This window comes from Dasypus novemcinctus, chromosome 20, assembly GCF_030445035.2.
Source record: "Dasypus novemcinctus isolate mDasNov1 chromosome 20, mDasNov1.1.hap2, whole genome shotgun sequence".
In the NCBI taxonomy this organism is placed as follows: domain Eukaryota; kingdom Metazoa; phylum Chordata; class Mammalia; order Cingulata; family Dasypodidae; genus Dasypus; species Dasypus novemcinctus.
This window is the reverse complement of record NC_080692.1, coordinates 30,746,237-30,850,956: the sequence shown is the minus strand read 5'-3', so window position 1 is coordinate 30,850,956 and position 104,720 is coordinate 30,746,237. Positions and strand designations below refer to the sequence as shown.

Sequence of the window (104,720 nt, the reverse complement as noted above, 5' to 3'; positions counted from 1 at the left end):
GCAGCAAATAGACACAGAGAACAGACAACTGGGGTGGGGGGAAGGGGAGAGATAAAAATAAAATAAATCTTAAAAAAAAAATAAAGGGACTTATATGCTAATCGTTTATGTAATTATAATATTTATGTTTCTAACAACATGTATCTATCTGAACTCTTGTTTTTTTGTGTTTAAGTGAATATTATATGATTTCTAACATCAGCACTGATTCATTTTTTATTTTTCATCCTGTTTGCTTCAGAGATGAAATAGAAGGCCTGAGGAGCTCTGCTGGCTAGCTATTACTTTTTTCTAACCGTTTTATCTAAACAAAAACCTGTACAGCAATGCAATGAGAAAGATGATATTTAAGCCCTAATCTGGCTGCCTGAATTGTGATATCTTGAGTCAGTGATAAATCTCTTAGCTATTCAATTTACTTTTCATTAGTAAAAGCATTCAAGCTCCCTCTATGATCTTTCTGGGTAGAACTTTGGCCACGTCTCACACATTTAGATGTGCAGTATTATCAGTGTCATTTGTTATAAATGCTTTATAATTATTATTTGGAATTCTTTTCAGTTCAATGATAAATTTTGTAGGGTGATTTCCCTTCTTACAAGTGAGCTTTTTGCTTAAAATGTTTTAGCAATTTCTAAAATAATGAAAAAATATAAGCTCTGCACTTCATATTTTTTGAAAAATAAATTGTGTGTTCTCTGAGGATTTTATATTCAGTAACTAGTAAATCTGCCCCATTATTTGTATTATAGTCCTTAAACCCCATTGACTCTTTAGTCAATTGAACCTGGCAACGATAGGGTAGGTTATGGGGAAGACTTACACTCCAATTTTGTTTCTGTAAATTTCACATGTTTTAAAACATTTCTTTAGATATTCTTAATCTACAGTTTGGGTTTGTTAAAGTACCAGACCAGTTATTCTTTGAACAAATATTGCTTGACCCACAATGCCAGACAGTATTTTAGTTACTCAGGTACAGCAATGAAAAGACAAGACAAAGATCCGGGCCTTTTCGAGTATACATGCTCTTTCATTAAGATTGATAATAACCAATGAAAATAACTTGAAAAGGTAAGAAGCAGTAAAGAATGTGAGTGGGGATACGGGTGGCATGGATTGCTGCCTCAAGTATAAAGGCGAAGGTCAGGCATATTGAGCAAAGGCTTGAAGTGGGTGGGTGAGTTAGTTAGCCAGTAGAATATACCAGTGAAAGAAGATCTAGGCAGAAGGGTGATCCTGTGAAAGACCAAGGCTGGCATGTTCCAGGACTGGCAAGGAGGCCAGAAGGGTTATTGCTGAGAGAAATGAAGTCAGAATTGTAGGAAATGATATCAGAGAATTATCAGAGCTAGATCATATAATGGACCACAGGCTATTACAAGAGTTTGGGATTTTACTCTGGGAGAAATGGTAAGTTAATGTAGGGCTGAGAGCAGAGGAGGGGCTTGATCTGACTTATATTTTAGCTCCAAAGGATCACTCTGGTTTCTGTATTAACAATAGAGTATCGAGGGTAACACAGGAAGGAAACCATGGAGGTTCTGAGTTGTGTGATAACAATGAGGGTAGCGGGGGGCCTTGGATTCTGCTTATATTTTAAGATAGAACTAAAAGGATTTGCTGGCTATGAGAGATAGAGGGCAGTCAAGGATGAATGGAGATTTTATGACCTGGACAAGAGAAAGTGAGAGCTGTTACCAACTGAAATGGAGAAGACTTTGGGCCAAGCAGGTTTGTGGGGTACATTAGGAATTCCGTTTAGGACAAGTTGAAATCAAGATGTCTGATAGATATACAACTAGAGGTTCTTAATACATAATTAGATATGTAAGTTCAGAGTTAGCAAGAGAGGTCTATGTTTCTAATAGGAATATCGGGGTTGTAGTATATAAAGCTATGGAACTCAAGGTCATGGAGGAAGTGAGTGTTGACAGAGAAGAAAAGAGGCCCAGGACTTACCCTTGCTGGCACCCAGCACTGCAGAGTTGGGAAGAAGTAGAAGGATAAGAAAAAGAGACTGAGAATGAGACCCCAATCAAAAGGAAAATCAGAGAGGGCAGTGTTCTTCTAGGCAAGCGAAGAAAAGGTATTACGAAGAGAGAAGTCTGTCAAATGCTGATTTTTTTCCAGGTTTTATATGGCATACTTTCTTAAACCCACTGATAACTTGAACATTTGTTTGAATGTAGAATTCTTATATCAAAATATTCTACACACACACAATTCTATAAATATTACCTTGCAGCCTTTTATTACTTATTATTGCATGGAGGTAGAGATCACTTGGTAGTAAGTCTGTTTGAACACTTGTCCATTCACTCCCATCCCAGCTCTACTCTCCCTCCCTTGCTTAAAATAGAATTGGCCCTGACTAGACATCAGTCTCCTGGGAGAAAGCTTTCACTTTTCAGCTTGCGGCTGCAAAATCTGAGGGAGCTCCCAACTGCTCCTTGTATCTTCTTTACTGTTCTGCCCTTAACCCCATATATATCAATATTAGTGGAATTGTGGCAGGGCCTTCTGCACACACCCCTGGGCCCATTGTTCTTCCAAATAGGGGTCTTCAAATCCAGATTTGCCCCTTTTGCTTCAATTTTTGTTTCTGTGTCTGTACTGTATCTCATGTGACTGGCAAATACTACTCCTAGTTCCCAGCATGGGTGCAAGTTTTGTTATTTCTTTATTACTTATTAGTTTGTTTTTTATTCTGTACATTCTGAGGCTTTGGGAAGAGAATAATCTTTTGTCTACATTTTTACAGACTCCAGCCCCTGACTAGCTATGTTGCTGGACTTTTCATCCCTCTACTATTTTATTATCCTTCAAGAAAAAAAAGAGAGAAAAAGAGAGAAAAGAAGACAAAGAAAGAAGAAAAAAGTTTTTTGTTTTTAAATGCAGAAAAATTTAGTTCATGTAGTGCTATTCCCTAACACTTTTCTAGGCTTTCCTTGTCCTATTGTTTTAATGATACCTTAATAAACTTCCAAACAATGGCTATATACTATGGTTTCCCTATTGCCCACTTCAAAATTCTTCTTCAAGGAGCAGAGTGTAGCATAAATTGTTTTCCACTGATACAATGATGCATATGTAGATTTGGTGTTGGGAGATCTACCTTGATTTCCCTTACTGATGCACACCAACCTAAGACTACCAAGAACATATCTGTGTCAATGCTAGATTTATTGCTTGCTATATCAAGGGAGACCACACATCATGGGGATCCATAGATGCAAAGTTTTAACCAGTTTGGATATTTGAAAGCACTTACAAGACTCCACAGAACAAATTCATGTTGGGTTTTTATTTAAAGGCACTAGATGCAGTGCAGCACCAGAACAAGAAAGCAGACAAACATTTGGACTCCTGGAGACTTCCAGGTGGAAGCTCCCCAGGGACCTTATTTGCTCATGGTCTATATTCTGTCTCTGGATTGAACCACTGAGATCTGTGTAAGGAAAGATGGTTTGGGGAGAGCACAAGACAGAAGTTCTCTTCTGGGTTTTGATGCACCCTCTGGTAATGTTGTCAAACCATGCTGTCCTACTGGTTGTCAGCTGAAACCTGTCAGTCAACAAACTGGCTCTAGGGATCACCTGGGAATTTCGAACATTAGCCAGCATTTCATAAATCCCATTGCTCTTATCTTCGTCAAGAGTCAAAGCCAAATTACCCAGAAATAAGGCTGTAGCATTTCTAGTCTAGTTCAGCCATATGTAAACTTCATCATACACAATGGTGCATCTCAGTTTGAGGTGTTAAAAAGGCCCATTACAGGATATAGGCTGGTGTTAGGTGATTTGGGGGAAGGTTCAAGAAATTGGGGCTTGTCCTAGATTACATGTTGTCAGAAACCAGGGTGCAATTATTAATTCATAGGAGGGAGGCCGAGTCATTAAGGCTTATGTCAATACCTTAGCCTGTGGAAGCTCTAGAGCCAAGGAGAGCTTTGCTAATTTTATGTTTTCAAACTCCATTTCTTCTTTGTAGTTTTTACTGAAGATTGAGAATAAGGACAATTAATTTTTAGTAAAAGGAAAAGCCAAGCCTCTCAATTTCTCAGCAAATTATAGCTCTCAAAGTAAGCAAACAATGACCAAGCATACGAGAACATGCCTATTTTTTTTTGTATAAATATTGATCTTTATATTTTTTTACATGACAGTCCAGATAAAAAGATACAATTTAAAATGGGGATACTTGATTTAAATTTGAAATAAGCTCATGTTCCAAGACTGAATTTGATTCTACAATTTTATAGCTGCTTGATAATTTCCTGTTGTTGTTTTTTTCAGTATAAACCATTTTAAAACAAAATTAAATCAGGATTACCCAAGGGAATCTATAAAAGGTCTATGTAAAAATATAGATAATTTTATAACAAAGATTAAACCATTAAGGGTTTTATTTTCTTAGTAAGGAAAGGAAAGCTACTGCATGTAGGGTCTTACATTGATAGGTAGAGATAGCTGAACTCTAGAGAAAAAAATGAGGACTTTAATCTAATTCCAAGATTTAATTTATCCCATGAAGTACAGTAAGAGTGTCTCCTTTTGACAAGCATATTGATATCTAGAATCTTAGAAATAAAATCTTTTCATAAGCAGTTGTTATACCAGCCTTTGTGCTTAAACATAAGTAGGCTTCTTTTAATCTGAAAACTACACAATTATTGAAATGTATTTACATTATATTATTATTTAACTTATATATAAAAAACCTGGGGAGATAAATGTTCTTTTAGATTTATTACCTTTTCTTCTTTTTATCTTAAACTTCATATGTAAAGTGTTTTCACAATAGTTGCAAAATAAATTTTGAAGAATGACCAAAAAATCTTGATTATTTTTATTATTCTTTCCCTATTTCTTTGCATAAAATAATGAATCAAAGGTATTACCTGGAGCCTTCCAAGAAACCCCCAAATCAATTATATGTAAAAAGTTTTATTATTCCTAATCTAGACCTAAATTTGGAAAGGCAAAATTAAGTATTTTCATAGGAAATAAGATATGAATAGAATTCTGTATTTTGCAAACACATTACAACAGGAAGAACAGATTAATAGGAAATTTATAAAAATTTTATTAAAAGACATCAAGAAAAGATTAACAGACTACAATGGTGACAAAAAAAGAATATCTCTTTTCTAGGCACAGAAGAACTGAGCCATTTTATGGAAAAAAATAAATTTTAATTTGACTATGCACACTTTTATGTAGAAATCTGCAGTAAAGTTTCTACTAACACATTTTGTGGGAAAATAGCTTGAATTTGAATGTGGGAACCTGGCTTAAAGTTGAAATGTTTCCATAATGCTGATAAGAAGTGTTCACTTAGGAACACCAAACTTGATGAAACGCTGTCTGGTCAGCATGAAAATTGTCTGCGTGTGGAGACATTTGACCTTTGTGTGGCCTGCTCCCTAGCATTGTAGGTGCTACAGCTTTAATAATAAGCAGTCTTGAAAATCAACATAGATAACTACTGCTTTGCAATTTCTAATAAATACGATGTTGAAACTAGGGTCAAGGCTCTCAGTTCCAGAAGCTGTTAAGTCCCCTGGTCCCAACTTTAATTTCTCTCTTGTGTTTTTCTTTCTGTCCTTTTATTTCTTCAGTTCTGTGTCACTTTCCCTTCATGCAAACCTATTGCTGAGCTGGTCTCAGCAACTGTCACCCAAACAGGGACTCAAGGGGAAGAAGAATCGCTTCAAGCGAAATTAAAGGTGTTGTCACGGTGCAGATCTCTGAAGGGTTTAGAAGGCCTCCCAAGTCCTTGGTGAGTAAGGACACTCTTGGGTATTCTAGCAGGGTAACGATGGGAAACTGAGACAGTTCAACAAAATACCACCCATATGTCCGTCTCCTCAAACAGCTCCTTAAGGCAGGAGGAGCCGAGGCCCGCGAGTCTCGTATTTTAGAACTTTTATGGATTATAGAAAAAATTGCTCATGGTTCCCAGCCATAGCAAGTTTAGAATTAGAAGAATTAGAAGAATTAGAAGAATTAGAAGACTGGGCAAGAGTAGGAGAAGAGTTAAAAAAAAAAATTACATGTAAAGGTGTTCCACTTCTGGTTACTATTTCGCCCACTTGGACTATTATTAAATCTATTTTGGAACCTTTGCAAACAGAAGATGAGGAAGAGAAAAATGAAAATAAAGAAAGTGAGGAAGTACCGCCCAATGAATTTTTTGATGATACTAAATCTAGAGTTGTTTCGCCTTCAGCTCCTTCATTAACTGACTCTAGAAAGTCATTTTTCCCTCCACCGACACCTCTTCCCCCTTCTATACCCGAAGATGCTCAGCCAAAGTTGTCAACTTTACAACAAGGCATTTTACAGGCTAGAAGGGAGGGTGACTTGGAGGCTCTTCAAATGGCCTTTCCGGTTACCTTATGAGAAAGAGTAGCTCCTGGAGTGGCTCCTCAAAATCTGAATGGAGTTTATGAGTTCACCCATGAACCCTTCCCATTTAAAATTTTGAAAGAGTTAAAAGCAGCAGTGCAACAATATGGTCCAAATTCTCTTTTTACCTGTGGAATGGTGCAGGGGCTGGCTGAAGGCTCTAGGCTGGTACCAGCTGACTGGTCTGCATTAGCATTGCATCACTCTAGGGTCTGGAGAGTTTTTACAATTCAAAACCTGGTGGTCAGATCATGCGGTAACTCAGGCTGCTCATAATAGAGCCCATAATATTCCCATATCCTTGGATCAGTTAGTAGGGGCGGGGAACTGGGTGGGAGTAGATCAGCAAGATCATTGTTAAATGAATGATCAAGTCTTCGCACAGGTCCATTGTTGCTGCTTAAGGACCTGGGAAAAAATTGAGGCTAAAGGCCAGCCTCTGGTGTCATTTTAAGAAGTATTACAAGGTCCTAAAGAACATTACCCTGACTTTATCTCCCTATTGCAAGAGGCTATCAAAAAACAGATCAATAATTTAGAAGCTGCTGATACTCTTTTACAACTAATGGCTTATGAAAGATTGCCAGAAAGTTACTGGGGTCATGAAAGGTAAAGTGGATTTGACTGGGTATATTAAATTGTGCCAGGATGTAGGGACGGAGGGCCACCATGCTACAATGATGGCTCAGGCTATGGCAGGGATGAGAATCAATAAGAGGTTCTCTGGAAAATGTTTCAAATGTGGAAAAATTGGTCACATGAGAAAAGATTGTCAGAAAAGGTCTGAGGGAAAAACAATGCCGCCCAGACAGAATACCTCTGCTCAGAAACCATTTGAGCCCTGTCCCGGCTGTGGTAAAGGAAATCACCGGGCTAGCCAATGTCAGTCTAATTATCGTAAGAATGCCACTCCCTTGTCAGGAAACTTCCAGCAGCTCCCTGCTAGCCCCATTCCAAAAAGGGGCTTTGCCAGCTCAGCAAAGCAATCCACACACTCTGCAGCGCCCTGGACTTATCCCCTGCCACAGCAGGAAGCACAGTTGTGGATGTCCCTATGGCAGAACCTGTTATTTTGCTTCCAGGGGATACCCCTGTCTGTGTAAAAACGGGAATAAGGGGACATTTACCAATTGGAACAGTCAGACTTCTCCTCGGGAGGAGCAGTCTCACCTCCCAGGGAGTTAGAGTGCATACAGGAGTAACTGATTGTGACTATCAAGGAGAGAGTCAAGTTATCATATCCACCTCAGTTCCTTGGAAAACTGATATTGGAGATCGGATTGCTCAATTGTTGTTGTCCCTTATGTTTTCGTAGGAACTAGTGAGAAAGTCTGAGGGAAAAATGGGTTTGGAAGTACAGGAAGGACAGGAGTAATCTTAACTGAAAAATTTTTAGAATCTCGTCCTGTTTGTGAAATAACTATTCAGAACAAGCTGTTTAAAGGACTTTTTGATACTGGAGCTGATATTTCTATCAGTAGTTCTAACCATTGGCCCTGTGCTTGGCCATCACAGGATGCATCTGTTTCTGTTGTGGGACTTGGCACTCCCAGAGGTTTAAAACAGAGTGTGCAAATTTTTCATTGTCAGGGACCTGATGGGCAACATGCCACCTTGCCGCTGTATGTTGTGGACTTACCTATTAATCTCTGGGGACGTGATCTATTAGAACAATGGCAGGCTGAAATTTATATCCCCCAGATTAGCCAATATAGTAAACAAAGTCAACAATTAATGAGGAAACAGGGGCGTGTTCCAGGGTCAGGATTAGGTAGGCATCACCAGGGAACTGTGGAGCCAATAGACCCCACGGCTCACGGTAATCATGGGGGATTCGGATATTTGCCTTTTGCATAATGGCCACTGTTCAGTCTAGCCTCCTTGGACCACCCAAACCCGTTCCTCTTAAATGGACTACAACTTCTCTGGTTTGGGTTGAACAGTGGCCATTAACTCAGGAAAAATTGGAGGCACTTCATAAATTAGTTAAGAAACAGACAAGGGGCATATTGAAGAATCTTTTAGTCCTTGGAACTCTCCAGTGTTTCCTATTAAGGAAAAATCAGGCAAATGGAGACTTTTAACAGACCTTCGAGCTGTTAATACAGTCATTCAATCTATGCATGCACTGCAGCCAGGTTTGCCCACACCGGCTATGATCCCTTGTAGCTGGCCACTTGTTGTTATTGATTTAAAAGATTGCTTCTTTACAATACCTTTGGCTCCTCAGGACTGTGAGAAATTTGCATTCTCTGTGACTTCTTCCAATAATAAAGAACCTATGAAGCAGTTTCAGTGGAAATATCTTCCTCAAGGAATGCTTAATAGCCCCACCATATGTCAAAATTTTGTAGCTAAAGCTGTAGATCCAATCAGATCAGCTTTACCTTCTTGTTATATTATACATTACATGGATGATATATTGTGTGCTGCTCCCTCTTCCCAGACTCTAGTTTTAGCATATCAGGCCTTAGAAAAGAGCTTAACTGCAGCAGGGTTAAAACATGCCCCTGAAAAAATTCAAGAAGTTACTCCCATTCCTTATCTTGAGACTATTGTTGACAAAATTACAATTAAGCCTCAGAAGGTTCAGATTCATAGGGACTCTATAAAACTTTGAATGATCTACAGAAATTATTAGGAGATAAAAACTGGCTAAGGTCCGCAGTGAGAATTTCCACACATGAACTGTCTAATCTTTTTTCCCTATTATGAGGAGACCCTCAATTAAATAGCCCCGGGTTCTGATGAGAGAAGCAGAATAAGAATTAAAACCACAGAGAAAAATTTCAAGTTGAAGGCATTAACCCAGAACAGCCACTGCAATTGATTATCCTGCCTTCCTTACACTCTCCCACAGGAATACTTATGCAACAAGGTAATATTGTAGAATAGATATTTTTGCCTAACAGTGTTGTTAAAACTTTATCTCCTTATATGGATTTTATGGCCCAGATTATACTTAAAGGCCATGTACACACTCGTGCCCATCATGGACAGGACCCTTCTCATATCATTCTCCCACTTTTACACAAGGAAGTTAAGGTTCGCCTACAAAATCACTTGCAATGGCAAATAGCCTTTGCTGATTATATTGGATAGATAGATAACCATTACCCTAAAAATCATATATTACAATTCATTAAATGTTCTCAATGGATTTTACCTAGCTTAACTAAGTTTCAACCAATACTTGATGCTCCTACAATCTTTACTATGGGTCTGGAAATGGCAGAGCTGGATATACCTGAATATAAAACTAAGAAAATTCCTGCTCCTGGATTTTCAGCTCAGCAAGCTGAATTAATAGTACTACTTACTGCTTTGCAAGACATACTATTGTAGAAGTCAAGAGATTCAATTATTTGCGTGTAGGAAGGCCAAGACTCAGGAATAATTTTGGGGAAGGAAAAATGATTTGTTTATGACTGGCTGGGCTCAGAGCTTCTCATTCCAAAATTCAAGCCCTGAACAAGATTTTGGAGTTCCTTTTATACAGAGGAAGGGCCAAATGGTTCTTTGTTTCAGTGCTCAATAGGCTTGAATTAGCACATATCTTCCACATCCTAGATAAGCTTTTAGCATGGACTTCATACATTCTAGTAAGTTTTTAGCACATTTGGTTTGCATTTTCCCTGAATGTTTAAAACTTATAGAGTTTGCATTGCTAAACTGTTTCTCTAGAACTGGAGTTGTTGTCATAGTTACCAAGGGCAGGGCTGCAGTTCTCACTGTCCCAAACGCACTGCTCAGAAAACATACAGCTCAGGTTATCTATGCAAATATGAACAGCCCCTGCCATAGCCTATATCTTTTCTTCCCCTTATGCCAAAGCTTAACTTGCTAAGCTTTGGCATAATTATTGTTGGAGGTATGAGGTGGGTGGCTGGTTTGATTGATTACTCCACTTACCAATTTTCAGTAAGGACCTAAAGACAGACTTCCTGGGTAGCATCCAGGGTGTCTACTGTTTTTAGAAGAAATTTTTGTCCTGGACAGTAGAATCCTGGGGACAGGGCCCTCTGCAGTCATCCTGGGGCCACCGGCGCTCACGTGGATTTCCAGTCAGACTTCAGATCCATCTATTAATTTTATTTTACCCTTAAAAAGTTTACCCCTTTAATCTTTTTTTTTAATTTTTTTAATTGATTTTATAAAAATATTACATTAAAAAAATATGAGGTCCCATTCAACCCCACCACCCCCACCCCACCACTCTCCCCCCCAGCAACACTCACTCCCATCATTATGACACATCCATTGCATTTGGTAAGTACATCTCTGGATATCTCTGCACCTCATGGTCATTGGTCCACATCATGGCCCACACCCTCCCCCATTCCATCCAGTGGGCCCTGGGAGGATTTACAATGTCCGGTGATTGCCCCTGAAGCACTATCCAGGGCAACTCCAAGTCCCAAAGGCGCCTCCACCTCTCATCTCTTCCTGCCATTCCCCATACCCATCAGCCACCATGGCCACTTTTCCCACTCCAATGCCACCTTTTCTCTGTGGACTTTGGATTGGTTGTGTCCGTTGCACCTCTATGTCAAGAGGAGGCTCAGATTCCACATGGCTACTGGATGCAATCCTCCTGCTTTCAGTTGTAGGCACTCTAGGCTCCATGGTGTGGTTGTCCTTCTTCAACTCCATCTTAGCTGAGTGAGGTGAGTCCAATAAATCAGATTGTAGGAGCTGGAGTCTGTTGAGGCTCAGGGCCTGGCTATCATATTGTCAGTAAAAAGATTCAATCCCCTAAATATATCTTAAACCCCAGTACCAACTACAATTCCAGTAAAGTAGCATGATAGTCTTATGAAAAGAGATCCCCTCTGGGACCAGTTTCATCATGCAGAAACACCAGCTCCAAAGAAGGGCCATCTGACATGGCAGTGAACCCTATCTGCCATGACCATAGAACCCATGGGTCCCTTTAGCCCTCAAAGGAACCAATACCTGGGGATTGTATCTACTTTATCTGTCTCTTAGACTCTGCTCAGTTGTGCAAAAGGGCAATCCTTCTGACAGCCTCCAGACTCTTTATTTTTAGAGACTCATAGCCATATAAACTCATTTCTCCTTTCTATTTCCCCCTTACATTAGGTCAAACAGCATTTTAAAGTCATATTATTCTATGTAGACAGGGATATTCTCCTGATCCGCATCGAACCTTCAATTCAAGGTCATTTTCCAGTTGCATTATCAGTTGTGAGTTGATAGTGATCCCTCGGTGCCAGGGAGGCTCATCCCCGGGTGTCATGTCCCACGCTGGGGGGAAGGCATTGCATTTAGATGCTGAGTTAATCTTAAAGGGGTGCTGAAGGGAGATGATCTCTTTTCTGTAACTACTTCCTACTGGCCATGGGTTGTAGTCATTACCTAACAAGGTGTACAAACTATTTTATTTTGGCTGGAGGAAGATGGATCTGGCATTCTGTACAAAGCTGGATGAAGTTTTCATATGGTTAATAAGATGTTCATTCTGAAAGAAACAACTAAAATTTTCAAATACCCATTTTTAAAAGAGGACATTGGATTACAGAAGTAGACAAGGTTAGGTACCTATAAAGACGTCACCCTTTTTTAAAAGTTGGTGGGAACAGTATATATATGTGTGTGTGTATATATATATATATATTTTTTTAAGTTATTTATTTTCAGAGAGAAATTGCAACAGATACTTAGCTTTGTTTTGAAGATGCATTTCAGGCTGTTTAATGCTTGGCACTCATGTGCTCTGTCAGATGCTCCTGCTGAACTGGCACCTTTTGGGCAGTTGGTTCATTCAGGATTAGTGCACCAAGTTGGAAATTCTCTTAGTTTTAGCTGTGGGGGTGATCAGAATTACAGAATAAAGTTTTTTATTACATTTTGGTTTTAATTATACAATTTCTGGTAATTTTGACAGTTCAATAGGTGACTCATTATTAGCAGGCAAGCCTCATTTTTGCTATATAGTAGAGTACAGCAGAATAGTAGATTGGCTGAGCCTGGCACCAATTAACTGGCTACCTGCAAGGCCTTGGGGGCTCTATTGTTTTTCAGCTAAGACTGCCACCTTATTTTATAGACATGTTTATTAACTACTTAGAAAATGAAGTTACCAGGAATTTAACATGTCTAATGTACTTTTGCACCTGATGCAGAATAGAAAAGATACATTATAATTATTCGGCATGTATTTAGAACAGGAAAAAAGTACAGCACTTAATATTAATTAATGTATTACTTAATGCATAGGGATTCTGAGTTGCAGTTAATAGTTTTAAGTTTCAGGTTTGTAATACCTTACTTGTTATCTCTCTATGGGAGCAGGCCAGAATGCCAATTGTGTTTAAGTTTTACTTACAGTATCCTGGTAATCATGGCTCCACTTAGCATGTTCTTCACACAGTGAGCAAGTCACAGCATAGTTGATCCTAGAGAGAGTTTTCAGTGTTTTACCAGCCTGGTGCATAGTGCTCTCTGGCACTATGGAACAGTGCCAGTCTGGAGGCCATATCCATTGTACACTTGGCTGTACTGAGTCATCATTGGCTGCTGCAGGAGCTTGAAGCTGCAATGTAGTTTCCCTAGACTTCATGAGCAGAACCAGAGGCTGATATAGCAAATATTTCTATTTGAGGGGTCAGTGACCAGCTAATAACTCACATGGAGAGGCAACCTGTAATGTATTCAAGGCCTGGTTTGAATGCACAAGAGAGTTTGACAATGTTAAAGTTTATTCCTTGTTTTTATATGTTTTAAATGTTTTAATGCAACACATCATATATCAAATGACTTTGTTTACTTATACAATTTTACCATGGAGATAATAGTAGGTATTTTACTTTAGTAATAAAGGAAAAAAACTAATTTTATTGTTAAAATGAAAAATAGAAGATTCCCAATAGAATCAAGATAATTTTTCTTTACAATTTACTTAAATATGCACCTTGCAGTGGCCTTCAGATAGGTTTTATTATTACGAAGTTATTTTTTGCCACCAATACCAATCAAGGTTTCTAGTTAACAATGACTACTAGAACTAGAACCATTTAAACATTTCAGTTTGGAAGATGTTTTTATGAACTCTTTATAATTGACCACAACCACATAGACTAGTTACCTTACATTTAAATAAACTTATTAAATTACAATTACCAACCAAAGAAGTTTATTTATTTAAGAGAGCATATCTTCAATTTTCTTCTTTAGCTTAATTTCATTAATGTGAACTTAAAATTTTCATTACTCCAAAGATTTTGTACATATAATGTTAATTTATTTAATGGGTAATTTATAAACTAAGGGAGATTACACCCAAGCTAAATAAAATTGAAGCCATTATAGTTTATGCAAGGAGTGTTCTCTTTCTTTTCTTTACAGGAAGCTAAAATCTCTTTTCTTTGTTTAAGTTCTGAAACTGTGAATAACTTTTAAAAGCATACTGACTATCAGGTTCTGAAACACATTACAATCACATAATTTGTTTAATCATAATCTGAAAGATCTCTTCATAGCTTTTGTGGACCTTCCTTTACTTACTGAAATTTGGCAACAGAACCACTAACCACCTTTATTTTAAGGCTGTCGAAAGGTTTAAACTGGGGAATTACAGGGAAACTGATTCTTAATTCCCCAGCCTAGTAGATGGAACCTGACACACCTAATCCTGCCATCAAAGCTCTTGCAAAGAGAAGGCCCTTTCCCAATAGTTCCTACAATCGGGTTTCTATATGACCTTTCCATCCTGCTTAGTCTAATTTGGGCTCCAGGAATATTTATTCACACATATAACTGCATATTTAATTTTTAGCAATTTGAATAGAGCTCTTTTTGATGTAGGCTATGGGTGGCGGGCGGGGGGGCTGTTCACATATTTGGAGATAATTTGAGCAGTATGTTTTTTGTGTGGTGTGTTTGGACAGTGAGAACACAGCCCTGCCCTTGGTAACTATGACAACAACTCCAGTCCCAGAGAAACAATTTAGCAATGCAAACTCTATAAAAATGCAGGCGAATGTGCTAAAAGCTTACCTAAGATGTGGAAGATATATGCTAATTCAAGCCTATTGAGCCCTGAAACAAAAGAACCATTTGGTCCTTCCTCTCTGTATAAAAGGAACTCAAAAATCTTGTTCAGGGCTCAGGTTTGAAACAGAAAGCTCCTGAGTCTGGCTGGCTGTCAATAAATCATTTTTTCCTTTTCAAAATCATTCCTGAGTCCTGGCCTTTTATATGCAAATAATTGAACCTCTCTCAATTTCTACCCCATTTTAAGAATTTTCATTTGTTAATTTGCTATTATCCTGATGTATGAAGATATACACTGAGCAAATAGGCAGAAACAAATTGTTAGATACAGAAATGTAATTCATTGATATTTCTTATAATTTGCATTATTTTATATACTGTTCAGTTTAATTTAGGTTCTAGAAATATATATTACTTATGTAACTGCATACTTAACCAACAATTTGAGCAAATAGGCAAACATGAATAGTTTGACACAGAAACATAGTTATTTAAAACTTTCATTTTTTTACAAAACAAATGTGACTACAAATTAATTGAAGATTTCCAAAAGGTTTTTTTCTTAATTTGCACTATAACCTTGCAGTTTTGCACAAGAATTTTGTTTCTTAACTAATGGTTTGTAACCAAAATGTTCCCAATGCTTTAATATAACTTTCTTTTGTTTCAGTGTCTTATATTTTACTTTGAATTTCATGAGAGAAAGCAGGGTTACTAATACCAATAGGACAGAGACAGGGATGTCTCACCTCTGCTTTTCCTTGGGCTGTAGGGGCAGAAGCTGTTATGAAATAACCATAAGCAAAGGCAAGGGGTGAGGCTAGGCTAGGCTTGAAGTGACCATAAATGAAGGTAAGTTTAGTTTAGAATTTGTACTTGCAATAATAGTTTCAGACTAAATTCACCCAATTATAATTTCAGTTATTATTCTTCTGCTGTTTTATAATATAAATGCATCTATAAATGATCTTAACTCTCAGTTACAGTTTTCATTAAGTTTTAACCTTAAGGTATATTGGATACTTTATTAATTAAATTACAAGAATTTTATTAGTAACAATCCTGTGAAGTTCTGCCTTTTCCTATTAAGGGAACAAATTCTTATCTGCGAGTTATGCATTTAATTCACCAGCATGAGAGTATTGGCATTTAAAGATTCATTTTTACTGTGAATTCTTAGGTGCCAGCAATTGACAAACACAGATTTTAAAGTTGAGGTTTATCCCTTTTTTTCCCCTCTGTAGTTTTACAACCCTGATGTTCCCAGTCAGACCATTAAAAAGGCTATCAAGTGATTAGAGGTCTATTGTTTTCAAGCAATAGCCTCCTTTCTTCAGACAAGTTTACAGTTCTAAAACATTTTAAAGACATTTTGCATAGACTCACAGAGAGATTCTGAAAAGCAGAACCTGGGCAGGATGCAAATTTATTTTGGCCTATGACACCTTAGGGAGGGAACTTTATTGCATTTATTTGGATCCTGCTCTGCGTCCCCTTCACCTCCCCACTTTCAGGTAGTTGGGTGCATGGCGATTAAATAGGAACATGGCTTATGAATAGAAGGTGTGGACTCACTGGAAAGGGGCAAGCCACTCCCCCTTCCCAGCTTTTTGCTTCCACTATGCCCCCTCCTAAAGGGAAGAGGGGAGAGAAGACAACGGTGGCGAGTTCTAGATTGCTAAAATTGGTCAGAAATTTGAATCCTCCAAATTCGGCATCTTTCCTGGGGACCCCCTGTCCTGGCAGGGCTATGATTCAAGTCACTGGCTCCACCAGCCACCTGACTGGGCCAGCTCTAACAAACCTGGTGCGTGGGGCGCACACAGACACAGACAATCCCTGAGTTCCCACAAATGGGCAGACACAGAGAGGCAAGACAGCTGAGCCTGTGCAGACACATTTACTCCACAGTTTTGCTTCACATACAATCAACTTGCTCCTCCGCCAATGGCAAGGGAGGGTTCCAGCTCGACCGAATTCCACAATTCCACACAACCACACAACTCCAACACCAGCACTGAGCCTACAGACAGAAGCACAAAACTCATTAATTTGACCCACAAGTTTTATATTTTTTTTCAGCATGACTACTCCCACAAGCCATTACAAACTTTAGGTAGAGAGAACTCTTAATATTCACATCTGATATGAAGCAAATTCATTCACAATTCAGCACCACAACAAAAGATTCCAGCTAGACCTTTTTCACTGCTTAACTTTATACTCAGACCAAGCTTCACTAGAAAAGCCAATTCATTTTCTTGTAACCAAGCTTTTCAAAATCCAGACCAATTTCCAAGACGTTAGAACTCAAACCTATAAACATCCTGTCTTATTATAATCAAGCCTCCACTCTTTTGGTGGAGACAAGTACCAGATTCTAACATGCAGTTAGACAAACCCAAAACACCAGACTTTTCCCCTTTTTTCTCCTTTCTCCAGACCTTAAGAGAATGGTTTCCCCCCATATTTCTGGAGGTACTAGGGCTCTCTTTCTCAGGAGGTGATTGGGCTCCCACCCTAGCAATTAAAGCTAGGTTTTTCCTGACTATGCTCTCCCAGGGCCTCTTACCTTCCTCCATGTTTCGAGTTTTTTCATTCCCAGATTTTTTTCTCTTCAGACCTTCCATTGCCCTCAATTTTCTTTGGGAAGATTCCAGTGGAGCCCACATCTTTTGAGGATTAAATTTAATCCAGGGACACCTCGATTGGGGTTCACCTGAGACTTCCAGGCTTCTTCAGGGATCTGGAAGGGAGAGCAAAATGCTACAGTCTCTGGCCTTCATTTGCAGTCCCAGATGAGCCCCTATTAATGTTGTAGAAGTTGAGACATTCAATTATTTGCATACAGAAAGGCCAAGACTCAGGAATAATTTTGGGGAAGGAAAAATGATTTATTTATGACCTGCCAGGCTTACAGCTTTTTATTCCAAAATTTGAGCCCCAAACAAGATTTTTGAGTTCCTTTTATACAGAGGAAGGGCCAAATGGTTCTTTGTCTCAGTGCTCAATAGGCTTGAATATATCTTACACGTCCTAGGTAAGTTTTTAGTAGGGACTTCATACATTCTAGATAAGTTTTTAGCACATTTTGTTTGCATTTTCCCTGAATATTTAAAGTTTATAGAGTTTGCATTGCTAAACTGTTTCTCCAGGACCGGAGTTGTTTTCATAGTTACCAAGGGCAGGGCTGCAGTTCTCACTGTCCCAAACGCACCACTCAGAAAACATACAGCTCAGGTTATCTACAAAAATATGAACAGCGCCCCCACCCATAGCCTACATCAATACCAGAGTCTACAATCATCCTTTCAGACTGGGCATATGTTGTCCAGGTTACTCAATTGATTGAAACAACTCTTATCAAACCTAACTTAAATCATTTCTTTATAAACTTTTCACAACCTTCCACAGATAATTAGAAATAGAAAAAGTGCATTTTTTATTATTCACATTCGATCTCATTCAAATTTACCTGAACCATTGGTAGGAGGCAATAATGCCACTGATAAATTAGTCACTCCTGTTTTACAAGAAGCTATTCACTTTCATAATCTAGCTCATTTAAATGCAGCTGGTCTCAAAGCTCATTTTCCTTTAATGTGGACACAGTTACAAACATTGTTCAAATTTGTCCATCCTGTCAAATTCTTAATAATCCAAAACAGCTGGAACCTGGCATAAATCCCCATGGTTTAACTGCTAACTCACAGTGGCAAATGGATGTGACTCATATCTCCCCCTTTGGAAAATTATGTTATGTTCATGTCTCTGTAGATACTTGTTCAGGATTCATTTGGGCTAGAGCTTAGACTGGAGAATCTGCTCGACAGGTAAGACAGCATTTGTTAGCCTACTTTGCTGAAATGAGATTTCCCCAGTCTCTAAAAACAGATAATGCTCCTGCTTATAGCAGTGTCTCCCTTAAAAGATTTCTAGATAGTTGGAGTATTTCACATATTACAAAACTTCCTTATAACCCCCAAGGGCAAGCTATTGTCAAGGAGCAAATCAAACCCTTAAACTCACGTTACAAAAACAAAAAGGGGGAGACAGGAAGACACGACAGGTGCAGTTACATAAAGCACTATTACTATTTTAATTTATTTATTTTTTATTTATTTCTCTCCCCTTCCCATGCCTCCTCCCCCCCCCCCCCCCCGCCAGTTGTCTGTTCTCTGTGTCCATTCGCTGTGGGTTCTTCTGTGTTCACTTGTATTTCTGTCAGTGGCACCCAGAATCTGTGTCTCTTTTTGTTGCATCATCTTGCTGCTTCAGCTCTCCGTGCGTGTGACACCATTCCTGTGCAGGTTGCACTTTTTTCGTGTGGGGCAGCTCCCCTTATGGGGATGCACTCCTTGCACATGGGGTTCCCCTATGTGGGGGACACCCCTTTGTGGCATGGCACTCCTTACACACATCAGCACTGCACATGGGCCAGCTCATCACATAGGTCAGGAGGCCCTGGGTTTGAACCTTTGACCTCCCATGTGGTAGGCAGATGCTCTATCAGTTGGGCCAAATCTGCTTCCCGGCACTATTCACTCTTAATTTTCTTAATTGTGGAAGCACCCTGGAAGGACCAGCAACTGAAAGGCATTTCCAAAATAATTCTAAAACTCAAACCCAAACTCTGTCTGAAAAACCTTTAATTTGCTGGAATGATCCACTGACCAATGGTCAACAGGGAAGCTGTTAACTTGGAAATGAGGGATTGCTTGTGTTTCCCCAGGAGATGGGAAACATCCTGTGTGGGTACCAGCTTGTCGAATAAAACCATATCATGAATGCCAAAAGGCAACAAAAGTTCCTGTGGAACCCAGAACCTCCAGTCATGCAAATGGAGAGATTGACACTGGAAACTACACAGCTGGGTCCCAATCCGAAGACCAGAGCAGCTTCACCCCCCACATGGGGGCCAATTAAACATCTGGGTCAAGCAGCTGAACAACAGTTGGAAAAGGAGGAATTGCCAGTTATTGCTCCTAATTTGCTGGTAATTTTGCTTGCTGTAGTATCAGCAACCATAAGTGTTTTGCCTGTAGCAACTGCTGAAACTAATTATACTTATTGGGCATATATTCTTAACCCCCCTTTTACATCACCCTGTATCTTGGATGGAAACCCCTCCTCAAATTTATGTTAGTGATTCTTCCTGGGTCCCTGGGCCTGAAGACTCCCACTTGCCATTACATCTGCAAGAGGAGGACACTAATTTTAATGGGACCCTAGGATTCATCGAGCTGCCCTTATGTGTTGGTCCTGTTGATAGGTGTCTAAATTTAACACATCAAGCATGGGTGTCAGTCACCCCTAAACATGGGGATATTTCTAGAACTCAATTATATCTTATATCAGGGTTGAATTTTAAATATAAACATTATAATAATACTGGCCTCAACCCTCCAGACAAACTCATATGTAGATATCCTTCTTTGAGGGATTCACCAAGTGAGCACCTTTATTGGGAAGGTTGTTGGGGGTCTAGTAGTGTCCTGCTAATTAATGGTTCCTATGGAATTGTAACTGACTGGTCCCCTAAGGGGTACACAGTTCAGAACTGCGGTAAGGATGAGACCTGTTCTATTTATAAAGGACTGAGTCGGAAAGTGTATAAACATAATTTAATACTATTATTACAACTTCTGCAAAATGCCACATTATCTGGCTTGGGATGGGGATTGTCTTACCATTTCCAATATTAGGCCATGGGCCAGCTCAAGTAATGTTATGGAAAATTCCCTTCAGTTTAGGGTCCATTCACATATGGGAAGGTCACTATCAATATTCCAATAATTATTCTTCATCATTTTACACTTCTGACAATTTCTCTTTCCATATTCAGTCCTGTGTCCACAATCCATACATTTTCATGACTGGAAGATTTTACCTAAATCAGACAAGCTGAGAAGTCCAATGTGAAGATAATTCATGTAAACTATATACTTGCCTTAATTCACTTTATTCAATAGTAGACATAGTTATATTATTCTTAGAAGGCAGCTAGGCATTTGGATACCAGTTAATCAAACTTGACCTTGGGAAGCTTAGCCTGGTAAACATGCTTTGTTATTAGCCTTGCAAAAAGTGCTCACGTGCACAAAAATATTTATTGGAATAGTAATAGCAGCTATTATGGACATTATTGCCCTTACTACAGTAGCTGCTGTTTCTGGAGCTGCTGTTTCTGGCTTTACATCAAAGTATCCAAACTACAGAATTTGTCCAAGCCTGGCATCATAATGCAAGTCTGGCTTGGGGAAATCAAACCAAAATCCATAAAGAAATCAATTCTAGGTTAGTAGATTTGGAAAATGCCGTACTACTCCTTGGAGAGGAATTACAAAATGTAAAAATGCAATTGAAATTAAACTGTGATTGGAATGTTTCTAGCTTCTGTGTAACCCCACATGTTTATAATGATACTCATATCTCGTGGGACAAAATAAAACACCACTTACTCAGACATAAAGACAACTTGAGCTTAGATATTCACCAGTTGCAAGCTGATATAGAGTATTCAAAATGCTGATTTGAAATTGTTACCTGTTTCTCCAACAATGACTGGAATTGCCGATGGACTACAGTCACTAGACCTTATGGCTTGGGTGAAAGGTTGGGGAGGAGGTATTCTAGGAGGAATGTTGCTTCTTCGTTCCTCTGTTTATTTCTTTTGTGCTTAGTCCTCAGATACCCCCAACAAACCGTCCAGGGGTATGAAGCAGCAAGAAATTGCCAAATCTGCCTTCATTGCTTTGCAAATCAAAGAAGGGGGAGATGTGGGAAAATAGCTTGAATTTGAAAGTGGGAACCTGGCTTGAAGTTGAAATGTTTCCATAATGCAGATAAGAAGTGTGGGCTTAGGAACACTGGCCTTGACTAGATGGAATGCTGTTTGGTCAGCACAAAAATTGTTTGCATGTGGAGACGTTTGGATGTTGTATGGCCTGCTCCCTAGCATTGCAGGTGCTACAGATTTAATAATAAGCAGCCTTGAAGATAAACATAGGTAACTAATGCTTTGTAATTTCTAATAAATGCGATGTAGAAACTAGGGTCAAGGCTCTCTGTTCCAAAAGCTGTTGAGTCCCCTGGTACCATCTTTAATTTCTTTCTTTCTGTCCTTTTATTTCTTCAGTTCTACATCACCTTCCTTCGTGCAAACCTATTGCTGAGCTGGTCTCAGCAACATTTCTTTATATGTATTTATATATATGCAGATATATAAACATACAATTACAGGACAAATATAAAGATGTAAAATGTAATTACTTAGAATGAATGGCTAATTTCTCAGTAATTTCAAGGTTGGTGCATGAATAATACCATTCTAGATGCACAGGAGAGAAGTTAATTAATCACATCTGTGTTAGGGAACTTAAGGGACTGATTTGGTTACAGAACTCTGAATGAGAAGGGCTGATTTAGAGTTCTGATTTTATCATTCCTATTTTTTACTTTTCCCAGAGCTCTTAGAATTGATCAGTCTTGTATTATTCTACAGTAATGGAAATGTGGTCCCCAAAGCCTTGCTCTCAGTGGGTAGGAGTAGAAGATAATGTCTACAAGAGACATTTGGATTTTGACCCAAATTGGCTTCAAAGATATCTAACAGCTCTGATCCATCTCCTGGTTACTTCTCCAGCTCTCAAGTGTGTGGCTATAATTGGTAGTCTAGCAATGATCAGAATTCTTACTTTGGTTCCTTGATCTGTGGAGTAAAAACCTGTGAATAAATGCAAAGTTTTGTCTATTTTATTCTCAATAAATTAGAAGTTGTCACAATCACAAGTTCTAGAAAATTGACTCCCCCATGTGCTGCCTCCTTCTGAATCCAAGCCTCATACCAGTGCATTTAATTGGTTGAAAGTACATCAACCGTTCTTGGCTATACTCTTGACTACAAAGTAATCTGGGAACGGAGTTTTCTAACTTTTCCTAAAAGGAGAAATACATACATTAGAAATTTACCAAAGTGTATAACAAGTCCACAAACTGGTATGAGGTATGAGCCCTAACAAATGTGTAGCAAGATAATTAGAGGTTTAGAATAAGAAATAGGGAAGAACAGATTTCGAAGAAGTTTAGGAATGAGTATTATGTTGAAGAGCTTCATCCTGTTTCTCCCAGAGATACAATACATAGGTCTGGGAACCAAGATGCAGACTTAGTAGTGCCTATTGCAAAATACTTGTTTTTCATCCTCTGGAATCTGGGCCTTTCTGGTTTAGATGTTTTAGGACCCAAGAGAGACATGTTTTCATCAATATTCCACTGAATATTGGATGCTGAGACTTTTACCTGGCTATTTCTAGTATAATGCATCCAAACTCTCAAGAAACAATAGGGGTGTTTGCGGTCACCCCTCCGGCTGAAGCGTGGTTTGCTGGCCTGGCAGGGGAGCGGCCGCGGTAGGCCAAGCTGCTGCCCCCATAATAGGGTGGCTGGTCGGACTCACCGCCACCCCTGAAGGGAGCTTGGCATGGGCGCAGAGTGCCCTCAGGTCTCCCCTTCTCGGCAGCCATGCTTCCGCGGCCGCCCCTCCTCCCGGATGGCGCCACACGATGCCTGTGGGGCGGCACCCTTCTTCTTCTTTCTCCCTGCGCAGGCACAGGGCGAAAAATTCCAGTCTGCCCTTTTCCCCTCCCCCGACAGCAGCAACAGCCAGGTGTGGGCGGAAAAATCCAGTCTGCCCTTTTCCCTCCCCCCGACAGCAGCAACAGCCAGGCGTGGGCGGGAAACTCAAGTCTGCCCTCCACCCCAGCAACAGCAGCCACCAATCCCTAAACCCTGCCCCTTCCCCCAGCAACAGCGACAGCCAATCCCTAACCACCACCCCTCTCCAGTCCAGTACCGCCCACTGACCTTTCTCCGGCAACCAATCAGAACAGGGCGTGGCTTCGACCAATCAGCCTTCCCCAGCCCCTATAAAACTGTTGCCTCTCCCTCAATAAAGTGGACTTGCGTGTTTACCTTGTCTCCGCGGTAGTTCTTCTGCTGTGCGCCCTCCAGTCCTGAGAGTCCCCGACAAGGGCCTGGCCTCCCTTGTCCCCAGTTCGTCGCCTGCTTCTCCGGGCGACCCCTTCATCGCCTGCTTCTCTGGGCGACCCCTTCGTCGCCGGCTTCTCTGGGCGACCCCTTCGTCGCCGGCTTCGCCGGGCGACCCCGTCAGCCGAACCGCGCAACCCCGTCAGCCGAACCGCGCAACCCCTTGTGAGACCGATCCCTCGTCCCAAGCGGGACCGACCCCTCGTCCGCAGCCAGACCCCACCTCTACCGACCGAGCAAGCCGCCGCAGGTGTTTTGTTTGTTTTTGTTTTTTTAAAGATTTATTTATTTTTCCCCTGTCCCCACCCCTCACCCCTGTTGTCAGCTTTCTGTGTGCATTTGCTGTGCATTCTTCTGTGTCTGCTTGTATTCTCATCAGGCAGCTCCTGGAACCAATCCTGGCACCTTCCAGTGTAGGAGAGAGACGATCATTCTCTTGCACCACCTCAGCTCCCTGTTCAACTATGTCACCTATTGTCTCTCTGTCTCTTTTTGTTGCATCATCTTGCTGCACCAGCTCTCTACATCAGCCAGCACTCCTGCCCAGGGGGGCACTCCCATGTGGGCTAGCTTGCAGCGTGGGCCAGCTTGCCTTCACCAGGAGGCTCTGGGCATTGAACCCTGAACCTCCTATATGGTAGATGGGAGCCCAATTGCTTGAGCCACATCCACTTCCTGAAACAATAGGGTTTTTGGTACAAAATGTGGGCATGCTTATGAATGGAAATGAGGATCTCCTGGAACCTTGTCATGTACCACAACCAATGGTTAAACTTAAGATACGGCTAATGCAACTCCCTTGTTTAAGTGGCGCCATCAGTAGATTGTATTTCTCAACTTGTGAAATTAGTGCCATACAACTGGTAAAGAAAGAATCCTGATGAGCTGTGGGTTTGGGAACATAAGCAGTAAATTCAATCATCTTTCATAAATTCCTTTCTGCTCAAGTTAACTGAAGAACATCCTACTGCTACAGAGAGGTGGTCCCAATAATGTATTAAAACACAGATACAGTGATTTCCTTAATTTGTATTCGTTTGCCTCTTACAGACTTAAAAATATATATATATTCTAGGAAAGTAATAGGGGTTTATTATAATGATAGGGTACTAGAGTAGAGATTTTGATTGGTTTTTCTGGAATCATCTCTCTGAGAGTCTTACCTTCCTACTCCCCAAATAAAAAGGATGTAATAAAAATGGATATTAATGAAATATGGAGAATCCCCATTGTGTGGCTTTTGTAAAAGTGAACAATTCTTCATGCAATCAATTGTGATTAGGTTCTGATGAGGACAGTTCAGCACGTCATAAGTCATTAAAAACACCTGGAGTTAATTATCTCAAAGAACTCCATATTAAACACCAGGCAGTGAGGGTATTCATGGCACATTCAGTTCACAAAACATCTTTAATTTGCTCAAATATACAAGTTCCTTATTGACTCTCCAGCAGTCTTCACTATGAAAATGTTGAAGCTAAAAGTAGTTCACAACTTCCTTTCTTTTATGGATTTGTTAAAATAAATTAGCCCTAAAATACTTACTAAATTTATTTATTATATATGTAAATGAGTATTTGCCTAAAATCATTATTCCTATTTTGGTAAATTTTATACTGAACTATTCCTCCTAATCATAATCTAACAGTATTATTTTCTTCTTGAGATTACTGCTGAACATGATAATAAAATCATAGTGTAGATTGCCAGCCTTACATCAAAGAATAGACCTGACAGAATAAACTTTTTCTGGCCCTCCACAAATATTTTTAATTGAATTTAATCTGACCAGAATAGACAAGAACAAGTTCTTAATCTATAGCCAAAGGGTAATATAAATAGTCCTCTGAGATTTATAGATATTAGAATCCATAAACCCTCTTAAGCTCTGGCAAAAGCATTCTTTCTTTTAAGTTGAGAGAAACTATTGACCCAAAGCAATAGGATTTGTATTTTAAATCCAGATTATCTTACATAAATATGTAAAAACTCAAGGGAAAATTATGAGTTTGGAGTATGTTTAAAGTCCCATATGATCACAAACTTAGAATCAAGAGAACTTTCAGAGAATATGCTCACTTTGAAGTATATACCCACTAATTTTATATAACCTTAAGATAAACATAATTGTTACTTTTGGCTTAATACCTGGACAAGAAATTAACTGCCTTGGCTTGGCAAAATTTGATGAGTATCAATCATATGCCAGTGGGGCCCAAATTTGCCAAATTTATATCTTCAGCTCCCATCTGCCCCTACACTTCAGACTAATTTATCCAACTGCTGATTTGACATAGCTATGTGATGCCTGAAAAAATGTATTTTATTTATAACATACATAATGGAGAACACTTATTTTCCTTGTTTCAGAGATAGGTACTAACTCTTCATCCAGTTGCAAAGAGAGAATCCACTCTTGATTTTCTACTTTCTTTCACCCTTTAGAGCAAGTCCAGTTGACTCCAACTTCATTATATATTCAAAAAATTTCTTCTTTCTACCCTCTCCCAGCTACCACCCCAATACAAATCTATCATCACCCCTGTGTGTGTCTCTCCCATGGCCACTTTTGTGGTCTCCCTGCTTCCACTCTGGGTCCCTATAATCCATTCTCTTCAAATAAACCAAAAGAACTAAAATTCTTAAATCTGATTCACCATTATTAATGAATGAATGAATGCTGTCTAATCGGTTCTACCTGTGTATGAGAGAGACACATATAAGGTGTGATGATCATGCCATATATAATAAAATTCCAGACACTGAAAGTAAAATAGAAAAGAAGATGTAGTCTTTTAGTCTTTGCCCTCACTGAACTCACATTCAAGTACGGAAGACAAATAATGAATCAGCAATTTCAAGTGCACTGCAATGTGGAAGAGTAATCATAGATAATAAGAAAGGTGGTGTGGGTCACTCTAGTTTATAGATTTAGGTTGGCAATATACTCTCTGAGACCTTATATCAAAGGCTGTACTGGAGAATTAGGGATAAAAGCATCCTAAACATAGGGCACAGCATGGGTGGAAAAGATATTTGTATTTGAGGAGGTGAAAGAAATCCATTAGGTCTGAAGGGAACCCAGTACAGGAGAGGGAAGCATTAGATGAAAATGAAGAGGTGAGTAGGAACCAGAACTCTCAAGGATTAGCAGGCCATGTTAAAATGTTGGCTTTTCATTTTAAGGGCAATGGGAAGCACATGAATACCTCATGTGTCTCAAAAACACATATGCTATATGTCTCAGAAGTTAGAGGTATTTTGGAAAATCAGCAGAGATAGTGATGGAATTTCTTATTTAGAGTAGATGTTGCAGGCACAGGAGGAAGGAAAGATCCATATGGTCTCTACCACTTAATGGTGTATTCTTCCCACAGTTGCTGTCCCTTTAAATCATACCTAAACCACTAAAGTATTCAGCCTTCAGGATCATGGAAATTTCACAGTTCTGAAAATGTGGTGGAAAAGATTGTGTAGGGACTCAGGGACATTGTCTCTGCTCTCTATCTCCAAGAAGAGGTGGCCTGTGATGCTGAGTTCAACTCTTGATCAAGGTAGCTTGATGTCCATAAGTATCTTCTTGAATGGAAACACACTGATGATGGAAGATCTTTTTGCCCTGTAATATAACTCAAAATAAAGGAAGGCAGCAGTGTAGCAAAATTTTTACCATTTCAAACACTGCAGAACTCTATCTTGACATGAGTAGGTAGTCAAATGCTAAATTTCTCAGAAATTGACAATAATTATGAGGTAGATACTGCTGTGTTGAGAAAATCGTTTAAAGATTTCACAAAGAGCTTCTTCTCTGAAAATTAAAAAGGATCTCCACACCATCCCTATAAAACCATTTCCCCACTCAGAAATCCAAGAATTGGTCCAAACTAAAGAATAAAATGAACTTCCGTTTCTGCTGGGATTGTTATGTGAGGTGGGAAGATGCTGTTTGTCCTTACTTCCCATATTTTATGTTTCCATCTTTCTTCATACTTTCATTTTCCTAGAGAGACTGAAAATTCTAGGACAAAGAGAAAATTGGTGGGCATTAGACAGAAGGGACCAGTTGTAACTCATGTTGATACAAGGCATCATCCTAAAAGGTGGGGCGTTCGTGAATAAAATATCAGTGATAGGCAGAAACAGAGACTGGAAAATCCTGGTAGCAATTCATTCAGAGAATTGTGTTTTTTTCATGTACTATGGCAACTGAACATTAAAAATAAAAAACAAAACTGTGGATGCAAGTGGAAGAGTTGGCTTTAAGTGGAGGGAAGACAGTTATAAAATGGAAAGAGTTGAGGAAAAATGGTTTCAAATCTACTTCAAATTTTGTGAGAGGTGGTTGTGAGACATTTTGTATGTGCTGGTCTCAATTTTATCTATATAATAGAATGAAACCTTTGAAAAGTTAGAATTCTCGGGTTATGATGAGTGACCTGAGTAGCCAGATGACTCAAAGTTTTGCCCTTCAGGTCATTAATCTGTGTGGTTGTGTTATTTCTTAAAAACTAGGCCATGATAAAATTAGGAGTACATTTTTCTTGGTCAGGGTATCTTGAATAACGAAGCTTTCACAACAATGCTCTGCTTCTCTCTGTTTGATGTAAGATGATAGCAGTGGTAGCGCCTCTCTTTATTTCTTGATAATGAAATTCAGAGCTTTAAAGGGTTTCAACAAAGCCCTTAGTGTTCTGTTGAAGCCAGAATATTTTCTAATCTTGAACATGTGCTTTCTTATCTGTAAATCTTTCTTTCATCAAGGAAAATAAGAGCTCAAATGCACTTGACGCTTGAATGTTTTCTTTTTTTCTTTCTTTCCTTTTTATTTTTTGCATCCTGGAGGAAGGAGTAGGTAAGAAACAATATTCCCCCTGTTTTTCTTGGACTATATTAATCAAATATTGTACCAATTTTCACAATTCCCAAAGAGTTTAGGCAGATTCCAGCTCATTACACACAATCAATTCTCCTTCCTCCTTCCTGGAACAATGCAAATCACTACCCTGGCCCCAGTTCAATGACCATCTGCTTTTTTAAATGATTGATCCAGTTTCTGGTTTAGAATATCAATCTAACATCAGGGCTAGGATGCATAAACAGACAGATCATAGAGGACACATATTGTACAATGGCCACATTCTACCAAATTAAAAATAAGGCCAAATACAATCTCCCATTCCACCTTATATGTTCTAGCATTTATTGAGTGTTTACTATAAGCCAGTCATTGTCTTATGACTAAAAACATCTCTAACAACACCTTTAATCCTCATAAAAGCCCTATGACGTAGGTACTACTATTTTCCTCGTTTTTCAAATGAGGAGATAATTTCAGAGGTTTAGCAACTTAGTCCAGTGTCAAAGTTTGCAAGTAAAAAAGTTGAGATTTCACCTTAGCAGTCTGGCTCCAGATCCCACACCTTTAATATAATATATTCTGCCTCTTTTTGTAATTAGCAATATTGCCTAACCAATTTTTTCAGATGTGTGAAAATGTATGCAAGCATGTTAATTATTATGTCAATATTGTGTAAGTCATATTTGACATGTTATTTTTTTAATGTTAAGACCTTAATTTAAACATTTTATTTTTAAATGTACTTTAATGTTGTATTTGGCAGTTGAAAAAATAGTGAATCCCTTTCCATACCTGTACTCACCACTGATGTATTTATGAAATGTAGCAAGATATTTAACTTAACACCAAATCCATTAAATATATTATGCCTCAAAAATAATCAACAAATTTCCTTTTACAAATGTTACACTACAGATTCTCTGGTTGTTATTACCAGCAAATCTAATTTCCAATAAATCATTTTTCTGAGACTTGAACTAAGCCTCAGCTCCTTCCTTACTTCTACTCTTATTTAATGACAATTCTTAGGGTCTGGCACATAGCAGACACTAAGCAAATCTGATGAACCAGGTAGAAATGGCACCTTAGTGTATAATTAGACCAGTGGAATGGAACAGAAAACTGAGAAATAGGCCAATGTATATATAGAAATATAGTATTTGAAACCTACAGAATTGAGAGGGAGAGAGTATAAACTACAATGTAAACTACAATCCATGCTTAGTGGCAATGCTCCAAAATGTGTTCATTAATTACAATGAATGTAACGCACTAATGAAAGAAGTTGTTAATGTGGGGAACAGCGGGAGGTGTGGGGAGTGGGGCATATGGGAATCCCTTATATTTTTTAATGCAACATTTTATGTAATCTAAGTATCTTTTAAAAATAAAAAAAAATTAATAAAAAAAAGAAATATAGTATTTGATATAAAAGCATCCAAAAAGCCCTAAGGTAATAAATGATGTTTGAACATCTAGATTGTTATCTATAAAAAGAAAAATGTAGAGCCAAGCCTTACAATGTACATCAGGATGAATTCTAAATTGACCAAAAAAAGCCATAAAATTCTAGAAGACAGTATAGGAGAATCTCATCCTTAAATTGGATTGGGAAGGCCTTTGTAAACATGACCCATAATCCAGAAGCATAAAAAAATGTTCTTAAAGTCATCTACATAAAAATAAAACTGCCTGAATCATCTCAGAAAAAATGTCATAAGCAATGTAAAAAGACATGACAAAAATCATAATATGAAAATCTCATCTTTGTGTAAAGAGCTACTCAATATTGAAATAAATAAGAATAAAAACAATAGAAAAATGGGCAAAAGTATCTGACCAGATAGTATGCAGTTAAATATCCATATGTAGCATATAAAAAGATGCTTATTTCAACTCAATAAAAGAAACACAAACTAAAACTACAAATTTCACCTCTTAGGAGTTTCACAAGAGTACCCAAGGATGGATATAAAACATGTAATATTACACCAAAAACATATAGGGGATGACAGACTAATAATGTAAACCATAATGTAAAACATAGGATAACTAAAAATTTAGAAAACTGTATATCCTAAAGTATAAACCACAATGTAAGCACAGATGTCACCTTGTTTGAAAGCTATTATCTCAGAGTCTGTACATGAGTTTAAGTAAATATGATATGAATAAGTTATAAGATTATCTCTGTGGAAGGGAAAAGGTTTTATGGTGGATGTGTGGGAGTACTGTATATTGTATATATGAATTACTGTGACCTAAGGCTCTTGTGAAGAGAAGCTCAATAATTAGGAAAAAAGAAAAGAAAAAGATAGGATGTAGAATTTTTCCAAATCAATACGTATTCTAGATCTAACCTTTAAACTCATTGCTATATTCCATTTTACTAGTAAGGGAACCTGACATTATATTGGGCTTCACTTTTCAGGAAGTTTTGGATCACAGAGTGGTTCAACAATGGCAGCGGAGGAATACTGGTATGGGATGTTATTGACAGGCGATATATGGTTGACAGGGAGTTATACAGGGCATATGTCCAGGGTGCATGGTAATGTTTGGATATACTCATAGTGGAAACAATTAAAAACAACAGCTGGGGTGGTACTGGGTTCCTGGCCGGGGGTGGTCTGTCGTGGTCCCTTGGGGAGCAGCAGCAGCCCCCCAGGTGCAATGGTAAGGACCAGGAAGGAATGAGTGTCCAACAGTGAGCCCCTGATACTAATGACTGTGCTTGTGAGCCTATATGCCTGAAATAAGAACAAGGCCTAGAGCAGCATTGTGCCTAGGAGTTTCCTCCTGACAGCCTTCATGTTACTCAAATGTGGCCAGTCTTGAAGCCAAACTCAGCATGTAAATGCAATGCATTCCCCCCAGCGTGGGACATGACACCCGGGGATGAGCCTCCCTGGCACCGAGGGATCACTACCAAGTACCAGCTGATGAGGCAACTAGAAAATGACCTTGAATTAAAGGTTCGACGCGGACCAGCAGAATATCCCTGTCTACATATAATAACAGGAGTTTAAAATCCTGTTTGACCTAATGTAAGGGGGAAATGGAAAGGACAAATGAGATTATATGGTTATGAGTCTCTAAAAAAGAGTCTGGAGGTTGTCAGAAGGATTGCCCTTATGCACACCAGAGGAGAGTCTCAGAGACAGATAAAGTAGATACAACCCCAGGTATTGGTCCTTTTGAAGGCTAAAGAAACCCACAGGTTCTATGGTCATGGCAGACGAAGTTCACTGCCATGTTGGTTGGCCCTTCTTTGGAGCTGGTGTTTCTGCGTGATGGAGCTGGACTCAGATGTGATCTCTTTTCACAAGACTTTCATGCTACTTTACTGGAATTGTAGTTGATGCTGGGGTTTAAGATATATCTAGGGGATTTGAATATCTGGACTGACAATATGATAGCCATGCCCTGAACCTCAACAGACTTCAACTCCTACACTCTGATTTATTGGACTTACCCCACTCAGCTAACATGGAGTTGAAGAATGTCAACCACCACACCATGGAGCCTAGAGTGCCTACAACTGAAAGCAGGAGGATTGCATCCAGTATCCATGTGGAATCTAAGCCCCCTCTTGACATAGATGTGCAGTGGACACAACCAATCCAAGGTCCACAGAGAAAATGTGGCATTGGTATGGGAAAAGTGGCCATGGTGGCTGCTGGGTGCAGGGAATGGGAGGAAGAGATGAGATGTGGAGGCGTTTTCGGGACTTGGAGTTGTCCTGGGTGGTGCTTCAGGAACAATTACCAGACATTGTAGATCCTCCCAGGGCCCACTGGATGGAACATGGGAGAGTATGGGCTATGATGTGGACCATTGACCATGAGGTGCAGTGATGCCCAGAGATGTACTTACCAAATGCAATGGATGTGTCATGATGATGGGAGAGAGTGTTGCTGTGGGGGGAGTGATGGGGTGGGAGTGGTGGGGTTGAATGGGACCTCATATATTTTGAATGTAATATTTTTAAAAAATGAATAATAAATAAATAAATAAATAAATAAATTTCAATCATGACAAAAAAAAAATTTCACCTCTCAGATCGGCTTCGTCTAAAAGTTGAGCAAGCATTCTGCTGGCAAGGCAGTAATGAAACATATTATCACTGGTGAAATAACAAAATGGTACAGGGCATAGGGAGGACAATTTGTCACTATTTGTCAAAATTAAAATTGCATTCATCTTTGATCTAGCAATTCTATTTCTGGGGATTTATCCAACAGATACCATAACACCTACACATGTACAAAATAAATTATGTTCAGTGTTACTTATTGTAGCATTGTTTCTAAGAGCAAAATATTGTAACTAACCTAAGATTGCACATAATTGCACTATTCCTCTTGTAAAACACAAAGGTGATGGACTTAATATAGTAATATGGCAAGATTTCTAAGTTAGATTATGTGGTAGATTGAATTATGTACCCCAATTACATATGTTCTTATTCTTTTTTTTTAAGATTTATTTATTTATTTATTTCTCTCCCCTTCCCCCCACCCCAATCCCAGTTGTCTGTTCTCCATGTCTATTTACTGCGTCTTCTTTGTCCGCTTCTGTTGTTGTTCAGTGGCACGGGAATCTGCGTCTCTTTTTGTTGCGTCATCTTGCTGTGTCAGCTCTCCGTGTGGGCGGTGCCATTCTTAGGCAGGCTGCACTTTCTTTTGCGCTGGACAGCTCTCCTTACGGGGCATACTCCTTGCACGTGGGGCTCCCCTATGCGGGGGAACACCCCTGAGTGGCACGGCACTCCTTGTGCGCATCAGTACTGCACATGGGCCAGCTCCACACGGGTCAAGGAGGCCCGGGGTTTGAACCACGGACCTCCCATGTGGTAGACAGATGCCCTAACCACTGGGCCAAGTCTGTTTCCCTGTTCTTATTCTTAATCCATGTCCCTGACGGTGTGAACCCATTGTAAAAAGGACCTTTGAAGATGTGATTTTGAGTTAAGACATGACCTAACTGAATGACGTTGAGTCTTAATAGGGATTCTGTAATCCTTTACAAGTCGAAGAAATTCAGACATAGCCACAGAGAAAGTCACAAGGAGGAGTCAGAAGCCAGAAGTCAAGGGAATCCTGAAGAGAAAGGAGAGGACATTGTCATGTGATGGGAAAGCCAAGGAACCCAAGGATTGCCAGCCAGTGAGGACACTACAGATCCCAGGAGGAAGTAAGCATTCTAATCAATGCCTTGATTTAGACTTTTAGCTTCTGAAACCATGAGCCAAAAAACCTCCATTGTTTAAGACAACTCATTGCCTGCTATTTGCCATTGTGTCATGGAAACTTAGATTATTAAGAGAAAAGAGCAAGAAGTAGAGCAAATGCATATAATATGCTGATATTGCTGGAAGACAATTCTCCACAGTATCACTGCATGTTTTGTGAGCAGAGGAGCTGATCATTTTTTGATCCAGACTATCTTCTCAAGGCTGTTTGTATAACAAACTGCCTTGGAAGACTGAGATGGTGTCTCCTCCAGAGCAGAGGACTGGTTTGTTTGTTGTTCAATATGATAAAAATAATGTCTGTCTCTCTCTGGGGAAATGGTCAGACAAGTTGGCATGGAACTATGATAAAAGATGGGATTTCCTAAACCATTTTTCACCATTAACCTATAAACAAAAAGACATTTTAACACCAAACCTGTGGGAAGAATATAATCTCTGAATGAAGGAGTTTGTGTGTTGTTAGCTTTCCTAATTCTTCCAAAGACTGATGCAAACTTTGTTACCAAATCCCTCTTATTCTCAGATATTCTCACATCATTGTTTGAGAAGCATTGCTCTAGTGGTTCTTAACTAGGGGTAATTTTGCCCCACAGGGGACATTTTGCAAAGTCTGGAGACATTTTTTATTATTATAAGAGAAGGTGCTGCTGGCATCTAGTGGGTAGAGGCCAGGCATGCTGCTCAACAGGCTACAGCACAGGTCATCTTGACAATGAAGAATTATCCAGTCCAATGGGTTAACAGTGCCAAGTGTGAAAAACCCTATTCTAGGGGATTAAGGGAATAAATATATCCTGTATTGACAAGATGAGCATCTCCATAGCATCTCAGAGCAGGTTTTCCTAGAAAGAACAGCTCTGCCTTGTGTCCTGAGGTTTTAGGACTCCAATTAGGGACTTCAGCATATATCTGAAACCATGTGAGACTTAGTTAGTTGCCATTTAAACCAATATCTTCCTTATTATCTTCCCTTTTTTGAGGCTGAATTTGTGGGAGAAAAGGTTTGTAAGTCTCTGGCACTGTGTCTAGCATTAGTAAATATTCAACATGTGTTTATTCCCTTGTTTTTTCTTCTAAATCTTTTTTCTAACAAATACTTTTTCCCAGTGTAAGTTTATCACTGGACTTAATTCAGTATACTAAACAACTCACCAGACTTCCCCTCAGAAAGGAAAAATGGAAAAATGGTTATTTTATATGCTGAAGAGATGTCAGATGGATTGATGAATGGAGATCCAACTTTATCCTAAACATTCTGAACATTTTATGTTTGATAATATGAAAAAAAATGCCAATCTTGGGACTTTCTTAAGACCAATGCCAAAGTTTGGATAATAGATATTGGTGATGGTACCACAATATTATGAATGTATTAATACCACTAAATCATGCACTTGGAAGTGGCTAAAATGGTCGATTTTTATACATTACTGCTATGTAAAGTTAAAAAGGAAGATGCTCTTCCTGTCACCCTTTGGTTTTACAGATTCCACTTAGATAAAGCAATAACAACATGGCCTCATGATCTGGTACCACAATCTCCTTGCTGCCTCGCATCTACTACATCCAACTCTCTGTGTCCAGCTGCTTTGGCCACTCTGGGTCCTTCTTGACACACTCTCTTACTTTCAAGCTTCAGCACACTTTTTACCTTCGTTTGGGACCTACCCCACCAACAGACAAACTTGTCCATTACAAGTTTATCTTCATAAGAGGCCTGAAGCTCTGCAGGTGGCAGCCTTCCATGCTGCTCAGGTCTGCGGTAGGCACTGCTCTTAAGACCTCTTCTTGCAGATTGCACTGCTCCAGTGAAGGCATCTATCACAGAATTTTATAACTGCTTTTTCAAATGTCTTTCCTATTAGGCTGCACATTCTCTGAGGGTGGGAATCCTATCTGTCTTGTTAATTAATTGTTGATTCCCCAGTACCTTTTCCAATGCTTGGCAAATAGTAGATACCCAATAATTACTGGCTAAATGAATAGCATTTTGTTTCATGTAAAGTATCCAGCTTTTTTATCTTTTCCCTGTTAACTATTTGGCAGCCTTTCCAAGCAACGCTTCAGTTACAGGCATTGACAAGAGTCCAAAGATGAGAGGGAAATGAAATGCCATGTGTTATGCATGGTTAATAACTTTGTAATCATTCCCTGGAGGTATCCCTGAAGGTGAGTGATCAACTAGCTATGAACAGATTGGCTGATTATAGAATAGCAATTGAACCAAATTATTGCATTATGTCATATATTTTTCCATGAGTGGCATTGTAGTAAATCAGCTTAATATGCCTGATATTTATAGTCAGAGGCACAAAGTCAGAATAAGAAGGAAATTAGGATGGCATAGGGCAATAAAGACTGAAAATATATTTTTGAAAATATGACTAAAGCCATAGCAACACAAGTTATTTTACTGAATGTCATTATGGTATTAGGGAATGGTGGAAAGACTGATATGTAAAATTGTGTTAAGTAATGTGGCAATAGTCATACATACACATCCTCTTTTAAATATCACAGTGAGCTAGGTGACCAGACCAGGGGATACGCAGAGTAGTGTGAGGATTGCCCAGAAAGTCACGGGAAAGGAGGTCAGGCTCACCTGGCTGAGGTCACTTCATGTTATTTCACTATGTCTTCATTTTTCAAGCAAAGGAAACAATATGCAGAGAATAAGGTTATAACTTCTCAGTGCCTTCCTTGCTGTCCAAAAACGTGCTTCCTTGGTTGGTTTTACCAATAATGGGAAGTGATGATAGAAGGTGAGAGAATTCTACCAGTCCAGAAGACCCCAGAAATCACAGTAATAAAATAAAATTTAAAAATTTGACGATTGTCAAGTGTCACCCCCTTTGTGGAATCCCTTTTGATACTGCCCTCCTCCAGGTAGAAAACTTCCTAAAATGTATATTCTTCTTTTGTTGCATGTGCATGACTCTAGAATTGTTTTCTTGTTTATTTCACCAATTACATCGCTATATCCTTGAAGAAAACGTACAATATCTTGAGCTTTGTTTTCACCCAGCCAGTTACAAGACCTAATACACATATCAATAAATATTTTTGAGCCAGTGAATAAGTCTCTTTGTTGAATGGATAATGTTGCTGCAGCTTAAGTTGTTCTGCTAGGGCCATGTTTCTCCCAGTGAGGGCACAAAAATTTCCAGGAGGATGGTAGCTTCAGCAATGGATTGCAGAATTATGAATGAAGTGCTGTATTCCATCACTTTTATTCCACATCCTTCCCCACTTCATCCAGTGCTCAACTCAAGCCTTTAAGATTTTCTTTATTGAAGATTTTTTTTATTGTAGAACTAAGATGGCTGTGCTAACATTGGTGGTAGTGATTGGTAAAATTCAGTTTAACATTTGTCTATTTGTCTGTCTGTTTGCTTGAATGGAGGGATATTATTTAGGATCTTTGGACCTTTAGGCAAATGGGAGTATAAAAACTGACCCTGAATGACCTTGGGGAAAAAATCATATATTTGATGCTGTTGAACTTTGTTTGCAGAGGTGAAAAACACCTGGCTCTGCAAACCCAGGCACATCAATAGTATTTACCTGACCTTTCATTATTCCCTTGTCTCTCCCCCATTTCTTCTCCTACCACTTATCCACAGGTGGGCATTATGATGAGAAATTTCTTGGCAATTCAAACAATCAATCGGTGGTGCAGGATATAAGAATCTGCAAACAAAAAGGGCAATTTCACTTGCCAAGAAGTTTGTTCCTTCAAGAGGAAAAGGTGATTTCCTTTTCAATAGATTGCAAAATCAGGAACTGAATTGTTTGTATTTTGTTTTTTTCTTAATAAAATTAACTGCCTATACGTCACTGGTCTTGGCAAAGTTCTTGTTTGTAGTGTTGGTAAGTTCAAGTAGTTCTCAGGAACTCTGAAATAGATTTTAGATTTCTGATTCTTAAAATGGAGTTTCACTAATTATACAACAGGGAAGTTCAACAAAATATTTCTTATCTTTTGAAAAAAATCCATAAGACAAATTGTATAAAACGTTTTAAGACATTGTTTCGGATTCCACTCAATGGTACTAGAGAAATAAACCAATATTGCCCCAAGCCGATGACTGTGTCACCCAGCCGGAAAAGCAGGGTAGCCAGATTCTTTCACTAGTCTTTCTTTTAGCATTGGCCATTGTCTTTCCCTTTGTAAAGGTTTTGCCTGAATATTATCAGTGCCCTTGATATTAAACACTATCTGTATGGTGTAATGAATCCCAAATTACTTTAAACTTCCTTTCTCCAGAGCACCAGATTTATTATTTCTGCAGTCACCTCAAACTTAATATATCCCAAATCAAAATAATTTCTCCATTTATATATTTCTTTTGTTTTCCCTGTCTTGTGTAATTGCAACAACATTCATTATCAGGTCAACGTAACCCTCTCCTTCATGTTCATCCTCATATTGAAAACAGCATCAATACCTAACAATGGGAGTGAAAAAAATGTTTCTTGAAGAGATTGTTCAGGCCCTCATCCCACCTGTAATCTAGTCTTTGGACAGCTTCATATATGGTTCCTTACTCTTTCTATTCTCCATGGAGCACAAGAGTTGTTACACTCATTACCTTTCAGGATAGTATTAAACTCCTTGGTACAGAGTAAAAGCTCTTTCACAAGTCAACCACAACCATCCCCTGTAGACTCGTCCTGTCCTCCCTGCCTCCCTGCCTCCCTGAGTCCCTGCCTCCCAACCTCCCTCTCCCTCTCCCTCCCTCCTTCCATCTCCTGGAAACTATAAAATCCTTTAGATGATCACAAGCTGTATTCTTCTTAGTATCTCTAGCACCTAGTACTATCATTGATTCTTAACAAGTATTCCATAGATACTGTTAGAACTGAAGATCTGAATTTTCTGAGAAAATTTGGAGGCCATGTTAAGCAGCTGAACCATTTTGAATATCCCATATTTAGAAAGAAAAACCATGAAAGTAGACTAGTTCCCAAGATAATTTAAAAGAATAATATACAGCATATGTTTTGTCAACCGTAAATTGCATTGATTAATGTTAAGATCAATAGAATCTTAATTTTTCTTTTGTGTGGATAGAGTGGTTCTAATGGTAAATGTAGGGGGCTACCAGAGGGAAGGGGAGTGGTAAAAACAAATAGTTTGGCGTTCCAATGGAAAGAAGGGTTAGATGAAAGGCAGACAAAAAGAAACCAAGCAAAAAGTCCTAACTAGGAATAAGAAAGAAAATAATGACTAACCCTACTGTTAGAGAGCCATGATCTGCGTTTTCATGAACACAGTTCTGCACTGGAACACATAATTAGTTTCACAAGGGACCCCTATTCCCACATCTCCCAGGCTTCATGGTAACATGTCCTTTACTATGACCATTACAGCTTCACATCTATTACAATTAATTTTTCTCTTCTTTCCTTTATATTTGTTGTTACAGGGCCATTTCAAAAAGACTGAAGCTAATCCCTGTCTTTCCTTATGCAGTGTCACATTTTTCAAGTTATATGTGTTAACTGCATTAATACTTAAAAATGATATCACACACTGGGGACTCTGACAAGGGTTTGCCAGTTTCTTTGGCATGCCTCATTTGTCTCGTAAAAATGTTTTGCTGTCAAAATGATGGTAAGATTTTTTTTTAAGAAATGCCCAGTTTATCTATTTTTTAACCTTTTCTTAATTTTTGCCTTATTGCATTGAGGGTCTAAAAGGACATTAAACATTGTAAAGGAAACCTCACTAAAAGAATCATACTAAGTGTAAAGAAACATTAACATTTTTAATGTTGTATTCTGTAGGATGAAACTGTAAAGGAATAACTTAGCTTCAATTATCTGTAGAGGAAACCCATCTTGAAGTATCTGTTTGCATCTGTATTTTGGCAACATCCGAAATGCTACTTCTCTCAGAAGCCTAAAAGTCTTACCTTTTGGGAATGGAGAGGTATTTTCCTTCTTGTGCTAATCCTTACATAGGACTTCTTTGGGTATTCCCTATCGCCCTTTGGGGGAGGTGCTGCATTCAGCAGAACAGGTTGGTTTAAGTGAAACTCTTAAGTGTCATACAAGTGCTTTCTTTGTTTTTCTTTTTTTCCTATCTGACCTCTACTGTTGATTCCAAAATCAACGTGTCCAGTGAGCTTAAGCGTCCAGTGAGCTTAAGCAGGAAGTCGTATATAAAATGACACCCTTGGAGAAGTAAAGTGAAAGATAAATAAGTGAGATTGATGGAGCCCATGGTACTTGCTCCAAAAATTAATTACTCTTCCATGCGTGTAACTATAAAAGCAACAATATACAGAGATAAAGCAAGGGGAGAGTTGAGGCAGCTGGCTTCTAAAGAGAAAGAGATAGAGAAGAGAGAATATCTTGAAGTTTCCATTGCTCAGGCCCTGGGATAAAATGGTGTCCACCATTTTCCTGAGCACCTTTTTGATTCATTTCACTGCTTCTGTGTCTTCAGAACCGTAAGGGAACATTATACTCTCTGTTCTATTAAAGTTCCAGCTAAATGATCTTATTTAATACATTCCTTTTTAGGATTTGCTTGTGTTTTACCATTCTGACTCCTGATACTGAGAGGTGGTTTGCCATAAACTTATAAATAAGCATAGGAAGGGAACTGACAGCTTTTTCTTAAGACACCTCTTTCTGCAAGCCCTAGTTTGTTGTAATCCTCTATATGAAAACTGCATGTTTCAGGAATGTTCCAACAAGCTAAAATATACTTTTCATCAGTGTTCTCCATTTCTCGTATGCTTATTTAGGATGTTGGTTGCTTTCTTTGCTTAGGCTATATATCCTCTGGATCTCCTCTGTGCTACAGAGTCATTCTACTGAAAAGTCTTGCGTTCACCTTTTAAACCTTAATGAATCTGTATCCTTGAGTGTTGTCTTAGAATATGATGGATTCAATGCCACTATTTTTGACCAATCTGTGGAAGTGGATAACTTCTATGCTTGTGCAAACTTCAAGGTAAGGCACTGAATTTGCCATTTCAGAAATTCAGATGGGAAGATGAAATTATTATTTAAAAATTATTTTAGACAGATCATGAATCTTGACATGTGATGAATAGTGGAAGCTAGGGAGGAAAATTGGAGAATTTCTGAGAGCCAAGAAATAAATGGAAAAGTTATATATACAACAAAAATTGTGAAAATTGTCATTTTATTATAGTGAGTGATGATAAGACATAATTGCCACTTTTTAGATTGTAGAAATGTTTCACAATATGAGGAAAGTAGATCTAGGTAAAGGATGAAGGATTGGGATTCAAGGCAGCAAAAAACGAATATAGAAGGCTATATTCATTTATTAGGAACTGTCAAGTGATGATTACGTTGCTTTCAATATTAAGCAGTAATGGATTTACAAGGCTCCTCAGTCTGAGCAGCCAAAGTAAAAACATTTTTCACCATCTTAATTCCCAAAAATGATTTTCCCTTTCTCTTCTCACCTATGTAAACAGATCACTCAAAAATCTTCTGAAGAGCTGGCTTTTGTGACATTGTTGGTTAAGGGAAATACTCTTAAAATCTTTGAGAGGCGATCTGTAGCAGTCACTTCAGGAGAAACAGTAACCTTTGTGCAGACAGATAAACCTATCTTTAAACCTGGAGACAAGGGTGAGTAGATAGTCATGTTTCCTTTATAACATTGACTATAGGAGTACATTCTCTAAATTGAGTGCAAAAAAACACATGAATTTTTGTCTTAAATTTATCCTTAATGTCATGGGATCATGGATTTCCAGAATTCTTTATGGGTCGTTCATGTCAGTTTTGAAGAGGTACCCTCCAGTGCCACTGAAAGCTTTATTTCTCAATGTTTTTCATGCCACTTTCATTGCCTGCAAATTCTATAGTTAGGCTTACACCATTCAATGTTTACAACCATAGGACATGAAGTAAAAGTGTTTGGCCTGAATTCTGGATCCACATTTACCAGTTAGACAAGTCAATTAGACTTCTTTTTATAGCTGAATTTCTTCATCTATAGAATGAGGATAATAAAAATGTCTCTGTTATAGGAATAGTGAGAGAATAAAAGAAGATAGCAATGTAAATAGTGCCTGTTACACAATGAGGACTCCATAAATGCTAATAGTTATTATTAGAGTAAGTGAAGTAATCCTATAACTAATAACTTAGCAGAGCCCTTCTATTTTTTTATTATTGTCATCAGTAGAGATATTAAAAAGAACACCAAACTAGATTCAGAAAGGTTTGGCTTTGGTCCTGACCCTGTTAATAAATTATTTGCCTTTACCAAGTAAATTCTGATGTTTGGGACTGAGTTTTCTTACTTGTGAAATTCTTGGTTTGGATGACAGCATCTTTACATTTTGCTTTGACTATTATTATATGATTTTATGATTTATTGAAAAGACTAGAACAAGAATAGAATTTTTATAGTCAGGTCTTTGCTGTATTATATTCTTTCTTCTCGACTTAGTAAACTGCTATGATAACATTTATGGATATAAAAATACCTAAATCAGTTTCTCTGAATTTCTGCAAAAGAATCTATTATTGAGCACCAATATATTTTTTCAGGAAATTATGTTTACCTCTGACCACACTCTTTTTATGCTTGTCCTTCTATAACTAATTATACCACCAACACGTCTCCGGGCTGTTAGGGTAAAAGTCTACAGTGTGGGCAGCAGCCAGGGAATCACAAAGGTACATCAGGGATCTTTCTAAATGGAACTCAAATCTCAAAGTGCCAAATCAGAGCCAATACAGGAGTGCTGTAGTCTCTGATAGTAAGTCAATGCATCGCTACATCTGTTTACAATCAGAGCTTGGAGGCAGAAATAACAGGAAAAATTATTGTCCCCCCGCTCCTCTTCCTTTTAGTTGAATTTCGCATCGTGACTCTGGATACCAAGTTCAAACCTATTGAGGATTTGGTGAGTTCAATCGATCCTAATAGTATGATCAAATTTAAATCAAGTGATTAAATAAAGCCATTTCTATACAAAGTGTCTCCAGGAAGCTTTTAATAAGCATGGAAATAGATTCTAATATGGAATGCTATATGCGTATAGCTCAATAACCTCAAATTTTAATGCAAACCTTTCATTTATGGTGAGCTGATTTACATCTCTTTAGGTCTTTTCAGTGACATGAAGAAAATGGGTTGCATGGAACCTGTTTTCCACTTCCCAGAAGAGGTTTGCGATCTCTTTCACATTTTGGATTTTCTTGTTGCCATTAGATATTACAACTTTGTTCTTTGGGGAAGTGAAGGATACGTTTAACCACTTAAATTAAGAAATCATATAATCTTTATAATGCAATAATTGACAAAAATAAAGAATGTACTGTAATGGTATTAACTTAATTTTTTTTTCTCTTTCAGTATCCTTTAATCATACTTCAGGTAAGAGGTTTGCTTTTCACAACTGTTACTTAAAATATTCAGATAAATAATGATATGTGTCTAGTTTTCATTAAGCATAACTAAAAATTAAGATAACAAGTAAGAGGAAGAGAAATCTTTAGGAACATAAGTAATGTAAAGCTTCAGATGAAGATCTAAATGAAGGATTGTAACTTTTAGTATAAGCCGGGTTTTTATGGAAAATAAAAGACTTGGCTCTTTCCAGGGGAGGTTATCTTCAAAGTTGATTAAGTTTGTTTGCCTGTCCTGAATCAAACTTAATTTAGCTACATCTTGTTTTAAGGAAACAAAAAAATCCCACAAACACCTAAAAATATAGATATAATATAGAAGGTGACATTATTACAAAATGGATGCTTTGACTTTAGAAAACAGTCAATGGAGTTTCATTCCACCAGGTCACCTCTCTAGAGTTATGGTCTTCATATTTATTTGACTTCTTATGCCTATGAATAAATAAATTGTACCAGTCACTTCCCACATATGTATTTTATTCTCTACATATGCTATGTACATTATTATGAGCTAACTCTGAAGGGTAATATAATGAGATCCAGGTTCACCATTGATTATGTGTATAAATACATACATCAAATCAGCCTCATAATCTGGATGTTTTCGGCTTTTTTACATGTATGGCAAATAGTTCATCCTACTAGTAGTATATCAGATCATCCTTCCCATATTTTCTGTATTATTAGTACTCTATAAATAGTATTATTTTCACATTCTATTCAGCTACTGTTATGTTTCATTGAAAACAGAAAGCTTAACTAACCTTGGCTTAAATGAGTAAAAGGTTTATTGTTCTCACAAACTGCTAAGTCTGGAGGGAAGCACATCAGGGTTATAACAGCAACAGCAAAATATTACCAAGGACCCAGCGTCCTTCAGCTTACCCTCTCTGCTGCACTTAATGCACTGCTTTATCTTCAAGGTCACTAAACAGCTGCTTTATTTCCAGGCATCATGTCTTCCATCTCAAGCAGGAAGAAGGAGAAAAACAATAAGTAAAGGGCAAAGGGCTATGACAGCTGAGTCAGACTCTTTTAGAAAGCACTTCCAGACATATTACCCAGTAACTTCCACCTGCATTTCATTGGCCAGCACTCAGTCACATGGGCAATGCTAGCTGACAGGAAGCTTTCTAAACTTTGTAGTAGAGGAAAGCAAAAGAAAAGTGGGTAATGAATAATGCGTTTGTTCTTTGTAGAAATTGTTTTATCAGGGTATCTGTAGTCATAGTGGGATCATATCGATAAACTTCTTGAACCAGACTCATGGAAACTGCAACGCAACCCAAAATGCTGACAGCAAAAGGGAAGAGCCATGAACAACCCTTCCTTAGAGTGGAGCTTCCACTCCGCAGCTCTTGCCTGCAGTGCGTGACTCATTCAACTTAGATGCAGACCAACTGAAAACCTGTGTCAATCTGCACAAGCATTTGTTAGGATAAGTATCTTCTTGTACATCTGCTGTGTACATCTGATGTGTGTTCACCCTGCTTTGGAGAGCACAATGAGTTTTTAATTCCTTAACTGTGCAACTCTGGTTCAGAAATATCAAATTTAAAGGTTTAATAACATTTTTTTTTCCCCGTATCCTTTTTGGGCTGTGAGAGAAATGCTATAAAGTTGAATTTGAATATCTTGAGGAAGTTATGTTGTTTCTGTCATTTGAGTAATCATCTCAATAAAATGCTAGGGCTTTCTTTCCTTCCAATAAATACAGAAAGGACCTAAAATAAAGAAGGAGTGGATAATGCTCCCATACAAATCTGGTTGTTTAATTTCTTTTTTGCTTTCTAGGATCCTCAAAACAATAAGATTTTTCAATGGCAAAATGTGACTCCTTTCCAAAATATTACTCAGCTGTCATTCCAATTGACTTCAGAACCAATATTGGGAGATTATTTGATGACTGTGAACAGAAAATCAGGAAAGGAAGTGAGACACCAATTTACCGTTAAAAAACAAGGTAACCAATTTCTATTTATGATTGTCCTATAAAAATGATGATTTCAAAGACCTGAACATAATAATTTTTATGCTATACTTAGGCAAAAGTAGGTGAGACTTGATTTGGTTTTCTGCCACCTTCCTTTCTTCTCCTTTTCTGTTGTCTTGCCTTTCTTGCACCTCACTTGGTATCCTTATTCTGAACCCTTCTTTTCCACTCTAGGAAATGTCCCATTATTTTTTTTTCCTCTCTAGAAAGGATCTAATGGATTGAAACAAATAAAATGTGAAGTTCTGAGAATAGAAAAGACAAAGGAAAGGGAAATAATCTTTAAGCAGAAAGCAGCAGGTGTGATAGACAGACAGGTGCCAGAGAATTTGGGACAATTGAGATGTGGTCTATACACATGTATGTGCTTGTATAGATATATAGGAAGACCATGTAAATGGGGGCATATTAGCTACATGAGTTCAATAACCTTTGATTGCCAATGTTTGTTGAGGCTGGAGTAACCATATTTCTCTTTGTTTCTAGTTTTGCCCAAGTTTGAAACTAAGGTCAGTGTACCCCAAACACTAACTATTTCAGATGATGAATTCCAAGTACATGTATGTGCCAAGTAAGTCTTTATTCAAGAGGTTTGTCCCTACAGAGCTCAGAGAGGATTAGAAATGAGATTAATAATGCAACTTTATTTATATATTTACATTAATATATTAGAGAGTATGAACTTTCATTGTAGACTATTTGAAAAAGACAAAGAACAATATAAAAATTCCTGATAATTTTACCAACTGTCACTAATATTATTATTTATTTTCCTCTAATATTTTATTAATATTTCCCGACAATGTCAGTCAGACTTTTCTATCCACTGTAATTAAGAGAACATGTCTCTATATTATGTGAGTCATTTCATGAATTCCAATTCCTTGCTGCAGAAACATATCTTTTTGTGGCTACACCAAACCAATAGAACCATTATTTTATTATGTAACATATAGTGTATTTTATTTTGTTGTTGTAGTTATAAATAATTTTTCAACATATATCTTTATGTTTAAGTATGTAAGAAATGGCTTTTATATTAAAAATTGTTTACTTAAGGATGATTTTCAAAAATGGAATTACCAAGAAGATATGTGAAACTAATTTTTAGACTTTTGTTTGCCATATTGTTCACCAATTTATCAACTGCTTTAAGAGTACCTGGTTACTTGAATCTTCACCATTATTGGGTATTTTCATTTAAAAAAAGAAAAGAAACTTTTGACAATGTCATAAGGAAAAAAGGCATCTCATCATTTAATTTTAATTAATTTGAACCAACTTAATGTAAAACACTTCCAAAATGACTTGAAAAATCTTGATTTTCTTTTTGAGATCATTTCTAATGCCTTTTATCCATTTTTTAGTGTGACTTTTTTTCTCAGAATTGTAATAATAATAAAAATAGGTAAGCATCCCATGTATTATATTCTTACCGCAACGTTATAAGTTAGGAGTTATTATCATCTCTATTTTCTAAAGAAATATACTAACACAGAGAGAGTTTAAAGAACTTGTCAATATTGATGGGGCTTTTTGTGCAGAACCAGAATTTAGACATAGGCTGGTTGATATCAGAGCTAGTATCCTAACCAACACTTCTATGATATCATATATATCAACAGATAAAATATTAATATTTGCTGTATTTTAAACACTTTTTATTTAATTGAGGATGTGGAAATTATTTGCTTTTGGATATTTTTCAGTAAAATAATACAGATGCATGTGTAGAAAACAGTATAATAGACTTGTGGAGATAGGCTCAACTATGCCTCAAAACTCTTGACAGCCAGTTTTTAGCCTTCATTTTCAGTATTTAAAATCTTTGAAATAAGAAAAGTGCTCATAAAATGTTTCTGAGTTTCACTGATGAGTAGTGAATATGATATGTGAGTGATCATGGACAATTTATTATTAAACCTGATCAGCTAAGCAATATAGGCTTGAAGAAACACAGGATCCTAAACTGGTTTCACCAGGAAAACCCGACACAAAACCAGGAATTTTCACTGGGGTTAACTTTGCCAATTATTTATCAATCCAATGACGTGCTAGAAAAGCACAATGTACACAGATCAGGAGAGCCAAAATGTTCACAAATTATGGCCTTTTAAAAGCCTTGCAAAGCTCAAGGCTAACATGGAATTGGTTATGTATCATCATGTCAGGTTATAATCCATTATTTTGACTTCTTTAAACTTTTTATCATTACATTCAAGATAGATTTGACATTAAGTAGTAAGTCATATCACCGATAATAATGTCCTGCCACAAAGCCAGGCAACTCAAACAGGAGCTATGCCTGCTACAAGATAATTTCTGGGCAGGCTATGAGATCATGCTGAACGAAATTGGCATATCTAGAAGTTAGCATTGATGAATGAGTTGCCTACCTCAGGTTGTATGATGCTATGTCTGTACATTGTTCCTTTGTTCATTGTATTCCCGGGGATTTTGCTTGGAACAGTTCAACAATATAATAGCAAATTAAATTATTTTAGCAAACAACCTCAGAGATGGGTCAGGCTTTTAAGAAAGAAGAAAGCTAGCCTATGTGCAAGAAGATTTCAATAAACTGCATCCATCCTCAATAGCTTTTCAGATCACAAAGGTAGACTGTTCCTATAAGACTAACACTATTCAAATTAACATAGAATATCTTATCTGAAAATTTGAGCTATACGACTTTATGTTCAGGTATTAACATGTAGATAACACTATGATTAAGTGTTTCTTTGTGTAAATAAAAGACAATAAGAAAAAATAATAAGATGTTTTAGCAGAGCATTTTTGACCTAACTCAGTTTTGCCTCTGTTTTTCATGTAATTAATATTCAGATCAGAGACTATTTTAGTAATTTGAGCTGAATCAAGATCTCAAAAGCATTAAGAATTTTTAAATAGAAAGAGACACAGATTAGTGGAATAGAAAGAGCGTGGACTATGGATTCAGGCAGATCTGAGTTTGAGTTTCAGTTCCATCAATTAAGATGTGAGTAAATGATTTACTTGATCTCAGCTGACTAGTTGTGAAATGAGATAAGTTACCTATATCTCAAGGTTGCTGAGGAAAATTAATGAGATAATGTGTGTCAATAACTGACATTTACCAGTGTTCAATAAAAGAGAAAAACAGTATTATAACCAAAAATTTTCAAAATATTCTATTTCTCTCTATGTAAGTTTTGCCTTTATGTAGCTCATAAATCAATAGAAATCCTCAATTAAGAAAAGATAGTACCTTTTAAAAAATTATTTTGCAAGTTTGTATGCAGTTTAGTGGAAAATGAGATATTTATTCAACCCAGGAGGTGTTATGGTTTTGGTCATTGCTTATTCAGTTTATGCCAATCCCCCTATATTTAATGAGAATTGTTGTTTAAAATACTGACCCAGAAGTACTTCAAGGTCCTAAGTCATCCATGTTTTATTTGTATTCAAAAATATTTTCTGCTAAAGAAATAGCAACCAATTTTTAAATTATTTTGATCAGGAGATTAAAATATCGTTTTTAAAAACTCAGTTTCATCATTAAATCTTATTCATTGAGATTTTAGATTATTTTAGATCCTATGTTACTTTGAAATTGATTTTAATAAAAGCAAACAGTTCAATCCTCCTAATAGATCAAATGCCCAATTTAACTTATATTCTGTGGGGGAGATGGCACCACAGATGAGGGTTCCTAACTGAATTTGGTTAGGTTGGGCTATTCATGGCTTAAGGGTTTCAAATACATGGTATGAAGAAGATTATAAAATATTACTATGATATTGTCCACCTATAACCACAAATAAGCCTTCTTCCACTAGGTATACCTATGGCCAACCTGTGCAAGGGAAAGTCCAAATCCAGGTGTGCAGAGAATTTTTTTCCTCTGGGAACTGTGAAACAGACAACAATGCGATCTGTGAACAATTTATTGCACAGGTACAGACCATGACCCTTAAACTGAAATGTTCTCTCTACATTTTTCATTACTATTTTTTCTTAGATCCCTCTTATTATAAAAGGGACTTAACGCTGTTTTCATTTTGTGGATAGTGGTGGCTGCCATTAGAGAAGGTGAAGTGTAAAGAGGAACTACATTTTAACAATAGTTTCTTCTTCTCTAGGCCATGTAAATTCTTATGCATTCATAAATGTATAGGTGTTTTAGAGTTTGAAAGATCTCGCTGGCTGCTTTGTTTTATGCACTGTCTAGATGCTTTGGAGAATCATTAATTATCTTTCAAATAAATGAATCTCTATCAGATACACTTTATGTCACCTCAAATTGCCTTTACAAAAAGCAGCTCATTTGCAAATGTCTGCAATTCAGAGAATCTGCTTTTATCTTTAGTTTTGCAGTTCATCTTTGAAGCTACCATTTGATTTCTCTATGTGCAGCTATAGCTCTCATTCAGCTAATAGCTCTGCCAATCTCTTTGAGGATTGCCTTTGGACTTCTGAAAGTGAAATTTGTATGCGCCACACAATTTATAATTTAAGCTTTTTCCCTTTATGTTAACATCCAGCATTAGTGATTTTTAATTTCCTCTTTGATTCAAGGTTTTCTGAGAAATGTTTTTTAACTTCAAATTAATTAAGGTTCTTCTGGTCTCTTATTATTAAAGGTGTTTTTTTTTTTTAATGTAATATTTGATAGTTGAGAAAAGCACACACTCTGATCAGAATAACTTTTTAGTGCCACCACCTTCCAGCTATGTGACCTTGGGCAGGATATATGAACTACCTGAGATACAGTTTATTCATTCATATAACTGAGATAATAATAGTGCCTAGCTCACATGGCAGTTTTGAGAATCAAATGAATTGATGTATCTTTCTAACACAATAAGCACATTTTAACATATAACGGATTTTCTATTTATCTCTAATTTTTGATGTCACTGATAAAAAAATTATCTGCAGATTCTCCCTTATTTCAAATTAACAGTTTGCTAAAAATAGTATTATAGTATTAGATATTTGAACAGTGATTGTCTTCCATCTGTTTTTATGTCTTTTATAGAAACTTAAAGTACACAGTTACTTATTTTGCAGAATCATCATCTTGTTTTATGTACTTTTTAACATTGCTGCTCTTTTTCTCTTTTTGGGAGAGTGATATTCTTGAACTTATATTCCACACCACTAATTCAATTTTCCTCAGGGTTGATGTGGCCTGTCTCAAGATTTTTAACTCTTTTGAAATATCATTTTGCTCTGTTTCTAGCCTTTAATCTGTTCCCATTTATCTTATTTCCAAGAGAATTTCCTTGAAATCTATGACAAATTGTTTTAAAGGCTGATTTAAATTTTTCTCTTCTTTCTCTTTCTTCTTCTTTTCTTCCTCTTCAATTCTTTGGTCAATGAATTTGTGAGGAATAGCCACGGGAGTGGGGGGAGTCATATATCTGTGCTAAAACTCTTACATACTTTTTAAGACTCTTGGATCCCTAATTTTGTCATTTTAACATCTCTTTATTTTTCAGTTGAAAAATGGCTGTGTTTCTCAAACTGTAAATACAAAAGTCTTCCAACTCCACCAATTTGGACTTTACATGGCATATTATGTCACTGCAATTGTTACGGAAATTGGGACAGGTAATGACCTTATTTCATGGGAAACTTGGGATAAATGGTAGCTTACCAGAAAGATTTTCTTAATAATATTCAAAATCATTTTATCATGTAAATGCTGCATGTTTATATCTGCTTCTGTGCCTACAACAATCAGACAAATGGAGATGCTTCCCTCTGAAGTACTGGAGCTAAGCTAATCAGTTAGGTGCACACAGAGTATCTCTTTTTAACTTCATGTTAATCACTTGTTAACAATTTCTCAGGGCCTAATCTTTGATTTAATACAAGATTCACAAATTATATCTTAAAAGCTAAATCGAGCTCCTGCCTGTTTACATAAGTAAGGTTTTCCTGAAACACAGCAACACTCATTTGTTTATCCCGTTTTAGAGATAGAACTAATTTGAGTATTGCAACAGACATGCAGAGAACATGTGGCCCAAACACTGGAATATTAACTATCAGAACGTTTGTAGAAAAAGTTTACCAATCTATGTTTTAATACAACTAGTAACATTTGCAGTTCAAAAGAGTGAAATAAGTCATATGCAAAGGGACACAGAGTATATGTTCTCACTGATATGAATGAAATACAATGCATAGCCCTGTGAAATTAGACTATGATGTATAGGTGGGTAGGAGACAGAACATGGGTTGAAAAAGGGGAGATGATGCTACACATAGGTAGAATGTTTAATAAAGCCAATTATAAATGCATGGTAATGGAGGGATTTGATGGTAGCACATTATAATGAGAGTAATAAACACTATTGCTTTATGAATGTGATTGTAGCTGAAACCAGTAGTACAGGGAGGTTAATGTTCGTCAGAGGAGGCTGTAGATGAGGATTATGGTTAATAATATAAACAGAATTGCTCTACTGCAAGATAATAAGAATGTGGTGGTAAATGGGAAAATGTAACTAATGTAATTTATAGACTTTAGTTAACAACAACACTGGAACATTCTTGTAGCAAAAGCAGAGAAGTTACTATATTAATGCTAAAGTTACTATATTAATGATAATGCTAAAAAAATAATAATGGCTTTGGTTTTGTGAGATATGAATATGACTAAATATTTTTTTCTCTTCATTTTTTTCATTGACAAGGAGACCTTGACTATGTCCTTTAACTAATCTATGTTCATCTGTGTATCTTTCTGAACACTGGAGGAACAATTTAGTTGTGGTTGGAATTAGATGAGATATAAGTGCCTGGACAAGACTTTTTAGGAGTAATGCATCCATAATTTCTTTTTTGTTTGTTTGTTTGTTTGTTTTTTTAAAGATTTATTTATTTATTTAATTCCCCCCCTTCCCCCGGTTGTCTGTTCTCTGTGTCTATTTGCTGCGTCTTGTTTCTTTGTCCGCTTCTGTTGTTGTCAGCGGCACGGGAAGTGTGGGTGGCGCCATTCCTCGGCAGGCTGCACCTTCCTTCGCGCTGGGCGGCTCTCCTTATGGGTGCACTCCTTGCGCATGGGGCTCCCCTACGCGGGGGACGCCCCTGCATGGCACAGCACTCCTTGCATGCATCAGCACTGTGCATGGGCCAGCTCCACACAGGTCAAGGAGGCCCAGGGTTTGAACTACGGACCTCCCATGTGGTAGACGGACGCCCTAACCACTGGGCCAAGTCCGTTTCCCCATAATTTCTTGAAGCGCCTTTTGTCTATTATTCTATCTTTTGAATTTGAAAAATTTGTGAATAAGAAATATAAAATAAAAAAGAACATGACTCCATGTATAGAGGTTTGCACATGTACCCTAAGCTATTTGTTCTTTTGAAGTTCTTGATCAAAAAATTACATTTCTCCCTGATATTTTTTTTCACCATTTCCTGCAGGTGTGCAGATCAGTGAAAATGCCTCTATTTCTATCAGTCAACTGCTTGGGACTGTGTCTTTTGAAAACGTGGACCCTTACTATAGGAGAGGAATTACTTATGTTGGAACTGTAGGTTTGACTGGAGAAATATATGTTCTTATTTTATGTTCTTGGATCATAGATTGTCCTTTGGAAATTTCTAGACACTTTTTCCCTACTTCTCTAATACATTGTTAGCATTACTGTGTCTGATCTATTGAAAAAGTCTAAGGATAATTGAGAGTGATAGATAAAATGATAACTCTTTCCATATTATATTTTTATTTAAAATAGCATTTTTCTGCCTTTTAGAATTCAAGAAAAATTACATTCAAGTGATCATGTTTATGAATAGAAAATTATTTCTCTGTAGGACTGTGAGAATTCTGTTTTAAGAATATTAATCCTTCCTTTTTTTACCCAGCTTAAGTTTTCCAGTCCCAATGATGTACCTATGGTGAACAAGGTATTGCAATTGGAGCTCAATGACAAATTTATGGGAAATTACACCACAGATGAGAATGGTGAAGCTCAGTTTTACATTGACACTACAGATGTATCCGAGCCAATGCTCAGCCTGAAAGTAAGTCTCAGAGTAGATGAAGACAGCCAGAAACCCAGTAAGGACTTAAATGTTAGGATTAAAAAAAAAAAAAAAATTAAGAATCTCTTTAAAAAATAAATTGTGCTAGGACTATTTCAACAAACTTTTAAAATTTATGGTATTTTATGAAATTGTCTTGTTGATTAAGTACAATATGAGAATATATAGTCAAGGAGATGAGAAGTTAATAGTCTATTAAAATTCTCTAATAACCTCATAGATATGATTTGGCTTTCTTCCTTTTATCATTATATGCATAGGTAGGGGAGATACTATGATTTCTATTTTTCTGCTGTTTAATCAGAATTTTGCAGTTCAACAGTTTGTCAGTACTCAAATGTAGCTGAAAGGAATGAGGCTTAAACTCAATTCTCTAACTTCAGTTAAAAAGTAAAAATTAACAATTCATTGTAGGTCTAATGAAGCATTCATACAATCAGGGCTATGAATTGTATACAAAAAAGAGGAAAGTGCTATTATGATTTCACCTCTAATAACATAATAAGGAAATATCAGCCCAAAGCTAAGATTCTTCTCTGCCTTAAGGAGATCAGAAACCATCCATTCTGTAGTTAATTGCTGTCTTTCAGAGGTATTTTTCATTCTAAGATCCTTTGCTTTCTTTTCTTCTGTCAGGCCTCATATATTCGACCTCAGACCTGCTATCGGCCCAACTGGTTGATGCCTGAATACGTGGATGCTTATTTCTCAGTCAAACGCTTTTACTCCCGAACCAGCAGCTTCCTGAAGATTGCTCCTGAGCCGAAGCAGCTTAAGTGCAATGAAGAAAAGATGGTTACCGTGCAGTACTCCCTCAGCAGGGAAGCATATGCGGATGATTCAAAAGTAACTTTCTTCTATTTGGTAAGTCTCATTTGGTGTCTTCTTGGAATCTGTCTAATTGGATATATGCTTAGCACAATGAGGTTTAGAAAATGATAACATCAGTCATGCCACGTTAATCTGAGTAAACTCAATCTTTTTACCTTGATGGTGAATACTACTGGATCCATTAAAAGCACACACACACATACACACAATGAAAAGCACACACAAACATACAGAAAAAAACAAAGGCAATTTCAGTTTCCCTAAGGTTGAAAAAAATGCCATTCAAAGTGGGCATTTTTCCACATTCCATTTTAACTCATAACAACTATTAACTACCTTTCATGAAAATAAAGGAATAGGCAGATACCAGAGAATAAAGGGGAAGACTCATGAGAAATTAGCCCTTTTGTTTTTGGCCCTATATTTATCCATTTTGTCTCCATAGGGCATATTGAAGAGTGGAAAAGGTACAGAATTGGAAATTAATACATTCCTACTTTGAATCCCACCCCCGTCCCATTTATTTTCAAGCTAGTTGATCTTATGCAGATTGTTGAAACTCCCTAAGCCTTAGCTTTCTCAACTGTATGTTTGTAGAAGAAAATTATAAGACTTAACCCCTTGAGTAAATATTAAATGTCAAGTGCTGTTACAAGGGCTCTGTATATGTTAACTCATTGAATCGTCATGGCAGCACTAAGAATAGCCCCATTTACAGATAATGGAACAGATGCAAAGAGGTGAAATTTATCTGAGGTTAGGGAGCTAATAAGAGGTAAAAGGCAGATTGAAAGCCAGTGGTCTGGACAATTTCAGAGCCTTATGCACTGCCTCCCACAGTGCATTGCATATTGTTCACAAGTTTCCAGCACATAAGAGTAGTTGCTTGTTCTGTTCTCATTCAAGCTGCTCAGAGTTCATTTTTAATATTTGCTCATGGAAGCTCCTTGTCTTACGAAGTAAAATTATTGTTAGCATTACTATCACTGAGTGTGTTTTCTGTGTTCTGCACAGATGATGGTAAGAGGAGCTCTCTTACTCAATGGGCAAGTGGAAATAAGAAACAAAGGTGTGTATAATACTTCATTTTGTAGTATGTGCTCTACTTTTTTTTTTCTTTTTTAAGGGAGTATCATAGTGGTAGAGTCGAGAGTATAGAAAAAGCATTTTAACATTTTGATTTGTGAATGGATGGCAACAGTTTGTATGGGCTTGGTAAAGTATTTAGCATATGTGTTACTAAATATTTTGATGAAGGAGATTTTGTTTCTAGTATTTCCACATCATCAGATAATTATAAGAAAGTGACGTCCAGAAACCACATATTGTTATTGCCTAAATTATACGGTCTTGATTATTTGTTTAGTAGTTCCCATTGTTTTAATTCATTTTCCTTTAAACTAGTGCCTAACTTGCTCTTTCTGTACATAATTCATTTTCTTTTATCTGAGTGGATGCAGTGATCCAGGAAACTTTTGGCATTATATCCGTTGATGGCATCTCCTCTTTATGCAGCCTGGAATGGAAATTTCTCATTCCCCATCAACGTCAGTGCTGACCTGGCTCCTATGGCTGTCATGTTTGTCTACACCCTCCACCCCACCGGGGAGATTGTGGCCGACAGTGTCAGATTCCAGGTTGACAAGTGCTTTAAAAACAAGGTGACCTTCTGTTTGTGATCTGTCCCGGGATAGGGGCGAACAGCTTGCGCTCTGTTGTCTCTTCCTCATCTGACTAGTATAATAACCTTTACGTGGTAACCTGAAAATATAGGTTTGCATAATTAACATATTAGGGAATAGGAGAATCACCAAACAGAATGAGTAACCTTTGGCAGCAATGACGATCCTGAACTGTGAAGGAGATGCCCCTGCAAGGAGAGCTGAGGGTGACAGTGGGCAGGAGAAATAGAGGTACAGAAAGCCAAGAGGATTTATCTGGAAAAGATGGGAACATTTCCAACAATCCTTGTGGAACTTTACCTCTACTCCCATTCCTTTTCTTTCACATTTCAGGTTAGCCTAACGTTCTCTGAGGAACAGGCACTACCTGGCTCTAATGTTCACCTCCATCTTCAAGCAGCTGCTAATTCATTCTGTGCCCTCAGAGCTGTGGATAAAAGTATTCTTCTACTGAAATCAGAAAAAGAGCTGACGGCTGAAAGCGTAAGTTCTCTCAATTCTTCCGTTTCCTGTTTTACCTGGATTGCCCCAAGCATGACACTTCAGATGTTTATATTTGACATGGAACATGTGGAAAATATCAAATGTTTTCTTCCTTTGCCTCTCATGGATCATATACTGCGTTATTTGTCTTGGCTGGCCTAGCACTAATAATAATATGGAATTCTATAAATGATTAGGCTTACTTAAGCGTAAATACAACAATGATAAATACAACAAAAGGTATGGAAACCTAATATTAAAAGAAATCTCTATTTTAAAGGATACTTAGTGTCTACAGTTATCTCTTAATGAAACTTATATTTTCATAAGCATGTCTAGACCAGTAAGTCCAAAATTTCATATCAAAATTATTTCAGTTAATTACAATTATTTGTTCTTTATTGTCAATGCAAATGCATAAGTAACTATTGATGTCTATCATACTTAAATCTAAGTTTAATAAATCATAACATTTTTCTGATTATTAAAATGAAGCTTGTGTATATTTTGTTTCCTCAGTCTGCTGTAACAAATTATCACAAATTGAGTGGCTTAAAACAAAAAGAAATGTGTTCTCAAGCATTCTGTCAATTGGCATTTACATAACTAGACTACCTTTTTCGGTCACATTCCCATTTATAAACTAGTTGTTACTTACTGTGTGTTACCATCCACTCTATACATTTCCACAATTTTATAGTAAAGCTAATTTAAACTTATACATACATTAAACATCAGTAGTCCACTCAGTCCTTCTCTTATCTCCTTCAAGAATCCACCACCTACTACCAGGTCTTGAAGATATTTCCCAATCATTTCTTCTAGAAGTTTCATTGTTCTTGCTTTTATTTTCAGTTTTTTGATCCATTTTGAGTTAGTTTTTGGATAAGGTGTGAGATAGGAGTCCTCTTTCCTTCTTTCAGCTATGGATGTCCAATTCTGTCAGCACCATTTGTTGAATGGATTTTTCTGCCTGAGCTGTGTGAGTTTGACAGGCTAGTCAAAAATCACTTGACCATAACTGTGAGGGTCTGTTTCTGAACCATAAATTTGGTTGTTTGTGTATGTCCATATATAAATGATATAATGATAATAATAATCAGATTGGTTAGGGGAAAACTACTTTGTTTAGTAGTAATATTTTGACAATGCTCTTTAATTGTTAGTTAAAAAGGTTTAAAAACAATGCAACTTATTGATGGCAGGGTGAGATGTTATATATGTTTGATGTTATATATGTTTGTTTTGTAAGTTCACAACTATTATACATTATTGTATATGTATGTTTATGTATGAATGATGTATTTCAATAAATTTTTTAAAAACGCAGAAAAAAAAGAAATGTATTATCACACAGCTCTGGAGGCTGTAAGTTCAAAGTCACAGGGTCGGCAGGACTACGAAACCTGTAGGGGAGCCACCTTCCCTTCTCCTCCTAGTTTCTCAAGTTTGCCAGCTATCCTTGGAGTTCCTTACCTTCTAGACTCATCACTCCATCTCTGCCTCCATATTCACATGGTCATCTCTCTGTGTCTTCTCTTCTCATAAGGATACTACTCATATTGGTTAAGGACCCACCAACTCTAGCGGGACCTCATGTTAACTAATTACATCTGAGGTTAGACTTTAACAGGTCTTTTGGGAGATACAGTTCTACCCATAACACTGTGTGTTTTTGGAATGTGCAAAACATACAAAGGTGTAAAGAATGAAAATTTTCAAGTCCTCTATAACCTTAACACTTAGATTTCTTTACATTTTTTGTTGTATGTCTTTTAAATTTCTTCTCAGAAGAGAAAAGTAAAATCTCACTGACAAACCTAGTTTTGCATTCTGCTTTTAAAATTAACGCCTAATAGTAAGTCTAGTTTTAAATCTAAAGCTAGAAAAATAATTAATATTAGGTAACTAGGAATCATGACATAAACTATATATTCCTTTTTCCAATGCAAAATTTGAAACTTAAATGAATTTAGGTTTCATATTAGAGAGAACTGAGAAGCATCTAACTTATTTCAGACTCAGGAGAAGCACTAAAAAATAAGGTCAAATTTATTTATAAATATGGAATATATGTATATACATTTTGTTCTAAGAGTTTTATGGATCCAGAGTAAATAGCTTGTGCTCACTCTTCCTACAACTAGAGATAGCAAGATCTTATGAAACTGCCTTGCAGAAAAATCATCAAGGAACCACAAATAGGAAGTTCCTGAGACATTTTACCAGATGAGAAGATTCCAGTGGCTCGAAATACCCCAAATAAATTGTAATTATTAGCAATTCCAATTCAGATGTGTAGCAGGCCATATGAACATTAAATCAAGTGTAAATCAGTATAAATATTATGCAAATGAATGCATTTTTAATTCTTCTCATTCATATAAGCAATTTTTAGTTCGAAGACATTTGAAAAAGTGCAAAAACTACACAGGCAACTACCATGCACCCTCTACCCATTCACCAATTTTTAACATTTCACCACATATGATTTCTATTTCTCTCTCCCCCCACATACATGTGCATAGTGTTTTTTCTGAACCATTTGATAGTATGTTACCTAAGTTATGCTACTTTACCCCTTAAAGGGTTCATTTCCCAAAAACAAGGGTATTCTCTTAAATTACTGTAATAAAGTTTTTAAATGCAGGACATTTAACATTGATTCAATGCTTTTGATCTAATCTACCAACCATGTTCAGTTTTTGTCTGTCATCTTCTTTACTGCAATTTCTCCCTTTAGTACAAGATCCAGGCCAAAATCTCATGGTGCATTTTGTAGTCATGTCTCTTGAGTCTCCTTTAATCTGGATCAGAGACTTTCATTGTCTTTTATAAAACTGACATTTTTTTAAGAACACACCTGTTCTTTTTTAATAAAATATTCCTTGTTTTGGGTTTGTCCAAAGTTTCTCATGTTTAGGTGGAAGTTTGCAACCCTGGATAGAAGACCACATAAATGATGTTGGGTGTTTCTCAGTACCACATGCAAGGCACACAATATCCATCTACCCATCACTGATGATCATTTTCATCACTTGATCAAGGTGTTTCCCCTTTGAACTAATAAGCAATTTGTGCTTATTAAGACAATGTGTATGTCTCTGCTTTGTGAATTAATTTGTTTCTTCATTTATTATCTTTTTACTTTTGCAGAGAAATTTCATCAGCTGAAATACTTTTGTTTTCTTTTTATGGAACAAATTCAAGTTTCCCATGCACTTCAAGCCTTTTCCTATGGCTGGTGCTGGGAACATCAAGCACCAGAATGGTGCCTGTGCTTTGTATTTTGACACTGTATTTGAACTTCCTTTTATTGGTAGTTCATTTGGCTTCTAAATTATCCATACCATTCTCTTTATTCATATAGTCTTTTAAGCCTTCCTTCTCCAGCTTTCCACACAACTGGGCCTATGTTGGAATTTGGTGTTTATTTCTCTTCTAACAAGTAATTTGAAGTCCATGGTATTCTCTGTCTCCTAATAATGCTTAAGATATGAGTCATGGTTTTTCCATTATTTATTCTTTTTGTTGATTTCATGTTTTCTTTGAAAGGATATGTGAGAAGATTTGGAAACAATCAGGTGCCCTTATGCTATTCTTAGACCTGGAATTTCTAGCCCTATAATTTCATTGAATTATTTGTCAACTAACTTTAGATTAATCAATGATCTCCAGGTATTCCTTTGCTGGCATGCTCTCCTAAATCCTGTACCAGAGCTGAAAAAAATTGTGAACATGACATTGACCTTTTAAAAGAAAATTGAAGGTTTCTTTTTTTGGAATGATGAGATGGCTCAAAGATGTTGGATCAAATATTGTGGTCATGCTCTTAAAGAAAAAAACAGGAATATCTGGTTATGGCACAAAATTGGTCAATTTTGTAATTATAAAAGGAATGTTAAAATCAATGGTAAACACAGGATTTTTCTCATAGGTGTACTATCTGCTTCCAAATATAGAACTGTATGATTATTTCTATCATGGTCTCAACCTTGATGATGAAAAGCAAGTTCCTTGCATTCCTCTGAAGGATATGTTTTACAATGGTGTGTATTATATGCCTGTAAGCAATTTTGAAGATGGAGACATTCGTGATATTCTCAGGGTAAGTTCACTGAAGATTGTAGAAAATATCTCATTCCAATTTTAATTTTAGTTCTGCATTATGTATATTTGTTTTATTAATTATGTGGTTTTCTTCTATTCTTAGCACTGTAATCTAATATTATTTTTTTTTCTCTTTTCATTGGAAATAAATTATGTGGCTGGAATTACCAAATTCCATGTTAGAAAAAGAAACAGTCTTCAATTTATTGCAATAAATCTTCTGTGGAAATGGTCAAATCAAGAACCACGAAAATAATACTATACTCCTTATGTACCTAGGATATCAATTAGATTTACTAAATAAAGGCAAAGCCTCTTAAGAAATGGGGCATAGAATCAGACAAACTTTAGTTCAAGTCTCAGCTCTCCAGTTTACTGGCTGGGTAGTATGTGTGTGTGTGTGTGTGTGTGTGTGTGTGTGTGTATTTGACATTAATTAGAATAATGAAAATGTCTATATCATTCATACTTTCCCCCTTAGGCATAAATGAAGTACTATGTAAAATACTTGCCAAAATACTAACACATAAGAAATATTAGATAAATCACAGTGATTATCATTTTTCCTCTAAATTAGGAGTTTTCCATTAATCAAAAAGAGGTGGCTTGACTTTTGAGATCACAGAACCCTCACTAACCCAGGAGATGTGTGTATTTAGGATCTACTGGTCATTACAATATAGCTGATATGCCTCTCTTTTTTTGGCTTTTATAAAGGATATTTATTTGGGATAAAAGCTTACAGTTCGAAGGCAATGAAAAAGCACCATAAGAGGTGCTTTCTCACCAAAGTCAACTGTCACATGTTGAAGCAAGATGGAGGTCGATCTCCATTTGGTCTCTGCCTTCTCCTCTGTGCTTCCTCTCTCAAGCTCAGCTACTCCTCTTTCATCCTGATTTCAGCTGCAACCTATCAAGCATCAAGCTCATCACTCCCCAGAGCCTCAGCTCCAGAGCCTATCCTTTCTGTTGCATGGCAGAGTTAAAAGTGGCAGAGCTTTCTTTTCCACTTGTCTCTTTTTTTATCAGACCCAGCAAGAGGGCAGATCCTCAACCTGAATCACGCCTTACTGGGCAGTCCAACTGTAAAAAGGTCTCATACCCACAGGAGTGAACCAACTCACAAACATAAAATTTCTCTTTTTTGGATTCATAAAGTAATCTAAAACTGTCAAATCTGGCTTAGTGTTGGGAGATGGATGACAAAAAGAGAAATACTTCAGGCTGAAAAATGGCAATCCATACTATGCAGTGGTCCAATATTTGATGATAACTTGAAATAACTTAGAAGACCAATCAAGTGTCTACTAAGTCTGTAACTCTAAAGAAAATGAGTGGGAGGAATCCAAGTGTAGTGTTTCTTGGTTGCTCCTCATTGCTACATGTTAAGGAGCTATCTAAACTTGGAAATAAGGCAGAAACATTTCTGTGTGCCTTTTCAAATCCCACAGAGCATTGTCTGACAAGGATCATCTGATCTCTAAGTTACCAGCTACTATTGCCAGATTCTAACTACAAATTTAGATATTGACTTGTGGGAGATTGATAATTTGCAAATAAATTTTGTCTGATAGGGAAACAAATGATTTCTGTTTAATAGATATCCCTCCCCCCAAATTATTATTTTATTGCCCTGGAGGACATTACCCAGTTTTGTATCTTACTTTCCAGTCTTATTCCAGCTCTTTCATTCAACAACTATATATATTTCAATTTCTTATATACTCACTTGAACCAGCTTTGTCACCCTGCTGGCTCCCTCATTAACAAATTAAGTATTTGATATTTACTCACCATTTGTATGAGAATTCTGCTTTTAAACTTTTGAGTTATATTTTGATCCAGGGCTAGGGGTTCTTAACATTTCTTGCTCAGGAGGAACCCATGATTATTTTGGAATAGTGGCTACTGAGTGTTTCCTCTTATTCTCAATGGGAATATTTCTATTGTGGTTATCAGGACACCTGCTCCACCATTGTCTATTAGTTATGAAGGTAGGGACAGATAAGTGTTTATAAATCTCTGGCCCACAAGGAACTACTTCTGAATCTAATGGCGAAAAAGTGTATCACTAGGAAATCCTAGTTTTTGAACTGGATGGAGCTAGGGTTGATTCTCCTGGAGGGGGATGATCATGGGAAGAAAGGTGCAGATATACATTTGGTCCTCAGCAAGCAGAGACTGCCTACTCCCTAAAAAAAAAAGAAAGAAAGAAAAGAAAAGCCTTTCCTTCTTCTTCCTGAGCATACAGGGAATATCCTTGGCAGTTGATGAGACCATATGACTAAATTATAGCCAAGTATTTTATGGTTGCAATATTGTGGGGTTTATTTGTTACTCCAGATCAGTCTGCTGTAACTAATAGAGAAATACGTCAAGGGATGTTTGGAAAGTAGAATGAACATGGCTTGATAATTGAATAGATAGAGGAGTTGGAAAGGAGAGAGAGGGTGGAGTTTAGGATGATTCTTGGGTATTATCTTGGGTAACCAAATGATCAGAAATGCTGTGAATTGGAGGAAGAGATTCATGTCAATGTACTTTATATCCTGGGGGGAGAAACCAATGAGGCTAACTGGAGATCCTTGCACATAGACACCTCCAGGAAATAATTGCTGACTCATTGCGTGACTGTCTCATAGTTCAAAGGATCATGTCCTGCTCTGTCTCACTATAAGTTTCCATTAATCTTTACCTCTTGTTTTGCTCCCCTATTCCCATCTATTCCACACACAAGAAAAGTGTGGTTTTTACAGCTGAAATTTGATTTGACCAAAATCTTACTACAGCCATGAAAACAAAGATCAGCCTTTAGAAATTTTAACTCGCATGAGAATTTTTCCTATCTTTTAGCTGTCATTAAAACAAGGTAGAATCATAAGTAGTCAATGTATCTATTGTATTTTATTGTTTCCAAAGTGCTTTCACATATAACCTTTTTAAATTATTTATTATTACTTTTATTTTTATCATATAATTTCATAGGTTTTGACAAAACATGTAATGGTCTATATTCACCACTGCAATGTCATGCAGAACAATTACACTCATTTCTCCCTCTCCTTCCCCTCAGAACCTCTGGTGCCCACTGCCCCTATATCAATTTTACAAGTTCTTCCATTACTAGAATAACAGTAAGTCCACTTTAGTCCGTAGTTGCACTCCCACCACCCCATGTTTGCTCATTCCTCCAACCTGAGGGTCCTGGGATGGTGCTAGCTCTCATTTGAAAAGAATGCTCAACTGTTCTTATTTGTTTCTTTCTTTCTTTGAAGAATATGGGTCTGAAAGCCTTTACCAATCTCCACTACCGGAAACCAGAAGTATGCCCGATGGAGAGAGGGTTCCCATTCCCTAGACCATTCCTTCCAGAAGCAGGAGGATATTCAATGATGCAGAGTTTTTCACCTAGAATAGCAGGTGGGTAATCTGGAATTTTATGTCTGGGGAATGGCCAAAAGTATTTGTGGAATTGGTTGTATCTTGGATAAAACTATACAAAACGGAGATTTTACATGTAACTTATGTCATGTTTTGGACTACAATTAGACATCTTGCAGTTGAATAAAGCAGCATAAGACAACCTGTAAATGGCTTTGACTAGAAGGAAGAATTAGCTTCAGATATGAAAGGACATTTATTTTTATTGGCAGAACACAGTATCAGAAGTATATGGGAGCAAACAATGTGAGGAGATATGGGAGGATGATTATCATTTTCCAGGGTTTTTATATCAAAATACCAGAGGCTGGTTGATTTAAGCAACAGGAATGTATTGACTCACAGTTCTCAGACTAGAAGTACAAAATCAAGGTGTCAGGAGGCCACGTCTTCTTCAAAGTCTAGCTGGCCATCAAGCCTGGCTCCATCACAAGGAGATCTGCTTCTTTCTGTCTCCTCTTGTAACTTCTATTTGCATGACCAAAACACTTTTGCTTATAAACACTCTAGTAATATTGGATTATGGCCCATCCTGCTTCAGTTTAGCTATGTCTTAATAGGAGCTTTGAAAATCCCACTTACAAGTGAGTTCCCATAGGACTGGGGCTTAGGACTTGAACATATCTCTTTGAGGGACAGGATTCAATCTGCCACAACAGTCAGTTATTGAATCTGATGCAGGATTGAAATGCCCTCATGGGGCCTTTATGTATAGCCAATAATACAAAGAGGCCAAGGCAAGGAGCATTTTGGTGCCAAGATAACCATTCAGCTGGCATTAGAGAAGTGCATTAAAATACTAGTCCATTCTCTCTTGGGAGGATTGTAGGCACAAAAGTGGACCACTGTGTTAGATGAATAAGTAAATAGGTAGAGTTTCAGTAAGGGTAATCAGTCAGAGAATCCAAACAAGATAAGGTTGTAAAACATAACCAAAACCAGAGCTGGAATCCAGATGCATCTGAGAGCACTTGAACAACACTCCTTAAATCCCTCTAACTTCATATTGAAATTAGTCCAATGATTGAAGTGGTGCTGATCCTGAAGCTGGATGTCAGAATTCCACTTGAGAAAAATGAAAGGCCTGGCAACTTTATACAGTGGTAGTACCGATGAGTATTTAAAAGACCTTTTGAAGTCCAGAGCTGGAAACCTCTTTGAAATCAAGTCACCAGGTTGAAGCTTCATACTTTAATGCTATGAGATTAAACCATATTTAGTGAGTTTTATCAGAAACATCTAGGCTTTCTACTATCCCTGAATAAAATATATTGAAATTCAAAGTTATTCATTTTAATTGCTAATTTCTTCAGCCATTCATTAGTTAAATTACTCAAGAAATATTTATTGGGACCAGGAACCAAGTTACATGTTGTAGCTTTTAGAGTAACAGGGAAGCATGATAGTAAAATAGGTAATTCCAATAGCCTGTGGTAACTGCAATAAATGGAAAACTATGGGATATAGGTGACTCTAGCAGAGACCTAAGTTTCTTAAAGGCCTGATATGTCCTTCTCAAGGAAATAGCATTTATATTGAGACCTAATCTATGCATGATAATAAACCACAAAAAGAGTTAGAAAGGCATTTCAAGCAGAAAGGGATGAGGTAAGAAACAAAGAGCACTTCCAAATGGCGGAAATGTATGGCTCAAGGGTAAAAATGAAGATCACCAAAACAAGAGGGATAAAGAAACATATTATAGAACTTGTAGGGCATATTAAAATTGTTAAATTTATCCTGATGCAATAATATGCTATTAACAAGTTTTAAGCAGGTAATCTAATATGTTTTTAAAAGCTCTATCTGGTTGTTCTCTGAAAAAAAAGGGATTTGGGGACTGTTTTGATTGTATGTACAAAATGTTAGAAGTTTAGTAATCCAGCTGGGAGGCAGTTGTGGCTTGGACTACTCAAGAGGTACTGAAAATGGCGAAACATGGATAGATTGGAGAGATGTGCTTAAGACAGAATAGACAGCATTTGTTAATTATTTGGTTATGGAAAATGGGGGAGGGAGGAGTCAAGGACAAGTCCTAGGTCTCTGACTTGGGTAAGTGGGAGGATTTGGGGCTTATTCACAGAGCAAGTGGTACTAGAGAGGAAGAAGGGAAGATACATGACTTTACTTTGGGAACAGTTTCGTTTGACATGTCGGCCAAGAGTTCAAAAGGAAATATACACAAGGGTGTTGGATGTACAGGTCTGGAGATCAGGAGAGAGATCCATACAGGAGACATGGATGGAGGAGACATCAGCAACTGTGTCGCCACTGAAAGCATGTGTGCGGATATCAGTGGGGGACACAGTGCTGGGAAGAAGAACGGAGGACATAAATTAAGTTAAATTATGTTACATTAGTTAAGTAAGTCAAGGTAAGTTATGGTGTTATGAAAGTTAGCAATAGTGTTTACTCTGAAAACAACAGAGTGATTAATAGAGTCAAATGCTGCCTAGAGACCAAGCAAGTGAAACAAAGGGTTCATGAGAATTAGCAATGTGAAGGTCATTGCCAGTTTTAGCAAAAGTAATATTAGCTTAGTGGAATTAACAGAGACAAGAATGTCAGATGAGAAACCAGGTTAATGAATAGATATAACTTCCTCTAAATTTGTTGGTAGAGGAGCAATGTAGAGGTTGAATATTTATTTCTTTGTTTCCTTTTTGTTTTTATAATGGGAAATATTGGAGCATTGAAAAGTTGATGCCCAGGTTGAGATGTACGTTTACTGGCATTGAGTCCCAGGAACAAATCCCTGTAGTGCACTTACAGACCTAGCATACAGGTGTATATGGTGAGACATGTATAGTTACCCTCTGTCAATACAGTATTTCTCTTTTCTTTTAGCTGACGAGGTCCAAAATGAGAATCATAAATATGTAGAACAGGCTATGAAGGAAAGAGTAAGAACAAACTTTCCAGAGACATGGATATGGACCCTCCTAAGTGTCAAGTGAGCTTCTAATACAACTTTCTCTCCTATATATTTTTATTTTTATTTATATTTTCTTTCTTTTTCATCTTAACTTTTATTCCTGGGCAAATGAAGCAGTAAAATATATAATTCCACTCATTTGTATGTACTGATCACCCTGTTGGTTTAATTTTTCACCTACCCCCCCCCCCCCAAGATGGCTCCCTTGTCTGTTTGCTTGTTGTTTTTTGCTCATTGTCTGCTCATTGTCAGTTCGTTTTTTCTTCAGAAGTCATCAGGAACCAGGTCCAGGACTTCCCATGTGGGAGGCGGGTGTTCAACTGCTTGAGCCACATCCCCTCCCCCAATTTTTTTATCCCCCCTCCTTGTGACTTTTTTGTGTGCTGTTTGCTCTCTGAGTCCATTTCACTGTACTTTCTTCTGTGTCTGTATTTATTTATTTTCCCCTCCGCCCTTGCGGCTTGCTTGCTGTCTGCTCTCTGTGTTCATTTGCTGCCGGCTCTTCTTGTCTTCTTGCTTGTCTCCCTTCTTTTTTTGCATCACCTTTGCTGAGTCATCTCTCCGCGGCATCTACAGGCAGGGCAGCACTCCACAGCATGCAGGCAAGCCTGCCTTCACAAGGAGGCCCCAGGACATGAACCACGGGACTCCCATATGGTAGATGGGAGCACATCTGATTGAGCTACAGCCGCTTCCCTCCCAATTTTTTAAAATCTAGCGTCTCTTCACTGGGTCTTTCAAGTCCAATAATTTCATGCATATAGATACAAGCTGCCTCAATTAAGAAAACATAATAAATATTTAAAGAAATGTGAAAATGTTAAATGTGGCTGTTTGAAAGTAAAATTTTTATAAAGATCCAGGTATCAAGATTTCTATCTAGTGCCCTGTCCAGGCGCTTTAACTCATTTTAACCTGTAATTGATGCTTTTTTGCTTACTTTCTTTTGCTTTGGAGTAAATACAGTTTCTTGGTTTGGAGAAGTATGTGTTTTATGAATAATCTCTCATTTCAGTTCCTCAGGTTCAGCAAATCTTTCATTTTCCATCCCTGATACTATAACCCAATGGGAGGCAAATGGCTTCTGTGTGAATGGTGATGTTGGATTTGGCATTTCATCAACGGTTTCTCTGAATGCCTTCCAGCCATTCTTTGTTGAACTTTCCTTACCCTTTTCACTTGTTCGAAATGAACAATGTGATTTGGTTGTCAATGTCTTCAACTACCTGAATTCATGTGTAGAGGTATGTTATTCCTTCTGATGTGGAAACACAATCTAACAGGGCCCAAAGATTCCTTAATATTTTCTTAAATATCGCTATAATTTCTTGTATTCTTTAATGCAAATTGGGACTATAAAGGAAGGGCCATGATACCATATTCCTCACTCAAAAATAATTGTTTTAGCTCTAAGAAGAAATGAAGTCATAAAGCATATGACAACATGGATGAACCTGGAGGATATTATGTTGAGCAAAGCAAGCCAGACACAAAAGGACAAATACTGTATGATTGCATTTCTATGAACCAAATATATTGTGTAACATATTGTATGATTCAAAAAAAAATTATAGGTATCCATTACATTTAATTGTGAAACATATGTTTTTATTCAAATGTGTTTTCTTTTTAGTTTTTAATTGTTTAAACTTTTAATTATTAAATATACAAAATAAAGTTTAAAAAATTGCTTTAATTCTCAGCAATGATGTAAATTCTGCCTTGAGAATGACATTTTATGATTATGTGCATTCTATCCTATGTATCTCCTTGTGAGAGGAGTCATTTGGTATCTTTTAACCTTGCTAACTTAAAATGGATAAAGCAGAGTTTTCTCAAGATGGGAGGGAGAACAACAAAGCATTTAATGTGCTGCCTGCCTTGCCGTGATTGTTCTTTCAGATTTCTGTTCAGCTGGAAGCATCTGAGGATTATGAGGCAAACATCAACACCCCACAAACCACCAGCAGTGAGGTCATACAAGCAGGAGAGAGGAAAACATATGTCTGGATTGTTTTACCTAAGAAATTGGGTAAGCAGCTATGTGTATGCCAGTGTCTCAAGGAAAGCTCACCCATTTTTATAGCCTCTATTTATGTTCCCTAACTCCTCTATAAAAACTTTGTCTCCTTCACATGTTAATTCTCTTGTTTCTCAATCAAAAATCTTATTTTGTAGTCTGATTTTTTATTGTTAGCATTTGCATAGAGAAAAAAACAACATTCACCAGTCCAAATGCATAAGTTAATAGAAATCAACTCTTAAGGCCATGTTTTCAGTTTTGTTCTTTTGTGGTACAAGTTTTTAATTTCTTCATTTTCAATTGCTCCACCATCATTGTCCCATGTCAATAATGCAAAAGTTCTCACCAATAACAATGATTAGTTATGTAATTTCTAGTCTTTGCAATTTGCTAAATAGTTTCATGAGACACCAACACTGAACATTTGGATGGTGATCAAACACCAAGGAGAGTTTTATCCCAGTATATACATTATCTGCAAATAAGAAAATAATTTGAAATATCTTGTTGAAAATTTAGGGAAAGGGGAAAGTTGAAAAGAATCTAGTAAAGAAAGGATGCTAGATGCTAGATGCAGTAGACACATGATACTCATTATCACTAGTTATAAATAATTGTGTCATTATTTCATGTCTTAACTTCATTGTATTATTTAGCAAGTAGAGTGTATTTTAGTTCATTTTAGTTTCACTTGTGACATTGGTCTACCTCAGTCTGTTTTTCCTCATTATATTTTAAGTTTCTAAATTTTCTACTATTTGAGGGTTTCAAAAATATTACCTTGACAATTGAAATAGAATATCTTACTCATTTGTCATCTTTTGGCATAAATGGAGGTACAGTTCTAAGAGTAGAGTATTAAATATTTCCAAAACAAATGAAACAGACAAAATACAAGAATAGTAATATATTGGTAATGTATGTTGTTATTAGGCATATAAGTAAAATTGAAACTCAAGAATGATCTTTTGCAATTCTCAAAAGCAAAAAAACTGGAAATCAGTTTTTATTACATGACCTGTGATAGCACAGGAAGTTAAAGACAACAGATTTCTTGTAGCATTTGATTTCCGTCCAATGTCCTTTCTGTTATATCACATTTTATTATTTTCATTGATCTTGGGCAAAAGAGCAGCCCTGAATATCTGATGCTCTGGGCTTATTTTGTCAGACATACCCTTTATAAACAATCAATATCAAGGAATCAGTAAATGAGTCACTTATTTAATATAAGGAATCTTGAAATAGGTAAAATAGAACATACCGAATTATCTCCAGTCAGGAGAAAGAACAAGTTAATTTGGTCTGGGCATAAATATGATGATGGAATATGGTTCATCAAATTGAAAAATGGTTCATAGACTCTAATAATTTCACATTACAGCCAGGGCCAGTGGTCATTTAACTTACATTTGGAAATGTTTTTCAGGAAGAGTGAATATCACTGTAGTTGCTGAGTCCAGACAAAGTAGTGCTTGCCCACATGAAACAACTGAGCAGCAAAATCTCAGATGGAAAGACACTGTAGTCAGGAGTTTGTTGGTAGAGGTATGTACATGCAAAACCATGGATTTCTTCCCCATAAGAAAAAGATAGTACCTAACAGGTTGAATATGAAAAGACACTCTCTTTGAAGAGGCTTCTTTAATGATCATACTTATTTTTGATGCAAGACATGCCATTTTAAAAGAATTAAAATAGGGACAAAGTTCATCCTTTCTTAAATTAATACCAGACCCAGGATAAGGAAATGTGACATTACCCAAGGCTTGATAATTGTTTGCCCTGACAGTAATTTTTGTATACCTGTTCCTCTACTCTCCCTTTTTTAAATGGACTCTCAAATTCAAGGGCAAATCTACTTGTCCTATACACCTGTGCCATCCTTTCATCCTCAAAAAGAATCAAGACTTATCAGAGGAGCTTTCTCCTGTGGCTTCTGTCCTTACTCTGCAAAGCACTTGATTTACCACTGGGGATATTGGACAGGATCAGAGGAGTTGGGAGTGCCCCTCAATGACACTCTATCTTAACCCTGGAAACACAAGTCCTAAAGTGGGTGTTGATGAGGACAATAACTTTTGAATATAAACAGAAGGGGACATGAATGGATTTTCTTCCAGAAACAAATGTATGGGCCATGCCAATGTGATCAGATGCTTGATTATCCTTTCTTCATGGAAAAATGGGCTGTTCTCACTATTTTGTGCTTATTTTTGTCTTCCCTTTGACAGCCTGAAGGTATTGAAAAAGAAACGACCCAAAGTTTCTTTATCTGTACAAAAGGTAAGAGGACCTTTTGGGTGATCAAATTAGTCCTAAAGAAAATTTTTCAACAGAGACAGTTTATTGCTTCTTCTAATTAGTCCACTTGACATCTGGTCTTCTTCAGTGGTTTCACCAGATTCCTCACAGAGGATTAGTTTACTTCATGCCCTAACTTTATTTTGCAATTTTAGATAACAAAAAGTATATTTATGAGGTCCTTTTTTTTCTTTATTTTTTTAAAATGTTGCATTCAAAAAATATAAGGTCCCCATATACCCCCCACCCCCTCACCCCACTCCTCCCACATCAACAACCTCTTTTATCATCGTGGCACATTCATTTCACTTGGTAAATAGATTTTGGAACACTGCTGCACCACATGGATAGTGGTTTACATTGTAGTTTACACTCAACCCCAGTCCACCCAGTGGGCCATGGCAGGACATACAATGTCCAGCATCTGTCCCTGCAGTACCACACAGGACAACTCCAAGTCCTAAAATGCCCCCATATCATCTCTCTTCTTCCCTCTCCCTACCCTCAGCAGCTACTGTGGCCACTTTCTCCACATCAGTGCTACAGTTTCTTCCATTACTAATCACAATAGTTCCATAGTAGAATATCAGTAAGTCCACTCTAATCCATACTCTGTTCCTCAAGCCTGTGGACCCTGGCATGTAGGTTATATCCACTTCACCTCTATATCAAGAGGGGCTTAGATTCCACATGGATGATGGAGATAATTCTCCTGCTTGCAGTTGTAGGCACTCTTGGCTCCCTGGTGTGGTGGTTGATCTTCCTCACCTCCCTGTTACCTGGCCAGGGTAAGTCCAGTAAACCAGACTGTAGGAATTACAAGTCTGCTGAGGCTCAGGGCCTGGCTCTCACATGGACAGTCCAGAGATTCAGGTCTTCTGAGTATACATCAACCCCAGAGCCAACCACAGGTCCAGTAAAAGTAACTGAAGAGGCATGTGTAGAAAGGTCATATGAGTCCAACTCCATCACACTCAGGAACACAAACTCCAAAGTAGGGCCAACTGACATGGCCCTGGACTCCAGAGCCATCTGCCATGGCCATAGAACCTGTGGGTCTCTGTAGCCCTCAGGAGAACCAATACCTGGGCTTCTATCTACTTTGGCTGTCTCTGGGACCCTACTGAGGCGTGAGTAAGCATTACCCCTCTGATGACCTCCCGACTCTTTTTTGGAGACTAATAGGCATATAAACTCATTTGTCCTTTCCATTTCCCCATTTTATCCAAAGTCATAAAGCCGTTTTTAACACATGATATTGCATGTAGGCTGAGATATTCTGCTGGTCTGAGTTGACCCTTTTATTTAAGGTCTTTTTCTAGTTACATCATCAGCTGGTGCTTGGTAGTAATCCCTCGGTGTTACGGATGCTCATGCCCAGGAGTCATTTCCCACACTGGGGGGAAGGTAATGCATTTACATGCTAAGTTTGGCTTAGAGAGTGGCCACATTTGAGCAACATGGAGATTCTCATGTGCTAACTCTTAGGCACCCTGCATCTCTAGGTCTAGTTCATATTTCAGGTGCACAGGCTCATAATTGTAGCCATCAGTATCAAGAGTCCATTGTTGGACCATCCATCTTTATTAGTCTTTGCCACTGCACTTGGGGGATTGTTGCTGTTCCATTGGGGAACGTGATAGCTCCCCTGGCTAGGAACTCAGCACTTCCTCAGTTGTCATTTTTAACTGAAACCACTATGAAATATCCAAACATTTTTATGTACCCTGTCTACATGCCCTGGAGAACTCCCTCCCAACCATGTGCCCCCTATCAATAACACCCACACCAGTGTTCCTCCCCTGCCATAGTTGAACCTCTCTGTAGTCCAAAACTTCTTTAAGAAGGAAGCCTAATATATTGCCAGGTTCCATTAATAGTATAATGGAATATAGTGATGGGTTTAAAGGTTAGATATAGAATACATACTAATTTAGAAAAATTAAATAAAGTAAAAATAAATTGGGGTATCAAAAAATGAAAAACCTTTGTTTTTCATGTTTTGCCTTTCATCACTACTATAGGTGTTGCCCTGTATATACAGTGGCAAGCCAATTTCTTCCATTTATTACTAAGTGTCTACATCCTTTCTTTTTTTTTCTACTTATTAAGTTTGTCTTCACAAAAGTTTTAGATCACAGTAGTTCACATATACAATATACGGTACTCCCACATATTCAGCATCAAACCCTTTGTCCCTTCCCCAGCAATAATCTTTTTACATGTTCATATTATATTTGCTGCAGCTGATGTACAGATACTGAAACAACAGCTTTCAAACATGGTTCCATTTGGGTTTACATTACAGTTTATATTTTAGGCTATACAATTTTCTAAATTTTTAGCTATCTTATGTTTTACATTATGGTTTACATTTTAGCCTATAGACTTTTATGCATTTTTGGTGTAATTTAACATGTGCTATATCCATCACTGCATGATCTTTTGGGACACTTCCATTGCCCCACGGTTACACTGATCCCATCTATTCAATACCTCTTTCCCCGTACCCTCAGGGCCCACAGTGACAATCAATCTTCATTACTTGAAGGACCATATTCAGAGATACTTGCAACAAAGTTGAGGGCTTGACATACTAGAATGCCCTAACCCATTGGGAGCCACCAATTCTCTCAAGAGATACAATTCCCTCTGAGAGCATCAGTAGATTAGTTTTGGTAGGATAGACATCTTAATAATATCTAGTCTTCCTATGCATGAACAGGGAATATTCTTCCATTTACTTAGGTCTTCTTTGATTTCCTTGAACAGTGTTGTGTAGTTTTCTGTGTATAAGTCTTTTACATATTTAGTTAAATTTATTCCTAGGTATTTGATTTTTTTATTTACTATTGTAAATGGTATTTGTTTCTTGATTTCCTCCTCAGATTGCTCATTATTAGTGTACAGAAATGCTACTGATTTTGTGCATTGATCTTGTAACCTGCAATTTTACCGAACTCATTTATAAGTTCTAGATGCTTTGTGGTAAACTTCTCACAGCAGATGTATAGGATCATATCATCTGCAAATAGTGAAATTTTGACTTCTTCCTTTCCAATCTGGATGCCTTTTATATCTGGTTCTTGCCTCAGTGCTCGAGCAAGTACTTCTAAGACTATGTTAAATAGAAGGGGTGATAGTGGGCATCCTTGTCTTGTTCCTGATCTTAGAGGGAAAGATTTTAGGATTTCACCATTGTAGATGATGTTAGCTGTGGGTTTTTCATATATACTCTTTATCATGTTCAAAAAATTTCCTTGTATTCCAATCTTTTGCAGTATTTTCATCAAGAAAGAGTGCTGTATTTTGTCAAATGCTTTTTCTGCATCTATAGATATACTCATGTGATTTTTTTTCCTTCAGACTGTTTATATGGTGTATTACATTAATTGATTTTCCTGTGTCAAACCATCCTTGCATACCAGGAATGAATCCCACTTGGTCATAGTGTATAATTCATTTAATGTGTTGTTGAATATGATTAGCCAGTATTTTGTTGAGAATTTTTGCATCTAGGTTCATTAGAGAGATTGGTCTGTAATTTTCCTTTCTTGTAGTTTCTTTGTTTGGCTTTGGTACTAGAGTAATGTTGGCATCATAGAATGAGTTAGGCAGTGTTCCTTCTGTTTCAATTTTTTGGAAGAATTTAAGCAAGATTGGTGTTAGTTGTTTCTGGAATGTTTGGTAGAATTCACCTGTGAAATTGTCTGATCCAGAGCTCTTCTTAGTTGGGAGGTTTTTAATGACTGATTCTATCTCTTTATTTGTGATTGGTTTATTGAGATGATGAGTTTCTTCTTTCATCAATGTAGGCTGCTTATGTATTCCTAGGAATTTGTCCATTTACTCTAAATTGTCCTTCTTGTTGGCATATAGTGTTTCAAAGTATCCTCTTATGATAGTCTTTATTTCTGTGGGGTCAGTGGTGATATCTCCTTTCTCATTTCTTATTTTGTGTATTTGCATCTTCTCTCTTTTTTTCTTTGTTAGTCTAGCTAAGGGTTTGTCAATTTTATTGTTCTTCTCAAAGAACCAGCTCTTGGTTTTGTTTATTCTCTCAAATCCTTTCTTATTTTCTATTTCATTTAGTTCTGCTCTTATCTTTGTTATTTCTTTCTTTCTTCTTCCTTTGGGTTTAGTTTTTTTTTTTTTACTAATTTCTCCAAGTGTGCAGTTAGTTCTTCAATTTTAGCTCTTTCTTCTTTTTTGATGTATGAATTTATGGCTATAAATTTCCCTCTCAGTACTGCTTTTTTGCATCCCATAAGTTTTGATATGTTGTGTTATCATTTTCATTAGTTTCAAGGTAGTAATTAATTTCTTTTGAGATTTCCTCCTTAACCCACTGTTTTTCTAAGAATGTGTTGTTTAACTTCCATATCTTGTTGCCATATCTGGGTCTCTGGCCCTTGCAGATTTCCAGCTTCATTTCACTGTGGTTAGAGAAATTATTTTGTATGATTTCAATCTTTCTGAATTCATTGAGACTTTTTCTGTGGCCTAGCATGTGGTCTATCTTGGAGAATGATCCCTGTGCACTTGAAAAAAAATGTATATCCTGCCTTATTTGGGTGTAATATTCTGTATATGTCTATTAGGTCCATTCAGCTCCTCTAATATATTGTTCAAAGTCTTTGTTTCTTTATTGATTCTTTTTTGAGATGTTCTGCCCAAAGTTGATAGTGGTGTATTAAAGTTCCCCACTATAATTGTACAGGTATCTATTCCTTCACTTAGTTTTTCCAGTGTTTGCCTCATGTATTTGGAGGCACCCTTGTTAGGAGGATAAATGTTTATGATTGTTCTTTCTTCTTGAAAGATTATCCCTTTCACTGATATGTAGTGTCCATCTTTGTCTCTCACAATTGTTTTGCATTTAATGTCTATTGTGTCTAATATTAATAAAGCAACTCCTGCTCTTTTTTGATTGCTGTTTGCTTATAAGATTGTTTTCCAGCCATTCACTTTCAACCTCCTTGAATCCCTGGGTCTAAGATGTGTTTCCTGTAGACAGCATATAGATGGGTCATATTTCCTTATCCAGTGTTCCAATCTGAGTCTCTTGACAGGTGAGTTTAATTCATTGACGTTCAGTGTTATTACTTTCAAGGAATTACTTATATTAGCCATATTTTCTTTGGATTTGTGTTTGTCATATTTTGTTTGATTTTTTTCTGTTTTTTTTTCTTTTTAGTTGCTCTTATATTCTCCTCCAACTCTGTCTCTCTTGTTTTTTTCCTTCCTGCAGAACTCCCTATAGTATTTCTTGAAGGGCACGATTCTTGTTGAATTCTCCATCATTTTTGAATGCTAGCTTAGCTGGATAGAGTATTCTTGGTTGGAAATTTTTTTCTTTTAGTACCTTGAGTATGTCATATCACTGCCTTCTTGCCTCCATGGCTTCAGATGAGAAATCAGCACTTAATCAATGGAGCCTCCTTTGTATGTGATGGTTCTCTTTTCTCTTGCTGTTTTTAGTATTTTTTCTTTGTCTTGAGTATTGGATAATTTGACAAGTGTATGTCTTCTGGTAGGCCTGTTGGGATTTATGTTGTTTGGGGTGTGTTGTGCTTCCTGGACACGTACATCCATCTCCCTTAATAGGTTTTGGAAATTTTCAGCCATTATTTCCTCCAACACCCCTTCTGTCCCCTTTCTCTTCTCTTCTCCTTCTGGGATGCCTATATGCATATGTTTGTGCATTGTGCATTGTCATTCAAGTCCCTAAGTCCCTGCTGAAGTTTTTCTATCTTTTTATCAATCAGTTCTACTATCTGATTTCAAATGTAATGTCTTCCACATCACTAATTCTTTCCTCTGCCTCTTTGATTTTGCTGTTATTTGCTGAGTGTATTTTTGATTTCTTGAATTGTGTTGTTCATCACCATCATATCTGTTATCTTTTTGTGTATGATTGCAATTTCTTCTGTATTCTCTCCAAGTGTTTTCTTCATATTCTCAATCTCTTCCTTCACTTCATGAAATCGATTTCTAATATATGTATTGAGAGCTTTAATTACTTGTTCAATGTTCTGCTCCTCTTCCTGGTTTTTAGTTTGTTCATTGGATTGGAGCATGTTTTCTTGATTATTAGTTTGGTTTGTAGTTTTTTGTTGCTGTCTGGTCATCATTTTATCTTGACAGGTTTAATCAGTTGTTTAGGTTCTTTGTCTAGTTTGGGGTTTAATTTGTTTTTGCGAGTATGTTAAGTCTTCACTTTGTCAATATGTTCTTCTTATTCTATTTCCTTGTTGTTGGGTAAGTTCACTTGAAGGAAAATATTAGGGCCAGAGAAAGCAAAAGGAGTAAGAAAAGAAAATGATTAAAGTAGTATTGATAGTAAATGTTAACAGAGGAACCATGTGAGATCTAGGAGAATGAATATTAGACTCATGTAAGTTCTGTAGAGTTATTTATTATAACAGTAAGAAAAGTAAAGTATCTATAATGAGACAGTGAACTGAATATGGGGAGGAATATAGTGTGAATTAAAAGGCCAGTGTGTTCAGCAGAGAGGGAAAGAGAAAAAAAGGACAATAATATAAAGAGTAAATATAAGACAGAAAACAAAACAAAGATATTAGAAATAAAAAGTCAGAAAAATTGGGAGCCAAACAAAGAGAGGTGTAATGTAAGAGAAACAATAAATGATGGAGGATAGAAACATGTAGAGGAAAGGGGTTAGTGTTGGCCAAAATCAATACACAAAGAAAAGAGGAAATGGAGGATGAGGAAATACAGCAAATGTGAAGTGCTCCCTGCAGCACCTAATATAAAAAAAAAAAAAATTAAAAAGAGAGAAATAAAGAAAGAAAAAAAAGGGACAAAAGGGTGGGGAAGTAAGCAAGAAAAAGGGGGGGGAGAATAAAAGTCCTTAGGGGGGTAAAGAGAAAGGAAAAACAAGAAGACAAACCAACAAAATACCACACAAAGTTTCAAGCAAGGAATCCTCCTTGCAGTTAAATAAGATGCTTAAGAATCTGACTTTCTCGCTTTCTCCCTTCCTCACTTCCCTCTCTCCCAGGGCAGCAGGAAAGCTGCCTGAGAGATCTGGTAGGAGATTTGTGTGGGTCCTTGTTGAACCAGCTCAGCACAGAAAGCAATGACTCCTAGTTTCCAGAGAGAGAGCACCCACACCTCACCAGGAACCCCAAGTATACTATTGGAAGCTTGGAAAGCACCTCCTATGGTCCCTTCCCCTTAGGTGTCTTACAGGAGGGCTAGTTGATTTTCTGACTCCACCTTCTCCCAGACCAAGTTTCCTATCCCAGGGTGTTCAGGTAAATTGGGCTTTCTCAGCAGATTCACCACACCTTTCTTCCCAGGCTCTCCCCAAGCCAGCTGGTATGTTCCTCCAAGCACAAAAAAAAAGGGGGGTGGGGGGAGGAGACCAGAAATTTGAACCCACACTCATTTGGCCCCTCACATCTCCCACTGAATCCCTCCTACTCATGGAGTCAGTCCAAAACCAGAGGGCTAGAGTAATCCTGGACCTCTTCTGTCAGTCTCTCCAAATCAACGTCCATATACCTCCTGCCTTTCAAGCCCCCAAAACAACCCACTCTGGCAAGATTCCAACCCTACTTGGCCACTTCTTTGCCAGAGAGATTGTGAGGTGCACTCACAAGATGCCATCTTGCCCTGCCTCTTATGAGGTCTTTTTAATTCACCTCTGACACTGATCTGTCTCAGCCCCCTTTTCTCATTTTGTATATTCTTGGCTCCTCTTGCCATATAATTGTCACACAATGTTGGACAGTGGGACATCAGGATTATGCCCAACAGCACATAATATCATCTTTGCTTTTGTACTTTTATAGTGAGGCGGTCTATAGATAAATCACTACCTTTCAATCCCCTCCTTTATGGCTATAAAGAGTATTGTTTTGCCTGTTTGATGGTGACTTGGTTTCCATGCCTGGTAGAGACTTCAAGCTTTATCTTTTGTGTGCGCCAATTTTTACATCATAGTCAGTAGTTTTTACATTTTTCCATACCTAAAATATTCACTAAACTAATGGTTAATGGGTCCAGTATCTAAAGCACAAATTTACCATTTCCTGAATGTGTTGTTATTTCTAAACTAAATCAAAACCTCCATTTCATCTTTTCTAACAGGGAACTTATATAAATAATGGAATCTTATTCTAATGTATTTGTCCCACATATCTGCTGCTATTATCTATAGAAGAAAGTGATTGCAGTATTTTTGTCAATATCTTTTCCAGATACCAAAATTTCGAAGGTGATAGATTTTGACTTGCCAAACAACTTCATAGAAGGAACAGCCAGAGCCTCTTTCACTGTTGTGGGTAAGTTTATTAAATCCTGTGTTTCACCATGATTTGAAAATCTTGGGTGAGATGATCTCTCTTTTTTTTCTTAAAATAGCAGGATCTTAAGCTATCAACTAAAGAAAATCATTGTTCAGGATCATCCTCTATGTCTGTTGCCCTGCAGGAGCTGAAGGGCTTACAGTGCCGTTTCCAAACATATGTCCTCATAAACCACTAGTTCTGGCAGATAATAAACTGGTGTTCCGAAAGCAAAGGGTTCTATTACAGCCCACTAACCTGAAATATTAAATTCCCAACTCTGGGAGAAGAAGAGAGGCATCTATTACCACCTCCAGGGGTGGAGTCTCAGCACACGGAGGGTGGCAAGAGCATAAGAGCACGTGCCTCCAGGAGCACAGTCCTGGGGCTCCACCACACTGCAGAGTTTGCAGGTGCTGAGGTCACCAACAGAAGCACAACTGTCGAGGCACTGAATGGAACAACATTTACTCACATAGCAAGGTCAGCGTTACTGGTGGACATCAGTTATCTGCAGCCAGCAAGTCTCAATCTGTGGCTCCTGCAGGGACATGTTTCATATGCAGGCCCCTGCTCTGGCATGTGTGTGCTGTAATGGAGGGAAATTCCTCCCTCCCTACTGGGGACAGATATACCACTGGAGTATGAGCCAGTTAACCATAAAGCATGCCCAGCAGAGTCAGACAATTGCTCCGGACAGTAGGGGAGGGAATGTTCCAGCAGTCCCGTTGTCAACAGGAGGTTTTGGGTTTATCTCACAGACACATCTGGTACTGAGCAAAGAGATACGTGTGGATCCTACAGAAAAACAGCAGGCCAGTCTAGTACCATCCCCGAGCACAGAGAATACACTGGGGGCATTGACGATGCTAGGAATTCCCACAATAAAAAGAGAAATCCATGTAACAAAAGGCAACTTCTTTGTCTGCCTTTTAGGAATGGATGAATACAGTTTATAAGAGACCCATTCATAGGGTCAGTGTCTCCAAAAAATAAATAATCAAGCAAACAAACACACTTTCCTGTCTTCCTTCACTCTCTCATAATGAAAATCTGAGATTTTCAGCAATATATTTCATGTCAGAAACCTCTTTAACATCACCCTTCATGGCTACCTTTTCTTTAGAATTAGAAAATTTTTATTGCTTTATGAAAAATGTCCTGGTTTCTACCTTTTGGACTTAATTTTAAATATTTCCTACATCCACAATGCCTCTACTATCTGTGGTTCTAAATGCTGACATGGCAACTATAAACAATACTCATTTTCTGCTTTTCCTGTTTTCAGGGGATCTTCTGGCACTTGCAATGCAGAATCTAGAGACTGTTCTCCCAATGCCCTTTGGAAGTGGTGAGCAGAATATTGCTCAGCTAGCATCTGCTACCTATGTCCTTGACTATCAGAAATACACTGAAGAGTTGACAGAGGAAGAAAAAAATAAGGCTTTTGCTTTCTTAGCTAACGGTAAGAAGGTGTGAGTAATGTATGCAAATAATAGATGAAATCAGTTGTTATTAATACAAGAGCTGTTAATTATAAAGAAGTCTAATGAGGAAAAAGTGGATCTGAACTGAGGTTCTTTGGGTTCTAGCTATGTTTTCTTTTTAAGTTAAAAGTTTTCAAAATCTGTCCAAATATTTAGACTTAGAACTGTGACGTTTCAAATAATATACTCTCTTCTTTTTTTAACTTATAACGTTCTGCCAAAATAGCTTGTTTGTTGTTTTTGTTGTTGCTGTCGTCATCGAGAGTAGCTGTAATTGCTCTATTCACCAACTTCTATACTTGCCTGATCAATTATGTTCCTTGGCAGTGAAATGATTGGATTTGTATATAGAAGGAGGTCATATAAACCTTGTAAAATGTGACGTTAAAAAAAAAGTTTAAGGGTATATAGTTTCTTTGGGTTTTCTTCTCATAAAGGTAACACAATTAAAATAATCTTAAAGGATATTAGGCAATAATTAAGTGCCAATATGAGCCGGTTATTGAACTAGGTATACTCACATGTTATATGTTATTTGTCCTCAAAACCCCATAAGGTAGAACTTATTTTTTTCCATTTATGGATAGAGAACCTGAGTCTTAACAATTAAAATTTAAATGATCATCTCATCCCAGTAACGCATCCCAGTAACACCAAAGACCAGGGTTCACTCTTACCATTCTTTTTCTTCTAACTCTCATGGGTTAAAAAATTCTTTCCTTCAATGTTGTATTTCAGGTTATCAAAAGCAGCTGTTTTTTAAACACCCTGATGGTTCATATAGTGTCTTTTTGGATAGTAATCAGAAAGGAAGCATATGGTGAGAGATGAAATTTGTATTTTAAATAATGATATGAATTGGGTTTGGGGGAGAGCTGGCGGGATTAAACCAGTGCAGATTTGGGAGAACAGTGGGTTTCAAAGTGAATTTACAGAAGATAATCAAATAAAACTAAAAGATTTGAGTGTTCTAATTATAATGCAACTATCTACCAACAGTGTAGTGAGAAATTGCTTAGCAGTCTGGTCATTTAATGATGATTCCCCATTTTTACACAGTTGGTTAAATTCATGGAAACTGGTACACCTTAGTCTGTACTAGTAAGACAAGAAGGCCCCAAATATCTAATTACACCCACTCTGTCTCCATGTATGGATAATATTGTGGCCTATATAACAATAACTTTGCATGTAAGCATATTGAAAATTATCTACTCCAATTGTGTTTATTACTATTCACAACCTTTTACTGACACAAAGAAAAGATCCATTGTCAATGAAGACTGCTTCCAGTCAATATTAGATAAGTTGGATGCAATAAATAATTTCTGCACTTAATAGCGATTACCCAAAGGGAATAATGGTAATGAACTTTTTGAGTAGCTGACATCATCATTTCTTTTTCATCTAACTTTAACTCTGGTCACGTCCATTACAGGCTCACTGCTCTTACGTTTAAGACATTAGAGAGAATGAAGGATTATGTTTTCATTGATGAACAAATTCAGAAACAGACCTTAATCTGGCTTTCAAGCAAACAGAAAGGAGATGGCTGCTTTGAAAGTGATGGCAAACCTTTCAGCAATGCCTGGGAGGTGAGAGATTAACAGAGCTCTATGCTTTGACTCCTCTGCATTGCCTACACTCTTTATCTCTAGTCTACCCAATCTGGCACACAGATATCTTGATATTACCCTTTCTAAACCTTGGGCCAGTGGTCTATTGGTCAAGAGCCTCAGTCTCGCTGTGTACATGTTTAGCCACAGTCTAGCTATAACTCCTCATGAATGTCCTTGTTGCCTTGCTCAGTCTTTAGTCCTCCACAGAACCAGTTCCCTGTGATAAATAAGTTGTAGATAGGGCAGAGAGGAGAGAGAGAGCTCCTAGAGAGGAAATATTCATCAATTTGGAGATAACACATTAAGGGAAGGGACCTTGAGGAGATAATCCATTCCTATTTGTGGATGGTGAGAAACTTTGGAGAGGATCTAGAAATTAACCTTATTTCAATGAAGTAAACTTTTCCAATACCTTCCAAATGAAGCACAGAAAAGCAAAACCTGCCCTAGGACAAAACACAAATGAGGTAAATTGTACCCTTAGCAGAACCCACCCTTTCTCTGTTCATATTTAGGAACATCACTGTGCATTCGCCCTTCCTTTGGACACCCTTTCTTTGCAGAAAGATTGTCCATTGTGTTTCCCTCTGGATGCTCAAAATTCCCTCTCATAGTATTTTGGATGCCCTAATATGCCTGAATATCCTGGGCTTTTCCTCTATTCCCTTCTTCATAATTACCACTCCTATTCTTGGATTTGGGCATGTAAAAGATATTAAACTAATCCACTTCAAAACATGAATGAACAGGGAAGTGGATGTAGTTCAGTGCTTCCCACGTAAGAGGTCCTCGGTTCGATCCCTGGCACTTCCTAAAAAAAAAAACTACAACAACCTATGGTAAGTAACTTTAAGGCAAAATGTCTTTGAATCACTTTAGTCTTGAGTCATTTGGGAAAATGTCTTTAAATTATTCCAAGCTTATTCCTCACAATGGGCAGACCCTAACAGAGAAGACTTTTGTTCCCATGTGGAAGATGCACAGAATTGTCTATGTTCTTCTCTAAAAGATCTTCTCAACATCTCTCTTTTTTATTGGATTCATCACTGATCAGTGCTCAGTTTGACTAAGCTTACCCAATTATTTTCTTAATGAAATATGAGAGAGAGAGAGAGAGAGAGATGGAGGGAAGGAGGAACAGAGGGAGGGAGGGAGGGAAGGAGGAAGGAAGGGAGGCAGGGAGAAAGTTGTGTTACATTGGGAGAGAGAAAGATGCGAAGGAAAACTGAAAACTTATACTGCAGAGGAATGGTGATTCAACTTTTCAAACTTTGTGTGCTCCATATCCCCATATCTTATTTTAGTTCCACCATCTGCAGTTATTTGCACCTTGAAAAACTTCCTTTTCTGCAGAAGAGGGAGGCTACCTTGTGCTTAAATAGGGAAAAATGAGGGGTTTATACTAGATTAGTGGATCGCAAATGCCAGCCTGAATGCTATTTGCATTAGAGCACCCATTAAATTCATTGCCCTCTATTTTATTACTGACTTTCTGAATTAGAAACTCTTTTGTGTGTCTGGTGTATGTACTTTTAAATTCCTCTGTGGATTTTGATGCAATTGGAAAACCATGTAATTTATAAATGTCTTTCTAATTTTACAATGTGTGAAATAAGGTAACTCCTAGGGAGGGGATTTTCAGGAAACTTCACAGCAACTTTCTGTTCCATCCCTTCAGATACTATTTGGGGTTTGTTTTTTTCTTATTACCAGACAGAGCCAAATACTATATCATATGAATTGCTTGGACTACATGTTTAATACCAGGTCACATAAATAAGCTTATATATGTCATTAAGCCTCCTTGAGGTTAATTGTGCCATGTTTTGTTTTATTATAACATTGGATCTTGATGGATTATTGCTCGGGTATCATGGCTAGTCATCATCTACTTTAAAAAGCATATCCTTGCACGTATTTTATGAGTGGTGGGATTCATCCAGGATTTCTTTCACACATAGTTTTGCTGTAGATGAGCAGCTGTTCGTTTGTGCTCTCCTGTCTATATGACTCTTGCTCTTTTGCACCGAGGTTGGGGATGAAGAGGACCTTTCACTCACTGCCTACATTGTGGGAGCGTTCCTTGAAGCTGGCCTCAATCTCACTGTATGTCTTACTATCATTTCGTGGTTTTGGTCACCTGACTGCACATCTAATAGACTATGGATTCAAAGAGATACGAAATTCTTAGGATGAAAATGCGAGCACTTAACTCATTAACCCCCTTTAAATTGATGTGATCCCAACTTTTTTTGATACAGAGATATTTTTGACGAACACTATTGGCTTCTTCCTTAGGGGGAATGTACATATGCACACGTACACAAGTTTTTCTTACAACTTCAAGTATTTACGTATTTGCTAAAGTTCAGTGATGAATTTCCAATGAAGCACCTCACCTAAAGGATAGCCATAGCCCAGGATTCTGTTTCCCTAACCAATTCATTGTACAGGTATTTTCACCTTGAGCATGGCTCATCCTGACTAACTTCCAATACATCAATCAGACAACCTCATTCTAAAATCTATTCCTAACCTAAGATACTAGGAATTTTCAGGGTCATTGGTTTCAGTGATCTCAAAAACCATCCTTAGGGACCTCTTTAGGGACATAAGCCTCAATTTTAGGTATTAAGAGTAAACATCTCAGGTCAAATCATAAATTCATATGCTTTGCCTCACCAAAGAAATTTATCTTATTAACTAAAACATTACTGTTCAATTATAGAAACTGCCATTTTATTACTACTTAAATTTAATTTTTCAGATACTAATAATGCCATTAGACATTTACTTTAATTGTACTTTTGAACTATAATACATATTTTTGTGTAAAATATAATTCAGTGATATGTTGTTATATACATTTCAAGGAATGATTATTTTAAATATGTAGCAAGTTTACAAAGAGTTCAGACATTATTTTAAAATATGTTCTTCTTTCTGACTAGTTTCCTGCTCTACGGAATGGGCTCTTTTGCCTACAGGAGGCATATCAAAGTGGTGTCACTAATGGCTATAATCATGCAATTCTGGCTTATGTTTTCGCAATAGCTGGAGACGAGGAGAAAGCAGAATCCTTACTTAAGATCCTGGATCAATCTGCTACAAAAACAAGTAAGTAGTATCAGCTTTTGCTCATGGAGATGACCTCGAGAACAAAATAATGAAATTTTTAGCAATCATGTATATAGGTATCCTCTCATCACTACTGTTTCTATTTCTCTTATGAAATTTCTCAGTGGCCCTTTATCTTCAAGGATCATTTTATATTTTCTATTTGTGTCTTTCTCTTTTCTGCCATTTTCATCTCAAATGAGTGGCATAAAGGAAATCAAGCATGGTGACCATGCCATAGACAGTAACAAGGGCTTTTGGAACTTAGGAACGTACCACTCTTGATCTTAGGAAGTTGCTATTTGAGCCAAGAATGAATCCTTTGTATTGCCAATCACCTGCTGTTTATAGACACTGTGTGAAAATTCTCCCTTTTTCTCAGATAATGTAATACATTGGGAAAGAGCAAAGAAACCCAAGATGGAGGAATCCTCCTCTTTCCCTCCTCGGGCACCTTCCGCTGAGATTGAGAAGACTTGCTATGTGCTGTTGGGTGTTATTTCCCAAAAAATTCCGGACCTTGTGTATGCTAGCAAGATTGTGTGGTGGCTTGCCCAGCAGATGAATTCTCATGGAGGCTTCTCTTCCACTCAGGTGATGGATGTGGGCCTGATATTAATGTCAATCTCTTAAAGACAGAAGATCCTACTTGATAATAATCTATCTAGCAAAATAATCACAGAAAAATACCTCTGAAGTGCAGAATAGTTGATATTGTAAATTCTATCTTATTCAATAATTACTTATTGAGCCATTTTTGTGTATCAGGAACTGTACTAGAAGTCTCTGTATATGAATGAGTGAAATGAGGTCCCCTTTTCAAAGAACTCATGCCCAATTTCTGTCTCTGCATTTACATAGTTAAAATAGAATATAAGTCAGAAGAGATTGTTATCATAAGCACGAGAGTCTTGATGATAAGTTAGATAACCTGATGGTACTAGGGTCAAACTGATACTGAGCAAATGCAGGTTCCTTCCTCCCTATTCATCTTTAAAGCCAATTTCTGAAACATGGGAGTTTCAAAGAGTGAAAGAGTTTTATTGGTTGCTCAAGCAATGGAACACAGTGGCCTCGTGACTCAAAACTGCTTTCCTGATCTGCAGAAATTCTAATATTTTGTAACATCAGGGTGTCAATGACTAATTGGGGTGGGTGGAGCTGAACACAGGCTCCTTCATTAATAAACATTAAGGGGCTAAACAGAATGGATGGGGTCAGGTAGCAAACCAGGGTCAGACACAAGGATTTGGGATAGGAGAATACAGAACAAGGTCTTTCATATGGATATTAAGCAGAGGTGGGTAGAGTGATTACCATCCCAATAGTCAGGATACACAAGGGTGACCTCAGTCTAGAACTTCCATCACAACAGAGGGCATACACAAGGGTGAAGTGGGCCCACTCTAGGCAGCTTCCATAATTTCAGGTATTCACCTTTTGCTATTGTATAATATAAAGGCATCTATGTAATGATTTAATAATCTTAATTATGTACTAATTCTTAACCCTTGTTTACATGAATTCCTTTTTGCAAATGACATATTCTTCAAAGCTGAAGAATTTTTCTCGATTTCTATGGCCTACACATTGGGAAAAGCAAATGACAGGAATGGCTAATAGGAGAAATGTATAGGAAACAGTGATTTATGTCTTTCCTTAATTGGAAAACAAATGAAAATGCAAGGAAATGTCCTTTTTTCTCAGGAGAAATGCCTCAATTCCTCCTTACTTTCCTTTATTCAGGCGTAGGTTCTGAGTAAAATCATCTGTTAGTAAATCTCCCAGCACCCTTTCTGCCTAATGGCATATCTTCTTTGAAGATGACTGAACCTGAGCATCATCCAAGGCAGCAATTACATCACTGAAGTAGAGAACACCTTAACTACTAGGAAAGATTTGAACTGTTTTCAATAGCAGAGATAATACTTTATGAAAGTCCTTTAGAAAACTAAAATCTAATTAAGAATAGTTGAAGGAAATTAACTTAAATTGCAGCAACTCTTAAGCACATGCAAATATATTTTCCCATTGTTAAGGATATTGCTGCTTGGTAATCTAGGACTATTTCTATGGATAGAAATGGGTGGTTAGGACTATTTCTATGGATAGATTTAAACATGATGATCAAATGACAACTAATATCATTTCAGAACAGAACTCAGGTAATTTCTTGTAACGTTCTGTACAGGACACTGCAGTCTGTCTTCTTGCCATAAGCCGCTACATGAGATTAACCTTCTCTAAGGACCAAGTCATGGTCACGTTTAGCAGTCAAGAATCCAGTGAGATTTTCCAGGTTAACAGGGACAACCGCTTTCTGGTCCAGCGTTCAGAAATAACAAAAGTGCATGGACAATACACAGTAGAGGTGGAAGGGCAAGGTTGTGCATTTATCCAGGTAAGAGAAACCTACCTGAGAGGGAGTAAAAGAACCAAGCCGTCTGTCAGTTATTTATGAAGTGCTAGCTTGCCATTACACATATTTCAATGATTATCTCTACCCTTGCTCTAATCAATGTTTTCTAATCAATAGCTGAAAATGCTAGTTATTTTATAAAGAGGTATACATTCTTAGGTATAAGTGGGTAACTGAGAGCTTTCTTGAGGGACACCAGTGCTAGAAAACATTCTGATATCTTCATTAAATTATGTTGTTAAAGATTCTTGTGTCTTCTGAAAACTAAGCAATATTATTTAGCCTTGGTCCCTGGTTGGAAAGAAGTGAAGCAAAGTGCAGTAAAAATGGAAATAGAGAAATAAAAGGTCCTTCAGATTTTACTACAGGATAAATGAATCATTTTTATCATTTGCTATCTCTTGTAGGCCACCCTTAGGTATAATGTGCCTCTACCTAAGAAGGCATCTGGGTTTTCCCTTTCCTTGGATATGGTAAAGAAAAACTCTTCAAATGCATTCCAAACTACTTTTGACCTAACAGTGACTCTCAAGTAAGTGTCATATTTTGATATCAGAACTGAAATTAGAGGTATGGTAATAAATCAAGATAGAATTATTAAACAGTCATGAAATAACAAAATATGAATGATGGTCAGCAGAACGAGTTCGTGTGCTGGTGGTGATGGTTATGGAACACTCTGGGTTCTGGGTCTCCAGGTTCTTGGCTCCGTTGCAAGAAAGAATTCAGAGATGTGCCAATTTCATAAGGCCAGAAAAAAGAGTTTGTTAAGAAACAGGAAAAGAGAGAGTACACAGTCAAAACACTGGTGCAGGCAGGCTACAGGGTGAGATGGACAATGTAGGGCCTAGGGTAGGCCTTTTTAAGGCTTTTCATCCCCACCCTCCCCATGTTAAGGAGGCAGCTCAGGTGTCTGCTGTCCTGATTGGCTTCCTGTCCCTTCACCTGTCAGCTTTCAGGGAACCAATAGGGAGGCCTGTTTGGAGCTATCTGGGGCTTCTTTTGAGACTGAGAGTTTCAAAGGGGACCCAATGGCCATGGTCTTGGCAGGCTGTTATGTTTAGAGCGGTATTCTCAGGCAGTGGATTCCTTTCAAGGGGTTTCCGGGCACGGTCTCCTGACTGTTCTGCCAGTGGCCTTCCCTCCTTTCCTATACTAATCTGCCTCGGGGATATTTCTATGGCGTGGTAATGTCAAGCGCATCACAGTTGAGTACATCTTAAGCAAAATAAGAGCTAGATTTAGGAGAGTAAATGTCGGAGTTGCAGACCCGAAGGGTATCAGGAATGAAAGACAAAGAGAGATTGGGATCAGGGGATCTGTGAGCATTGAAGCCTCAAGTTCATCAGACAAATGTATTAATATCAGGGGCTTCTTTATATACCCCAAGCAATCATGAGAACCAGCAACTATCCTAGCTAACTATTCCTGTAACTTCATTAATGAAAACACAGTGCACAGTGGATAAGATAGTAACTAAAGCCCAAGATGTTCTATTATGTTATTGAAACAAATATACTCATAAGTCTTGTTGCCCAGGTTACTTGAGGTATCAAGTCTGGGTTCTGCTGGAATGTTATGTTTCCCAGAGAGATTAGCCACCTGCACATATATCTCTAGGGACAGCATGACCCAGTGGTCAGAAAGTAACTTGCTACTATGGAAACAGCATGCCTTTGTTTCCCACATTTCCCCCTTTTTGTTTTAGTCAGGGTGGCTATGCCTGTCTTAAGTTGCCCTCCTCTGAGAGTATTACCCATCATTGGCTACCAGCCAAGCCCTCTGACCATGGGGAATTATATCAGGGTTTTAGCAAGTACCAAATTATTAGCTTGTCCCGTCGCATTAACACAGTGCAGTTTTCAACAGACTTCTCGTCCCAGGCAAGCAACAACAATGAGCAACAAGATTAATACACAAAATCCTATTCCTAATGCTGACAAAAAAATTTGAGACTTCCACCAATCTACTGGATGAAACTTATTGAAAAGAGAAATCAAATCATTAAAGATATCCTTATATTCATCTACATAAATCTGATTATGAAACCTTTCTAATATCTTTTCCTGCAATTCTTCTATTTCTAATGACATATTACCTTTATGACCTATCAAATGATTTTTAATCTTTTCCCAATCAAACATAGAATTATTATAAGCAAGTGGAGTAATGCAAAAGTTACTGTCATTCCAATCACATTTCAATCCCCTAAATAAGTTTAAGTTATATACTTGATCTCCAAGATGTAAAACTGCTGATTCTAAATCATTAACTCTACCCTTAATTCTCCATCAATATGTTCTTGACTATGCCATAAGTCACTAGGATTCTTATGCCATTCATGCACATATTGTTGAGTCCGCACCATTTCATGCAAGGCCACGGTAGCTGTAGCGGCAGCTGCAATGACACCAGTCAATCTTAATATGCCAGCTATTAGCAGACCCACAAATCACTTCGAGTGCTTCAGGATTTCTCGAGCCATATGGGACAGCAGTTGACTCTCAGGTGACGATTGCCAAATTTGGTTCAGTCGCACTGCAATCCACACTCCCTGCTGCCTTCGAGCCATTGTAATGAAATCTCCTTTCTGTAAAATGTTCTCAGATAAACAGGTATGCAAAGCCCCACTTTTATAAAATAGAGCATTCTCAGTTATAGTTAATTTTCCAACCACAAACACATAAGGATCTCTTACACACGCCTGAGGATGATGAATTTGATTTAAATGCAGATATTGACTCTTCTTGCTATTATTCCAATCCATTATATAGTAGGTGCTATTCCTATAAAAACTTTCCACAGATTCTTCTGCTTGTGTATAGATGTAATATTACACCATGGAGAAGGGATCCATTTCCCTTTCTGTTTCCAAACACTATTATTTTTAGTAAAAATTATTTTTTATTGTCCTTTACTATTTAGACCATACCAAATAAATCTGCCATAATATGGAGAGGGACTCCCCATTGGGGGACTCTCCCATACTATTCCATAGGAATCATTAAAAATGACAGATCCTCTTCCTATATGGCACTCTTGCCATCCTTCTTTATCCCTACTGTCTTTTTGCGGACAATCATAAGTAGGATTTTTGGTCATGATTAAATTGTAAGAGGGAAATAAAGTCACAATAAACTGAGTATTATTATTTTTGAAGATAATTATGACCCGATATTTAACATACATACAGGAAGGATGGTTACCAATGCATAAGGGTTGATAATCAAATGGTAATACGAGATTATCAATTCTTTGTCCTTCCTCATAGGGTTTTATTGGCAATCAATCATCAGTTGGTCCAGGGAATATATGGGTCTTATTCAGATATATATGAAAGAATGGATCTTTCCAGGTTAACACTCTAAGTAATGGGGGTTTAGGTATATAAGCCCAATAAGTGTAATTACCAGCAGCTTCCTCATTACTTACGATCACCATCATCAGAAGTTGCAGGAGACCCCATCTCTTCATTCCAGGGTTTAATCCTCTTCACAGGTAACCAAATTTGTTCTCCATTTTCTGAAATGACAAGAGCATAACCTCGCCCCCATACTTTAATCCTGCCTTTTTTCCATTCACTGCTTAAAATACCTTTCCAGAATATTGGTTGATCTTCATTTCCTGCGTCCACTGTAGATGTTTGACATTTTCTAAAGTGACATTCCCCAGGTGTCAATGAATTATAAACATTAAGAAAATTTAAAGTAAATAAAGCTTTTGTCAAATGATCTTTTGGTGTTATAATACCATCATCTCTCCCTTTTTGTTTTAAAAACATAGTTTTTAGGGTATAATGGCTGCATTCAACTATGGCTTGACTTGTAGGATTGTAAGGAATGTTCGTAACATGCACAATAGCATACGTAGAACAAAAAGAAGTAAAAGACTTACTAGTATAAGAAGGGCTATTATCAGTTTTAATTTTCAAGGGGCATCTCATCACTGCAAAAGTAGACCATAAGTGGGAGCGAACATGATGAAAATGTTCACCACTTTGTGCAGTAGCCCACAAAAAATAAGAGTAAGTATCAATGCAAACATGGACATATCATAATTTACCAAATGATGGTATGTGAGTAACATCTATTTGCCACAGTTGATTAGGAGCCAGGCCTCTGGGATTAGTCCCAGCCTGAAAAGGCACTGTAGTTAAGGGTCTGCAGGTGGGACAGGTGTGAATAATTTCTTGAGCTTGATGTTTTGTTAATTGAGGAAATTTATGTCTAAGTCCATTAGTATTAATATGAGTTAATGCATGATATTTATTGGCATCCTGCAAACATCCTACTAATAAATCAGCTCTTGCATTTTGGGTAGCTAGAGGACCAGGAAGGGAAGAATGAGACCGGATATGAGTAATATATATGGGCTGACTTCTTTGATGAATGAGGGCTTGAAGATCAGCAAAAAGTTGAGCCAATTCACCAGTAATAAAAATATGAGCTGTTTAAATATGGCCTACAGTTAAACATACATATTCAGAGTCAGAGACAATATTCAAGGGCTCTTGAAACGTTTATAAAACCTTAATGATGGCTGAAAGCTCTGTGCATTGAGCAGATGAATAAGGAGTCTGCCAAATTTGTTCTTTTTGAGAGGTAACGTATGCTGCTTTTCCATTACTACTACCATCAGTAAATACTGTACATGCATTTTCAATAGGAACAGTTTTCACAATTTTTGGTAAAATCCAAGTGGTTCTTTTTGAGCATTAATAGTTTGGATGTAGGATAATGATTATCAATAATGCCTTGAAAATCACTGACAGAAATTTGACATTGAGGATTAGTTATATATAAATGTTGAATTTCTTCATGAGAAAGATTACAGATAATTCTATCTGTATCAGACCCCTTTAACTGTAGCAACCTCACACGGCCTTTTGCTAGTATGGAAATAATTTTTTGAAGATATGTTTGCAATCTCTTTTGTTTATTATTAGGTAAAATAACCCATTCCAATATACCTTCTTGCCAAAATAAAGCCACTGGAGATTGAGGGGTTGAGAAAATAATTAAATAACAGCTTTGTTAGGGTATATTTGTGTTAATTGCCCTTGAGAGATTCAATTTTTTATTAATGCCAATTCTTTTTCAGTTTCTTTTGACAAGATTCTAGGGCTAGATAGATCAGAATCTACTGTTAATGTTTGAAACAAATGAGTTAACATATAATTAGGGATTTCTAATGTTGGTCAAATCCAATTAATATTTCCTAGCAATTTTTGAAAATCATTTAAGGTGTTTAATCTGTCTCACCATATTTGCACCTTTTGTGGTGTAATATGTTCATTAGCCAATTTCATACCTAAATAACAATATGGAACATTCCTTTGAATTTTTTAAGGGGTAATTAGCAAGCCATACTCAGGAAGAATTTGTTCAGCATACTGAAATAACTGTTGCAGTTTGTCATTTGAAGCATGAGCAAACAATATATCATCCATATAATGAATAATCACTGCTTTTGTTTAATTTATGCTGAAATATTGGTAAATTTATACACTGTTAAGTATTCATAGGAACCTTTTACTTATACAACTTTAATTAACAGAGGGTTAAAGAAAAAATTTTTTTGTTAATTTTATAACACTTTTAAACACCTATTCAACTTATAAAATGAACTTAACTATTTAATTTTTTTCCCAAGGTAAAAGAACAAATCTCTTATAATTAGTTTGGAATAAAAGGATACTTTTCAGGATTTGATTTTAAGAAAGCAGGTTTGAATGTTATGTTATTTTAAAAGAGATAAAACTTTTCCTTCTTTGGAACACTGAGGAAATGATGAGGTTAAAGCACAAGAAGCTATTTTGATAAAACAGACTTTCTTTGTATACTGATTATTCAGGATAAAAACTTTTACTAAAACAGATTAATGACTTGAGAAACCTTGAGAAACAACAAAATTTTAACTTTGCATTAGTATACTACTTGATACTAAACCTTTTAAAATTTATAGATAGACCCATCAAAGTTATTTAACTTTAATTATAAAAATTTCTTTTCCATGACCCTTCTACACTTTTTGTATTTATTCAGGTTTTGTTCCACACTCTACTCTTTCCCATCAATTAATCATTTTATCTTAGGACAAAATCTTTTCCTGTTTCTTTAATAATAAACACACATTCTATATATCATATATACTAAGTTACCAGGTAAACTTCTTACAACATATAATTGCCATTAATACTAAACAAGCTTGTTAAAATAATGAACTTTTCTTTACTTTAAATACTTAGTAGCATGCAATATCAGAAACAGTCTCCTAGAAGCAAGTTGTCAGGGGAGGCTGGCTGCTGCCAAGGTTTCCTGTTATAAAATCACCTTTTATTATTATTATTATTAATTCAGGTTTGTTTAAAATGACCTTTTGGAATTAGCCATTTAAACACTTTAATTTAAACAATGCTTTGTTAAATTTCTTATAATTATTTATAACCATATAGACTATAATTATACTATTTTAAGACAAATTTTACCTTCACAGAATACATTTCTTTACTTAAAGTTACCACAGTACTTTCTATAACTTGCCACATGCATTTAAGTTCCAAGAGTTTATGAAAATTAGTCATTCTACTTTAGGACAAAACACACTTTTTAGAAGAAACTTATTAAATTTCAGTCAGCATTTCCACAAACTTTTAACCTTATATAATATTCATTTAAGTTTTACATCCTCCATTTTATCCTGTGAAGAAAAATAAACTATTCATTTCAATCTAGGCAAGAATAATTTTTTATAAAAAGACATAGTAATTTTGTTAACCAAGATTTACAATTTTTATCATTGTAGAGATCTTATTAACATATAGACTTATGTATTAATATAAGCACTTATTTAATTTTTGGCCATTTGAATAGAGCTCTTTTTAAAAATTTTTACTAATTTATATTACCATCTGGAGGTATCAAAATATACACTGACATTGAACGAACAGACAGACACAAAACAATTACAACACATTAACAGAAACATACAGTTTACAATTAACTCATAATTCTTACTTTTTTGGTATAGCTGTTTTTAAGTTCTCTGTTATATCACATCTTAGATATCACTTTTTAAGATTTCTTCTGGAATCCATGTAGCCTGTAACATGCAAGCTTGTACTTGGAAACATTTTTATTAGTTATCAGCGATCAGTTAAGATAACTTGAGCAACATAAATGTAGTTAAGCTCTTCTTTAGCAGTTTAGACAGACTGTTAACACACATTTTTGGATTATTACTCTGTAAGACTATACTGAGACTTGAAGTTCAGAAGTAAAACTATTGATTTAAAACTGAAAATTCCTTTTTAAACCTTGATAAAAATTATGTACTAATTTTATTATCTTGGTTAAATAAGCCCAATCAGAATTAGCATGGAAACATGGCTTAACTCTATTAACCCCCACTAGCTGACAGTTACATTGTCATGGAGACAGCAGGGGTTTTGCAGAGTTGCTGCCAGAATAGTTTCCTTATCTTAGCGAACACATTAACGGAGAGTTTTTTTTTACAAGCCTGATTTCACTAACAAGGACTTTATTTAGTATTTTTACCTGTTTTAAATCTTTCAAGTAGTTTAAGAGGTATTGGTTCAAGATGGAACTCAACACCTCCCTGAGGATTATTAGCATCTAATGGAGTTGTCGTAATATAACCAGAAAAGCTGATAACAATTGCATGGCCTCCAGATCCCCTCATTGAGATCTGTGTAATAAACAGGGCATTAAAGGTGTTTGAGGAATGGAGATGGGAACAATTATCTTATTAATATAGGGTAAAGTGTCTGATTGTAAAGGATCTAAGGGGGCAGCAATTTGCTGGCACAAAGCCCACACAGATAAAGGAATGGATTCCCCTCTTTGAGATGTTCTACGTAGTGCCCTCATTACCTGTTTCCACTGTTTCACATTCAAAAGATTTTTCCCTTGCAGCTGAAACCAGTAACAGTGTTTTTGAACTAGATCTAAAAGTTCAAGTAAATCAGCAGTTTTACTGAGAATCCAACAGTATTTAAGAGAGTTTTTAGTACCGGTGAATATTCTTCCAACCGTCCTCGTTAATTACCCACACCCTAATGCTAGCAGTAAACAGGATTAATTAAAATTCTTACCACTGTATGGTCAGACTCAAGTCACACTTTGATGGATGCCCCAACCTTTCAGGAAGGTTTTCAGCTCAGCGTTCCCAATACTGTTGTGGAAGAATCTCTGCTGCAGTCACTACTTCAGGCCCCATGTTGGGCACCAGATATTGGAGTCACGGACCCGAAGAGTATCGGGAATGAAAGACAAAGAGAGATTGGGATCAGGGGATCTGTGAGCATTGAAGCCTCAAGCTTATCAGACAAATGTATTAATATCAGGGGCTTCTTTATATACACCAAGTAATTGTGAGAACCAGCAACTATCCTAGCTAACTATTCCCATAAATTCATTTATGAAAACACAGTGCACAGTGGATAAGATAGAAACTAAATTCCAAGATGTTCTATTATGTTATTGAAACAAATATACTCATAAATCTTGTTGCCCAGGTTACTTGAGATATCAAGTCTGAGTTCTGCTGGAATGTTATATTTCCCAGAGAGATTAGCCACCTGCACATATATCTCTAGGGACAGCATGACCCAGTGGTCAGAAAGTAACTTGCTACCATGGAAACAGCATGCCTTTGTTTTCCACAAGTAAAATTTCAACTGTATCCAAATTTAATTTGGAAATTTTTGCCACATACATATTCAGCAACACTTAGACTTTCTCTTATGGAAGCATTGTCGGTTTCAGACAAGGGAAATATTTTTTTCTCCCAAAGAAAATTGCAGGTGGACATATACTAGAAAGCTCACAAATGTTTATTTTATACCTGAACAAAGCAAGAATTTTGGATTTTTTTTTTAGTGTAGATAAAAGAATTCTCTTGAATTCAGATTAGACGTATATAAATCAGAGGCTTTTAGAATTAGTTAATATGTTGGGAAACACTGAGTAAAAATAGTTTGGAAAATAGAAATAAAATTAAAAAAAGAAAATAAAAGTAGTTTGGGGGAATTTTCTTAGGATTTCTTCATGAAAGTCCCTTGAACACCAGGGCTAAGACCTAAACTAACTCCATGTCTTAACCCTCTCCAGAGGCAGGAGCATAATGTAGACAATCTCTTGGGGACATGTCTACTCTGATTCTGCCAACATCTTGCTTCTTAATGAAAGATCTCTTTTAATTGTTTTGCAAATCTAAGGGTAACATAAATATATGTAATATACATTTACAAGATATTTTCTAAGTTCTGCGTTTGCAGCCTTGGGCAAGTTTAAGAGTGGAATTTGGGTAGATTTGAGGTCCAGATAACTCATTATTTGCACCACCCTACATTGCTGTGTCAGCTCATCCAGCTCATCTGTATGGTGTTTCGAACCACTTTCTTGAGGCACTTCCTCTTCAGCTTTTGCTTTTCTTTCAGACTGATGGCCAGTTAGTATCTACCTACCCATCACTCTCACCATGAGTTAAGTCACTGTTCCAAGTTGGCACCCCAACTAGTATTTTTTCATCTTCTTTTGTTTTCAGATATACTGGAATTCACAAGAACTCCAATATGGCTATTGTTGATGTAAAAATGCTATCTGGATTTACTCCGGTTCTGTCATCCATTGAGGAGGTAAATAATAGAAGCCCAATCTTCAGCATAGAGAAAGCAATAAAATATATAGATGAAATAACTACATAGCAAAACTGAGCCATGGAATTCATTATTTAAACAAATTTACACAGAGTCCATATTTATATTTCTGATGTACACCTGGAGGGATGGTATTCTTAATCCATGGAAATTAATCATCATTATTTTCCACAGTGCATAATATATTTCTTTATTTATTTCCCACCTGTGCTTAGGAAAATATCATGGTACTCTGGTAACATTCCATAAAATAGATTCCTGATAATTGGTTAAATAAAAAGCATGAAACATTCAATTCTCAAATGACACTTTCATCTTCTAATATTTATCCCTCTCTTCCCATTTACTTCTTTAAAGCTTGGAAAACATGACCAAGTGATGAAGACTGATGTCAATAATGGCCATGTTCTTTTCTACCTGGAAAATGTAAGTTCAGTAATAATTTTTTTCTTTCATGACTTTTTTGTTGGTTCATCTCTTCTGAGGTAATTCAGTGGCTCTTTTGTTTATAAATATGGCTGATGAATTTTATCAAAAACAGGGAATGCTAAAAATTGTCCATGTTCAATCCCACTAATCATCTTTTCCCTGTTAACCCTCAGTTTATTTCACATATGCCTAGGCTCCCTGACCAGATGGTTCCCAATGTAGAAACATCATCAATCTGATTTTCATTTCTCATGGTATCTAACATACTATGGTCAAAGAGAGGAGATATATAATTCCCTTACAGTTTGACTTGCTCTTCAGCGAAGGGTGGCATGAGTTGTAGAGCCATCCTTTAATGTGAAAATCACTACCATTCACACAAATGTCCACTTTACAGCTTACAACTAAATTCCTTGCACCTCCATTTAAGCAATGGAACCTAACACAACATATAATTCAATATTAAATTATTTTGTCATTATGTAAGATAATTGTATCTTAGACCCTTTTAATTGACTGCATTGTGAATTATGGGAGATAACTTGCTCAGTGATTTTCTCTTTGCAGACCTGCTCTGATAAAATTATCATTGGTATCTTTACAGGTTTTTGATTCAGCAAACAGTTTCACTTTCTCTGTCGAGCAAATCAACCTCGTATCGAACATTCAGCCAGCCCCAGTCATGGTCTATGACTACTATGAAAAAGGTAGGCAAACAACAATCATGTCCTCATGCCTTGAGCTACTAAATTTTCTCAAAATATCCTTAGTCTTCAAAGACTAGACAATAGATGGTTTTACATTGTATATAGAATTCTTTTAACTCTATTATGTATGTTTTATATCTTCTATCTGGGCCATTTTCAGATACCAGAGGTTTTCAACACCTAGAGTCCTTTTGATGTAATACAAAATGACTCCCCTTTAACTCGAACTATGAACCAGGCTAATCTGCCAAGTCTTTTTCCATTATTGTCAAAGCCATGATTTATCATGTCATGCCACCTCTGTGAACTTTGATTTAAGAAGAGGAGGGGTGGGATTCTGAAAGGTTATAGAAAAATTGTGAGAATTTTCTGTGATCTGATGCAATTCCTAAGATGTTGTAAAGACATTAAAGTTTTCTCTGGAACGTTAATGCTATTAACTTCCTGTTGACTGCCATGCAAAATTTGTCAAGGAATATTTGCATTATGGCTTTGGGATTTACAAAGTGGGCATCCTTCATCAAGTGACTTAAACTTTGAGGGGATATTTCTGGATTTGTAAAATGAGGAAAGGGTTAACTCTCCTGCAAAATTATTGGGAAGATTAGACCTGGTATATGTATATTGACTGGCATAACCTAGGTGTAGCAAGTTCGCACTTTAGTAAGGGAGTATTTATTTTCACTTTATTTTCCAGATGAATATGCACTAGTTTCTTACAATATCAACAGTATTTCAGTTCCCCAGTGAGAAAAAAAACAAAGCACAGGAGAAGGTAAGGAAATTACATACATTATAGACCATTGAAAACATACCTGGTAAAAAAACCTAAAGAAGATAGAATAATGGAGGAAGCAAAGAGAAGTCCCTGGTATTTCACAAGGTTTGTGCAGCTATACATACTAGATGAGTGTTCTGATTGTCATTAAGATTTTATTAATGTCTTTAAAATAGCTTTAGGGAAGCGAATTTGGCTCAACAGATAGAGCATCTTCCTACCACATGGGAGGTCCAGAGTTCAAACCCAGGGCCTCCTGACCCCATGTAATGAGCTGGCCCACACGCAGTGCTGATGCACGCAAGGAGTGCCATGCCATGCGGGGGTTTCCCCTGCATAGGGGAGCCCCATGTTCAAGGAGTGCACTCTGTAAGGAGAGCTGCAAAATGCAGCCTGCCCAGGAGTGGCACTGCACACCCAGAACGCTGATGCAGCAAGATGACACCCACACACATAAAAAAGTGACACAGATCCCCAGTGTCACTGACAAGCATACAAGCAGACACAGTGAATGGACACAGAGAGGAGAGAACTGGGGAGGGGGGGAGGTGCAGGGAAAGAGGAGAGAAATAAATAAAAAATAAATCTTAAAAAAAGAAATAGCTTTAAAGAATTTACAGCTATATAATATAGAACCACCTTTTATAAATCTCTTTTTTGTTCTGTAAGATAACAGCATCAAATATATTTGTACATATATTTATACATATATACTTATATGTTATGTGTATTTGTATATGTGTACATGTTAGTATATCTATAGATACATGCCACATTTCTTTATTGCTTACACTATTTTTTTAAATCCCAGGTGGAAACGACTTATTTTGAACACACTCATGCTTCTTTATCAGTCCTTGGAGAGAATCACGAACCACCTCACTTTTGGAACAGTCTTCATTCTGCTATGACTTCTTCTCTTATTTTATTTCTTTATTATCCCATTAAATGCTGTGGCTTCACATCTGAGTCTACGACCATCTTTCTTTCCAGTGTGTCATTCATAGTTTTTCATTCTAGAAAATGTAGGGCCTTGTTTGATAGGAACTAAGATATTTTGCTTTATTGTTTAAACTCTGAATTCAAATTTTAGACATTGTGATAAATAGAATTGGGAATCCTCCAAATTCTTATTTAACATAGTGAAATAAACTTTTGTTGCAGCAGACATGGACTGACACCAGTTCATCTATGATAAATCAATGAATAAACATATTTATTAATGACCCACTTGTAATTTAAGTGCTATAAGCAGCATACATTGGATATGGAGACTGAAAGAATAAATACAAATTAACTATCTGTGATTTTAAAATGTATATGTTTAATTTATTGCATGCTATAGGCAGAGAGAAAATAAGTCGAAAGGACTTCATGCTTACTCAAGAAAAGGCAAACAAACAACAAAACACACAGATTCTTTTCAGTGAAGGATCATAAAAGGCTAGGGTAAATAGTAGTTAGGGAATCATTAATAAATGGATGGATTTATTTTCATGGTCCAGAAGATAAATAAATCTTACTTTATCTTTTTAAAGATTATTTTATGGATTTGAGCTTATCACTTATTACTGATAATACTTAAGGTGTGTCCTTCGCCTAATTTAACAAAACTATTATAGCACGGAATTAATACTGGGGAGAGGGAGGAAAGAAGTGGGAAAAATGAGCATGGGAATGGAAAAAAATCTCTCTGTTGACTGCAATTCAGGTTTGTCACTTAGGCCTCTGCTAAAGTACTGCTACAGACAGGAAAAAAGCCATAGATAAATACTATAATTTTGGAGTTAAATAATTTCGAAATAGGGTCTCAAGCTCTACTACCATGCAATGAATTAAATATATAAATTTTAAAATCACAGATAGTTAGACATTTTTATTCTTTCAGTCTCCAAATCTAATGTATGCTGCTAAGATTACAAATGGGTCATTAATAGATATGTTTATTCATTGATTTATCGTAGATGAACTAGTTTCAGTCCGTGTCTGCTGCAACAAAAGTTTACTTCACTATTCTAAGAATCACTTTATACCTTCTCAGTTTTTTTGTTTTTTGTTTTTGTTTGTTCATTTGTTTTGTTTTTTACCAAAACGTGATGTATCATAGGTCTAGGTGGGATGCCAGCATCCCTATTTTTTTAAACACCTCTCAGGCACCATCGATGTTCAAGGAAATACTTTCAAGGAAAGCATGACTCTTCTAGAACACTTGTGCTAAAGGTTCAAGAAGATTGAAAAGCATTTACTTTTTGGTATGTGATAGGTATTTGTGGGTAACATTTTTTTCTGCCTAAGTAAATGATCAATTCTCAGTTCTCTTTATACTTGGCATTTTCTCAATAGTTTGTCTGGACATGTAATAAAATTGTTCTTCAAATTGTAAGCATGCCAAGAGGGCCTGTTGAGGTCAGCTTCTTGCTCCTCAGGTCACAAGGATTGTCTGGGATTTGATGTTTACATTTGCAAAGTTTCATGGTGTTGCCATGAGCATGGGAGACAACAGGTAACTGAGATCAAAATGCCATCTAAGAATTAAAGGAACTAGGTGTGGAACCATACACCTCTGTTACTTGCTCTTTTCATTGAAACTTTTTGGACAAAGAATCAAAGTTATTTTCCACTTCCCAATTTAAATAGGAAATGAGACATAATAAATATTCCATTTAGGAGATTTGAATGGGAAATGCTAATTTTATGTAATTGTGTGAGGTGTATGTCTGTGCATATGTAGGTGTGTGTTTAGAAAGAGGGCTTTAGTAAACTAGACAGTCAGGGATAATTTCATAGAGGTTGTATAATTGATTTGGATGAAGCTTGTATTATCAAAGCATCATAGAGCAATTTTTTGTTGGTCCTACCCTTTTCATGCAAAAGTATTTTTTTGAATGTATTTTTTATTCTTTCTAAGATTCTTAGTTTACATAAAATGTTACATAAAAAAATATGAGGGACTCCCACATACCCCACTCCTCCCATCTCCCACCCTTCCCCACATTAACAATTTTTTTCAATAGCGTAGTATATGCATTGCAATTGATGAACATTTTGGAGCACTGCCATTAAGCATGGACGATAGTTTACACTGTAGTTTACACTCTCTCCCACTCAGTTCCATATGTTATGGCAGAATTTATAATGGTCTGTATCTGTCGTTGCAATGTCATCTAGGACTATTCCAAGTCCTGAAAATGTCCCCAAGTTACACTTCTTTTTTCCCTCTTCCAGCAAGGGTATCCATGCAAAAGTATTTTGGACAAAAAGAAGAGTTCCTTCTTTGGTACATTTTTAAATAATAGTGCCGTGATCTGCACAGGTGAACTGACAACCTGAGGGGAGGCGATGAGAGCTGAAGAAAGACACATAGAGACAAAGACAAGATGGCAAAGCCAGGGCCCTGATTGGCACTACAAACTTTATTTAAATCAGTTAACTAGGTCATTCTTCTCAGAGCAGGGGCTATCAGGTATGAAGTTCTTTGAGGAGAGTTTTCGTAGAGTTTCTTCTTATCAGGATAGAAGCTCCTTTCTGGTTACTTACAGGTACAGACATGTTTGACCACACCCTCACCACTCTGCACACATTGATTCTCCCTAGAAACATAGCTTGAGCCCTGCACATTACTTCAGGGATCCCTACAAATAGTCATAATTTTCTTTTGCATTTGACGTGAATTATATATCCATTTCACAAGTACTGGAACACTTAACACTAAACTGACATCCATCATCTTCTAGAAATCTCATCCCAGTTGGCCTCCTCAGTGACCTCCTTCCATTAATTCCCAGAAGATGGCTCCCTCGTCTGTTTGCTCATTGTTTTTGCTTGTTGTTTGTGCTCATTTTTTTTCTCATCATCTGCTCATTGTTTTTCACTAATTGTCTTCTCATTGTCTGTTTTTTACTTTAGGAGACACCAGGAACCAAACCTGGGATCTCCCATGTAAGAGATCAGAGCTCAACTGCTTGAGTCACATCCACTGCCTGCTCTTTTTTGGTGTTTTGTTTGGGGTTTTTTGTCTGTTGTATGCTCATTGTTTTGTTTTTTGTTTTTGTCGTCTTTAGGAGCCAATGGGAAACGAACCCAGGACCTCCCATATTGGAGTGGGTGCTTAACTGCTTGAATCACATCCGATCCCCCACATTCTATTTTATTCTGTCTTTTTCTCTTCTCTTTAACCCCAACCTCTTTCCTCTTATTGTTTTATTTTGGTTTTCTCCCTTGCATCCTTGCTTAAAGATGTAGAATTCTCTCCCATAATATACACTCTTTCCTTCTCCATTTTCCCTTCTCCTTTTCTGGCTCCTTTTTCTTTTTCTAAACATTAAATTTTTTTCTTGAAGATTCTGTTGCAAGCTGTTTTCTCCTCTCACTCTACACTAAAAACCTTGTGACTTAAATTACTCATTACTCTATGTTTATAATTCCTTAATCTTGCCTCTCTATGTGCATTTCAGTCCCATACACCCCACTGCCTACTCTATTTTTATAATCAAATGTTCCACAGGCATCTCAGTCAGATCCATCATCTACCCCAAACCAGCTCCTCCTGCTGAGTTCTCTATCTCAGTATATAATTATGTAATCATGCCTTGCCTCTCTCTATTCTATTAACCACTAAGTCATGGTGATCTACCTCCTGAAAAATTCTTGGAACCACTTGCTTTTCTTTGGCACTGTTACACTGCTGTCATTCAGACCTGCCATCTTGAGTGCCTCCATATATGCCAAGCACTGCTCTAGGTGTTTGGCATATGTCAGCCCTTATGGAAGAAGATTCTAATGGGAGTAAACAAACAATACATATAAGGCAACCGACATGGTAGATAAGTAAAACATAGAAAATTAGAACATAATAAATGCTATAGAAATAATTTTTTTATTTAATTTTTTTAAAAAAGAAGAGAGTAGGAGCACAGTCATTAACCAATTGTCTCCAGTTAACCCATTTCCTTTGGAAAATATCTCTGTTTCCCTGTAGATAATAACTGCTGACTCCAAGGTTTTTAACTGTAAATGTTTTAGTTTGCTTCTGTTACATTCCTTGTTATCTTACATCTTGCAACATTACTGTAACTGGTAACTATATGTTTACCCCACCTTGCTTTTTATGTGTCTTTATTTTTTAATATTACATTAAAAAAATATGAGGTCCCCATATACCCCCCATCCCCCTCACCTCACTCCTCCCCCCATAACAACAATCTCCTCCATCATCATGAGACATTCATTGCATTTGGTGAATACATCTCTGAGCATCGCTGCACCTCATGGTCAATGTCCACACCATAACCCACACTCTCCCACGTTCCACCCAGT

General features: G+C 37.1%; 1 protein-coding gene across 1 annotated transcript; it reads left to right on the top strand.

Annotated features, from left to right (window-relative positions):
* Positions 1–39,857: 39,857 nt before the first annotated feature.
* On the top strand, positions 39,858–100,368 carry LOC101435800 (ovostatin homolog 2). The gene is made up of 36 exons (XM_058282774.2): positions 39,858–40,050; positions 40,376–40,559; positions 41,056–41,212; positions 42,449–42,501; positions 42,954–42,974; positions 44,804–44,972; positions 45,489–45,573; positions 48,818–48,935; positions 50,483–50,594; positions 52,419–52,528; positions 52,863–53,021; positions 53,679–53,906; positions 54,888–54,942; positions 55,389–55,534; positions 55,889–56,038; positions 59,976–60,146; positions 63,424–63,568; positions 66,437–66,542; positions 67,540–67,768; positions 68,427–68,556; positions 69,977–70,095; positions 70,782–70,833; positions 79,083–79,166; positions 80,458–80,634; positions 81,395–81,476; positions 82,095–82,251; positions 84,307–84,381; positions 85,227–85,392; positions 85,775–85,986; positions 87,584–87,793; positions 88,219–88,343; positions 97,379–97,469; positions 97,848–97,916; positions 98,524–98,626; positions 99,324–99,401; positions 100,216–100,368. The coding sequence occupies exons 1-35, from the start codon at positions 39,986–39,988 to the stop codon at positions 99,374–99,376; spliced, it is 4,368 nt and encodes a 1,455-aa protein (XP_058138757.1). The 5' UTR covers positions 39,858–39,985; the 3' UTR covers positions 99,377–99,401; positions 100,216–100,368.
* The last annotated feature ends 4,352 nt before the right edge of the window (positions 100,369–104,720 follow it).

What these genes read in the sequence shown, in the direction of transcription:
- LOC101435800 (XM_058282774.2), top strand. Translation starts at nt 39,986, where the DNA reads ATGGTGTCCACCATTTTCCTGAGCACCTTTTTGATTCATTTCACTGCT. An exon ending in ACATTCGTGATATTCTCAGG is followed by an intron (nt 60,147 to 63,423) that starts GTAAGTTCACTG and finishes CTTTCTTTGAAG; the next exon opens with AATATGGGTCTGAAAGCCTT. An exon ending in TTCTGTCATCCATTGAGGAG is followed by an intron (nt 97,470 to 97,847) that starts GTAAATAATAGA and finishes ACTTCTTTAAAG; the next exon opens with CTTGGAAAACATGACCAAGT.